Below are 102,430 nucleotides of genomic sequence, written 5' to 3'. Positions count from 1 at the left end.
GCGTCCAGGTCACCACAAGCTGCAAGACTGACCGACACAAGCAGAAACATTACACACTCAAGGATTCACATAGTGTCAAATAAAAAGATTAACTCATATGGGTCAAACTCGAGGCCCGGGGGCCAAATCCGGCCCTTTAAAGCTTTAAATTTGGAACTTTAAAGGGCTGGAGAAGGTAAAAAATAATGGTGAAAACATGACTCATTGTGTTTATTACCAACTAATTCAGTCATAAATATCTCAGTACCTCAAAATACAGAAAATAAATTAAATTGCACATTTTTTCCAGGGCTCACAGTTTTCTCATGCCTATATGACATGATGGCAGTCATTTTTAACTTCAAATTGTTCAAAGTTGACAATCACTTTAAGTTAATGAGTTCACCGTCTATGTTTAAAAAAAAAATCTTTAAAAAACAAAATGCTTTGCACCTATTGAAACATAAGTCGATGAATACCACTGTTATTGATTTGTTTCTATTGATCTTTTATATAATACTGTTTGGGGATGGGATCCGATAAGCAGTTGCCGCTTCAGCCTATTCCATTTTTGGTTGTTCAAATTAATGTTCATTCTTTATATCGTAACATTGATGTTAACCCAAGAACAAATAAAGGTCAATCAAAAGTACTCTAAATTTTTCCAAAATCCTACAATTTTTCCCAAATTAAATCAAAATTGGTCCCAAAATCAATGACATATAAGAACCTGGAGGGACTAAAATGTGTCACTTATTGCTTGGATATTGTCGGTGCCTTACATACAATACGTTTATAGGTGGAAGTGCAAACTAGGGCACAAGAAAGATAAAAAAGCTCCTTTTACTGATAAACTTACTTATAAGCTGAGGCCCACTTTACATTAAACTGGTGCGTATTTGAACCCTGAATTCAAAGGTGTTCGACACACCTGGATTAACTGATGCAGGTGTTTTTTTCTACGATGTCCACACCGATCGGATCGGATCGTACACAAAGGTGTGTTCCTGAAACTGCATTAAATGGTTCTGACTAAACCTGTTGAGTGTCTCGGGTCGCTAAACGATGGTTCCAGTCAGCGTGTCACAGACTCAGCCAGCAGCGGAGGCACAGAACCAATGCAGAGCTATGCAGCCGGGGAGCATTCCTTCTGTTTAAGTAACACTAAGCCGACCGGTTGTGCCTGTGTCAGCTATGTAGGATGGGTCAATGCAGATCCACGAGTCATTAAGCTCACACTGGTTTTAAACATGAGCCTGATTTGATCTCACCTGCAGAGTTCAGTTCCTGCTTCCTCCAGCTCGTCCCTGGACAGGTGGGCTCCAGTTTTCCTCAGCAGCCACACCACGTCTCTGTGCCTGGGTTGGAGGACAAAAACAAGGATGTGATGCAGAAGCACAATGAGAATATGAAGAAAACCAAAACTGGGAAAAACTGGGATGGAGTTTACCTCCACCAGTGTGATGAGGGTGTTTCTGTAAACTCTTTTCTTTTAGCTTTTGAGGGAAAAAACCTCCTAGAGCTGGGCAATATATATCGATATTCAAGATAAATCCAGTTTTCTATTTGGGGGAGATAAAAAAAATTACAATATCGCCGATATTAATGTATATAATTTTCATAGCTTATTTTCTTTTTCAAATACTTGTTTTAATTTTCTTTGCAATAATGTAGTGTTATATGTGTTGTACTGTACCATGATTTACCGTTGTTGTTGCTCTGTAACCTGTTGTACTTCATTTCATACTGTGGTCAACTCTGAACAAAATGTTTGAATTGTTCACAAAAATAAAAAAAGTAATACTTGTTTTAGAAATACGTTACGACACAAATCAATTTCAACATAGAAAAGGGATTTTGACTAGGCCTGGGCAATATATCGAGTTTTCTATTTTGGCGACATAGAAATGTACAATATCGTCTATTTTTATAGCTTATTTTGTATTAAAATACTTGTTTTCTGAGTTGCTTTTTTTTCCTGCTCCTCAGAACAACATGAAAAGTACAGTAAGATGGATTTCTGAGTGTATCCTAACTCAAAACTACCCCTAAACAAGCCACACTACAAAACTCACTCACACGTGCTGTCCCTTAGAGGAGAAAAACCCTAAAGTGGCACATATTGTGCAACTGTTTGTTAGTAAATGTGCCTGTGTGGCATTTGGATCATCGATTTTTACCCAGAAGTCTCTTTCTGGTCAGACTTCATTTGAAATAAAATTAGAATAGAATAGAATAGAATAGAATAGAATAGAATAGAATAGAATTCTTGTGCATGTCCCAGAGTCAGATTAAATTAACAAATACAAACATCAACAAATCAGTCAAGCTTAATCAAATTATTGAGATTTGTATCATTTATCGATATTTTGGGAAAAAAAAGAATTGGGATATGAGTTTTGGTCCACATTGCCCAGCAATAATAACTCCTTATTACTTGTGTGTTCAGCACAATTCACTTGAAGAAAAAGCACGTGTTAGAATTCCTTTATGGCGCTGCAAGGGTTCACCTTAGGCCAGTAACCGGCGGGATAATCAGAGGCCTACTGTACTTTTTGGTTGTGTTTAAGAGATTTAATTAGAGTGATTTCTAAAAACAAGTCAAGACATGTTCCGCATCCCCTGCAGTGAACCACCCACGCAAAAGTCACTCGTAGTGACATTAAAATAACAACGGGGCACGACTATTTTACACATGGTTACCATTAGGCAGCAGTGTTAGTTTAAGTTGGATTATTTTTTCTATTTCAGAAGTGAATCTGAAGCGATCCCACCGTGAGGAGCTATGTGGAACAACAGAAACTATCAATGAATGACTTCCTGTGCAGGTTAAAGATATGAGTATCTCTCATCTGTGAAACCAGAGCGAGCGAGCTGGTGGGACTGGTTCAGTTGGAGACACTCCCCGCCCGAATGTTCACTGTGTTAACTGCCTTGCCTTATTTGGGCAACGGGCTTTTTGTGCATGGAAAAAATGTCGGTGACGGCAGCTTCCAGATTTATTTCTGTTAAATATGCCACGCTCTTCACGAAGTGCAACGACAGGTAGTGCATCCCTCCGTTGTCACAAAGGAAACAAGTCGGCACAAGCAGGAACAACCGTTGAAATTGGACAACAGCCATTTGGTGCAGCTATGACACATGCAACGACTTTTTACCTCCAGGCGTAACACACAGATGCAGAGGGTCGGCTTTTTCCCTCACAGAGTGACGTCTACGATCATAAAATTTGGTAAAAAAATATGCTTTGACTGAATTGCCTGCTGACAATTAGTCTAATTAGTTTATAATTACTGTCTGGTCCCTAAAGTCCATTCTGTGTTTCAGTCTCTCTTTCACTGAGCCAGTTTTCCTACCTTGCAGCTGCTCATTCCAGCAGCCATAAACGGCACATTTTCGGGAACACTTAAATATCTACTAGAGCAAACAATGCTAGCACGCAGCTAAACTATTGTTTCTCTTTAATGGCTTCATTATGGTTAATGTGAACGCTCACCTAAAGCGCACAGCGTTGGACAGGGGCGTGGCTCCGTAGCGATCTTTGACATGGAGTGAGCCACCGTGACCCAGGAGGTACTCTACGGCGTGAAGGTGGCCCTCACAGGCTGCGACATGCAGTGGGGTGCGTCCGTCATAATCACCCAGAGACAAGTTACTGCCCTGGAAAGATAGAAAACGGCTGTAAAAGCTTAAAAAAAAACATACATTCCACTTTGGGAATTATTTTGTCTCTGAAATTAAAAAGCGAAGAAAAAATTTACATCTTTTAATAAGAACAAGGTGATGGTTGAATACGTTTTTATTATTATTTTAATATTTATTTATTTATATTATTATTCAGGTACAGTAAAGCAGCATTTGTGGGTTCTATGGAACAAACTAAACCTTTAAATATAATTTTTTATAAAAATAGAAAAGTTGAGAAAATATTCATATTTATACTGTATATTGTCACCCTCATGACAAGACCCTTTTTTTGTAGCCATTTTGAGATTTAATGAGAAACTCGTTTATTTTAACAATACACACACACACACACACACACACACACACACACACACTTTTTATTTTTGAATTATTATTATTATTTTTAAACTGTAAATTGTGAAGCACTTTGTGACCCTGGTCTGAAAAAAGCGCTATATAAATAAACTTTACTTACTTACTTACTTACTTATAAAAAAATATTGTTAAAATAAAGGAGTTTGGCATAAAATTTCCACTTTTCTATTTATATAAAATGCACTATATGTAAATGTTTGGTTTGTTTCATAGAAGTCACAAATGTTGCTGTTGTGTACCTGAATTACTGTAACACACTCTCAAAGGAAAACGTAAGTTTGTAAATAACTGTGAAAACGCTAATGTTTGTTCAAACCAAAGAATTCAAATGCATTCACTAAAGATCTGCGTCTTAGTTTAATGTTGGATTAGAAAATAGAAAAGTTGAGGAAATATACATGCTGTATTTATATATTGTAACCCTCATAACAAGTAATCTTTTGGCCATTTTGAGATTGTATGTCAACCTCATTTATTTTTACCATGTATTTTTGTATTTTATTTAAAATATACATAAAAAATGTGTGTGTGTGTGTGTGTATTTTCAAATTACTGTAACGCACTCTCAAAGGGCAACACATAAGTTTGTAAATAACTGTGAAACCACTCATATTTGTTCAAACCAAAGCATTAAAATGCATGGAGTAGAGATCTGCGTATGCATTTATTAATGTTGGGATTAGAAAAATACCCAGAGGATTATCATGACTGTAGGAACTTTACGGCGATCTAAACAGTGATCGCAGACCGGTCAAGCCACATACAGACAGGCAGTGTGGAGACAACTCCAGGCCTGTTTTACCTGTCTGTTCTTTTGTTTGTTTGACTGTTGGAGTGCTTAATTTCCCTCTTTACACTTTTAAAATCCTACTACAACGTTAGTGGTGAAGGACTGCTTAAGTGAAATGACCCAACAAAGAAAGAAAAAGAGAAATAATTAGCTGTTTTGAGGTTTGGTAGTGCCATAGTAATTTCTAAGGCTCAGACAGGGCTAGTCAATGATAAAAAAAAAAAAATATTTTAGAGATATTAAGGGGCTCACCATTTCACTAAGGGCCTTTAAGGCCTCGACATCTCCAATCTTAGCAGCAGCACAAGACAAAGGAGGGGTCAGAGCGTCACGGATGGCCTCCAGCTCCTATGAACAGAGATTAAAAGAAATTAAAAGCGGGACTAATTTACACTTAAACAATAGTCTGACACGTAAGATGTGATAACCTGCAAGTTTTATTTACATATAACTACACACAGATACATTCATTGGTGGTGTTGGACTCTCACCTCTTTACAGCTGATGCTCAGGGACTTAGCAATGACCTGGATGAAGTGACTGTCGCTCAGACACAGTTTGGTTCCTGCTAAGTCGGCGGCCATTTCCCCTCGTAGGTTTTCAGACATCATCTGCTCGGCATTCACCGAAAGCAAAACAAAATATGTCTTTCTGATGCAATAGTTTTTATATATGTGGTGAAAATAACCCAAAGTTGGGGTCCAAACTAAAAATGAAGAAGTTACATGGGGAGAAAATGTTTTATATCTCAAGAAAGAGTAACCTTTATACTATAAATTAAAACAGAGATCAGATTTTTTTTCCTTACATTCCCACATGCAGTTATGGGCCAATGAAAATAGTATTTTTTTCGCATTTCAAGAGACTTTCGCTCAAGAACCAATGCATATATTTACCGTAACTAATCATTCGTGATTTGAATAGTCTATGTACATAGCTCCAAGATGATCAAATTACAGGGAGCTGAGACATATACAAAGTTGTTTACTGAAGGCACAAACATATTATAAGCGAAAAAATGCTTTTCCAAATTTGAGGGGCTGGCATGTCCACCAGATAGGATGTATAGCAGATTTTTTTGTATAATCTATGAGAGTAGGTGGAGTAGTATTACTATACCAAATGTCAGTTCCCTATGTTGTGTAGTTCCTGAGAGATTGGAAGCTGAAAATGGAAGAAAAATAAGGACGCGCGAAAATCGACACATACCCCCCCCTCACGTAATTGTCCATATCTCAAAAAGTATTCATCCGATCAAACTAAAAATGTACAGTGTGCCTAAGAAAAATATTTTTTTTTGAAAATGTGTTGAAATGACATGAAATGACCTTTACCCCATTGTAATCCTTCAGCAGAATAACAGCCTTTAAATTCATGTAAACGAAGATATTTACTTTTTTCTTAGCATCCAGATCCAAGTCTTGTTTGGCTAACACGTAGGAGAGTTTGGAAAGGGCCGCCTCGGGGGTCATGTCACACCCAGCTATCAGACCTGCATCCATTAGCACCTGAAAATATTAACATTCAGTGGTTCAAAGAACGTCCAATCAGAGCACAGAGAAGTGCAACCATCTACCTTCCCGGTAGCGTAAGACATAGACACACTGCCCCGTAGACATTGGGTGCAGTTGACGATGATGACGCCAGCGTCCGTGGCCTTCTTCAACTCCTCCAGAAGGTCAGCGCGGTTATCGGGGGCGTTTCCGCTGCCGTACGTCTCCAGAACTACTCCTTGCATTGGAGGCTGCAGGAAAGCCTTCACCTGGGCACAGATGTGAGTGCAGCACCCGATTAGAAACACAGATGATTCATAGTCAAAAACGCTACTTAACTGTACAATATCGAAATGGAAAAATTTGTATTCCGTGTCATTTCTCCTGCAGCTCCTTTTACACTGATGCATGAAACCATCTACTCCCCTAAAAGCCCATCTGGTGCCACCAGCGTCTCAGTCGGTGGTTGGCTGTGTGGCAACAGGAGGCCCTATACCACATCATTAGGCATGGCATATGACTGGAATGGCAGATGACGGGAACGGCGAGAAGGCAAGCAATTAATCTGAAGGTGTTAGTGAGTAAAAAGGCGCTTGGCAAGTGTGCGGCAGTTAGCGTAAAATGTGGGAGGTAGGTAACACTAAAACTGCCAGGTTCACTCGTTCACTCACTATATTTTTTGATGCGGTAAGCAGTTTGAAAAGTAAGGCCTGAGATGGATTACCAATGAAGCTCCTGTGCAGCAGAAGCACGGACATACGGCGGCCTAGTGCCTCATCAAAAACGAAGCCTCGTAAAGGCAGTTAAAGGCTGTAACAAAGTCTTGATGGCAGTGTTGGGCAGTGGGACCAGATTGAGACAGTAAAGTCAGCCTCCTAGCAGCCAGTGCAGGGGGAGGGGCAGCTAAATGTTACAGTAGCCGTCCTCCCTCCCTCTTTACAGGGCGATTGGACACGGCTCATAACCCGAGCTCACCTTTTTCTGGCCTGAGCAGGGATGGCCGTTTACACGAGCACAAAAGTGACAGAGAACGGGTTAATAGCACGATTAAATTAACGTGAACAACATTTAATAGCATTTAGTGCTAAACACACAGCGAGCTTTAGGAACCTTTTAATGTGAGAATAGAGTGTTTGGGGCTGCACCACAGTGTTTTCCAACATTTTAATGTCTTGATTTTACTACATGTGAAGACTTTTAATCTGATGTGAGAGTGACATCATTTTAATGCTCGTTTTAAGACAAAACTAAAAAATATTCTAAAGATGACAATGCCAACAGATCATAGGGCTGCACGATTTTGGCCAAAATGACAATCACAATTATTTTTGATCAATATTGTGATCACGATTATATTCACAATTATTAATCATATTAGGGAAAAATATGTGCTTTTATTACACTACTTTTAAACAAACAATATGTGTGTACAGTTTACAGTGCAAAATTAAGCTTGAAATTTTTAAATTAGGAAAATTCATAAAAAAAAAAAACAATCCAAGAATTTAAAATGTACTAAAGTCTTACTGAATAAATAAACTATAACAGAGTGCAGAGCCCATATTTTAAGTGTAAATATTGCTGATAATCAGGTTGATTTAATCGTGGCAACCAAAATCATGATAATGATTAAAATGTGATTAATTGTGCAGCCCTAACAGATTATAATTAAAAACTGTAGAGGCAGATACTGATTCATTTTTTTATTTTTTATTTTAAATACAATAATAGAACTAAAAACATGTAAAATAAAGACAAAAAACACAATTAAACTATCAGAAAAAGCAACAAGAAAGCTTGTGTATATGTTGTAAATCAGCGATTCTCAACTGGTGTGTCGGGATCCATAAGTGGGTCGCAAACCTGTACTGGGTGGGTCGTGGACAGCTGGTCAAAAATAAATAAATACTTAATGTCTCATGTTGGACTTGTCTTTTTATTTTGAAAGAAACTTTTCTTTTGACGGTCATGCTGTGAAATGCACGTTGCACAGGGAAATATATAGATTTATGTTATGAAAAACATTATATATGTGTGTTTTCAACAACTATTTTTGAAAAAAATAAAAAATTAAATAAATTTGTTTGTATTCTAAAAAGACGTGGGTCATTATTTAATGACCGTGGCAAAAATGTGGGTCCCAGGGTGAGACCAGTGGAGGACCCCTGATATAAATATGAGAACAACAGAACAGTGGAAAGCAATGACAGTAGAACTAAAAAGAAGGCAGAATGTCCATTAACTGTTGGTGGTGACAATAACACTGTAGTCATATTATATTAGTTTATCAGGCAGGGACGTCCAATCCGTTCGTCTCTGGACATTAAAAGACATAGTAAATCCAAGCATGTGCTTGTGTGAGCGTGTGCACTTTTGTGATTGGCTTTATCACCCTTATTGCCATCCTGTCTGGTGTGAAATCAACAGTGTTTTTTTTTTTTTTTTAACATTTCCTCCTGTGGTTAGACACTTCAATTGCCTTCTGTTGCCATTTTTATTGTTGTAATATAGAGGGTTATTTTATGTAGCTGGCACTGGTCGGCCACTGGACTGAAGCTGGAACTAAAACGATGGGATTAGTGTGTGTACTACTTGGCGCTGAGCACGATAAGATCGTACAGATGATAGATTGGTTCATAGACTTACAGTGGAAGCAGTGATTCCTGGAAAAAGCCTGAGTAAGCCCACATTACGGTTCAGCTCCGTCCAGACGTGAAACTTTGATGTGGTGTTTGCCCGCCACACTGTGTCCCAGTTGACTAAAGGAAATACAAAAAGAAAGTTCATATCTAAATTTGACATTCAGACGGAAACGCTTCACAGAAGTGAGTAAAATACAAAATTCCCATGCTGTAACTTTGATAGTAAACACTTAAGCTGTGTTTGAAATCGCATACTAGCGTATTACACACTACTGTACACACTCAAGTATATACTGTGTCTACTTTATACTATTAGTATGTTTAGGATGATGACCGTTCACACTGTAGTATACTTCCATGTTTCCCAGGATGCATTTCAAACCTACAACGACAAAAACCTGAATCACACTGAGTGTAAATATCTACGTTAATTCTCCTCTTTTTAAAGTTGTGAAATCATTTTAAGTGAGAAAGTGACCAACATGTGGTCATTTAATCCATAAAACTCGCAGAAAACACATTTCATTCTGACATTTCAGAGATTTTTGGAGACCCCCACTGAGCGAGTGACAAAACTTCCGGTTAACTTCAAAACAAAAGGTCTATTTAGAAAAGAGATGCTTTTGTTTTGAAAAGAGGATGTTTGATTTTTTGCTTGAAGTCGGGACCATTTCTACGTTCCGCTTGCAATGCATCATGGGGCAGTTAAGTATGACTAGTGTGCCCACCGTGCATACTTCAAAAATGTCCCAATATAGTATACATTCAGGTATTTAAATCTTTCTATACTATCTAATGTGAACGCACTACATACTCATTTTGATGTCAGACTTAGTAAGAGTAGTACGTTAGTATGACATTAAAAACACAGCCTTAAAGTTCAGGTTAGAATTTATTTTGTCTCGCTTGCTAATTTGAAAGTTAGCATTACAATTAGCAGGTGCACATCCAATCCATATAAACCAACTGTCACTCATACCTGGATCAATAAACTCCTGCTCTCTGAAGGAAGGCATTCTAGTGAAATTTTTAATTAATTTATCGCCCCAAGCTGAAATATAAAAGATGCTTAACAACCACTGACACGGTGTTGCACTTGCACAACAAATCAGTGAATAAACACTAGATTACAACACGTGGGGATGAATCTGCTCATCCATTTTCATTGATTTGATTTCCTAACTATGTTTTTTGTTTTTTTTTTGTGCAAAACTCCTAAATTAATCAACATGAATTCATTTCCTTAAGATCTTCTCACAGGACTGACAAATCAGACACACATTAGGGAAAAAATATATTACTTATTTATATATTTTTATTATTATATATTTATTTACATTTGTTTTCATTACTACTTTTCTTTTGAATATGTATTTAAACTTATATAGAAGCATTTGGCACTCTCATGGCCATTGTTGCACCTTGTCATTCAGTTTGCCTAACAACCTCTTTGTGTAGCCTTCCTCCTTGTGTTTGGTGTGTATTATTGCTGTTTTTTGCTATGCCGCTCTTTGCCTTACTAATTACCCCTCGGGGATTAATAAAGTTTTTTCTGATTCTGACTAATCCAGTGGGAATGTATTTTATTCCTGCTTAGTCCATAATAGCCATGTCTTTAAGTAATTCAGCCACTACATTGACCTAATAATTCAATGTACATTTTCCTCCAATTATTGCAAGGTGTTTTTAACTGACTTGTTATATCTACTTCAGCAGTAGCCAGAGGAGCCAAGTTAGGAGACGAAAAAGCGTTAAAACTTCCTGCATCCGTCTTGGTCACACGGTTCCCTCTGTAGAGCTTGTTGTAGAAATACAGGCACACCTGAGTGGAGAAAAAAAAAAAAGACACACACATAGAGGCTAAATACTAAGTGGTTTGTGATTGCTACAACCTTTGAATTAATCAGAATCTTTCTTTTTAGATTAACAACATTGAACGTAGACTGTGCGTAGGTGAGACTGCAGGAATCACTCTGCACACTCATCACAAAAGCTTCTCATCAGACGAGTCCTTGTTTATCACCTTCTGCATGCCTTCAATGATTACACCTCTCCCTACGAAACACCGACAAATACCACAAACCTTCATACCAACATAAAAGCATAGCAAGTGTTTGTCATCGCTAAGATTAAATATTTAACTTTTTCCCAGTTTTTTTGTTACATTTGTCAACATGGCTGACTGACACCACGTAGGAAGAGCAGACGGTATCTCTAGGAAATGTGTTTCCATGCATTCCTTGATTCCCTCTCATCTCTGATGGTAGAAAATAGCTTTAAACATAGCTGTAATATTTAAATCGAGTGTTGACCTATAACTTCTTATTAGAACAAATTGTTTTTCGAAATACTGTACACACTTTGCCCAAGGAACAAGAACCTTATCTAATCTTCTATCTACAGAGCAATAAGGAATAATCTGCCCTACTACTGTATATGTGTTGTATTGAAAGGAAACAGGAATTTAAGAAGAAACTTAAATCCCACTTAAGAATGGCTGTATATTAAGTGAGGATTTTTTTTTTTTAATTTATGAAAATTATTAAATGTTTCTCTCAATTTTCATTTTTTTTTATTCTAAAATCGGGTATATTATTAGTTGTATTTGTAAATTGACATATTAGAATTCATTCATTTTCATTTATTAGTTTTTTTTCGAGCACGGACAAGAACACAAAAAAACAAAAGGAACAAAATAAAACTCTTTGTGTTCAAGGAAAACAATCAGATGTTCAAAATAATAGATAAGATCCATGTCCACTTATAATTGTAAAAAATATGTTCTCAAAAGGAAGTGGGAAGAAAAAATACTTATTTAATGATGTGATTGTCTGTTCTGTATTATTTCTATTTCTATTTTTTGTTGTTTCTGTGGACCCCAGGAGGACGAGTTGGTTACTATGGTACCAGCTAATGGGGATCCTTAATAAATAAACAAATCAACAAATAACAACTCCAAAGTATTCCTCTCTATTTGGCTGATGGCAGAGCTCCGTTTTAGTTCAATATATTTTCGGGTTAAGATACAAAACCTTGTTTGACATTTTTAAACTTTCTACTCCTAAGAGAGGCAAAAAAAAAGAAGAAAAAACAGGTTCAGGTGCCGATAATTAATTTACCCAAAATGACTGAAGCCTAACTATGTTTGTAATGTCACACATGAGAAGTATTTCAGTGTCTCACCTCAGGAATGACAAACTGGCCAGCGATAAGCAACGCCCCGAGCAGGTTGTCCCTGCCATCATTCCTCATCTCATAGATAGGCACCTGCACACAGGAAGAGTCTTTACTTTAGATGGCGTCAAAAGGAGCTCCTATTCTAACGCTATAGTGCTAGGGTGTTGGACGTTACCTGGGAGCCAGTGAGAACAATGGGTTTACCCAAATGTTCACACATAAAGGACAAAGCTGAAGCCGTGTACGCCATGGTGTCTGTGCCATGAAGGATCACAAAACCATCAAAGTTTTCATAGTTTTTCTGGGATCAAACGAGACACAAAAGAAGAAAAAAAACATCACAGGTCTTGTTTTTTTACACATTAGGACTTAAAATCATATTATTCATTCATAAGTGAACATTAAGGCGTTTTTGCAGTTGTTTCCACTGTGTTTGATTTTACCTTTATATTTCATATAAAGAAATCCATAAACCTTGCCTTATTTGGTATCATTCTTTTCGGGAAAACCTCACAAATGTGACTCTGAGGTATTTCCTTTAATATGGCATACTGTATGAACACAGTGGATCTAAAACCACTATAAAAACTGTGGGAAAAGGTTAAATTTTCCCACGAATCATTTTTATTGCTTGTATAGCAAATCTGAACTATATATTTCAAAAACGTATATACAGATGAATCAAACAACAGTTACATAAGGCTATTTACAGTGAAATGGAAGCAATGTCTCAGGCGATTTTGTACAGCTATTTACAAATAGGTATGAATCACAAATACAGGGAAAGACAAATTATTTGTGTCTCATTGTGTTGATATAAAACAAAAAATGTATACATGAGACACTACACTACACTCTAACTAAACAGTGAAATCACAGTAATAATTGCTATTCTCTGTTTATACCTCAATGTCCTTTCCAACTCTGCCCCAGTCATCTGTGGTCATATTGGACGAGTCCAACAGAGGGCTGTACTCTAAGATGGAGTAGATAATCCTCTTATTCCCTTTGCTTTGCCTGTGAGGAAAAGTTGTTCATCATTTCAAACGAAGGAAGTGACACAAAAGAAAAGAAAAAATATCTTTCATAAATCAGTGATTGTAGACGTTTCAGGTGCAAACACTTCACTTTAAGCCCACAAATTAAGTACATTTAAACAAATGGTCGTAGCCTTCACTATGACAAATGACATTTGTCCTAATTACGCTGATCTGAAAAGGACAAAATAGAGACTTTATGAAGTGAAGCGGTTAAATGTGGGCCTTCTGTCTCAGCAGCAGAGTGCCAAAACCTGTTTCAGGCCCAGAGCTTATTTTCTAAGGAGGGGCAGAAACATGCAGCAGTGCATTCAGATCAGGTGCATTTCTTTCTCCAAAGTCAAACCTTACGTCTTCCTTTTTTAAACTGCTCTTAAAAAACATTTTTATTTTTTGGCTTTTAACCCGGCATTAGACTCTGCTCTTGTTTTAGTGTCCTATGGTTTGTCATTACTTTGTTTATTTATTTATTTTTTAGCTGTTGTTTTCAGCTATTGTGTACAGCGGTGTTTCTCAAATGGGGGCACGAGTGAATTCAAAATTAACAAATGACAGCGTTAAAAAAAATATAGGGTTTAATAATGTTTTTTTGTAGTTAAAATTATAATCATGATGATCGAAATGGTCTTGATTAGAACACTAACTTAAAATATTATTAGTCTTGGTTATCGGTAATAATCATGTAAAGCACATTGAGTTGCCTTGTGTGTGAAATACGCTATACAAATAAATTTGCGATGCCTTGCCTTGGTTCCACACGGTGGAGATGACCAGAAATGATAAAAACTATAGAAATAAATCTATTTAGGAGACACTAAATACTGTTTCATTCACTTATTTACAAAATGAGATTCTATAGAATGTGCTTTATTACTCATTCATCCCATCATTATGCTCTATAGTTGTTTTTTCATTGTATTCTGCACAAAATGCTGTAGTCGGACAAATTGGGTTCTTGCATTTATAATACAAAGTGTCTATAGTTCCAGACCCGGACCTCACACAAACCTGACCTTTTCTACATAAGCATAATGTGCCTGTGTTACCAATGTGTTAGGATGGCCTAGTGGTCTAAGGCAGTTATTCTCAACTGGTGGGTCGGGACCCAAATGTGGGTCACGGGCTTGTAATGGGTGGGTCGCGGACAGCAGGTCAAAAATAAAAAAATTCTTAATATCTCTCATGTTGGATTAGTCTTTTATTTTGATGAGGCATACAGAGAAATGCATGTTGCACAGGAAAATATATAGAGTTATGTTTCAAAAACATTATATGTGTGTTTTCAATGGTTATTTTTGACAAGCTATATTTGGTTGGTTGAATTCTAAAAAAAAGTGGGTCGCGATTTAATGACTGTGGCAAAATGTGGGTCCCAGGGTGAGACCAGTTGAGAACCCCTGTTCTAAGGCACTAAACTCAAAGATTCTTCCTTCCGCTGATGTGGGGTTTGAATCTCACTTCTGACATTTATTTTTTCCATTTGAACATTAATAACATGACAAATGCCACCTTTAAAAATATATATACACGAAAAAAGAAAAAAAAAACATTTTAGGGTATTTCCTGTGTTATGGTTAGGAATAGGGTAAGGCTTAGAGTTATGGTTAGGGTTCTTGTTAAATAAAACTGACTGAACTATAGCTAGAAGGACACGGGTCTCTCTCTGTGTAGCACTATATGCTATTTAGATCCTTTTTCTCCAAGTGGATTTCTGTGACTCGTTTCAGGATTAAAGCAAAGGTTTTGCTTTTCTTTCTTCCTGATAATAGAGGAGCTTAATACCATGTTTACTTATTTATGATATACTCTAAAACAGGTGTCGCGTGTAAATGTAAGACAGTGTGACTGACCGGCCTTGAAGCCATGCAAAGATTTTCTTTTCAATCTTCTTTTAAAAAAAAAAAAAAACAAGAGTAGGAACCCCCCCCCCCCCCACCACCGACACATTATTATCATAGGAAATCCGGGTAACCTGGGGACATGAGGTGAAAGGAACAGCAGGGGGGAAACAGAGAGTCCTGGCCCCTCCAACCAGGGGTCCTGCAGCAAAGCCTCTGCTAATTAGCATTAGGTCTACAGACACACAACCCATGAACATATGTTGATAATTATAATGCCAGAGTGTCATGGGAAAACACTCTTTAAAGCAAAAAAAAGTTAGTTTCATTTGTTGTTTCAGTTTAGCTTTACACAGATTATGGAAAACTAGGATGAAAAAATATATGGAAAGAACCAATATTATTCTGATTGCATTAGTTCAGGGTTTTTCAACCTTGGTGTCGCCTAAAACATATTTTAAAATTAAATTTTCAAATTAAAAGACACAATCTTAAACAACTGTATTCTAAACTTTCACTTTCTCAAATATAAGTGTAGTTTAAAACAAAATGCAATATAGAAATATCTAAAATGATGCATCTTGTTACTAATTCTGGATAATCTGTATAACCTTTATAAAATTTACTGGTTGGAAATACATATTTTAAATTTTTTGAATTATTGTTATTATTATTTTTCAAATTAAAACACAAAATCTTAAACAACTGTAGTCTAAACTTTCACTTTCTCAAATATAAAATCTAGTTTAATACAAAATGCAATATAGAAATATCTAAAATGGCGCATCTTGTTACTAATCCTGGATAATCTGTATAACCTTTATAGACATCAAAACAAACTAATCCTAGAAAAACTACATGTATTTGGGGTTGTCAGAAATGTGTAATAATTAAAAAGGGGTCAAGACCCAAAAAAGGTTGGAAGCCACTGCATTAGTTGTAGGTAAGTACTCGTACTTCTGATTTAATAAAAGAGAACACTAATATACTGTAGTGCCACCTATCGTTAGAAGTGTTGTGAATATTCCACAATATAGGATATTATTTGTTTATTTGTTTAAAAAAATGCTACTGACCCAAAGTCGGCCTAAAACCAATTTTCATGGAGTTAAAGTCACAGTATTTCTTCACTGTGTTCGAATCAGTGCTTTCTTTACTACGGTGCGTGTGTATTAGTGTGTGCACCAAATGAATAAAGCTTATTGATAAATCAATAAATCACTACATATGCCTCTAAAACCTAAAATGACCAATAGTTAGGACTCTGTGAGCAACTCATAAAAAAACAAATGAATAAAAATGCAGTGGAATGAAATATCAACTGAGGCTTTTACAATAATAAATCATCGACTATAAAATAGGATGCAGGGTTGCATCATCACTATTGATCACCTGACTTCCACAGTAAAAGTCAACATAAAATAGGAGAGGAAATTAGTGAGTATAGATGAGCTGCTAGCAGAGCTCGGCTACTCACGCTGACAGCAACAGTTAAAGCAGCTGGAAATAAGTGTGGGCCGCGCTCACAGCTTGACGTGAATATAAAGTACAAACAAAACATGCAAAACAGCAGATTATCGCCAGCTTCAACCAGCAGGGCGACTTTGTGAAATAGCTTTATAGCAGCAGCCGTCTGCTGCTGCTGCTGCTGCTGCTGCTGAGGAAAGCTAATGTTAGTCATTGAAGAGTTGCAAACACAAAAATACTTCAAGGATTTTATTCCAGCTGTCAAATGATATGACACTATGTTTTCATAGACAGAAAAACAAAAATCATGCTAACATTTGGTATTAAGGACGGCAGAGATTGGACACCAGGGACATGCCATGCTATGGGTTCTACAACACCTGTGAAACAGCGAGTCAGGAGGGGGCTGTGGCTTCCTGTTGAAGCAACAAATACAGTTTCAAGTCAATACAATTGTTTGTTTTCTATTCTGGGGGTTTTACAACATAAATTGTTTTTTTTTACCCTAAACATAGAATGTGGTGTCATTTATATGAATAGTTTAGATCAGGGTTGGGGTCAATTACATTTTTTCAGTTACAACTACATTTTCAATAATCCATGTTCAATTACGACTCAATTATGATTACAGTGAACAGCATTTTTTCCAATTGCAATTAAATTACAATTGTTTTTTTTTTTTTTTTTTATCCTCAGAAAGTCAATTGCAAGTAGGGTGTTGAAAAAAATCAATTCGGCGATATATCGCGATTATACGTTGTGCGATTCTCGGATCGATTCCAAATGCATCCATATCATTTTTTTTTTTTCTTATTTAAAAAAAAATTATAAATAATTAAAATGTATCTTTATTTAACCAGGAAAGTATCTTGTCTGTTGTTGTTGATTTTGGATGAGTTGTAGTTGTTGATGCAATGCGATTATTATTGTTATTTTTATTGTATACTGTTTATTGCCATTGTGTAGTTTGTGAACCCCAGGAAGAATCGCTGTTAGTTTATTATTAACTGAATGGTGATCATAATAAACAAACAAACACACAAACAAACAAACAAACAAACTTTTGTTTTTCTATAAATTACAGTATTGAGTCTAAAACCAGGTCAAAAACAATGTAGTAAAATCATTAAACAAAATTTTTAATGACACGTTGACACTGATTAATGCAGTGGACTTACGGCAGGACCAGCGTACTCTCTCCATAGTACTCATACATGGCAGTCTGCTGGGCATACACTTCATCGTGAAGGATTGGCAGCTTCCGCAGGCTTTTTACCAAAGCATTGGCTTTAGGGGCGAGAACTGTGGGATACAAGCACACAAAACATATATAATAGACACTTTTTTTTCCAGGATTTGTTTATCAGCTCTTTAGAAACTAGAGAAGGTGATGATGGATGATCAACATCAGGCTTACACTGAACTCTAGTGGATGATGTATGAAACAGCACTAGAAGGTGTTCTGAACATCATTCACTGGATGATGTTGTATATTAGCGGAGTGCCAAAATATCAATACGATATATTGCGATATTTCATCTTGCCGTACATTATAATAATGAAAATTCATTTTATTTAAAAGCGCCTTTCAGGCCACCCAAGGACTCTTTACAATAAAAACAGAATAAAATAAAAACAGAATAATAAACATTATTGATACACTGATGCCAAATATCGATTTTCTTTTTTTTTTTTATTGCAACATACAACACATGACAAAAACAATATATATATATATATATGCAGTATAATACAGTACACGATACACAGAGATAATGCATTGCATACATAGTACAATGAGACAATAGGTGAGGAGTGGATTATTACAAATTTACACTGTGTGCGTGTGTATGTGTGTTAAGAACAGCCACTGTGCAGTATACGCTGTGTTTTACTTGGCTGTCATTCATGTGAAATTGATTGATAATGTTTTGTACTTCCTGTGAAATGAATTCAGTGCAGTAGATAACTTCTGAATTTCTTCAGTGACACAGATATCGTAATATTTTGTGGATGAAATTTCTTGTAATATATCAATTATCGCTGTATTGTGATATTATCGTTATCTTGGGCAAAATATTGTGAAAGTATCGTATCGCGAGGTACCTGCCGATACCCAGCTCTTTTGTATATGTACAGTATATGAGTAAGCCTATAACAATATATATGTTTTAAAATACTCATTCCAGGAGTCGCTGCTTTTGCTACCTCTCAGAACAGCAAGTTTGAGAAAAAATATTGATATATGTCTTTAGGTCCATATCGTCCAGCCCCAGTTAGCAGTTTAGGCCTGTTGAGTTGAGTTTAATTATCACTGGGTTAGGCACTCATTTTTAACTGATGTAACAATTTTTATTTTGCTGCATGAAATTGTTGCTGTGTTTTCTGTATTACACGCTGAAACCTTTGAATCAGCAGTAATATTTAGAAAATTACAACACTGGGTGAAGTGCACTATTTAAGCAATTGTTTAATGTTTACCGTTACATTTTGCTTTTTTTGAATTATCCAGGTTTACTGTTTACGATTTAAACAACTTTATTCTTGAATTCATTTTACATTGTATTCCAGAAATACAGTTTGCACAACTTTGCATTTTCTTATTCATTAGTAGCTTTACAGTCCCTATGTTGACAGCGTTATCAATTATTTTTTTATTTATTTTTATGCTCCTTTGTCTTTAATCATATATTGGGTATTATAAGAATTTTTGTTCATGTACAGGATATAACCTGTGTATATCAATGTTCTTATTTCATATATCGCCAGATACATTAGTTATCGACAGATACATTAGATATTGTTTTTTATATATGCATATATATCAATATCGGCATCACCTTTAAAAACCCCATATCTGGCAGGCTCTAATTTATATTTTACACTTTTTTTTAATTTAATGCATTACTAGTAAATGACCAACACTTTTTTTTTTTTTGTCTAGAATGCAAATACTTACAGGATGGCAAATAAAAAGGATGATTTAGGTAGAAACTCTAAATTCTTCCTCAACCTGTATACAGTTTTATATATATATATATATATATATATATATATATACAAACTTAATATATCCAAAGTTTCCATGTAACCTATCAAATTAAACAAGTTCTGTCTTTTTTCTTTTTTTTTTAAAGCAGTGTGTAAAGTGTAAAAACAAAAAAACAGACTGTTGTTTAAATAAAAACAGGGACTGGTGGTCCTGGTCATGTTTAAACTGGGCCTGGATATGTCAACATTCAGTCATTTATTAAGAGAGTCTGCGGTGTTGCTCCAACCCCATAATGAGCTTAGCTTCTAAACTCATGAGTATAGAAGCTAAGCTGTGTGTCTCAGAGTTACATTTGATCACTTTAACCTTTTAGTGCACATTGATGACGTTCTATTCACATGTTATTACTGCGCTTCCCTATTTTAGGACGCGCGTGCCGGTTGTTGTCACGCAGGATGTGTTCCACGCCTCGTGCTCGTGAAGCCGACACGAAAGTAAACAACCGGCATTGTTTCCTATAACTAAGGAAGTAAACAACCGGCATTGTTTCCTATAACTAAGGAAGTAAACAACCGGCATTGTTTCCTATAACTAAACTAAGGAAGCTAACAACAGTGTAACTAAGTGTAGCTACCGTCATCATCATCCAGGGTCATCCCGATTGTCCCGCCGGTGTTGATGACCAGGACCCGAGCCTCGGCCACACCGGGAGAGGTCAACGACTCCGGAGCCTCCACGGAGCTCTGGCTCGACAGCTGCCTCCTTCTGCACGGGTGCAGGTGGAAGCTTCGCGAAGGGGACACGCCATTTACCGGTCCTTCCCCCGGGTCCAGTTTAGGCTGCGACAAAGCCCGGGCGAAGGATTTCAAGCTGTTGGAGGTAGAAAGTGCCGCCATGATGTCTTTAAAGGAAGAAGCTGGCCCTTTAAGAATGCTTGAGGGTCCTCGGGGCTGTCAGTGCGCTCTGTTGGTCTGTCTGTCGGTGTGTCTGTGGCTTCAGACCGGGATCCATCCTCACCAATCCCCATGCTGTAAACAAAGGACAGACATCTCAAGCTGTTTTAATCAAAGAGTAAATCACCTCTCTGCATCACTATTTGTATAGTTTGCCCTTGAAATGGTAAAATATAACTTAGACTCTGACGTCACGAATGTGGGAGGAGTGTAACTAAGCACAAACGGTTTCAAATGTGGGACGATAAACCGAGTTCACGATACGATACAACGTGGTTTCCATACAATTCCCTTATTTGTCAAATTAAAGTTATTAAAATAAAGTGTCTATTTGTACCGTTGCCGTATGGACAACCCCCGGTGCTATTGGTACATTTACCAAAGTACACGTACATATAGTGTCTTAGGGTTAGGTTTACGGTTAGGTTTAGTCTTAGTCACGTGACCTAAACTGGCCAATGAGGGGCGCTGCGTATGGATAGAATATGATAGCCACTGCTTTATTAAAATGTAAATACATAATTTAACTGCAAACATTTGTTTTTATGTCTAAAGCCAAAAACAGAACACTGCGTGACAAAGTGCGTTCAAAAATTATTTGTGAGTGCGTCTGAGAATGATGATCACAGGGAGAAATTTGATTTTAAGCACCAAGTAGCTCGTACTACTTCAAGATGAATGTGCTTGTCTGTTGTCGGTGTAAAGTTATTGAATGTTCAAGAAAATGATTTGAAGGCTTGTAATAATATTTGTCAATTTAAAAAAACTAGTGCAGTGTAGGAAGTCCGTGCATGCTATATACATATGTAGGTGTTTGTGTACATGTACTGTATATATATATATATATATATGTCCTTGTGCAACCGGACACATATGTGTGTGTATATTGATATATGTAAAAATCTGTACATAAATTTTTCCCCTTTTAAAACACTCTTAACTTAATTGTAAATTTTGTTCCACGTGCGGGGTCGCCTGAAATGTCTAGTAATGGATTTAAAAAAATACTGATTAAAAATGTATTCTTTTAAATTTATAACAACACAATTTAAACTAAAATGCACTATAAAAATATCCTAATCCTGGCTGTTCTGCATTTGTAAAACAGTAAAACAAACACGATGAAAAAACAAAATTTAAGAAACAAACTACCGCCATCCGTTATCATTTATTTATTAACACAAGTATAATGATTTGGGTGTACACACTGTTTCTGTAGATCATTAATGATATACTTTGATAAAGTTGCTTTTGTCATTTTTTTTGGGAAAAGACTGACATAAGCAAAATGGAAAGTTCCACTGCTGTTTGTGAGTTGTTGTTGTTTTTTTTTAGTAGAAACTAGAGTGACATCAATTCCATGCAAGTGCAAGGGGGGGACTGATGCAACTGGGTTTAGAAGTCATTGTGTCAGAGTGCAGCCACAAAGCTTGAATTTGTCTTTGCAAGCTGTTGACTTTGGTTAGAATCTGCAAAATTATTTGTTTAAAGTAAAAAAATTTTATTTAGTTTTCTCTTCTTTTATTCTTTAGCCACATGTTGACAATAAACTGCATCAATGGAATATACAATGTTTAGCCCTATTTTCCTATTAAATCTTTACTAACAATTTGATGATTATTAAGCTTATTACCCCCCCCCCCCCCAAAAAAATGAAGCAAATACCTGTATATTCTCTATAATCTTTATTTTTTTCCCCCAACTTTATTTTACATTTTTATATTCAAAGAAACTATACCAAGATGCGCACACACACACACATATGTGTATATATATATATATATATGTATATATATAAATGAAAACTTACAAGGAGCACACAACAACAGAAAAACAAAACAACAACAACATTGCATTCATCACAAAATAATCTTTCGAAAATCTAAAAATCTTTTTCAAAACAAGTCCAACATGAGAGACATTATGTATATATTTATTTATTTATTTATTTATTTTTGACCAGCTGTCCGCAACCCACTCAGTGCAGGTCCGCGACCCACTTTCGGATCCCCGACCCACCAGTTGAGAATCGCCGATATAGACTATACTTCTTGCAATTGTCGCATGCTGTCCCAAGCATTCTTTGAAGCACCTTTAATTGATTTTACCAAAACAAAAACAAAAAAAACCCACTATTTTGGGCAAAAATATGATTTATTTGGGAGACAAAAAACAGAACTGATGTCACAGACAAAGCCTGTCACCACCAGTGTCACCCACACTTTACAAGTGACTGACTTTAGATAGCCACAAGAGGGAGATGTTATACTTCATACAGGACAACACTGCACTTGTTGACTCATCTGGATTTAAAAGATTCTCCTTTTAATGTCTATAATAAAGAATCACATGTTGTCAAACGTAGTGAGACACACTCATTTATCAAAAACAATCTTTAATAGAAAAAGGTCTTTTGCGTGATTTGTTGTGTGTAGGGGAAACAGCGATATAAAGAGGAAGTTTGACAGTGCAATGAGTGTGTGTCGGTGCTGAATGACAGACACAGCAGGAAGTGTCTGTGAATGCAGCTCCACGCCTTTCCGGTGTAGCAGCTCTGCGGCCAGCACCGCTCAAAGCAGAAAGACCCGGGCTGGGGCTACTTATCGATTTTGAAAGGGAAATACGAGGTAAATTTCACATTTTAAACACATGGTGAACATGTGAAGATGAGTGCCAGATATTTTGCAGCAGTTGTTCGTGGTTTGTCTCTATATTTCAGTAGTTTGTACCGTTCGTAAGTGCTGTTAGCTGGTTAGCTTGATGCTAAGCTGCTAGGCAAAAAGCTAGCTGACATTAGGCGGCTAACAGGATCTGCCTTTCAACAACCGCTCGTGGTAGCGTTGTACGTTTTCCCATGTTTTGAAATCTGGTATTTATTACAGTGTGTCTGTGTTTCTTGACGCCTCTCTGGCTCGGTGAAGACTCCCGGCCGGAGGCTTTGATGGAGTAGCCGCAAAGCAAAGGGCTTGAAACGGCGGAGAGAACAAGGGCGCAGCCGGTGAGGAGGACACAAGCAGCAGCAGCAGCCAGGATCCAGGAGGAGGAATCTGCTTTTGTGGAGAGAAGCTATGTGCACACTCACTTCACCACTATAGCCTCAACCTGTCACCTACATTACCACTGTTTGGATTGGCAATGAACGCACCGCTGCTGTCAAGCTCATAGACTGACTATGTCCTGTTGTCTAGGCCTTGAACACAGTGCAGGTCTCTAAACATAGCACTCATCAGGACCAGTTTTAATGAAAAACTCCCCAAAGTACTATTAATTTGTATGATTGTGACCTGAAAGGCTCCCTACTGAGTCATGTGTTCACTACAGTAGTGATAAGCACCTTTTCATCTTCAGTGTCACAAACTATTTCTTTTCTCTCTCGTGTGGAACTATTTATGCACAGGAGTTCAAAATGGGGAAAATGCTTTCAAAGATTTTTGGCAACAAGGAGATGAGAATATTGATGCTCGGCCTTGATGCTGCTGGAAAAACCACAATCCTTTACAAACTGAAACTCGGACAGTCTGTAACCACAATCCCCACGGTCGGCTTCAACGTGGAAACTGTTACCTACAAAAACGTCAAGTTCAACGTCTGGGATGTGGGAGGCCAGGATAAGATCCGTCCACTGTGGCGACACTACTACACAGGCACCCAGGGGCTAATATTTGTGGTGGATTGTGCAGACAGGGATCGTATCGACGAAGCGAGGCAGGAGCTTCACCGCATCATCAACGACCGCGAGATGAGAGATGCCATCATCTTGATATTCGCGAACAAGCAAGACCTGCCGGACGCCATGAAGCCGCACGAAATTCAGGAGAAGCTGGGTTTGACTCGCATTAGAGATAGAAATTGGTATGTTCAGCCCTCATGTGCGACCACAGGCGATGGACTGTATGAGGGCTTGACATGGCTAACCTCAAATTACAAATCTTAATGATTGAGTGCTGACTGTTTTAGGTCAAAACTATATTAAAGTTGCAAATAACAAATCGTCTCACAATAAGTAAGGTTAAAAAAAAAAACCCAGTTGATTGTCTTCCCCTTTTATTTTTCATACTACGTTAACGGCACACCATAACTAATTTATCTTTAACTGGGTGTGCCGGCTCAATCTTTGCTTGTTTCTTATTGTTGCAGGCCTATATCTTCTTTTTACTTTCTCTGGGGCTTGCTTGATAAGTATTGAATTACCCATTTCATGGATAAAGTTGAAACCCTCAGAGTCTCTTTGGCAATTATTATTTTATATCATTTTTCTTATGAAGCTGAAGATCTATTTTGCATTCTTGAATTTAAAAGTTATTACTAAATTCTTGAGCCATTAACTTGGTTTTGTATTTGTTCCCCAAAGATGGGCTTTTTATGTCATGTAGCCTACATGAAGGACTTTTTCATTTGGTTTGACGCAGACAGTACTGTGATGGGTATTTAAAAAAAAAAAAAAGGGGGGGGGGGGGTTGCCAACTTTTTCAAAAAAGAAAAATCAACTAATCTTACATTTAACATTCATTAGTAAAAGCGTGAAGACGGAAAAAAAAACAAAAAAACACCTCGCGTCAGATACTTTTGTTTTTTGCACCCTTATAAAAAATCGATATATGAATCGTATTGATAATAGATTGACCCCCTTTTTGTGTGTCACTTGACACATGCTTGTATATTCAACAAATGGGCCTTTACTAGTAGAGTTTTTCACACGCTTGTCAGGATGGTTTTTTAACCATCGGTTCATAAAGTAGTCAGTTGATGGAATCTTTCCAAAGGAATGTCATTCAGCTCTGAGCTTTCAATCTGATTCCACAGTTGATTTAGTCTCAGTATTTGGACATTACATGATGGCCTATCTGTAGCATGAGTACGAGAGTACACCGAACCCCTCGCCGATGAGCTAATCTGTCATGCAGTTGGAGGGAGTTGCTCACTGTGGTACAGCTCTTACTGCGCTTCTGACTCTGAAACCATGTACAGAGCAATGTCATTGTAATGTCTTATTAAAAAATACAAAACAAATTTAAAGCACTTGTTTCTTTATTTTCATAGGTTACTTGTAGATCCTCGGCCTGGGCAATATATCGAGATTCAAGATCTATCGAGTTTTCTATTTTGGCGATATAGAAAATTACAGGTTCAAATGTCATTTTTTTTTTTTTTTTTTTTAGCCCATTTTGTAATAAAATACTAGTTCTTAGAGTTGCTGCTTTCGCAACTTCTCAAACAGCATGAAAAGCACAGTTAAATGGATTTCTGAGTGCGTTCTAACTAGGGCTGAACGATTTTGGAAAATAATCTAATTGCGATTTTGATTCTTAAACATTGCGATTTAATGTGATTATTTTATTACAATGGCCTCTTGTCATGTAATTTTCAATGAACACAAGCAATAAATCAATCTGTTTCATAATAAACAATTTCAGATTTATTTCAACTTTAAATAAATATACATTTTACAGCACAGATTACAACAATAAAGCAAACCAATCTGTGGCTTTACCTCTTTAACGTGTCTAACGAACGTCACGTTTCGTTTAACATCTGGACTGCACTTCTTAAACACTCTGAACTTAACAGGACAGTCGATAAATTAATAAAATTAACATATATATATATATATATAAAGCTTACTATTATCCAGTCAGGAAAATTACACATACTAAAGTGCAGGAAAAATAAGAACTAATATCTGCTTTAACCAATTGGAGTTTTTTTAACTAAATCAAACTCAAAGTGTTACTTAAAAAAAAAAAAATTGCAGCCTTTGCGCTTAGAAAATTGCGTTTTATGATATCGCAAATGCAATTAATTGTTCAGCCTTAGTTCTCACCCAGACCTTCCCCTGAACTAGTCACACTACAGAACTAAATCACACGTGCTGTCCCTGCTTAGAGGACACAAAGCCCAAACTGGCAAATATTATGCAGCTGTTTGTTAACAAATGTCTGTGTGGTGTTATTTTAATCCCAGAATTATCTTTCTGGTAAGACTTGATGGAGTTAAAAATATCAAGATTTGTTATCCATTTTGAGGAAAATAATAATGATATTTGAGGTTTGGGTCCATATCGCCCAGCCTTAGTAGATCCTAACACAAGTATGATGGTTTTTCTTTAGGTGAAAGTGTTTTGGTAGATCATTAATGATTTACTTGGACAAAGTTGCTTGTGTCAGATTTTTTTTGGGGGAAAAACTGACACGAGCTAAAGGGAAAAAACACAAAATGGGAAGTTTCACTGCTCTTTCTGAGTTTTTTTTTTTTTTTAATTTTTTTGAGTGACATAATTTCCATGCTGGTGGGGTGGGGTGGAAAGTGGACTGATGCAACTGGGTTAAAAAGTCATCATGTTAGTGTAGCCACGCAACGGATGATTTTTATCATCTTGGTTTGGTTTTTGCAAGCAGCAATGTGTGTACTTCCATGCACTGTGAGTGAACTCAGGTGAACTTTACTCACAGGAGGCTGGCTTTAAAGTAAAGCCTATAACACATTGTGTACATTATTAATGAAACGTAGATTATTTGAGTTTGATGCTAATCTTACATTAATGCCTTTATATGTAATGCATTAGAATTGGGTAAATTATTTCTACCACTCCAAAAGTAACTGCTAATAATTTAGATTAATGTAGACCCGATGTAAACTTTCCATCTAAAAAGTTTTTTTTAAATCATCACAAATGATTAATTGAATGAAAACTTTTAAATTACTGCTAAATTCCTGTTAAACCCTTAGACGGAGAGAGAATGAATGCTATTCAAAAGCGACACAAGGATGCCCTAAATCACTTGTGTCAAACTCATGGCCTGAGTTTTCTTTTTCTTCAAATTTTTAAAATAAAACGTTCCTTAAATAAAAATTGATCACAAAGGAAATTTAAAGTGAAGATCCTGTTGGGACTGATTTAACATTTATTGCTTGGATATTGTCGGTTTCTTACATATTTAGTATTTTATGTATACATAGAAGTGGGAACTAGGGCACAATAATGTTGGAATTAATCGTTTTTGAGCATAAAATTTGTGGCTTTGTATTTGGCCCCTGAACTAAAATGAATTTGACATCCCTGATGGTTTCATTTTTATTCAACTTCCCAAATTGTGTTTTTTTTTGTTTGACACAATCATAGTAAAGTCTTAAAGCTTCTTTTTTTGCTTTTAAAACATCATGCACTTGGTTTATTGATGACCAGTCGATGCACCCGTTACTTTTGGCTTCATTATTTATACTTTAGTTGATGAGTTTTCATCACAGTTGGGTTTATTGTGTGAAAATATTAGTGTTTAGCAGCAGCACGTAGCTGTGAGGGCCTCAGGATGTTTGCTTGTGCACCACTGAGGTTTCCGTCAGTCAGGTCAGGTGACAGACTAAAGCTGCTTACATACAATGATGATATAAAAGGTCATGTATGGACTGAGGAAGCGTATTTATGGGAGACTTGTTTCTGTTTAGTTACATGGTGCTCAACCACCGAAAACGGTTTTCGGAAGTGTGTGTTTGTCTGTCTGTGTACACGATAACTTGAGAAGTTATGAATGGATTTTTGGTGAAGTTTTCAAGAAATGTTGATAAATAGGATAAGGAACATCTGATTACATTTTGGTGGTGATCTGGGAACCAAAAGAAAAAATATAGAAATATATATCCCATTCATTTTACCATCCGCATTTTGGAATTCTGACATCTGTTAATTCTACCATTGTCTCCATGGAGACGGGCTGATTTCATTTTAATTTGGTAGATTGATGTTGGAGTGTGACTATCAAAATGTCGAGTTTCGAACACATGCGAAATTGGCCGGTTTCGAAAGTCTGCGCTAAACGAGCGCGGGTTTATTACTTACGAAAACGGTTTTTGGAAGTATGTTTTTAGTTATTGGTTTATTTAAAAGGGACAGTGTACGTTAATATATACATAGAGAAAATTTACCACATTTAGCCAGATGGCTATTTTTCATCTGTAGTTCCTGGACAGAATGTTCAAATTTTACCCCAAAATAATACAAATTACAGGGAAATATACAGTGGAAAATGTCACTTCATAATAACATATCACACTTATTTACATATTAAGAAAACAGTATTTCATAATAGTACATAAAAGTAAAAAAATAAATAAAAAATCACTGGGTTTTATGGGTACTTGTGCTTTTTTTTGAGTATATTTCTAAATCAGTAATTTTACTTGTCCTTTTGTTTTAAAATGATCAACGGAAATTGTGAAACTACAAAAAAATGAAATGACCAGACAACAATCAAATGCATCACATCATAGTCGACCAATCAGATTAAACGTAATGCACCGTGCCAAAAAAAAAAGCATTGAATGGAGATTATTTTACCTCTTATGTTGTTACGCACATGGTATACATTTGGCCTGGCGCTGTTTTAGAGTCCATAAATGTAGCCTGAGAATTTTTTCAATTTTGAATTAAATTGGTTATTTATTCTATTTTTTTAAACATTTGTACGTTTTGACAAATCTATTTTATGTGGAAAAATTAAGTTTCAATTGTGCAAGATACTTTTTACTTGTACTTGAGTATTTTATGTATGACTTCTACTTGAGATATATCAGTTCTCTTTATATCTCTGGTTAGATTTCACTGAGTTGTCCATTTGTTCCACGAAAAGAGGAAGAAGAGCAAAAATCCAGATTTCTTCCTACTTTCTGAGTGAAGCTCTGCAGTGTTTAAGCAGAAATGATGCATTGGTGACCTGCCCTTTATAAGTCAACATTACATCAAAGCTGCTTGGGAGTAGCCATCATGAGTGGTGTTTTAGTTTCACCACACCCTTGCCGTCAAAACCATTCTAAATTGTCTGTGGTTTAAATGGGTGTGGGTTTTTTTTTTTCCGTTCACTTCCTTATAACAACAGGTAGACTGATGCATACCTCATTTCTTAGTGGAGTCCTTGACTAGAGTAATTACTAGTTGAATGTTGCCCCATCATGATCATCACTTTAGGATTTGGGACACAGGCTGACAAAGATATTCTAGTGCACACAGTCATTAAAGCAGTTCGTTGCCAAATCGTAGGAGGGGAACATACTCTCACACTGCTGTTGTGTTCACACTATTCATCCCTCAAGGACAGTAAAAAATGCCTCCCTGGTTACGAAACTCCTCAGTCTGCGTCCTCTGGTTAATTCCTGTGTTGCTTGTGCAGCGTCTTCGTGTGTTGTTAATCATAAACTCACACGCCTCAGTTTAAAATGGCTCAGGAAGTGGCTGAAAGCTGTATGAGGTTTCCTGCTCAGGCACGTGTGAATAAGTGCCATGGCAAATATTGTTCTCAATTTCCATGAGTTCAGTTCGACTGTATGTGACCCTATGTGGGTTGTTTCATAACAATAAAGGGTAACGCTGCAGTGCTCGAGCCTGTAAAGTCCAAGGTGCACTGTATGGGCTTTAGTCCAAATAACATTCCAGTCGTATCTGCAACTGAGGGTCACTGCTGTACTGCAATGACATGTATGTGTAAAAAAAAAAAAAAAATCTGCAAAAGATTTGAGCTCTTTAAACCAGTGGTTCCCAACCAGGGGTACGTGTACCCCTAGGGGTACTTGGAAACATTGATGAATCTATTTCCAACATGCTGAGTCATTTTTAAGCCTATTTCAGACACTACATTAGGGGTGGGAACCTCTGGGTATCTCACGATACGCAATACAAAGCTTACAATAACAATTATCTCACGATATGACGATACTGCGATTATCGATATATTGGTCAGAAATCAATCTACGATAATCTGACATAACAAGAAAAAAAAAGATTAAATGAAAAAATACAATTTTTATTTCATATCTCTGAAAGACAATTGAAAAAGCGTCCTATGAACAGTGACACTATTTTAGTGCAACATTTTTGTAAATAAGTGTCAACATATCAATGTAAATGAATAAGTATCTCCAATAGTGATTTCTGGAAACAAAATAGGGTCTTTCTTACCAGTGACACCATTATAGTGCAATATTCCAGTAAACAATATATTCCTTCAACAAACAGTGACAAAATTTCTGTGAAGATCTACCTGCACATTTTAGTAAAAAAGCAGAAAGAAATTTGAAAAAAATAAATAAATTAATACTTAGCGGGAGCATATCGATAAAATATTGTCACATTCCTCCTGTACATGCTCATCCAACATCTTTTCCACCTGTTGTCAATAAATGGCATTAATGAAATAAACAACATTGTGGCCTTAATATCCTACTAATTGTTACTAACATGTTATGCACATTACTAAAAATTGAGGTAAATATATTCTCTGATATACGTAAAAGGCAAAAAAATTGGCCTCAGCATCTTGTTACGTTATTGACCAGTTACATTTTTTTTAACAACAATCGTTGCTACATATCAGGCACTAATAAGCCCAAGTTAGAAGAAATACTTAATAAGTGACAGCTCCTAAAGCAGCCATTAAAGTCACTCCAAAATCATTGTTGCAAAGCATTTTCACTCTTTAAAAGAGAGAATATTTCTAGATAACAGTTGGCCTGTTTATGACAGTGAAATAGTTTGAGTAACTCGATGTGACGTGGTTTTGAAAAAGTCAACAGACCTCAAGCTAATCAATGATCTGTGGGATCAGAGAGTCCAGGTCAGTTTATCTTGTTTATACAAAAGCAGAACATATGCACCACTAATGTATTGGTTTTAAATGATTTGTTTCTTGCACATACAGATGGCATAATATAATCGTGTCAAACTCAAGGCCCGGGGGCTAAATCTGGCCCTTCAGAGAATCCAATTCCGCCCGCTGGAGAAACTGAAAATGACAGAGAAAACATGAATCATTGTGTAAATTACTGAATAATTCAGTTCAGAACTTTTTTTTCTTCAAAATTCTGCAATTTTTATTAAATTATTCCACAAAATCTCCCCAAATTAAATAAAGGTTAGTTAAAAAAAAAAAAATCAATCAATGAACATTTTAGTATCTGTCACTTATTTTGCAATTTCTTGGTACAATGACAATAAAAGGATTCTGATTATTGCTTAAATCCTAGGTTCCCAAAGTGGGGTACGGGTACCCCCAGGGGTATGCAACATGGGGGTACATGAATAAAAAATAAAAATTGTAAACTAGAATATATATCAACCAGCGGTCAGGAGCCTCCAAGCATTGCCACAAATTACACATCAGCTGATGTAAGAGTAACCATGGTGACAGAGAAATCTCATCAAAAAAGCACAAATATGACCAGAGCTACATTACCTATTGACATTTCTTACAGATTATTTTTTATTATTATTATACATTCAGAGACAATTTTTCCTGTAGGGCTGTGCAGTAGTAGGGGGTTTCATGGCTTCAGGTTAAATGTCTGAAGGGGAACAGGACTGTGAAATATTGGATATTGTTGTTGATCCATGCTTTGTCTAATTTATAACTAGAAGTGAAAACTTAAACACATTAATGTTGAAATTGTTCGTTTTCCCGCATAAAACCTGCGGCGTACTTGTGATCGAACAGGTCCGTATTTGGCCCTTGAGTTTGACAACCCTGATCTAACCCCTGAGTAATGGATTTTATCCATTAGTTAACATACATGCCCTCAGAAAAAGAAAAAGAAAAAACACATATATATTGATATGAACAGTGAAATAAACAGGAGAATAACTACCAGCCTTCTTATACAGGCACAGAAAAATAGTGACAGCTTATTTCTGAAGGCCTGCAGCTACACTATCACAGTCTGGGATTGAGTGCATTTAGTGCACCAGCATTGGGGAAGCAGGATGAATCAGAATCAGAATCAGAATCAGCTTTATTGACCAGGTACAGTTTAGAACAATACGAGGAATTTGACTAGGTAGTTGCAGTGAAAGGAGACACATCAACACACCGGAGCAGCCATTTGCGGCGCCCACATATTTAGGTGAAAAAAGGGATCAATAACAGGAGGAGAGGAGGAACTCGAAGTGTCAGATTTGTGGCGAGTTAGCATCTGCTGTGTAGACACTTGGTGACGATTCAGAGCACTGAGAAGAAATGACTCAGAAAACACACACGCAAACACCATTTCCTCTCTTTGTCTTTGCTGCTGGAGACTCCACACGCCTCAATTGATGACAAAGCAACAAATATCAAGTCACATCATGTGAGGAACTCACAAGACTGAAGGAATTTAAGCAAGAAGTATTTGTTTTAATGCTCATACTGGTTGTCGTCTCCATTCACAAGCACAATTCAATGTGTCACACTTCCTTTTACTGTTTTAAATGAAATTGTTGAAGTTTGTGTAGCCTGACACACATTATCCATGCAAAGTCTAATTCCAGATAGGAAGCTAATAGGTGGGACAAGAATATTCCGTCATTCAGACGCTTTGTTCTTGTTATAATTTAGCTTTCCTTGGAGCAAACCGTTTAATGGCTGTGTTTACCATGTGACAGAGGGAAGAATAGAGAAGAAAGTCCACCTTCACCAGTTTCATCTTCACACAGCTCTCCTATTTTTAAGTAGCCCAGTTTGATGTCTATTCTCGAACCACTCCCTGACAGTGAGAAAATGAGTCTTCCTCTGCGGAATGGTGCGTCTTTGCTCCAGGCAGACATGGTGAGGCTGACACAAAGGAACCTCTATGGCACTTGGCTGTGATGAGAAAGAGAGTGTGGAGAAAACTAAACACACACACACACACACAGGCTGCTGCAGAAACACTCAGTCAGTCTCCTTCGGCAATATAAGGGAGAGATGCTGCAATGCTACAAAAATGTTACCTTTGTTTTGAAAGAACCTTCACACGTCATGGTAAACAAAGGTGTTTTTTCCCATGCGTTTAGGTTCCCAGGTCGACTGTTCAAGCCTTATAATAAAGTGAGTCAAACTAATATGCAACAGTGTAAAAATTAGGACATTTAAATGGACCATTAACACATGATCTTTATGCTGTGTGTAAGACCAATGATATCATTTCAGCATCCCTGCCTTGTATAGTTTGAGTTCTAATTCATGGAATTATATTATCTGTGTAAAGATTTAAGGATTTTTTTTTTTCCTCTTCATAGTGACATCTCTTGGTGCTTGACCTCATTCTTCTGAGTTTTCCCGTATCACCCTATAGTGATCAAATCTAAAGAGAAAAAAAAAAAAGAGTGCAACTTCACTACTTCAATTATTTTTAAATATTTTAAGGTTTCCTTTATTCAAACTACTTTTTTCAGGAAATTCACTTAGATCTCCCGACATGTTCCGACTGCCAACTGTCAGTCTTCCTCAAAGGCATCTACTGATTGCTTTGATGTGTCCTTATGAGTTCTTTCTGGGCGTGGCCAACTTGAGAATTTTCTGCCTCTGAGGACGTGTCAGGAGATTAAAGTACATTTTGTGATAAAAGTTGTCTGAATGAATGAAACCTTAGCACATTATCAAAAAAAAAAAGAAAACAAAATGAACTTTCTGGAATTATCAATCATTTTGAGGTTAATAAACAAAAGGCAGAAAACGTAGCAGGCAAAAACAGACCATCTAAAGCACGTGACAAACTCATGGTCCGGTTGCCAAATCCGGCCCGCGGTAGAATGTAAAAACATGAACCATTGTGTAAATGAAACTCAATAATTGCAGGTGCTCACAGTTTTCTATGTGCTTGTATCACATGATTGCTGTAATTGTTTTATGTTAAGCTGTTAAGAAATGCAAAATTCTCACAAAATCCTTCAATTATTCTCAAATTATTACATAACATTTCCTTTAATTAAATTTAAATTGGTCACAAAATCAAAAAAAAATTTAAAGTGACGATTCTGTTGACATCTTTATTGATATATTTCTTCCATATTTAGTATTTTATATATACATAGAAGTGAAAACGTGTGAAAATGTGTAACACTACATTTTCTTTTTTTTTTCAGTGAAAATGTGCAAAAATACTAAAGATGTTTTGAAGCAAATAGTTTAGACTCAAATTGTCCTCTGAATGATCAATATCTTCTGATGAATGTATACATTAACTTCATTTTTCATCTCTACATTTAATTTTGATATTAACTGGGTAGAATATTGTGATATCGAATCGTGATCTGTATCGTATTGCAACATCCTTGCCAATACTGTACTCACCCCAACAAATAAGAGGGGAAGAGAGAGCAACAGAGATAATCTTACATGATCTGCTATAGTTATTTATAGGGAGGCACTAAAAGGGTTAGTTTGTCCAACTCTGACTCGAGCACATTATATCTGGCCATGACATATTCTATTTTTATTTCAGAAGGGTCCAGCTTTAAAATTAGATTTTAAAAAAAGCAGCGTCAAAAACATTCACGTAATCCAGGATTTGGCAGATGACACCTGTTTTGATTGTGATCAAATGTGTTACTTTATTATAATCCAAACTAGTTTTATTAGTTGAATTACTTCACAATTTATTATTTTTTTTGCATAAACTCCACCCTGCCAACTTAAGTCTGAACAATGTTGTTTGAATTGGGTTTAGACTTTTGAGGCCACCCAGATCATTGCATTAAAGTTCCACTGTGTACACACTCAGGGAGAAGCACGCAGGCTCCCACTCCCTGTGGGAGAATGAGGGTGGAGTCATGTTTAAGGTTAAAATCTGGGAAGTGGGATTTCCCTGATGGACTGACCGCAGAAGATGACACGTGAATTGTTGCCTTGAGCTCCAAAAAAGTATTACATTTTATAAACAGATGGAATGAAACTAGTAAAAAGTATGTGTATAACTTTCTACTCCATTTAATGTTAGAAACAGTCTTTACTCTTTAGATTAAAATGTATTCACCTTGTCTGGGATTCATCATACAGTATGTGTTTTAGTCTTAAAATATGTTGTCTTTAAAAAACAATCAAGCATTTATTGCCCCCTGCTGATTCAAACTGGCAGTACCACAATTAAAACTTGAGAAAAGATAGCCTAATGTATAAAAATAATTTTAAAAAAAATCACCAGGGAAAAATCTTGAGTCTTTATTTGCATTTAAATAACAGACTGCAATACACAATTTAAAAATGTTTACTCTGTAAACATTGAAGAACAATAATAAATTGTTCACATAAGAAATTTTTCCTCGTAAAATATTGACGATATTTTACAGCTGTTGCTCAAACATTCATCATTTGGTATCTTGTTGAATGTTAAAGCACAACATAAGTTTTAAGTTTTCCTTCTGATGTGCAAAATGTGGATGTCAGGACTGCTAAACTCTTGGTCTTGTTTGTTTGCAGGAATCCTCTGACAAATGAAGTCTTTGTGCAGCAACTGCAAAAGAGTTGATAAAAAAAAAAAGAGTGATTTAAAAAAAAAAAAAAAAATGTTTCCAGCTTATAAGACTAAAACAAACTTACCTCAAAAAACTGTTTTTCCACTTTTGGATTGACACCCTCAGTGCGTTGCTCGTAGCAGCAAATGATGCATGTCTCAGGTCCGGACAGAAGCTTCAAGGTCTCCACAAGTGGAACAATCGACTGTATTAGAAATTTGTTACAATGCAAATTAATTCAATGCATAGAGGAGGGGTTCTGGCTACAATATTGCAACAAAGTGTCTATTGATACGGAAACTAATCAATAGCTTCCAGGACTATGGGTATATTTTCGGATGGCCAAGTGGTCTAAGGCACGGCACTCAAGGATCCTTTCTTCCTCTAACGTAGGTTTGAATCCCACGTTTGTCTTTTTTTTTTAAATTATTTTAACACGGAAATTCCACCTTTAAATATACATATACAAAAAAATAAACACTTTAGGGTATTTCCTGGGTTAGGGTTAAAATAAGAGTTAGCGGGGTAGCTAAAACTAAATATGAGCTAAAATAAAACTGACGGAACTTTAAGTCACGTGGTGCACCCATCACGTCACCTAAACTGGCCAATGAGGGGCGCTGCGTATGAAAAGACTGGCAGTCTATTCATAAGTTGCCGTATCAATAGCCACGGCAATATTGTAATTACTGATTACATGCACATACCTGCTCATAATAGATGCAATCTGCCATCAAGATATAGTGAGGTGGGGGCAAGAAATCAGCCATATCCTCCCCCCTTCCAAAACACACAAAACAGATGGACAGCATGTAATTGACTATGCAGCTCATGCAATCAATATATTCACGCATATAACTGGAATTACAAACCATTTCAGTACCTTGGCAGTAATAGCTCCGCTGGTGACTAGTGTTTGATTTTCTTGAATATTCACCCTCAGGAGGGGCTGCAAATCCTCCAGATCTGTCACTATAACTTCAGCTCTGGGAATTCACATGCACACACACAGAATGCTGGGTCGTACTCAAATACACGCACACATGCTGACATGACACTGATCCACAGCTCTTACCCGAGTGTAGCTGCCATCAGCCCCACTGCTCCTGTTCCCGCTCCGAGCTCCACCACCGTCCGCCCGCTCCACTCGTTCACTGCCGAGGAAGGCTCGTAAAACTGCTCGGTCTCTAAATACTTGGCGAGCACAATTGCCGCGTCCCAAACCACACAACCAACGTCTCCCATGTAACACTGTTTAATTCTCAGGGGAGGGCCGTCGTTTCTCTCTATTTCCCTCACAAAATACTCACTAATATCTGTGCTAGCCGCCATAGTGGCCACAACCGGAGGTAGCTACGCAGCACTTCCGCTTTGATATTTTCTGCAGTAAAAGCTTAGCTCAAAAGCTGAAAAGCGTAACAGGAAGTATTAACACACACATTTGTTTGTTTATTAATTTAGAAAGTCGTACACTGGAAAAGAATAACAGGCTTGGTAAGCTGCTCAGTGGAGTCTCTTCCTATAAAGGTCGATTTGTGTCTTTATTATTTAAAAAAACAACTATTCAATCAAAAATAAATAATTTCAATCTAAAAACGTGTTCAAATTGGGGGGAAAAAATTAAAACCCAAATAAGTGCATTTTAACCTTTTTTTTTTTTTTTTATTAAATTTACATTTGTCAATGAAACATTTACATGTTCATCCAACGTCCACATTTTTTTCACCTTCACACGAACATGTTTTGTACGACTGAATGACACCTGTTGACATTTTATTTTAAGAACAATGTTAGATTGTTACCGCCTTTAGTTTTTTTGGCCCGCACGCGCCTCTGGTAGCCACAGACGGAACCCGAAGGAAGACGTGACGTCATGACGCTCCCTGTCGACGTCGTCCAATCAGAATGGCGGGAGTTTTAGGTGACGGTTGCCCGCCTTTTCTGCTTTATATGGCTTTAATAACATATTTCCATGTTTGAATGAATAACTTTGTCCGTGTCTCTGTCGGACTTTAAAATGTTAGGCAGCACCACCGAGTTCATTAGCAGCGGGGAAAGTCCCAGGTTCAGGCCCAACTCGGGTTTACCTGTGGCAGAGCGGAGTCGACTGAATGAAACCACGTCCTACGGTCCCGCTTCATCTTCATCCCAACGGAGTCTTCATCAAGGCAGTCCGAGCGACTCAACCCTGCCCCGAACAGACGCAGGTCTGCCTCCGGGATGCTAATAATACCAATTAAGCTAACATTAGCTATTTACTCACTAACACTGCACTGAGAAATTCGATAGAATACTATCATACATTCAACAGTTTTATTGTTAAACTGTGCAGTTATTCAACACATAATATATGAATGTTTTTATTTGTCTTCTACACGTCTTTATCTTGTCTCTTTAGGGCACATGTATCAAACTCATGGCCCGGGGGACAAATCCGGCCCTCTGGAGCATCCAATTAGGCCCGCAGGAGAAAACATCATTGTGTTTGAGCTGGGCAAAAAAAAAAAAAAAAAAAAATTGGTAGATCTAATTTGTAGATTAAAACGATTTTTATTTAGCAAATTCGAGTTTTTAAAAAAACTTCTTTATTTTTTCCGGACTTTTTCGTGTTCAGTCCTTGTGGGTAACCATAGCGCGATGTGAGCCAGCCCCCTCTTTGTTTGCATTTGTTTTTTTATTCACACTATGCTGAGATGCTAAGGGAAGAGTTTATTTTTTTAGTTGTAATGTTATAAAATATGTAGTTATCTGATTTCTTAATCAGTAAATTTAAGTTACTGTGAAGTTGCTGTTGCACTTTTGCTTAAACCTGGGTTAAAGCTTGAAATTGTTGAATGTCAGAGCCTCATTTATTTTTTTATTTTGGGATTGTTTTAGGCATTTTAACTCTTGAGGACAATCACAGCAATAAAGTTGCACTTTTGACAATATATCTGATGTCTGCACTCATTTTTAAGTGTAAAAAAATCGAATCGAATCACAAACTTTTCTTTAAAAAATCATAGATTCTCTTTTTTAAGCAAAATCGCCCAGCCCTACATTGTGTAAATTAAACTCAACACTCTTGGTTCTTATATTGCATGATTGCAGTAATTTTCTATGCAAAACTGTAGGAAAAATACTAAATTCTTACAAAATCCTTTAATTTTCCTCAAATTATTACATATTGTTTCCCTTAATGATAGAAATTGGTCATAAAATCTAGTGAAGATCCTCTTGGGACTCATATCTATCATTTATTGTTTGGATATTGGTGGTTGCTTACATATTTTGTATTTTATGTATACGTGGAAGTGTAAACTCGGGCACAGTAATGCTGAAATGACTTTTCGCTTAAAATCTGGCCCACTTGAGACCAAACTGCTCTGTATTTGGCCCCTGAACTAAACAGAATTTGACACCCCTGATTTAGGGCTTATTACTACTTTACAACAGAAAGAAAAAATGGTTTCCTTTCAAGGTTTAAAACAAAATAATTATGCACAAAAGGACATTATTTGCTAAAGTTAATTTAGAAACTCCAGTTAAAGCAGAACTAAGTAACTTTTTCACCTTAATAAATCCTTCTCATAGTTCCTGTGAGGGTAATACAAGTGTTTATGGGGTGATTGGGGGGTTTTCACCAACCCCCGCTGTCTGGCCAGAAAACCGCACTTGCAACTTTACAGCAGTAAACAGCAACACACAGATATCACACACAGTCGTCGCGGCGCCGCAACGTCCTGGCACGCTCACACACTTGCAACCTAGTGCTCCATCAGGCAGCACACACACAAATATTCATCTATCTATCCATCCATCCATTTTCAGAGCCGCTTTGTCAGCACACAAACACATCGCACACATTTCCACACTCCCTTCCAAACTAGAGGGCAAGGGCCCGATTTTGGTTCATTGGAGGAGTAGAGTAGCTTTATTCAAATTACTGTCATGACAGCTCAGATGAAGTGCAAGAAAAAAGACAACAGAAGGCAACACAGAATACCCAAACAACACCCAAAAAATAGTGCAATAAAGGAAATAAAATATGACAATCCAATAATAGAGGCTATATATAAATAGAAAAAATAGTACAAAGAATATCGATATACAGTATATTCAGGTATAATCCGTCCCACAAAACAATTTTGTGTGGTGTAAAAAAAGATCAGAAAAGCATTCATTGTTAACTAAAACACCTAAAAGTCTCATATAATTGTGTAACTGGCAGCTTTTAACCTTGGCTGATTTAAAATATGAAGTGCTTTCTCATAAAGTAAGTTTCAATATTTGTTGATAATCCAGCTATTTGTGGCCCCATGGTTACAATGGCTTTGACATTCTTGTCATAGATGGACCACTATATCGTTTTCTATTGACATGCTGCCACAGAAATCACATTTGTGTGTTTTTGTCCTCAGCTGCTCAGTACTACAACAACCTAAAGACGGGGAGAACAGCCCCATCACTGCTTCTAAGCACACCCGACAGCTCCTCTAGTTTCGGCCATGGAGCGACACCTAAAATCAGGAGAACCCCTTCATCTGCTGGGGCTGCAGGTACGCACCGATATCGATCCGATACAGCATCAGCACGAATCATGCATACTTTTATTACTTATTATGTAGTGTGGAATGCTAGAAAAAACTTGATCAGGTGATGTTACTCAAACAGAGAACAATAGTCAACAACAGTAGGTGTGAGAAAAACTGACTCATTTATTATTAACCAATTGGTTACATACATTTTAACATAATATCTACAGTATTCTACAATTTAATGAAATAAATAAAAAAAATTACCTAAATAAATCCAATAAAAACAAATTTTACTTTTAAAGTGCCAACAATTCATGTTCACTTCAGTTATTTTTTACTGTCAGTATATGGTGGGAACAACTGGGGGCGGGGACAAAAAATAAAAAACCGTATCGAAGTGCTTATATCGGAGATTTTAGATGCAGTCTGATAAAATCCGATATTCATTTTCTGGTTGATATCGGACCGATATCCCATATTAATATTGAATCAGGACACAACTATCTGTAGTTACAGGTGTTTCCAATCAGGTTGTTAATTTTTGCAGCAGCCAGCTGCTCGTCTGCATCCACCACTTCCGGGGCCTCTGTTATTATCGCCGTGGTGGAGGGTCGTGGTTTGGCGAGAGGGGAGATCGGCATGGCGAGTTTTAACTTAAAGAGTCCAGAGCTTGTACTCTCCCAGTTTGCTGACACTGGGACTTATGCAAAGGTAATGTAATAATGGCCTTTTTTTTTTTAGAAAACAGTAAATACTTAAATTGTTGAAAACCAAAGTCATCCCACTGTTGTATTTGATACTACGGAAGGTCATCAACAAGATTTGCATCCTGATGCCCATAGAGATAGTGATGCCAGACACAGCCAGCGACAAGGGGAAGAGAACAAAGCTGTTCACGCTCATCACGGAGAATTTCCCGGTATGACACATGAAGGAAACCATTAACTAGGGATTTCACCATTACAGATTTTCTTGGTACAAATAATTGCAATTTTATGATTTTCACAATTATTTATTGATTTCACACTACCATGAATAAGTCAGATCACATGAAAACTCCTTGTATGTCATGAAATGTAATTTATTTCCATCTTTGGATGCGCTCAAAACAAAATAATAATTCAACAATTTATGTAAACTAGCCAAAAAGTACAAAAGAAATTATGATCATTACATTGAAGGTGCTGGTAAATAAGAAACTAACATAAATAAATAAAATGTCTAGTTGAAAAAACATAAATATCAATGATTATATGAAAATATTAAACCTCATTGGGAATGTCTTATATACTGAATGTTTAGCTATTCAAATTATTTTAAATATTTTGTCCCTTGAACACTTGAATAACTTAAAATATTTGCATATAATCATTGATATTTATGTTTATACCATATATGTTTATACATGAAGATAATTACATTGAAGGTGCTGGTAAATAATAAAATGAATAGTTTTATAAACATAAATATCGATGATTATATGTAAATATTTTAAGGTATTTAATTGTTTATGGGACAAAATATTATACTGAATATTTAAGCTATTAAAATTATTTTAATAATTTGATTTTGGAATCTTATAAGGCCAGATAACAATAACGCATCTATTAATTTTGCTCTTTTAATTGTGTTTTTAAAGTAAATTGCTACAAATAATTTGAAAATGCTTTTAATATGCTATTAAATATTTTAATAAATAAAAAAATAATAATAATAATTAAAAAAAAATTTTAATGTGCTTTTAAATTGTTTTCTTTTTAATGTTTTTTTTAAATATTTTTTTATACTTTTAATTTGGTAAGAAATGAAAATGCTTTTATTGTGTTTTACTCATAGAATTGAGAAGCCAATAGGAGTTAACGAGAACTGTGGGCCTTTAGAAGATTACATTTTTGGAAATTGACGGTTTATAGAGAACGTTAAAATTAGCTAATTGTAAAGTATAATACAGCAATTAATCGTAAAAACGGGTTAATGATGTGATACACATTTTTTTTATTTCTCGCACTGTGAGTTGCTACTTAATTACACTTTGTTGTTTTCTTACACCTATGCACATTATATATCTGTCCAATAGTTGTGTTTAATGTCCGTCAGGGCGTGGCTTTCACTGCCGTACAAAGGAAGTATTTCAATGAGAGGAAAGGACTGGAGTACATTCAGCAGCTGTGTGCGACAGAATTCAGCACAGTTCTCATGGAAGTACAAACAAAGTAAAACCTCAGAGAGCAGTAACACATGCAAACACATTTACTGCTGCTATTTACTTTTTATAACTATTTTTCTTGTCCTGTTTAGGTACTATTGCTTGTCTGCTGCAGCTGCTTTACTGAAATACTTAGAATTCCTCCAAAACTCAGTCTACGCTCCCAAGTCTCTTAAAGTCGTCTTTAAGGGGAGCGAACAAACGGCCATGATCGACTCTGCGTCAGCCGCAAACCTGGAGCTCGTGGTGAACAATCGGGACCACAGGTTTTAAAAAAGAACACAACGAAACTTAAGGATGTTTTCTACACCGTGTGTGTGTGTAATCATCCTGTTTGAATCTTTTTCTTTCAGTCGAAGCGAACACACTCTTTTAGGCGTCCTCAATCACACAAAGACACCTGGTGGTGCCAGAAGGTTGCGCTCTAACATTCTGGAGCCTCTGGTTGATGTTGATACCATTAACATACGCTTGGACACCATAGAAAATCTGCTGCAAGATGAGGAGCTCTTTTATGGTCTGAAAAATGGTCAGAAACCAACACAAGAGAGTTTTAAAATGCTAAAGATTGTTCCATGAAACAGTAAAGACTTATTTTTTTCTTATTTCCTTTAGCAATAGGTCATTTCGTAGACATTGACCAGCTGCTCTCCCTTCTCGTCCAAATCCCAAAGCAGGAAACAGTATGTAAATCACATTCATTCATTCACTGATCTATTATTGTGTATATTATATTCTATTGTGTTTCTTGTTTCCTGAGGTACAAGTTGCTGAAGCAAAGATTTCACATGCCATTCAACTGAAGCACACACTTGATCTGGTTCCACAGTTAAGGGTCTGTAAATTAACCCACATCCTTCAAATGATCTTCTGATATTTTCAATGTATCGCATCAATGCGCGCAGTAATTTTTTCATATTGGACAAACAGGATACACTGAAGAACTGTAACGCAGCTTTGCTTAAAGCGTACAGCTCCGCCCTGGAAGATAACAGGTAGTGAACATGTCTAGATAAAGTCTGTGTTGTGTCAGAAAACCTTTGAAATTTTGTTCAGATTTCTTGCTATTTGACTAACATTAAAGCTTAACATTTATAGCGTTGATATCAGGGGCGTCAAACTCGTTTTAGAGCAGGGGCCAAATATAAAGTAGATTTTAGGTAGAAAAATGAGCAATTTCAACAATAATTTCCCCAAGTTTGCACTTTGATGTATGATTAATACATAAAGTATGTAAGGCGCCGACAATATCCAAGCAATGAGTGACAGAATTTCAATTTTTTACTTAATTTTGGGAAATTATGAGAAATCATTTCAAAATTGAGTCATTTGAACAATTTTTGGAAAATTGCCATTCTCCATATATTGTGGAGTTTCATTGAATTTGTGAATTTGGAAGAGCTGTGACATTTACAACTAAATTATTTGGTTTTTCACACAATAATTCCCTTTTTTAACTTTCCCCTGCGGGCCGAATTGGATGGTCTAAAGGGCCGGATTTGGCCCCCGGGCCTTGAGTTTGACACGTGGTTTATATGTTTCAAAATGAGGACAACATTTTTTTTTTCAACATTTTGTGTATGGGTTAATGACCTATAAGGATTTTTACCACATGGTATTTCATAAAATGGGCATCATCGGGCAAGGTTTGCCTGTATGTTATGATGGAAATTATAAAAGAAATACTTATACAGGACTATAATATAACTAAAATAAGGCAGAAAATTCATTTGAATCGATTCAGAGTAATTTTAACGATTTTTTCAAAACAGCAGTCATGGTATTTTGACACTGAATAACAGAATAAATTACAGAAGTAATTTAGGAAGTACCTAAATTTTTTTTTTTTTTTTTTTTTAATAATCAAAGTGAGCCCTTATATACTAAGTTTCAAAATATTTGGAATCTTTTTATGCATTTAAACCTTTTAAAATAAACACAGTTGGACAGAATATCAAGGTGTCACGTCATTGACCCACCACTACAAACCCAAATGCATTCATTTGTTACCGTGCCCCTCAGTTTGATAACATCATTTTATAACTACGTTGTCTAAAAGCTCACTATGTTTGTTTAAATCACAGATTCGACCTGATCCTTGAGCAGATCAAAACGGTGATCAATCCTGACACCACCTACCTGAAAGGCAGCCTGAACATGCGCACCCAGAAGTGTTACGCCGTACGCCCCAACATCAACGAGTTCCTCGACATCGCGCGCAGAGCTTACACTGAGATAGTGGACGACATCGCAGGTGTTCTGTGTTTGTTCCTACATTGAATTCAAAATGATTTTTTTGGTTGTTATAAGTGTCAATGTGCTGCCTAGGGCTGGTAAACCAAATGGGAGAGAAGTATGGATTTCCTTTGCGGACGAGCTTCAGCACAGCTCGAGGTTTCTTCATCCAGATGAAGCTTGAAGGAGGATTCTTACCCGACAACAAACTACCACCAGAGTTCATCAAGGTACAGTCAACTAACGCTGAGAAGAAACTGATATGAAGCAGACAAAATAACTCAACAAGCATCAGCAGTGTTTTAAAATGTTCCGTACAGGTAACCAAGCACAGGAACAACTACAGCTTCACCACCGCAGACATGATGAAGATGAACTGCCGCTGTGATGAAGCTCTGAGGGAGATTTTTCACATGTCTTATGTGTGAGGGACCATGTGCACGTGAATATATGCACGCATACAGTCTAAATCTATTTATAAGCACAGTGTAACATTGGCTTTACTGCAACTAATCTGATTATGTGTTTTAGAATATTTAACTTGTTTTTTTCAAGGGTGAGAATCAGTTTTTAAACTAAGGGTGTCCTGATTCATTTAATGATATCGGATAGATAGCATTCCGATATCAGCAAAAAAATGAGTATCGGATTATATTGACCTGTGTTACAATATTAATTCATCCTTCAATTATCCGACTCGCTTGCGCCTTTGTAATATATTGTTTTTATTGGATTTACTGAGGTTATTTTTCAGTCCTCAAATTTTTTTTTTTATGTATTTAATTCAATTGTAGAATATTCTTTTGTTTAAGGTTAAAATTGATTTAATCCATTGGTTAATAATGATAAATGGGTCTGTTTTTCTCATGATAATTCCAGCAAGTTCATTTTGTCTTCTTTATTGAAATAATATGTTAAGGTTTCCTTCATTCAGACAACTTTTTTCAGGAAATTTACTTCGATCCCCTGACATGTTTCGACTGCCAACTGTCAGTCTTCCTCAGAGGCATCTACTGATCGTTTATGAGTTCTTTCTGGGTGTGGCCAACTTTAGAGTTTTCTCAGACCGGCCACGCCCCCTGTCGCCTGATGGTCTCTGGAGAAGAGAGTGCCAGGTATGGGAAAGTAGAGAGAGAGTTGGTCACTTATAAGGAGTCAGACACATTAAAGCCATCAGTAGATGCCTCTGAGGAAGACTGACAGTTGACATTCGAAACATGTCATGGAGATCAAAGTAAATTTCCTAAAAAAAAGTTGTCGGAATAAATGAAACATATTATTCCAGTTTTTCCTCATACTGCTGCTCACTATTGTTTTCTGCTTGATTAATGTGACCTGAATAAGCCTTTTTTAACATTCCACACTACAAAATAAATAATAAGAGAACGTATGATTTTGCATCGGATCAGGTTCGTTATCGTATCAAAAGTGAAAAGTTGTATCGGGACACCCCTGTTTAAAACATTTTCATGCTTATTTGTAGAGGTCGGCCGATATGGGATTTTCAAAGACCGATACCGATTTGAAAAAAACAAATTCAGCCGATGGTCGATATCTAAAGCGATATTTGAGGCCGATATACTTTTTCTTAAAGCACATTGATTATGAAAGACAATTGAAACACATAAATGTATATATTAGAAATTAAATCAAATACATCAATAGAACTCTTAACATTTATTGAACTTTAAATATACCCGTACACAACCAAGTAAAACAAAAAGTACAGGATGGGTAAGTAGCAGTAAAGCACGACAACAATATACAATGTGCAAGTAGTCGGATTAAACTAAATATCTGTTTTAGGTATAACCACTCACTCATTCCCTCTGTTCTCAGCCACCACCATTATACCTAAGCTTCACACTTGTCACCATATGCACAACTACAACTTCACATCTCACTTTAAAATAATCAACTCTTCCCCACCCTGTACATTTCCTACCCTGACTCCCTCTTCCCTCTTCCCTTCCCCCTTGCTTAGGTGTAACACTGCCCTCTGTTTTTATATCTTCTGTATAGGTGTTTCTTACCCTTCCTTATGGAGGGCTGATGATGGTAATATATATATATATATATATATATATATATTTATTTATTTTTTCGATGGCAGATCTTGAAAAAAGTCCATATATCGGCCCAATATATCGTCTGGCCGATATATCTTATTTTAATCAAACGTGCTATCTCTTGGGTTCACTGCTCTATAATAATCTGTGCCCACTAGAGGGCGCTGTTTGTCAGATGTATTTTTAACTTTCATTTCCTTTGCACTAACCTGTCTCCTTACAGAGTGATATGTCAGCTGCTCAGCACAGTCCATGAGCACATTCACTGCCTTTATAAGCTCTCAGATGCTGTATCCATGCTGGACATGTTGTTGTCACTGGCCAATGCTTGTACAATTTCTGACTATGGTAAGTATATCATGTATGTGGGTGTTTAAAATTAGACGCCTTAGTGCAGCGATTCTAAAACTTTTTTGGGTGTTCCCCACTTTGTACGAAGGTGAGCATTCAAGCCCCGCCCTCACCCATTGCCCCCTTAATAATCCTGACAAATAACACATTTTAAAAATGTATTGAACCAACAGGGAACAAGTAACATCATGTTTGATGCACCTGCATAAAAAACACGTAATAAAAAAAATACTGTTGGAATCTGTGTCAAAATCTTAAGAAAACAAAAAAGGAAATTCAGTGCACGTATGTATGGAAAAGTAACTTCCTGTTTCATAATGCAAGTAACATATTTCATAAATAAATCAAAACTTAAATCTAAAACTTAAAAGTGCAACAGTCGAAAATAAAGAAACATTGTTTGCAATCTATGCCAAAAATCTTAGGAAAACAGAAAAGGAAATTCATTTATTAAAAGTTTGTTTATTGTTCCGCTTCACTTCACATGCTGACCTCAAGCATTATTTTTTTCTCTTTAGTTCCACGTTACATTTTATCCCCGGTCCATATCTAATGCAGTCTAATAATTTAAATTCTGCTACATTTTTAAGCTTTTCATTTTTACTTTTGCCTTTTATTGTCAACGAATAAAGGCATTTTAGAAGATTGGCATGAAATTAAAAAATGTGTTCCTGTTTGTCGCGCCCCACCTGTCATACCTCCATTCCCCTCCAAGGGGGCCACGCCACACACTTTGAGAAGCACTGCCTTAGTGCTACAACCCTTTAGCAAACAGCTCAGTCACAATCTGCTGCTCTAGCCTCTCTTTATTTTCATGTCTGTACCAGTTGTGGGCAACAGCATCAGCTCCAACAGAGCCATGTGGGTGCTGATGGTGCTGGTGGTGGTGCTGCTGCTGCACACACTGAACCTCAGCTGTCTCAAAGTGTCTCTCCACAGACACGTGCTGACTGCTGGCCTCCTTCAAAGCCCAGCCACTCACTGTACTCAGATTACCTCCTTACGTAAGTGCTCTGATGCTGTATTTAACGAGACAAATCCCCCGAGCAGAAAAGATAACTCTCTCTAACTACTGCACACACACCTCTCAGATTGGTCAACATTCATTTCATCACACACACCTTTCATTTATTGTTTAACGACAGTCAGTAACTGCTTCATCCTGCTCCGCTGCCACCAATTTGACTGGCTTTAATGGGCCATTAGATGCAGCTTCCTAACGTAATACACTAGAGAAAGACTCAATAGAACACAAGGAGAACAACGTGCAAACTATTTGATCATTCAGCTTTTTTTAATGTATATTATAAATCCTGGTTGATCTTTAGGAACAACTACAAACAGCTAAACAACTCCTTAAATCACATTTGTCAAACTCAAGGCCCGGGGGCCAATTCCGGCCCTTTAGTTGAGGGCAGAGGTGTGCAACTTTTTTCACAGCAGGGCCGCAAAATGATTTTCTGATTTGAGGGCCACATTATCATTTAGAATAATGACCAATCTGAGCATTATCACAGGGAAGAACAATACGATTGTGTTGTCATTTCATGTGTTTTTGGTGTCATTTATTGTTTTGTTTAGTTTTTCGTGGTCATTTTGTGTAATTTTGTTCTCATTTTGAGCTTTCTGTTGTTGTCTTGTGTGTTTTTACTGTCGTTTTGTGTGTTTTTCAAGTAATTTAGTGTATTTTCCTCTCATTTCATTTGTTTTTTTTGCTGTTTTGTGTGTTATGAGCCATTTTTTGTGTTTTTGTTGTTTAGTAATTTTATAATTTTTCTCTCATGTGGTGTTGTTTTTTGTTGTTGTTGTGGTTGCCATTGTGTATCTGTCGAGTGATTTTATGTGTTTACGTTGCTTAGTGTGTATTTCTGTAATTTTTGTTTTTAACTCATTTTGTGCATTTCAGGGGCCGCTCAAAATGAGAGCGAGGGCCGCATGTGGCCCCCGGGCCGCCAGTTGCCTATGACTGTTTTAGAGCATCCAATTTGGCTCGCAGGAGAAAGTAAAAAATGACAGAAAAAACATGATTAGAATCAATGTGTAAAATGTGAATGATCAATTAATTTTATTGTAGATATCACGGTACCTCAAAAATACACACATTCAATGAAACTTTCAAATATTTGCAAAGGGCTCACATGTTTATATCACATGATGGCAGTCATTTTTAAAAGTAAATTGTGGAGAAAAAAAAAAAAATAGATTTTTTTCAAAATTCTGCAATTTTTCTCCAATTCTTCCACGAAGTTTCCCCTAAATAAATAAAAATGTATCACAAAATTACGTACATTTAGGTGATTTTGTCGGTGCCTTACATACTTTTCACATCATTTAAATGTGGAAGTGCAAATTAGGACATGTTATTGTTGAAATTCCTGGTTTTCCTACCTATATATAATGATAATAATAATGAGTGATCGTCAACCTTGTCTTTGTCTTAGTGCGTCCAGAGTTTACAGACACGCTCGCCATCAAACAGGGTCGTCATCCCATCCTGGAGAGGATCAGCGGGCAGCTCCCCGTGTCCAACAACACCTACATCTGTGAAGGCAGCAATTTTCTCATCATAACAGGGCCCAACATGAGCGGGAAGTCCACCTACCTCAAACAGGTGGCGCTGTGCCAGATCATGGCTCAGATAGGTACAGAGACTCACTGACAGAATTGTGTCATTAAACATTGACTTGTTTTTTTGTTTGTTCATATTCTGACTTGTCCTTCAGGCTCTTTTGTGCCTGCTGAATACGCCTCGTTCCGCATCGCTGATCAGATTTTCACCAGAATTGGGGTAGATGATGATTTTGAAACCAATTCTTCCACCTTCATGTTGGAAATGAAGGAGGTACGTCTTGTTTCGTCTTGATGAGCAGCACCGGGGTTATAAATGTAATCGCCTAATTGACGATTAATTACAATTATGGCGTGATGATCCTAATTGAATTGTAATTGAGTTAGATAATTTACTTTGTAATTGTAATTCTGTGGACATTTCTATGGAGCTTCATAAAAATTCTACAAAAAAAATGTTCGTTCCACTTTAATTAAATGCAAAACTGGGGAACCGTGTTACAGTTTATGGTTTACACATACGTAGTTAACAATAATTAAAATGTGTTTCATGTCAACTTTTCTCTTGATGATAGTTTTACCATTAGAAAAAAAAACCACAATTTAATCAAGGGGTATACTGATCCACACCAAAATATTAATACCAATGTTTTCATGGATAAGGAAGCCTAACAAGTTAATCAAGAAATGAAAAACTAATTTTATAAAAGATAATATTTTTTAGTGTATTTAACAGCTAATTTTAGACAAATTGACCCATTGTAATAAGAGATGCTAACACAAGAGGAAAGATAAGTTCTATAGTAGGGCTGGCCAATATGGACCAAAATTCATATCTCGATATTTTTTCTCAAAATGCCGTTATAAACGATAAAAATATCAACATGTTTAACTCAATAAAGTCTTATCATGAAGACAATTCTGGGTTAAATTTGCTGATTCAAAATGCACAGTTGCGCAATATGTGCCATCTTTGGCTTTTTCTCCTCTAAGGGACAGCACGTGTGAGTGAGTTCTGTTGTGTGGCTTGTTCAGGGGAAGGTCTGGTTTAGAACACAGTCGGTAATACATCTGTTTTTTTAATGCTGTTCTGAGAAGTCACGAAAGCAGCGACTCCTTTAACGAGTATTTTAATACAAAAGTTTTAAAATATATACCTCAGAAACAGAGAAATGTTGTAAAGAACAAAACTGTTTGACTGTACAAGTTAAAAATAATATAGATATATATCGATATAGGCGATATTGTCCATATATCTTGGATCACGATATATTGCCCAGCCCTATTCTATAGGGTTATTTATTTCAGGCTCAGTAAGTGTGGTTGATTGTAATTGATTGAACTTTTGTAAATTGAGAACGTAATTGTAATTGACTTTCAGGGGGAAAGTAATAGTTATTTTAGTTGTAATTGGAAAAAAATGCCAGTTACCATAGTCGTAATTGAACATGGATAATTGAAGACATAATTGTAATTGAAAAATGTAATTGACCTACATACAAACACACATGATAACTTCATTATTGTGCATGTCTTTCCCAAAGGTTTCTTACATTGTACACAATGCCAGTGATCGATCTCTAATCATCATTGATGAGCTGGGACGAGGAACGAGTGCTGAGGAGGGCATTGGTATCTGTCACTCAGTGTGTGAGGTGCTCCTTAGCCTGAAGGTAGCGTAGCAGTACACTGGATACATGGTGTAGTTCTGTTCTGACACTCCTCTGTCTACTTCAAACCAGATCTTTCAGATTCTTCTGCTTCATCACAATCGTTGGACTCTTTAATTATATTGTGCTACACCTGGTTTGTTTAAGGCGAAGCAGTTAAACAAATATCTTATAACGATATGTGCCCGCCCGTGTGAGGGTGTGTCCCGTTTGTCGGGCTTCCTTGCAGGCGTTCACTCTGTTCGCCACACACTTTCTGGAGCTGTGCCAGCTGGAGTCGCTCTACCCAAACGTGGAGAACAAGCACATGGAGGTTCAGCACACGCGAAGCAGTGAGACGGGTGCTGAGAACATTGTGTTCACGTACATGCTGAATCGAGGATGCTCTGACGAAAGGCACTATGGTAGAGGATTAGGAGAGTTGCAAGATATGGGGAGAGATTTGTCTAAAAAATGTTCACAAATATATCCATAATTTTCACGTGTTTTTAGATTTTTCACATGCGTAATTTGTGTCGATGGTGTTTCTGAAAAACATGTAAAAAAGATTTTCACGTGTTTATTTAGATTTTCACGTGTTTTTAGATTTTCACCAGTTTTTCCGATTGTCACTCTTGATTTTAGTTTTTCGCATGTTTTTTTTTAGATTTTCACGTATTTTTTTTTTTACGTGTTTTTCTGATTTTCAGATTTTCACCTGTGTTTTTTTAGATTTTCACGTGTTTTTCAGATTCTAATGTGTGTTTTTAGATTTTCGCCGGTATTTTTTTAGATTTTTACATGTTTTTCAGAAACACGATCAACACAAATTATGCATGTGAAAAATCTGAAAAATACATGTGAAAATTGTGGATATATTTGTGAATGTTTTTTAGACAAATCTCCCAAACCAAGATGAATCTTAAACAAATTTGTTGACTTGAAATTAACTTAAAGGCCTGTTTTTCTTTCCTCTCCAGGACTGAGAGCAGCAGAACTGACAGTGTTGCCTAAAAGCATAATACAGGAAGCTAAGGAAATCGCCACTAAAGTTAGCCAACAGCTATTGGTAGGATTCACAATGATTTCTCCCACAAATCACCAACCCCAGTTTGAAATCAGATTGAACACCTGAGAGAAAGAAGCTCACATATCTTTGTAAATCCTCACTTTACAATACAAGACCAAGAAATGTTCTCCATTACAGGCTCAACATCACAGTGATCCGGACACTCAGAGACAGAGAGCTGTGCACAAGCTAGCCCACCGTCTCCTGCAGACAGCCAGGAACTCCAGGTTGGATTCTGACAGTTTACGTGTGTATTTGAAAGGGCTGAAGAGGCAGTTTGAGGCCGAGCTGAAAGCTGCTGGGCCACCAGTGGCTTTGGACTTACAGGAGGAGTGAGCAACTCAGCCTTTCAGTACCAATGGGCTTTGATTGACTGAAAAAAACGTGTTTTATGGTTGTTTGTTATAATTAACATAGCATTAGACTGTTATTGAGTTGGAAGCTGTTCGGTGTATGTTTTAAGGTCAATAAAGATACTCCCCTCATTCACTATTGGTTGAAAACATTTTTTAGAGGTTGATATTATTTTGTAGTTTGTTTAAGGATGACTATAAACAAATTTACCTTGAAAATACATATTTTACTACATGTTCTAGCTCTTACAATTAAAAAAAGCTTTAAAGTAAATTACCTTATAATATCAGAAAAAAACAAATGCATTTCAACACTCATGAATACTGGAGCAAGTTACATGGAAATAATGCAGATGTCGACCCTGAAAAACAGGAACAAGCGGGTCTGAAAATGAATGAATTATAGTACGAGCTAACTGCTAATTACATGATTAAATTGCAAGTTGTGTGTAGTAGTACCATAAAAGGTCATATCACTCAGAAACCATTCAAATAAAGTAAATACAACAGCAGAACTTTAACTTGTACTTTTAAAGTCACAACATTCGCTGAACTGGCCCTCTGACTTATCCTTCATCGTGATAACAAAATGCTTTATTAAATCTGGTTGTTAGAATAAACAGGAAAGCAACATTAAATAAATAAAAAAAATGTCATCTCCTTCATATACAGTTATATACACAACAAATTTCACACACATTATTGTATACATAAGCATATACTGTATACAATTATGTAAATCTTCAAATCATTTATATTTGCAAACTCAGTCATTTACAAATCAAAACACTCAAACATTATAATAATAAACTTTATTAATAGAGCACGTATCTATGTTTGCTGGGGAATCTTTTGAAAATTAAAACAAAAATAACTTCCTTTATCGTTTTTAATTAAGTTACAGAATGAACAGCCTTGAAGAAGAAAATGAAAAGACGTTTCTCTTCATCCCTTTTAAATTAAATTATGGTACAGATTTGCTTCCATATGGAAGTAGATTTGTGTCTTTATTATTCAATTAAAAAAAACAAAAAACTTTTAAATCATTTTCAATCAACGAAAAAAAGTGTTGAAATGCAATTATTTGGGTCTCAAATATTCTTTTACATTTGAAAACGTTTTTTTTTTATTGAAAATATTTATTTTTGATTAAAGTAAACATTTTATTTGATTGAATAATAAAGACACAAATCTACCTCCATACTTATCAAAGTACTAGGTGCTGTGCATAAAAAAATGCACTATCAATAATAGAAATTACAATTACTGCAGCAAACATACACACAAATCATATCAATCAATTCAGCTGTGTGTGCAGGCTTTTCTATTATAACTAAGCCACTATGTATGTTTATTACTGTTATAATTCAATGAAATGTAAGTAAGTTATTTATTAAAATTTTCCCTTTTATTTAATTGTATTGTTTTCGAAATGATATTATGCCTTTGATTGTGTCTGGTGTTTCTACATATATTTCCTTAATTGAGAAAAAAGTTGTAGACTGGGAAAGTAAAACGCTTGTTGTCCGGCTGATGTGGATAGATTTACGAACCAATAGTGTGCCGAACGGGCGGGGCGTTCTCTCTCACTGTGTCGTGTAACGACATGTTTCTTTCGGTGTGCCACGACTTCTAAAACAAGCGTCCTCCTGTAGGCCGAGTGTGACCCGCCCCCGCGGACCAGCCATCCCGAGCCGACGGTGTGACGGTTAGCTTGGCAGAAAGCAGGCAAGGCTGACGCTACACTGGGACGTCAGGAGGCTGCTGGAGTCACCGTGGACTAACAACACCTCACCGCTCGCTCAGGGGACAGCGCATTAAAGCTACAGGTACTCTCCATGGAAATCTTGTTCGGCACGACTTTATTTTGTGACTGAAATTTCCAGCCGTCTCGGGGTTAGCACCGCTTAGCTTCTGACGCAGGCCTGGGAACGGCCCTCAAGACTTTAACTCCCGAATTAATAGAGCCACAGAACGGGTCAGAAATATCAAGACAGGATGGTGCTGGGCTAGAAGTCCGTAGATTACAGACGTCCACTCCTCCACTGAGGCTGTGTGTCAGAGTAACGTGTTCATCGGGTAGTTCACTCGGTAATTGGATTGGCCGGTTATCGCCTGGCTCTATTAGGAGGCTAGTTAGCATGTTAGCTTGTCCATTCATAGTGATGCTCGGTGTGCTGACGAGCATATTTGCAGTGGCATTTAATGCTAAAACAACATCTTTATTAAACATCCGAGTCAGCATGGCATCTTCTCCTTAACGCAGGGATTTAAAAGGAAGTGATTACGTCCACAGGTGTGCTTATCTTTAGCTTTCGTTTCTCATTTGGACTGTGCGCAAACTCATCTACTAGCTTGACTAACTCTCTGGTTATTATGTCTACACCACTTCTGCTTTCATAATTAATCACATCCCGTGTCCACAATCAGTTTTGAGGTAAGTAACTGCTGGTTCTATGGTGGGTATTGGGCCGAGTATCGTTCATAAGGCATGACCCAGCGTGCTGGGACATTTAGTCCTCAGTTTGTGGGCTGGTCCTTCCAAACGGTGAGGTGGCTGCTTGTGAACATATCCTGAGATATGGGATTATTGTAACAGTTGTGCTGTCCACTCATATTACATTTGCAGAGAGGCAATGACTCTCATTGATTCTGATCCAACTGTTACGTACTTTCCCTCAGTATCCAAACTATAATCTGTCCTGATTAATTTTTGTCTTGTTGGCAGTTACTCTCATTTCTGTGCATGATTATCAGTAGATAAGTCTGTATCAGGGGTGTGATTATCAGGGTTGTCCTTTTCAAGTTTCCTTTGTACAATCTGACGAAGTTGATCATTACTTATTTGCATAATATCTGCTTTTCTACACTGCATTATTTCCATTGTGCTGATAATTGAAATGATCACTTTATTGCCATTTCATTTCCACTGGGAGTGTACTTTATGCAATGAGTACATATGATTATGAATCTGACAATGAGGATCTGACTGAAATTAAAGTTGTTCCATACTTTTACCTTGTATTCAGAAGGCATTTCATGGTAACTGTACCTACAAATACTGAGCCATAGTTGATAAGCATATATTTGTAAACCACAGTATAGATTTCCTACTTTACATTTGACAAACTTAATGTTGCGTGATTCTGGCACTTAGTGCTAATTGTTTTTTTTTAAAAAAAAAAAACATAATTCATACTCACCCTGTGTGTTATTATTCATGTTGTGTTGGCAAAATAATTATCATGAAATTGGTTTAAAGGTTGACCAGCCAATTACAGTAAGTTTCACCAGTTAATAATACACTACTGTCTGCTGTTCGCTTTTGTACGCCTGAGATACCCTTGCAATCAGTAACTTATTGTCACGTTTATCACTGTTCACTAAAGCGCTATAAGACGGTGGAACAAATGGGAAATAAAAGAACTAAAGCAATAAAAAAGATTAGAATAGAATACACCTTTATTGATCCCCAGAGGGGAAATTCTCACTTGCAACACAATATAAGAAGAATAAAAATAAATACTAACATTGGATAGTAGTGCAAAATGTAGGATATAAATAAATAAGAAAAAAACAACAGCAGCAGCAGAAATAAAAACAAATGTGCAAATTACATATTGCTGATGATGATTATTACACTAAATTATAAGTGACAAACTGAATAAAAAGCTCTATTCTAATACAGTGTTTCTCAAATAGGTACGCAATGGCACCACAGGGGATACTTGAGAAGGAGAAAGTGGAAATTTAACAAATGAAAACATTAAATAATGGGGTTTATCTTGTTTATTTCTTGTTAAAATGATAATCATAATAATGATGCTGGAAATTGTCTTGATTAGAACATGAACTGAAAATACAAAGGTCAGTCTTGGTCCCACACCAGGCAGGAAATGATTAAAAAAAAAAAATAAATAAATCTATTCAGAGGCACTTGATACTGTTTAATTCCACTTATTCATGAAGTTAGATTCTCTAAAATGTTTATCACTTATTCATTTCATCATTATGCTCTATAGTTGTTTTTTCATACTATTCTGAGCAAAATGTTGAAGTCGCACAAAGCGGTACTTGAATTCAGAAATAAGAGAAAGGGGGTACTTGAGCCAAGTTTTGCAACCACTGTTATATTAGACAAATAGTGAAAACTCTAATAACAGAAAAAATATGACTGTACCAAATCTAGGACCTAAGATTTTCCATTTCAAAATTTCCCACATTTTTTTTCAAGGTATATCCATGTTTTCCGACACATCTGCATCACTGTTACACTATCTTTTTCTTTTTGGATTAGTTTAGTTGCTATTAAACTCCCTGAAATCGTACCAAACATGCTAAATGACAGGCTGGCTATACCAGTCATTGCTCGATTTCCTTAGATCTCGGAGGCTAAGCAGGTCTGGGCCTGGTTAGTAGGTGGATGGGAGTCCACTGAGAATTCCACCCCACTGTGGCAGTCACTTTAGTGGGGTCTTTGTGTCTTTGGGCAAGACACTTAACCCACATTGCAGCGTATGAATGTAGTGTGTGAGTGAGTGTTGGTGGTGGTCGGAGGAACCGATGGTGCACTATGGCAGCCTTGCTTCCGCCAGTCTGACCCAGGGTAGCTTTGGCTACAATAGTAGCTTACCACCACTAAGTGTGGAGTGAAAGAATAATGCCTTAATTCTGTAAAGTGATTTGAGTATCTATGATAAAGCGCTATATAAAATCCAATGCATTATTATTATTATTAGTATTAAATAGGTTTGAGAGAGTCAACTACTGTTACAACTACTGTTGCTTCAGACAATATGTCCCCCACGCTACTGGACCCTCAGCCTTTTTTAATTGTAAAAATTCCATTGAAGTGTTTGATATGGTTTCAAAATATTATTTGTGAAACCATTTATTACCGCCAAATCACCTTCAAGTTTTGCACGAAAACCCGCACAGCCATGTGATTGTAGATAATTCTGTTGTGACGTGTCACCAGGTAAAATGACTTCAGCTGATACACCATCAGCGAAACCAGTCTTTGTACCAATTACCAAAGCATGATAATCTGCTTGTTCATCAAGACACATTTAAAACACTCTTTAGGTTAAGCTCCGCATTCATTTTCAGAGAGAAACAACAATTTTGTAAGTACTGCGCATGTTGCTTTGGGGGCTTTATCACCACAATGACCTTGGTCTGTATCAATGTCTGGCAAATTAGGAGGCCTGGCCACTTGGCCGGCAAAATGGGTGGATTCCGGGGAGCCAACAGCCCGAAAGGCCTTTGTCCCGCAGGCTCATTTTGATGCTAGGACGAAGTTCATGCTGCACAAGAAAACTTGGGACCTCTTCCTGAAAAAGGAACGCAAGCAATTCTCAAACCATTACAACACCCACTCCATCCATAATTGACATGCCAGAGTAATGTTGCTTTCAGAGTGTTAAGCAGTGTAATGGAGTCTGTGATATATGTTTCTGGAATATTTAGATTTAATCAGGCTTGAACATGGTAGTTTTAAACAGAAACAGGCCTTTCTGTCAGCTCTGAGGATCCTTTTTATTAATGTACCAAAAGCATTTTAATTCTTTATATCCTGTTTTTAACTTAAAGGTGAGATGTATTTGTGCCTGTTTGTGACTTCACATTCCAAATTACACACACATTCTCTACTAATCACACCCGTCTTTAGTGAAAGTGGTTTAGCACAAAGGGTGTCACAACTCTTGAAGAAATTCAAAGATACGTTGAATAAAGATACGTACTCTGAATCAGCTTCCAAGGCCAGATGAACACATTTCAGTCCAAGCTTTTCAAATGTTGCATAACAAAAACTGAGGGAAAAAATGTTGCTGAAGTGTTGCATAACATAGCTATTCTGGCACGACTCAGTTTAATGGCATCACATTCAAACTGTTGAAAATATGAGTCATATAAATGACATATTGGTATTTTGTTTGTGAAGACACACTGACCTGTATTAGAGGACAGAGATGGTCCTGATCAACATGTAGGACTAGGATAATTAGTGTCCGAGAATTCCTTCCTTCCTGTCCTACTTAATGTGGTCAGTTTAATAACTGATGGGCAGAGCAATACATACCTACTCAGTGTTAGAAAGTGGCACAGCAAGACTGTAATTATATCTAAACTATTTGATGTTGTACTGCCAGATTTTTTTAAAGTGTTTTTCATAGATTACAAAATGTTGAAGGACCGGAAAGCTGGTGTCTCAAACTACAGCTTAACTTTGACCAATTTGTTTTGTTTATTTCTGTGAGAACTAGGGACTTGTGATGAGTTTGTCTCACTAGATTGTAATAGTAAAGGTTTAATAACACTACAGTACACTATGATTATTAGACACGGAAATTGACATCTTTTACCATAATAACTGTAATTTCTGGGAATAAATTCTGAGCTGTAGACATTTAGAACTAATGTCACACTCCTTTTAAAAAAAAAAAAAAAAAAAAAAAAAATTTAACTGATGCGCCTTGGGGCCAACCCTAACATTGGAGTGTATTCTGGTCACTCGCAATCCTGATATAAGTTTAGAATAGCACCTTGTTGTCCTTGAAGGGGCAGTAGGAAGGAGGTGACTAAATGTCACTTAGGTAATCATATTTCTTTAGCCTGGTCCTCTTTCTAATATATCGGATCTATTTCGCTGCCTTCAAAACAAAGCAGATTGTACGTGTTCTTTTTCTGAAACTCATTGTCCACTTTTGAACTGGAGGTATCTCTAGCTGTTTCCATTACAGTTTTTTGCAAAATTTTTAAAGTTTTGACAAAGTTTAATTGCGCTTTGCACGTTTCCACTGAATGTTTTTTTTGGAGAGGAGCCTCGTAACTCCTGTGTAATCTCATCACGTGAGACTTTGCTGCAGGTTGATGGATGTTCCAAACCTCCTTATAACTAGGTTATTTACAAAACCCTCGTTCTGAGTAATACGAGTGTGATGTCTCACTATGGGATGCACTCCCATCTGCAGCCCTCAGAAGCATTTTTCTCAGTCTGCCAATCCTGATTGGCTGGTGAAACGTGTCCATCTGCCAGGGACAATCCCACCTCTTATAAGAGGAGGAGGAGGATGGGCACACATCATTCAAAATAAGCACCTCTTCTCACCCGCCCAAGCAAGAAGGGTTGTCGAGTGAGACATCTCACTCATAGAACTGGGGCTATGTAAATAACCTAAAGTTCTATTTCATAATACTACGCGAGATGTCTCACTATGGAATGTGGTAGCTCCCGTATTGCAGACATGCTTATCGAGCGAAGACCAGCCCGCAGGGCAGAAGTTTGTACACATCAGGACAGTAAAACCACCCATGCCAGTGGAATAGGTAGAGAGAAGGTACCCAGAGACCGCTCCTCTGTGTAACAGAGAGAGGATCTCCTCCGTAGAACATGTCCATCTCTCCCGGCCGCCGCCGAACCGTGCCGTGGGAGCAGGGAGATCGGGGCATGGAGGGCCCCCGAGCACAAGTATGAAAGCTGAACAGGTGTAGCTGGGGGATGGGGAACATCCAGCTGCTTCACCGGAGGGTAGGAGAGCAGTCAGGCCATTCCCTTCGTCTCTTTAAGCCTGGGTGCGCTTAAGCAGGCTGCGCCAGCAAAGCTGCAGCTAAGGCCAAAGGTTTTCCTGGCCCACCGGACAAACTGCATTGAGACGGCGAGTCTAGCAGGCAACGGAGGCCACAGTCTGCGCAGCCCGACCCGGAGTGATGAACGTGTCATCTTCATCTTCTCCTGACACGAAGAGGTCAGGGGAGATATCAGCCAGGTTGAGCCGGGACAGTAAAGCTGGTAGATGACGCGAGATATGCTTGAGAATGAGAAGAGGTGTGCCCGTCCGACACTTTTCACCAGCCAATCAGGATCTTCTGAGGTCTGCAGATGGCAGTGTATCCCATAATGAGACATCTCACAAAATATTCTGAAATAAAACACCCTGCATTCCCTTGTTTGCTAATGTGGCAGCAATAATTTCATAGTATAATGCTGAGAAATGTCTCGGTGGAAAGGTCTCTTATGTTTACACGAGAGAAGTAGTCATGTGACCAGGCACGTCAAATTTTGTGACGCGTAATTGCGAAAAAAATGTTTCCAATAGTCCTTTTGTGATGCATTTCAATATCGAAATGATTGAAATACCTCCTCGTGAAAGCGTAAACGTTTTTAACAATATTTAATTTTTTTTTTGTTTTCGTTACTTCAGATGTTTCTATTACCAGTTTTTATTGTGCTATTTAGTTTTTGCGCATTTCCAAGGGTAAAGGAAATGCAGCTACTGTTTGGTGGAATTTACGTAAACTGTGGGGGTGAGGTTGTATTGGATATCACCACAAATATGGATGTTGAATTTCATCTACTTTGTAGTCATTTCCACATCTTGTCTTTGCTGAAGTTCTCTAACAATAATTTAATCGATTAATAATTCGGCCAATCCTTATTTTCTGCTTTTCCTCAGAATGGCGGTGGATATCTATGACTCTCAGTACCTGCTCATCCTGGCCCCCTCCCTAGTCATTGCCCTCATGTTCCTCTTCTTCTGGCTCTTCATGAAAGAAACATCCTACGATGAGGTCCTCGCTAAGCAGAAACGAGACCTCAAGATGCCACAGATTAAGCCGGACCCCCGTAAGAAAGGCGAAAAGAAGAAGAGCAAAAAGAAGGAGAGTGGAGGTGGAGGACAGTCGGAAGAGGAGCTGCATGATTTTGATCTGGCAGATGTTGCCAACAGTTCTACTCTAGAGGTAGAGGAGGAACCCGAACCGGTGGCATCTCCTGACCCTGTCCCTCCACCTGCTGCTGCTGTGCCTGTGTTGGTGTCACCAGAGCCTCCAGCTGGTTTGAGGGAGCGTAAGAAGAAGGAGAAAAAGGCCGCCAAGGCTGCTGCAGCCGCCGCCGCTGCTGCTGCACCTCCCTTATCTCCTCCTCCTGCTACTTCCTCCCTTCCCGTGGAGCCACAAGTGAATGGCTCTAAGCTCATCAGCTCTAAGGCAGAGCCACCCCTGGCAGCTAACAAACGGTCCAGCCCACTGACTCTGCAAGAAGAGGTTCAGGCCGTCCAGGCTCCTGCTCAGACATCACCCCCAGTCTCTGGAAAGAAGAAGGATAAGAAGAAACAGAAAGTGGAGCCTGGTCAGTAACACAGTTAGTTTGCAGTAGAATACAGTGTAGTTAAGGACAGTTTTATTATATGACAAATTACAAAGGTAACTTTTACTAAGGGTGTTAAAAAAACAAAACAAAAAAAAATCGATTTGATGATGTATCGTGATATTTCACCACATGATTATCGTATTGATCCAAAAAATGTCCAAATCGATTTTTTTGATCATGTTTTTAAATGATAAAACAATTTAATTACATATGCATAGCACATAAACTCCCGGTCACTAGGTGGTAGTGAACCACATCAAACCTTGTTAATCTACTTGACTCCTCAATTCATTTTAGCTTGGAAGATGATTGCACTTTATTGTCATAAAACATACTAGACACTTTTGTGTATGTAGTTACTTTTTTTTTTTTTTAAGAATTTAAGAACTTAACAGTCAGAATCTGTTGTAGAAGCAAAAGTTAAACTTTTTTAATATTGGTGCTTGAATAACAGTTAGTTACCGTTTACTTCTTCTCACAAGTTAAAAAAAAAAAAAAAAAATGTATTTCATACCATTTTGTACTTGTAAAGGTGACATTTATAATTATTGATATCGCAGTGTATATCTTACTGTTTATTATCAGGATACAGTATATCGTATCATGACATGCAAATCGTATTGTCAAATTTATGTCAATGCACACCCCTAGTCTTTGTAGTTAAAATTTTTATACATCCAAAACTTAGATAATTATGCATGTTTACACTTACGGCTTCTGTGGTTTTTCCCCCAGTGATAGACCAGCAGCAGGAGGTTAAAGTTGAGCCAGTGTCAGTGCCAGTAAAGAAAGAAGCGACCGTTGTGGTTGAAGCCAAAGTCGTAGATGGGGCCCCTCCAAGTGGCTCCAGTGGCAAAAAGAAGAGCAAGAAACAGAAAACAGAACCTGGTAATTAATGATAAATGGACCTGTATATCCCAGCTTTATAAAGCCTTAGGCCACCATTTCTGATTACTTGTTTTCCTCCCTCACATGTAGTGGCTGAACCCAACATTGTGGCTAATGCTGCGGCGTCCGCAAACCACCAGGCTCCTCCTCATAATGATGCACCATCAAAAGTGTCGAACAAAAAGCAAAAGAACGAAACTGACAGGGGTAAGAAATTTAAAAGTGAGCTTTACAATGACAGCTGTTTCTGTGAATATATATGTATTTATGAGTATAAATATTCTCACTGTGTATCGTAACAGAGAACACAGAGGTGAAGCTGAAGGAGCTGCTGTCTGGTTTGTCTAGTCTGCCTCTGTCAGAAGCAGAAGCTGCTGCTGTGATTGCTCTGCTCAGAGAGAAAAATCCCAATGCCCTGGATGCCTGGCACAAGGTGTGAAAGTATCAAATAATTTTATAGACTGTCTAATAATAGACATCATTACCATTTACAAAGAGCCCTGTTCTAAAACGTTCCACGTGCACAACCAGTCTGCAGCCAGAGCTGATCCAGCTGCCCAGGAGCGAGAAAGGCTTCTAACAACCCTGCAGGAGGAGGCTTCCATTGCCAAAGAGAAAGTCAAACAACTCAGTCAGGTTTGAATTCTTTTGCACTACTTGATGGTTAATTTAGTGCTAACCTTGCTAACACATTGCTGAGCTTTATACTCTGCAATACTATTGTGCTTTCAGGAGCTTCAGGTTGAAAAGCAAAAGACCGGCCGTGTGGAGGCAATGATGAGAGAGCAGCGTGCAGCCATGGAGAAGGAGCTGGGAAGCATGCAGGCCAAAGCACAGGGGAGCTACCAGGAGCTACAAACCATGCAGATTAAGGTAAATGCTCGGATCTATTTCACTTGAATACAGTTATTACTCATACTGCACTCTATATATATATATATATATATATATATATATATATATATATATATATATATATATAATCAAATAACACAGTTGGATTGTGCATTCAAAGTTGATATTTAGTTTAAGTAAAGGGGAAAAAAAAGGTTAAAATTTTGCTGAGTTCCCTGAAATAATAGTAAAGCTTAACTGGATTGTTTGTGCAGTTTCAACAGGTGAGAGAGCAGCTGGAAAGCCAGATTACTCGTCTGCAGCAGGAGAATGGCATCCTGAGGGATGCAGTCAGCTCTGCCACAAACCAGATGGAAAGCAAGTTAGTATGACACTGCTGCTCAAATCAAGTCTCACACTTGGCTCAGTGAAACAATTCCATGTGATCCTGTTAGAAGCACACATTCCTCTCCAATTTACAATGTACAATTGTAACTGTATCCCTCAGTCAGCCTCTGTTTACAATTTCTAAAGCATATATGGATGCTTTATAGGAATTCGGCTGAGCTGAACAAGCTTCGCTCCGAGTATGGTGGCCTGATGAAAGAGCTGGCAGACACTAACAACAAGCTGCAGCAGGAGGAGCACCAGAGGAAGTCCCTGGAGGTCAGCTACAAGCAGAATGTATCCCAGTTGGAGGTACGCTAATCCAGATGCAGTGTGTTTAACAGTGTCTTCCCAACAAGTAGAAAATGAACTCCGTTGTGTAAAATCTATCCGTGCTGCACAGTTTGAGGTCAACTTCACGGGTGTGGCTGCATTACTGGGGAAGTTGGAGTAGCTTGTGTTAAGAGGGCTGTGGGAAAGACAGCCTGAGCCGAGGGTGTTGGCTCGGTAAATGAAATTGTTTGAACGCTTATGCTGTCTAAAAACATCTGTTGCACACTCGGATCTGACTTTCCTGTATTTCTGTGGGCTGTTCTTACACAATAGATTTGGATTGTGTAACACCCACAAGTCCTGGCAAATTCCTGTAATGATAAAATCTGGTACTAGAAAACTCAAGATAATGGTTCATATGATGATGTAACAAAAAACATAATTTACACCATTTGAGTTTGACATATATGATGTAGGTTGTTGTAAGTGGAAGATGGTCTCAGAAATGCACATTGCATGTGCTTGCAGGCCCAGCTCCAGGATGCTAAGCGGCGCTGGGAGGAGCTACAGAACTTCCTCCACAATGTCAATGCTGAGATGGAGAATCTTCAGGCCTCAAAGCAAGGTGATCAAACAGTGGTTTGATAAATAAAATGCCTAATTTCCCTCAGTTTCATTCATCTGAGTATGATATTTGTTTCTTAATAAATATCTTTTTGCAGAGCTCCACAGCCAGCTAATGGCAGCCGAAACAGAGATGAATAACAAGAAGAAGGAACTCCAGACTTTGCACAGCAGCCTGACTGACGCCATATTATCTAAAGAACGCGTAGAACAGAGCATGATGGAACTGATGGAGATGTCCAAGCGCAGTATTCCAGACGACTCGATGCAGGTCTGTGTTCAGGTGATCACAACACTTCCTCCTGTGCACAAATTACATCACATTTTTTAATTCTGGCTCTTGTTGGGTTGTATAATGGTGTATTGCAGTATTTTTCAACCTTTGGGCTGGGACACCTTGTTGGATCGCCTAGAATTGAAATGGGGTCTCCTTAAATGTCTAGTAAATGTCTGTGTACTTTTTTATTATAATTTTTTTCAAATACACATCACACACGATAAATAACTATATCCTGTACTTAAACTTTCTCAAATAAAATTGAGTATAATAAACGTGATTTAAAAAAAAAAAAAAAAAATGCCTCTCGGGTCGCTAGACATTTGTGATATCAAAATGGGGTCGCCATTTGAAAAAGGCTGGGATCCTCTGGTGCAGTCTATTGTTTCTGCTAATGAAATCATTTCTTTTATTTTATTTGTAATTGCAGGAACTTGTAAATGAAAACAAAAGTCTACAGGTTCAGAACGAAGGATTACAAATCCAGAACGAGAGCTTGCAGAACCAGATCTCCTCCCAGGTAACGGGCCTGCTTTACTTTCCTCATCAAAGATCAATGCATGATGATGTTTGTCAACATAGTTGTGATGTAGGCTAATTTAATTTCTCTTTCTACTCTCAGGCCACTCATGTCTCCCACATTGAGGAGCTACAAAAGCTGTAAGGAATTCTTGAACATTTCTTTTAAATCCGGAGAGCTGCAATTACTTTTTTTTTTTTTTATTCCTCCTTATTCTTACCAGACTGGCTGATAAGGAGTTTCAGCGGAAGAGTCTGGAGGATTCTCTGAATGCTGAGAGGAGCAGCGGTGCTAATAGAGAAACTGACATGCAGGTATTTGTCCGTAGACCGCCTTTTTAAGCTAACACGGCACAGGCCCATTAGGCACCTGGAATTTGCCGGTGTTTGAAGGAAAACAAAAAGTAAACCCTCGCTTTGCTTCATCTGCAGGCCTTGCACAATGACAAAATGTCACTAAAGGCTGAGATTCAGAATCTGCAGGCACAGATATCTGATCAGGTTAGCTATGTTCTTTGACACTGTTTTCATACCAAAACATGGACTGTAGTTGTATTTTAACATTTCTTCTTTTATTCTTTAATTGAAAGGCTGCATCTCAGGTGGCTTTGGAGAATTTCCAGAAGAGGTAAGTAAAAGAAAATGTAATGCACAATTTTAACAGATGCACAGTAAATCGATTGTACTGTTGAATGTTAATGTATGTCCAGTGTCCTGGAGAAAGAAGAGAACATGAAAACTGTCGAGGGCTTGCTGGAGAAGGGCTTGATAGAAGTGGCCAATAAAGAAGAAGAGCTCAAGGTTCTTGTAAACAAAATGATCTTCAAAACTTAGACTGAGCTAAAACATGTTGAAATCACCATCTTCATTTGTAATGTGGGTCATAAAGTTTGTTTTTGTTTTTGTTGTAGACTCTAAGGGAAGAGAATGATTCACTGAAACGGGAAATTGATGATTTTAAGTGCAACATGACGGAACAAGTGAGATATTCTCCTACTACTATGAAGGTTTTTGGATACTTTTATACATGACAACAAATCAGCTTTTTTTTCCTCCTTTTTCCGTTAAGGCCTCAACAAAGTCCGCTGTGGAAGAGCTTCAGAACAAGTAAGGCCTTTCACATTTCCCTTAAGTGGATTGTAGTGCAAAACCTTCGCCGGATTTTTTTCCACACCCAAAGAACTCATTAAGACTTACATCAGTCTAGCACAGGGTTTGTAAATCAACGCAGGTGTTGACGTAATTATATGTTGTGAAACCAGCAAATGGCTACGACTGTCTCAGCTCTGCTCACAGCAAAGCAATATACTCCTGCACTCCAGGACACTCCCTTTATTGGTTTCATTTTATTATTATTTTCATGCTGATTTGTTCATCTGTCTGGAATACTGATGCATTTTGGATATAATTATTATTTAACAGGAATGTGTTTGCTAAATATAAATGATTTGGGGTTGGTTTGTTTATGTTTTAAGATTTCTCGTCATATATTGTTGTATTAATACTAATTTTACTCTACTTTAAAGGATCCAAGAGAAAGATGTTAAGTTAAAATCAATGGAAGAGAGTTTACAAGCAGCTCATGATGGCAACTCAGCCAGAGAAAAGACGGCAGAGGTATTATCAGAAAGTTTGTCAATGATGTCTTGAATAAAAACAGGGATTCTGTCATTCTTACTTCCTGTTGTCTTTTTTTTTCTCCTCCTAGCTTTTAGAGCAGCAGTTGGCTGCCCTGAAGACAGAATTGGACCAACTAAGACAGAAGGAGACAAGCGAAGAGCCAGCTAAATCAGATACTCAGCTCCAAGAGCTTCAGGCTCAGTAGGTTAAGCCCTACATGCTGCCGTTATGTCTTTCCTCCCCCCCCACTACTTTTAAATCCATCTTAAAATATACATATAACCCTCAGACTGGCAGCAAAGGACCAAGAAATCCAAAAGATACAGGCTGAGCTGGAAGCAAGAATAAAGGAGCAAAGTGAGACTATGGTGCAGGTGAGGAAGTGGTAGAAATTTAGAAAGAATGATCATTGTTGAGATAAATATTTGTTGAATGCCAGATCTTAGGATTATGTGTTTAGTGCAAGGGTATTTAGTCGATTCTTAAAGTCTGTAGTCCTGTAGGTTTTGGGCGTCACCTTATTTCCAAACTTAGGTATTACCATTTAGCGTGGCTGAACATCTGATAAGGAGCTACTCATTCCAATACGACGTGTTCAAACAAGGAGACAGTAAAAAGCATGCAGGATTTCAGCCTTTGAGGATAGGATTAGCCCATTCTGTGTCTCAGGTGTAGTTTTTAGGCCATTGTTTTTGAAAGATATTTACATTTTAGGACTGTTATTAATCTCTCCTCTTTCATTTTGACATGCAGCAGTCCCAAACAGGAGTGCCAAGCCCAGAGCTTCTCACAGCGTTAGTATTGTCTTTTTCCCTCATTGTAACACATGTCAAAGTTTAATTTATTGTCGTGTTTTCTGTCAAATGTATTTCTAACTGGTTATTTCTGTGTGTATCGAGCAGGCTATCGGAAAAGGAGAGCCAAGTCTGCAGTCTGCAGGATGAGCTGGCTGAGCTGAGGGATTCCCTGGAGCTTCACAGAAAGAAGAACAATGTAGGTTTCAAACAGTGATCACCTGTAAATCACTGTAACAACAGTCCCAGTCTAGCCCTGCTACAACCATCCCCTGTCCCTTGTGTGTTGAGGCAAAACACCCACCTTCTTTGCACCTGCATTTTTCCATGCTCAATGTTCACCTTGACTTTATCACACTTACTTGTTTTTACACTATGGTGTTCTAGACTGAGTAAGCGACCTGTTTATAGACGTGTTACTATGTACATTTGACATGGATTTGTCAGGTAGAGTGTTGCCAAAGACGCCTCACAGCCTGTTCTTGTTGTTGGTCCCTGTTAGCTGTGACTGTTCCATCAAGCTTGTTTCTGCAATTCAGACCACGTTGTTACTTAGCAGAGAAAATGGGTACTTTCAGTTGAAAGTAAATCAAAAGGTCTATTAGGGGTGTCACGATACAACCTTTTCATATTGCTGTCTTACATATTGGCTGATATCAATATGATATAAGCAGGAATCATACCTATTTTTATTACCTTTGTAGTTGGACTGTTAACAAAAAAAGGCTTGATCAAGTGATGTTACTCAGAGAACAATAGTCTGCAACAAAAACTGACTGATTCATTATTAACCAATGAGTTGCGTACATTTTTACCTTAAAAAAATATTCTAAACTAAAGTAAAAAGAATAAATATAAAAATATCTGTAATAATTACAATATAAACAATCTAAGCTTTTAAATGCATTTTTTTTTTTGTTGTTGCTGATTTCGGATTGGGACATTATATTAGGATTAATGGGAAGAAACAGGAATTGAATAATGCTGATGTCTTATTTTGGCACCTGTAATCAGAAGGGTTCAGTGTTTGTCTAAATAAACTAGGTTATAGATCACAGGTAACCAAGACTTAATGACACTCCCAAGGAGTGAAATGAGTTGGCATATTCTTCCAGGGTTTATCGCTTAATGAACTGCATAAGCTGGGATATAATAAATGGTATAAACAAGGCCCTGATGTAATGGCTGTTGGTTATATTTATCCTATGCATGTTGCAGTACACAAACATCCTCTGAGACTTGGATCTTGTGAGTAGCCTCATGCATGTTTTTAGTGGTTGGAGCCTGGGTGGAGAGCAGCGTGTAGTGTCCGATTGGAGAAATGATCTACGATTCTGTATCTGAGGGCCACTAAATGTAATGTCCCAGAGGCTGAACTGAAAGTAGCATCTCTTTGGAACTGACCAAAACAGGAGCTTCGGGAGAAAAACTGGAGTGCAATGGAAGCTCTGTCCATCACCGAGTCCATGCTTCAAGGGAAACTCAGCAAAACTGTCAAGGTTCGACCCCTCGCCAGTCTACTCCACTCTAGTTCCAATCTGATGCATCCGCCCCCTTCCCAAAATGCTGTTTTGCCATAATCTTCCCAGTGCAATTCGCTTTTCTGCCATTATTCATACCAACACTGCCTACTCATTTACCTTATCTTCCCCTCTCTTAAAGCTAGGGTAGGCGATTTTATCCAGATACACTTTTTAAGTTTTTGGTTAAAATTGTCTGTCCTGATATAAATTAAGATCTTATGTGCTCTGAAAAAGGAACGAAGAAAATCTATTATCTACAGCAGCTGTAAACCTGTAATAACTTCGTCCAATGTAAAAAAAAAAAAAAAAAAAAACTTTTTTTAATCAATCACGTCTCCCTGCTCGTTCTCAATCCCTCGCATGCACGAGCTCACAATGAAAGTGGGTCACAGCTGACAAAGTTAAAACAGAGTTTTTGGTCACATTTTTTAACATATATAATGGTAAAGTTTATTATTTACTCACTGCTGAATGAGACAACAGAGTTTCTACACAATACAAGCAATGAGCTGAGGTCCTCTTCAGCAGCAACTGTGCGCGTGCATGCGAGTGAGACAGAGCACAGAGGGGAGGGGGTGAACGGCGGAGCCATCGGTGAGGCTACATTCAAAATCAAGCTAGCTTTTAAAAATCGCCTACCCTACCTTAAAAGCTCCAAATTGGCTCCTCATTGAGCCAGATTACCGTAGTTTTGATCTTGTCTATCTAAATTTAAGATGAAAACTGGAAATGAGTGTGCAGTGGCGTGAAATTAATTAGATTGAGATTCATGGCAAGCTTTTTGTCTTTCATGTGGCATTGCATGCTTCCCCCCCCCAAATGTCATACATTTAACATCAACCGTTAATCAAAGAAATCTATTCTTAATGATATATTATAGTTTTCATCGTCTGAATAAGTGATAAAGACTGACCTTCTTTGTAGGCCAGGGTTAAGGTAAACGAGACTCTTTATGGAGACAACGATTGTCTACAGATGGAACTTCTACAATATTACACTGAAGTGTGTATTTGTGTTGTCGTTAATACAAAAGGAAAGGTGTTGCATGCTGAACCCTCAGCACAGCAGCTCCTCTCCTGTAGTTGCTTGGCAGCTGCTGTCGGTGTGTGATGGATGGTTTGTGTTTTTTCTATACGATACTTGTTTAAAAACTACAACAGAGCAGTGAGTTGTAATGAGCAGTGCTGCTACCAACCAGATTGCCTGAGCTAAGTTTTTCCCCTTGTCCTCGGTAGAAGTGTCTTTGCTTAAAATTTTATTTTTTTTTTTACAATTAAAGAGAATTGCCAAATATTTGATTTCACGAGCACAATGTGTTTTGTGACCCAGGTTGATTAAATATTTATTTTTCAAAATAAAGTGAGAAAATCTAAAGTCATTGCTGTTCCAACAAAATCATAATCTAAGCATGCTATTGTTGTAACTTTGGTAGACACTCCCTGGTTATTGAATGGTTTACTATTGGTTGAAGAATAGGGCAAAGGTTGTAGCTACTTGTATGATGATTAAACCTCGTCATAGAAAGAGAACCATGTAAAAAGGCAGTGTCTCAGTGTCCTCTTCTGTTTTTGTCTTCTATACTTTGTCCCATCCCATCCCCCCAGCAGGAGAACCAGACTGTCCTGGAACTCGCCCAGTCCGAGTGCCGAGATGTCCTTCACAGACTCCTGCCTCATGTGCCTCTGCCATCTGAACAGGTTTGTGTCGACTAGAGTTTTGACCCTCTGGGAATAAAACTGATTCATAACTGATGATAGTTTTCACTCCGACTGTTGATCAGAATCATAAGGAGTGGCTAGAACGGTTTGAAAGGACGGCAGCTGAAAGTGCAGCAGTGGAACCCAGCACAGCTTCGAGCGACTCGCAGGTGCCGCAGGTTTTCATTTGAATACAAAAAGAATGGAGTTTTTAATGTTACTCATTTTGAAGGATGGACAAAAATACCTTATCTTTGAACAATGTCAACATTCTTTACTATTCATGTCTGTCCTTTAACCCTCCTATTATCATAAAATATTATGAACACCTTTTACCCTTGCCAAAACTTGAAAAGTTTTCATCCAAATCTTCTCAAATTTACTGACACCATTAATGACCACAAGAGTATGAACCTTGTTAGTTATGGTGGTGATGTGTTTTTTCCTGCAGCGCCACCATCAGGTCAATGGGGATGTAAGGTCACCACCAGTTTGTCTAATATCTTCATGATAAATCAGTTGTACACATCAAATTAGGAAAAGTTATGAAATATGAAAAGTGAACTATTTTTTTAATGATAAACATTGAATGGATAATAGGAGGGTTAAAAAGCTACTGTTTTTGTCCTACGGATGTTATTGCTACATCTTGCAATTGAAAAGGAATGAAACCAATTTATTCTAGAATGAATGTGCTAATTATTGTTGTCTGTCCAGGGATTGGCAGAGAAATTGAAAGAAGCAGAGGAAGCACAAAAGATTTTACAGAAAGATTGTGAAACATACAAGAAGGTTTTGGCAGAGACGGTAAATCAATGATTTTAAATATTCAATCATCCAGGATTAGGTTTGTTCTTTCTAACGAGTGTCGTTATTTTAAAGGAGGGCATCCTGCAGCGCCTCCAGAGCAGCGTGGAGCAGGAAGAGTCTCGCTGGAAAGTGAAGCTCGAGTTGTCTCAGGGAGAGCTGAGAGAGGTTGGTGTTGAGGTTCAGTGAGAGAACCCACATTGTAACCAGAACATTATAATGTGTCGCTTTCATTGTTTTTTTTTTTATATATATATATGCAGACGAGCCAGAAGGTCACAACCCTGGAGCAAGAAATTGAGAGACTAACTGATGGAGCAGAATTGGAAAATGTCAGTCCACTTCTACCAACTCATATTAAATGATTACATACCTGCATTTAGGGATGCACCAAAATTAAAATTCTTTACCAAAACCGAAAATGACAAAAACAAATACAGAAACACCGGAAGAAATTGTGATGCAAATGATAAGTCCTATTGCATTTATTGCTCTGAATGTGTTCTAACCTCACTAAAATTAAAACATTGCAATTGTATACATTAATATTAATGCTTCAAAGAATAAGTCAATTAAAAATATGAACATATATTTAGCACTATCATTCCAACAATGCGCAGTATAAAATAGAATGTTTAACTTGACCCCACTCACACTATAAATACTATTTTATGGGCCTATAACTGACTGGGCTGCTGAAAGATTCAAATTAAATATGTTCTCTCATTAAAACACAAAGTGCATTGACAATCTTGATGAAAATCAGCATGTTATCTTTATTTCATATCCAAGTATGTTCTTGGAGACGCACACCGAAATAACATCCTGTTTTGTTTGGCTTTTTTTGGTGAGAAAAGTTTATTATCATGTTTTCATACTTGTGTTCTCTAGCTGAGAAGAGAAAAGCAGCACTTGGAGTCTGAGTTGGAGAGGGCGGAGCAACAGAGTGCCACATATGTGACAGAAGTCAGAGAGGTGAGCACTCTGTATGACCCACGCGTCTTATTCCACAGCGTTGGTGGTGGCGTTGTTGAGAACGGTTACCTGCTTAATGCGGAAGATTTGAGAATTGTATCGTTTCAGGCTGAAATGTTTTCCAGTGTTCAGACATTGTCGTGGTCTACATTGGCCCAGTGTTGTCGATCCCTGGCATGTTATGTTGCTGTTCAGGCCAGAGTGCCACTCATCCCCTATAAACACATCCTCTCAAACTTAATTTCAGCTCAAAGATCTGTTGACTGAATTGCAGACCAGACTTGATGGCTCATATACAGAGGCTATCAGACAGAATGAAGAACTAACTTTGGTAAGCGGTGCTCATCCTTCAGCTAGAGCTGCTTTTAAAGCCCAATCCCCCCTTTTTTTTTCTGAGGCGGCTTTTCACTGACCACCACAGCTCGGGGTTCATTTCTTCTTCACAGCTGTGCTTCATCATTCATCACATGAGGGGGAGGGTGATAGCTCTGACTCTGATACAGTGTGAATGATGATTCACATTTGCTTTGAGTGATACTAATGAGACAACTGCCTCTTTTCTACTGCTGCACTTATTCCATCACTGCTACGGCTTTGTTCTTCCTGCTTTGGCCAGTAGCTACACCGTACTTCTAGAGTTCTATTTCTCTTGTTTGTTTTGTCTCATAGTCCTTGTTTTGTATTGATGACACTGAACATAATTTAGCGATCATCATAAAGGATTACAGATGCACAATATTGGTTGCGTGCCTCGTACCTCTGTTAACAAGCATTCCTGCATTCTGCTCCCCATACAACAGATGGCAGCACTTAGTCACGCCTCTCCATGGCCGATTAGACGTCTATATCATACGTATATGTCTATGGGTTGATCAAGGAAGCAATTCCTGTTATTTAATTGATTAATTGTATTGGCGGAATGGCCGATGTACAATACAAAATTTTAAAGCCAATATCGGCAGATAATGATAACGTGCTGATGTCGTGCATCACTGAATAGAATCTATTCAAAATTTAGACTCACCTAGAGCTGTAATCAAGCCTTAAAAGTTAGAACCGACACAGCCCAAGCCCAACAGAATACAGCCCGTACCCAGCAGAATACATTTTTTAAGTAAGCCTGGACGCACCACTGCCCAACCCTAACCCTATTCAAATCAGTCTTGTATACGTTTTTTTTTTTTTTTTAAACACTTGAAATGAATCCCCTTAACAGTGATTTACCACACGGCGCCCGAGTAAAATAATAGGCATGAAAACCAAACCGGGCCTGTCGGATCCCTTTGGGCAAAGATCTTCAGCTCTAGTGTGAACCTGTCACTGATCGAAGCTAATTCAGTCTTAAACAAAAATGATTAAGAAGCACTGCTTTAGCATGACTGATGTAAAGGCACTTAGAGAATCTCAAGTAGTAACTGGTGACAACAGAGGAAGAAGTGTGAACGTCACACTGGTAAAGCCTTGTTTTAAAGACCAGCAGGCCAGTTCAGTGGTCTGAAGGTAGTGACAGTATTCCGGTCCCTAAGCACGATGTGTTTTACTTGTACAGCACGTTGTGAAACGGTGCCATAACTGTTATTGATGGAAAAATAATAAGTTACATTTCTATCAATGTTTATTGCTTACATTGTACACACACACACACAGATGTAAACACAGGAAAGTGGAAATGTGCATAGTACCAGGGACGGTCATTTCAACATACTGCTGTGTTTTTGGCTCCAGTTGAAGTCTCAGCTCACCCAGACGCTGTCCAAGCTGGAAACGGAAGAAAACGAGAGGCAAACGGTTGCTGGAGACCTGTACAAGGTTAGAGCAATCCTTTCCATATGATGCACTGCTACTGATATATAGAGTTCACATGAAAAATTTTGTTCCTTTTTACACAGGCGCAGCAGTCTCTAGATCTGATTCAGGGAGAGCTGTCAAAAGCGACGGACGGCGCTGATGATCTGATAGAAAATAGCACTCTGTCATCTCAGAGGGTGAGAGTTTGTAGTTTAAGAAGGGATTGTAATACCGTGTTTTAACGTTGGGGTCTAACCAGTCTTTGCGCTCGTGGCAGGAGGAAATGGACAGAAAGGAGAAAATGACTGCAGGACTGAATGAAACGGTCACAGAGCTGCAGCAGCTGCTACGAGGGGTCAGCCGGCAACTCTCCAAGGGACAGGATGGGGTAAGGACTGTAGCTGTAACCCCAGATTTCCACTGGATCAGAAACTGCTCTGCTGCGTAACTGCAGCGCAATCTGCTGTCCATCAATCCCCACCGCCTCTGGTTTTGCTTGGTTGGAGCAAAGACTCAGAAGATTCACATGTAATCGCGCAATATATACATATGTGATTCAATTCAGTCATGAATAAGTGCAATATTTATGTGTGAAATACGATTTTAAAAGTGCTCGGATCACGTCAAACGTAGTATCAGCAGAAAGGTCTGTTCCCCCCCAAGTCCGAATATGTATTTAGTTTTTGGATAGAGACCGCATTGTGCCCACAATTATGCGTTTCTGCTCTCGCGGGCACAATTTGGGAGAAAAATGCTAATTTTGTGTGAAATGTGGTATCAGGGGACAGGTTTTATTCTCCCGAGTTCGAAATGGTCCGCTGGAGGCCCCGGAAGGTTATTGTTTTCCTCTGCCAGCGGTAATCTCGGTCAATGGATGGAAATATGATCCACCTTGAACATGGAGCGTTTTATTTTGAAAATTATTTGAATATTTTATTTTGTGTCTTTGCACTACTTCCTGTCCCATAAGAGCTTATTTTTTGAGGGCCCCGGCATGATGCAGCACTTGCACTGTGCGGGAGCAGATTCAGATGCTGTGGAAATTGGGGGTTAATGTTGTTTCCATGAAGGCAACAGTATTTTTTCAGTCCTGTCATTTTTTATATTTCCACAGGAAGCTGAGAAAGATTTGCCCAAAGTATAGAGAGGAGGAACAAGTCGTCATGCAGCCATCCTTTGGTCCCACGCTACATCTTTACACCATGTTGTCACACTCTGCACCTCTAACCTTTTTACTCTCATTGCTGCACCTGTACTGATGGAGGCTTCAGGCTGAGGCACTTGTTAACCACACACAGACTTTCTGTCGGACAAGCAGACACCGATAGATGTTGCTGTTTATTCCTAAATCTACAGACACTGTACCAGAACACACACACACACACACACACACACTACTCCACTCCCTCCACATTCCTTTTCTTTAGGAACATCGACAGTGAGATTTTATTCTTAATATTTTAACATGCATCAACTATTGTTCTGTGGTCACTATTCCTCTGTTTAGAACTGTATTTTTTCAATGAAATCCTTTTGAATACTGCTGTAGATTTTATTTGACTCAAGAGGACAGTGATACAAGTGGTGAAGCTAGCTAATCAAACGTTAAATTTTTCTGTTCCTTTCCTGACTATAGGAAATGTTTTTTTATTTCAAATCAACCCCAGTTACGCCTACTGCCATTTTCTGTTTGCGTCCTGACCAAAAACTATCACAGGCTATGCATACACAGATCCACGCTCAGTTTTGGGTTGGAGAAAGACGATCAGACGAGGTCTCTGCGTGTCCTAAAAGGAATCGATGTGACTGTAACGATGGAGATATGCGGTCAGTAATGCAGCTCCAAAGCTAATAGGAGCCTGTGAACCGAGACCAGGGGCAACAGAGCAGTGTAGAGATGTTTAATCCTACAGCAAAAACTCTAGATCAAAGCATCCCACATCCTTGGTAATCAGCACTCGATGTTAGGTTGCTCAGTTTGTTAACACTGAAGATTGTGTTCTTTTTGTAAAGGGTGGTGTTAATAAAAAGGGACGCTTGATTAAAAAAAAAAACTGTTTTAAGCATTGTTTTTATTCACTGCACTTCTTTCATCTTGCCACAGTGGGGCAGCACACAGTGGGACTCACAAGAGCTAATAGTTCAGGATCAGAAAAGTTTTATTCGCAAACTTTTAAAACGGTACAAAGCATTTATCTTGGTGGTTGGTGCAAAGACCAAAAAACAAATCAGAAATAATAATAAATAGATACAAGTGCTGCAGGTAATATTGTCTTTATGAGGTGGGGTCAATTCTGAGCAACACACTTAAAAAGAAGGGCTTTTTAGGGCAGTGGTTCTCAAACTGGGTTACGAGCACTCCCAGTATCTTTGGGGTCTGTGAAATAATTTCATAAAAAACTATTAGTCACATATCATTACAAAACTGCACATGGGGACCAATACAGCAATACAACAGACTTGAATAATATATATGGATACACTAGAATATGACTCAAAGGTTGTACAATTATGCTAAACACTTTTTCTTTTTTTAAAAAATTTTTGAGTATGATTATTGACGGCTGCCAACAAGATTTTGTTGTATTTTCAGCTCAATGATGATAAAGCATCTATATCTACAGTTTCAAAAGTTTTACAACACCACACTTTCTAGTGTATATTTATATATACTACAAAGATATTAAATGTACAACATTTTGCCCAGAATACTGTTCTATGAAAAACAACACAATGATAGAATGAGTGATAAAAACAAATTCTCATTTTGTAAATAAGTGAATGAAATTGTATTTTGTGTCTCATGAATAGAATAATTTCTATATTTTTATCATTTCCTGTCATCTCCCACCTGGTGCGAAACCAAGACTTACTCTTGTATTTTCAGTTCATGTTCTAATCAAGATCATTTCCACCATTATTATTAATATTATGATAATTTTAAAAATAAACATAAAACCCTATATTTTTAATGCATACATTTGGTAATTTTTCCCTTTCTCAAGTAATGGTGCCATTGCGTACCCCCATTTGACAAACACTGAAGTAGATGATTTCTATGGCATTTAGGGCTACAAATTGCAGTAAATTGTGTTTAATTGACGTGGGGATCATGAGGTGGTTCTGGAAACATTTTCTCTCCTGTCATTGGTCCCTGGATCCAAAAGGTTTGAGAACCACAGTTTTGGGTTTGAGTTGTGAATCTTTGAGTTACACAAGATGATGTTTTTATTCCTGCTTTGCATGACTTTTTCCCCCCATATTGGTTGTAATGGTAGTACAGTATACTATGCTGTAATGTAACTCATTAACATTTAAAAGGTTATGATTTCCATTACAAGCTTTTTGTTTTCGAAACTGAGCCTTTTTGTTTTGGGCCTGTCCTGATCTCCATACAGAAAGTCTTTGCTTTCATCGTCACAGTGTAGAAAGACATTTAAAACAACAGGAGTGTTGTGCTGGCTGGGAAAGAGGTCAAATCACTAAACATGGGATCAGCACGTTCATCACATTCCCCTGTGCTGCCATGCTGCAGTCAGCTGATTGGACTTTTTTACTTCCATGGAAGAGTCGTGATGAAAATGGTTTGTCACTGGATCTTTTATTGCACTGAGGTTACACAGAGGGCAGCTATTGTGGAGGATTCATGACCAAAGGCTATGAAAACAGTTTAACATTAAGTAGCTTCTATTGACCTACACAGAAGGCCTTTCATTGTATTGGTATACTATTAGAAGCAATGAAAAAAATGATTAATTTAATTATTGGTGATTATGAATTGATTCTTAAATTCCCAAAGATTGATTACATTTTGTAATACAAACCAGTCGGAGTGTGACGATATCTCGATTATGGCGATGTATCGCGATATTTTTTTCGCACGATTTTAAGATTTATTTTATTACTTTCAAAACCTTTTCTGCTTTTCCACTAAAATGTGCAGGTAGGTCTTCACAGAAATGTTATCACTTTGTTGAAGGAACCAATATATTGTTTACTGGAATATTGCACTATAATTGGAGATAGTTATTCATTTACATTTGTATGTTGACACTTATTTACAGAAATGTTGCACTAAAATAGTGTCACTGTACATAGGACACTTTTTCAATGTATTGTCTTTCAGAGCTATAAAATTAAAAAATTCATTTTTTATAGTCCAATAGCTCCTATTTACCTATTATAAAATTATATTCAGGTCAACTTTCTCAAAGCCTATTTTTTTGAACAGTTTTAGAACATCTGATTTCAACTTAATCTAAATCTAACAATAACACAAGCAAGTACGCAAGCTTCTTATCAGCAGTAAATGTCATCTTTAACTGGCTATAATAACTGATCGTTTGATCTGTAAATGTAAAACATCTAAATAAAATAAAACTGTTGGATATAAACTTTTGAAATATATGCTTTGACCTATATCATTTATGTATATGTATTTATCTTCGATGAGCTCATGTTTGACCCTGACAATCACAAATGTCTTAGTATCATGACAAAAGAAGACACATGTCCCAGCCATGTGCGAGCCAAGGGAGGAGAAACACTCGATAACAAAATTACGTTTGAGGCCCAGGAGTGAGACGACCCTGAGGCCTACAGCTGTGTATTAGATCGATGAGAGCTTATTGACTTCATATCGTTGTTGATTCATTTCTGGTTATCTGTAATAAATTGATTGATTGATTCAATCAATCTCAGGTACTGAATACGAGAGTATCTCAAAACTCTGACACATCCATTTTTGGTTTCCTGTCAGACTGCAGTGTGACCAAGTTACCATATGCTTCGCCGTAACTAACCCTAACACCCCTACTCTTTAAACTTTATTTTATTTTATTTTATTTTATTTTATTTTATTTTATTTTATTTTATTTTATTTTGTTTTGTTTTGTTTTGTTTTGTTTTGTTTTGTTTTGTTTTGTTTTATTTTATTTTATTTTATTTTATTTTATTTTATTTTATTTTATTTTATTTTATTTTATTTTATTTTATTTTATTTTATTTTGTTTTGTTTTATTTTATTTTATTTTGTTTTGTTTTGTTTTGTTTTGTTTTGTTTTGTTTTGTTTTGTTTTGTTTTATTTATTTTATTTTATTTTATTTTATTTTATTTTATTTTATTTTATTTTATTTTATTTTATTTTATTTTATTTATTTTATTTTATTTTATTTTATTTTGTTTTATTTTATTTTGTTTTGTTCCTCTGTCGTCATTGACACAAACTGATCGTTGCAGTGAACATATATACTGTACAGTATGTACGTGGTAACGTTTAATTCCCTCCTAAACTTTAGAGTTGTCCGACCACCACTATGCAAGCACAAAGCTTATTCCCTGCATCTGCTCTCCATCAGTGTGGTATGTCAGAAAGCCTTTGATCCCAACCCCCTTTCTGCCCTACTGTGTGTGTGTGTGTGTGTGTGTGTGTGTGTGTGTGTGTGTGTGTGTGTGTGTGTGTGTGTGTGTGTGTGTGTGTGTGTGTGTGTGTGTGTGTGTGTGTGTGTGTGTGTGTGTGTGTACAGGAGGGTGAGTCAGACAGATGTAGCACACACACACTGTAGAGCTTCATTAAACAGACAATGGCCAGCGGATAAAGGAAAGGAGAGAGCACAAAGAAAGGAGCGTAGTAAACACTCATTCCTCCCACCACTGTGACCCTGTGGTTATCATTGGCCAGTTATTGGAGCTCCATCCTTGTGGATAAACTAGCTGAAGAAGTTGGAGTTCAGTAATCTTTATTTTCAATGGTCAAGTAACAGAACTGGCAGTCATTGTGAGTTATCTTGTTAGGGGTTTTTTTTGGCAGTGGCTATCCGTACGTTTGCCGTATCAACATACCGACATTCTATCCATACGCAGCACCCCTATTTGGCCAGTTTTGGTCATGTGATAGGTCCGTCATTGGCCAGTTTAGGTTGCGTGACGAAGACTAAACCTTACCCTAAACCTAACCTTAACCCTAAAATGCTACGTACTTTTACTTTGGTAACCGTACCAACAGAACCGGGGGTTGTATGTACGGCAACCGTACAAATAGACACTTTCTAAAACTTAAACAGTAGCTATCCGTACAGTTGCCGTATCAATATACCGACATTCTATCCATACGCAGCACCCCTATTTGGCCAGTTTTGGTCATGTGATAGGTCTGTCATTGGCCAGTTTAGGTAGTGTGACTAAGGCTAAACCTTACCCTAAACCTAACCCTAAAAATTGTTGCGATATTGTTGTTATAACCTAACTCTTACCCTAAGACGCTACATACTTGTACTTCGGTAACCGTACCAATAGCACTGGGGGTTGTCTGTATGGCAACCGTACAAATAGACACTTTCTTTTTTCTTTTTTTTTACTAGTGCTTCAGATTTTGAAGTTGTGTTGCCAAAGGGTGGGGAGACAAATACCTTCAAGGACCGGAGTGGCCCCCTGCTACTTGGTGTTTTTGTTCGAGGTGTTTCTGCACTTTGAAATTGAACACCCTTTTAAACAGAGAGCCAATTGTAGATGCAACAGTTCAACTGCAAGGGGCCCAAAAGAGATGGGCGATACCTCCAGATATAGCTTTATGTGAAAAGGACAAGCTCAGTAAAGTGTTGACTCAGTCAGACAAAGGTGGAGAAGTGAAGTGGTATTCATCAGAGAGGCTTAAAAACATCTCAACATGCAAGAGACTAAAAAGGACGAGACTGGTGGTGAAAGGTTCTCTGAGCAAGTAATCAGATTCTGGTTGTGTTGTTAGATTGAACGGAGTCTTCTCACATGTGAAAACAAATGTGTAATATAAACAAATAGACGGTAAGAGTGCAGGACGATATAAAGTGCGACTAGATTTTAATGTTCTTTTTGATTTTTAAGCTGTTGAATGTTTTCTGTTGAACTTTTTGATCATGTAAAGCACATTGAATTGCCTTGTGTATGAAATGTGCTATACAAATAAATTAGCCCTGCCTAGATATCGCAATATTAAAGCGTCAGAAGGTATACTGTCGATGGTGGCACACCTTTCCATCCCTGCTACATCTGTAGGAGACATGGTCAAAGTCCAAAATGATCAATTGTGGCCAGAAAATGTCAACATGCTAATATTGTTAAAAAAAAAGACATGTGGACTGTTCTAGTCTGATGTTTAAAAAACAAAACAAAACAAAAAAAAAAACTTGTGAGGCAAAGTTCAAGCCCAGTGAATATTTTTTTGAAAAATGTGACATTGACGATCTGGATTTATTTTTAGATTGGCAGGAGTTGTCTTTTTGCGTTCTATTTGCAGAGTGGCACTTTTTGCTTTTTAAACAGAAAAAATTGGTCTTTATGTAATAGTTTTTTTTTTAATTTGTTTATTTTCAACATTTATTTATATTCATTCCTGTTGAGTTGAAAAGATCATACCCAGATTAAGTATTATAACTCAAATAAAAGCATCCCCCTTTTTTTTTTTTTTTAATTAAACTAAATTTAAAACCAGAGGAGACCTGGCGTTCCAGGCTGCAGCCCCCAGACTCTGGAATGGTCTGCCCCAGTCTCTCCGGGAGATGAACTGCGTGGACACTTTTAAAAAACATTTGAAGACTTCGCTTTTCAAAAAAGCTTTTAGTTAACAAGATTTTATTTTTAATTTTTACTGCCCTTTTATGATGCTACACATGTGATGTAAATGTATGTTTATTGTTTCTGTGTACAGCACTTTGTGATTTTATCTGCGAAAAGCGCTTTATAAATAAATACTTACTTACTTACTTACTAAACTGCATTTTTTTTTCATTTCCAAAACACTGTAACTTAATGTTATCGTCCAGTTCTGTGTATCATCCCAACCCTAATATATATGTAAAAATGTGCAGCTCTGATTTCCCTATGTTTGATATTCAAGTTCTTATCTCTTTCAGGAAATATAGGTCAATAGGGAGGATTTAGATTTGCATTTCTCATATAACTGCAGTAAACTTCACGAGTTGAATAACAGTTTGTTTTTAAACTGTAAAAAGAACAAAGTGCTTATATCAGCGATTCAGATGCTTGTAACTGAAGGGTCATGGGTTCAAATCCACTATAGGCCATCGAGTCGATTAACCTGAACTGCTCCATGGATGTGATCCCGTGGCTCCCCACGACTTTTCGGGAACGGGTTGAAAGCAGTGAACAAATGTAATGTAAGTACCTGTAAATCCATGACAAAAAAAGATAATTATTATTATTCAATCGGATTTGTTTTGCTGATATCAAACCGATTTCCAATATCAATACCAGATTGGTACAACCCTAATATTTATGATTGTTTTTCCATGAATGTGAGTATTATTATTATCATTATTGTCAGAATCAGAAATACTTTTGTGTACATCCCAGGGGTAAATTTGTTACAGAGACTCAGGCAATATTGAAAATTAGAGGAATAAACACTAAACAAGGGAAGAAAACTGTACATAATTAAGTAAACGACTGTTAAATAAATTGGGATTAAATACAAGTACACATTACAGTAGAAAAAATAAATAAGAAATAAAAATGATAATAATAATAATAGTAATAATAATAATAATAATATATTTGTATGATGTAAGAAGGAAAAAAAACTATCATTACTATTACAGTTTGATCGAATTGCAATGTATAATGGAGCAGTTCTGAGACATAATATTTTAAAAGGGGACTTTTTCTCATCTAAATGAACTGGAAAGTTTTCAGGCATTGTTGTAAAAGTATGTTCTCTTTAAGAATTCCCAGATTGTGCTCTTTGTTTACATAACAGATCCATGCGACCTCATTGGGTAGGCCATGAAAAAACATCGCTTTCCCAGCTGGGTTAGTCAGTCTATCGAACAAATATTACAGTTTGGATGGAATCAGATTGTATTTTCAACCACTTTGAAACATTGTGTATTTAAAGTTGTAACCCAGAATGTATTTTAAAGAGCAGTCTTATAGAAGTGAACCCCCCTATAATTCAGTGGCAGATGCAGATGGTACAGTCCGGCCGCGTCCCTCGCTGTTCCTCTAACTGCGCTGAGAAGCAGATTCAACCGCGAACCAACGTTGTGCACCGTCACGGTGAGGAAGTTTAAAACCGAATTTATTCACCGAAAACAAGCGTCTTCTTTTAAACTCTTCTCGGTGTATGGCTTGAGCCGAGAGCTGGCCGTGGATTTCTGAGGGGAACTTGTCGTTTTTTGTTTGTTTTGTTTTGTTTGTGTTGGGCTATTATTACGGTGTAGCTAACGTTGCTTTGGTGAAGTCCAGAGCCTCATGTTTTCGTCAACTCAGGAGGAACACTGTGCCCCGTCCAAAGACCCGGTGAAGTACGGAGAGCTGGTGGTGCTGGGGTAAGCTCAAACAACTCAAATACATACAAATTATTAGAATATTTCAGTTCACAAATACGCTTCTGGCTAAACCAATCGTTTAACTCTGAAGTTTCGTCGAAGCTGCTAATGTAGCTATGATTCAGCGATATATCAATTAGCTTGTACAGGTGGCAGAAATTACGAGTGTGGTATTAAACAGAAATAAGGAGGAGTTTCATGGGAGGAAGTGTGAAAATGTGCGTGTGAGCGCGAGCGCAAATTACACTCACGAAGCTCACGTTACTCCACAAACTAAGACACGTGCACATGCAGATTTCTGTACATTAGGCGTGTATTATTTTTGTAATTGTACCCTAACCCAGTGATTTTCAGGTGAAAAACCAACTCCGTGTACATCTACTGCATGCAGTGTTCTTCAAATAGATGATCAGAGAGAAGAGTGAAATGAATCCCACACTCAGCAACTCTTGGCCCTGGCTCTCCTTCCTCACTAAACTTGGATTCATGGGGTTTCAGGAATTCGGAAGTAGTGTCGATCCCCTCCCCCAAGGCCCTCAGGCCCTCTTCCTTTTTTTATGACGAATTTTCTTACACAACTTCTGTTAGTTTTTTAACATAGTTTTTATGTTGTTGTTGCTGGAACTTGTGATAAGTTGATTTAGGATAGTAGAGCCTGATCAATATGGGATTTTTAGGGCTGATGCTGACACTCATTCTAGCAGGAATTATTATGCAGAAGTCAAGGAAACATCAAAGCGATCAGCAGACACCTCTGAAGAAGACTGGCAGTTGACAGTGGAAATATATCGAGAAATCAAAGTACATTTAATGAAAACTTGTTGTCTGAATAAATGAAGGCCGTGGCTATTGATACAGAAACATATGAATAGTCGGTAAGTCTATTCATACGGAGCGCCCCTCATTGGCCAGTTTAGTGGACGACGTGATAGGTGCACCACGTGACTTAAAGTTTCGTCAGTTTTATTTTAGCTCCCCGCTAACCCTTTTATTTTAGCCCTAACCCAGGAAATACCCTAAAAAGTTTTTTTTTTTCTCTTCTTGTATGTATTTTTAAAGGGGGAATTTGCCGTGTTAAATATGTTAAAATGAAAAAGATATATGATAAAAGTCGGATTGGAACCCACGTTAGCGGAAGGAAGGATCCTTGAGTGCGGCGCCTTAGAACGGTGAAAAAACATAGGCACATAACGGTTAATGTAGAAAAGGTCCAGAAAACGTACCCATAGTCCCAGAGGCTATTGATACATTAGCATATGATGCTAAATTAAAAAAATATCTGGGCACTACCAGATTAAAGTCGTAATATTTTCAAGAATAAAGTCGTAATTTTATGACAATAAAATGGAAAAACAAACATGATTTTGTCTGTTTTGCAAGGTCACTCCTGCGTTATGGAGAATGTGGTGTATACTGAGTTTGTACTTCTCTTCAGGTTTCACACATGTCCCTTTTGGCCCATCATCATCACCACACTGTTATCAGTTAAAAGACTTTAAATCAACTTTGCAGAAGTTTGCTTATATTCTGACAAAAGAACCAAACTGATTTGGAACAAATAGCCTTTTTGTGGAGGAAGAACTGGCTGGAATTTGTCGACTTCACCGCTATCGGTTTTGGTTGTGTTCACTTCAACAGGGACTTTATTCTCAAAATATTATGAGTTTAACATCGTAATGCTCAGATGTATTTTTATTTTAATTAGGGATGTCCCAATACAATACCGATATTGCAGCCTTGAGTATTGGCCAATACCTATAATGGTCCTATACAATATCAGTACAAATCATACATATATTTGTTACTTATTTTGTAGTGTGGAATGTTAGAAAAGGCTTGATCAAGTGATGTTACTCAAACAGAGAACAATAGTCAACAACAGTAGGTATGAGACAAACTATATATATATATATATATATATATATATATATATATATATATATATATCAACCGTACTTGTTTTTTCTTAGAATAATTTCACCAAGTTTCAGTGTCTTATTCTTGTTTCACTCAGATCCCTGTGATGTCTTCAACAAGTGGTTAAAAATGTGATATAAAAAAATGTAATAAATGCTGGTGGTGTTATCACATATAACTAGAGTTTAAAATGATAATAAAACCCTGAAATTGGATTAATTCCTAGAAACCTGAACTGTATTATGTCCTAACTTCTAGTCTTATGATTGTCAAAGTTGTTTTAGAAACTCTATTAAACCTATTATATCATTATTAAGGCTTTTGTTCACAAATACCCTGTGTGGGGTCAAACAGATACCTTGTTTGTTTACATGACTAGCAAACAAGCTATCAGTCAATTTTAATATCAACAGTTGTGCATTCATTACCAAATGGCCCTAAGACTTAAACGCTAACCACTGTAACCACTAATCGATGAATCCCAAAGAACTGCCAGTTTGAGTTCAGTTTGTTCAGAGCTGTAATGTTCCCCTGTACAAACATGTTGTTTGATAATCAACAAGTACAGCTGCTGCAGTGTCTGTTTTTTAACTGAGAAGGATTTCAATGGCCAAATAGATAGTCTCTCTCATCCTGTGAAGATGTGGAATGTAAAAACAATACAGAATGTAGGATCTCTTGGAATGAAAATACATTAAAATGAAGGAAAGAGCTGCTTTATGTTCTGTAAGATGGCATCAAAGTGTTTTCACAATATTTTTATCATCTTGAATTACCAAACGTCACCCCAGGTAAAGTATTATTGGTATGCATGTTTTATCAAACGGTAACTGTTGTGCAAATTAATGGAAAGTCCCTTCTGTGTCATCTGGAGTTTCCTCAATTGAAAAATCTCACCTGGAAGTTTTTACTACATGATGCAGCTATTGTTTCTCTAAAGTTCATGCTGTAAAGAAGTGTAATGATTTGTTTGCGTCACACTCATGGCCTGGGGCCCAAATCCAGCCCTCTGGAGCATCCAGTTTGGCCCTGCAGGAGAAAGTTAAAAAAAATGACATAGAAAACATGAATCTTTGTATAAATGAAACTCAACAATATTTGCAGGTGATCACAATGTGCTTATATCACACGTCATTTTTAATGTTAAATTATTTGGGGGCAAAAATATGGGCCCCATGTCTGAAATAAAGGTATAAAAAATTATTGGTCACAAAATCTAAAACATTTAAAGTGAATATCCTTTTGGTACTGATATCTGTCACTTATTGCTTGGATATTGTCGGTTTCTTACCTATTTAGTATTTTGTGTATATGTGCAAGTGCAAACCAGGGCACAATAATGTTAAAAGTTTTCCACCATAAAATCTGTGGCCCACTTGTGATCAAACTGCTCCGCATTTGGCTCTTGAACTAAACTGAGTTTGATGCTAGGGCTGGGCGATATTGACCAAAACTTGTATCATGATATTTTTTTCCCAAAATAGCGATATACGATATAAATCACAATAGTATTTCAAATAAAGTCAGACCAGAAAGAAACTTCTGGGATAAACAAACAGCTGCCCAATATGTCACTTTAGTCTTTTTCTCCTCTAAGGAACAGTAGGTGTGAGTGAGTTCTGTAGTGTTGCTTGTTTAGTGGAATGTCTGGGTTAGAACACACTCAGCAATCCATCAAACTGTACTTTTTATGCTGTTCTGAGAAGTAGTGAAAGCAGCGACTCCTAAAACAAGTATTTGAAAACAAAATAAGCTATAAAAAAGAATTAAGGATGCACCGATCGATTGTCGATCGGCCGATCATTGCATATGAAACCGATCTTTTTACCTCCACAAACGGCTTAAAGTCCATCATAAAGTCAGCACGGTCCTCTTCTGCTGTGGAATGACTAACAGACCCGCCCACCAGGTCAACAACAGTCACGGAGACGCGATTAGCTTAGCAGTTAGGCAGTAGTACACAAAAAAAGTGAGCAAAGGATCGCAATTTGTAATTCTTGTTACGCAGAAATAAGTCCTGGTGGAGCTGTAAACAAAACGCTACCTCATTCACTATAAGACACCGCCGTACCGCCGAAAAATCAAGCTAAAGCTAACAGAGCAAACATCCAGTGGGCTGCTGTTAGAGCTTATGAACAGTGAAAAGAGCAAAGTGACTACGAAGAAAACAATGGAGTTAATGGCTTTGTACATGAATAAAAACCTTCCACTAATGAACAAGTGGCTGTATAAAGTGTGAGAACAACTAACCTGTTCTATGTTCATTCTGTCATACACGTTGACTTATGGAAATGTTAGTCATGATGCACTTTATAATTTTTTAAAATGTTTGACTTTTAGGAGCTTTTGTCTTGTAAACTTTAGCAGATTATTTTTAGATAGAAATTTTTACATTTAAATATCCACAAAGCTGCTACATTTGGAATTATTTTTAATTTTTGCCCTACAAGGAAAGCTAAAACTCAGGACACTTTATTGGTCGTTTAAGATGTTTGTTTTTTTAGTTTGTCCTGTAGATCATAATTTTATCATCTATGCCAAACCCTGTGATTTTCTTTATTTGTTAAACCAAAATACTGCTGTGCACTTTATTTTTGGCAAAAAACTGAAAACAGGTCTGCAGTGTAACCTGTTGGACAAGTTTAGTTTGTTTTTCAAATGTGAAAAAAGAAAGGCTAAAAAAGTGATATAATTTAGTATTTTGGACAGCAATGTTCTAAACTTTCATTTATATTTGAGATAACTAGCTCATGTGCAGTTAAAACAACACATTTGTATTGTTTTGTGGATGTTCAATGTTTTACAATAAGATAAGATTGGAATACTCAAGGTGTACGCTCTTTAAAAAAAAAATTGGGATGGGCAGGTCAGGCTTTTAAAAAAATTGGTGATCAGCCAGAAAATTGCAATCGGTGAAAGCCTAATATATATATGATATCGTAATTTTGTATATCCCCAAAATAGAAAAATCAATATATCTTGATATATCGCCCAGCACTATTTGACGCCCCCTGGTATAGACCATTCTCTGAGAGGAGGCTGTGTATTCTATATTTTCCTCCACCCATACACTGGCAGTCACTGGGATTATTGTTGGAAACAAAAAGTGCTGACTGACGCTAACCTCAGGCTGAGATCGTGACGAGCTAAAGCCTACTAAAGTCTTCTCCGCTGACATAAAGAAACATACATGAATCAGAGGTGATGGGTGCATAATCAGTGCCGTGACAACCCTTCTTATTGATAACACTGATGGTAGAGCAGATAGCTGACAGCATGGAACAAAGCCTGTTTGAGCAGTGACTCCCCCAGTGGTTTGTGACTGTGCTGGTTCTTGTTACTAGCATGGATGCGTCTCTGTGCTGCTCAGTGAAAGGAGAGTGTAGGCCTGAGTCTGACTGTGCTGTGTGTGAGTCTGTGGAAATGAAAGGACGGATTGATCAGGAGTCACAGCTTCCTCTGTCTATTGTGGCTGGGACACTAGAGCTATTGATTGAACTTTCTACTCCTCCATCTCAATGGCCTCATAAATAAAGTGGACAAATAAACTTCAATACAGAAGGACACACATTAAGAAGTTATGTCTTTTAGATTTAAATATATTTTTTAGTAGAATACGCTTTTGTATTGCATTTATAAACCACAATAGCCTAAAGAAGGGGCTATAACTGATTTTAACCTAATGAATTTGACACCAGTATCAGGGTGCAGTTTCACAGGGTATTCTGACCTCAGTGTCTTAGTCTACTTAGCCTTTATCCACTTTAATCTGTGAACACCCTAGATGTCAATCATTTTGTAAACTTCAGGGATAGGCTGCACTGCTGTTGGTTCATTATGTCAACCTTGTCGTTTAGACTCAAATAAATCCATTACCAGCTGCTCTGTGGTCGAAGGCTGAACGATACGCAACAAAACTTCATATCTCAATATTTTTTCTCAAAATGGCGATATACGATATTAATCTCAATATTTTTAACATGTTTTACACCGATCTGATTGCCTATGTCGGATCGGCCAATATTTAGCCATTTATGCAATTCATGTGATCGGCTGTAATGTCTTAATTTGCCGATCCGATCAATGATGTCATTGTCGCGATCAAACTGTCTGTAGATACTCTCATTACATTGTTTTATCCGTCTCATTTACACTGAAGAGTTGTTTGCTTTACGTGACACGGCTTTTTTTCACTCACATTTGTGCACAAAGGTGAAAACCTATGTGTGAATGGCAAAAATGTCTCTCGGTTGGAGCGAAGCGGCTGAGAGCCAGACTTCTTCCCCAGTCTACCGGCTCTGAAAGCTTCTACAAGAGCTGCACGATTTTGACAAAAAAACTAATTCTGATTTTTCTGACAGATAATGCGATTGTGATTCGATTTACGATAATAAATCACTGCACAATATGTGCAACTTTTGGCTTTCTCTTCTCTAAGGGACAGCACGTGTGAGTGAGTTCTTTAGTTTGGCTTGTTTAGGGGTACTTCTGGGTTAGGACACACTCAGCAATCCATCCAACTGTGCTTTTGACACTGTTCTGAGAAGTAGCAAAATAATTGACTCCTGAAACAAGTATTTTGATTCGAAATAAGCTATAAAATAAAAGAATATCATTATAGTCAACATTGTAATTTATTATATCACCCAAATAGAGATCTCTATATATGTTGAATTACCCAGGCCTATATCTGGCACAGCTTAGAAGGAAATGGTCACAAATACTGGGAGTTGGTGCATAGCTTTGAAGATTCAGGCCTAAGTAATTAGTAGTGGTGGTGGTGGAGAGAGATTTCTCTCCGTTCTATGGTCAATAACTGAAGTTGTCTGTGGTTTTTTGAATGGGGTTCTTTTATGCAGTCAGGACTTATCATGGGAAAAAAAAACCTTTAATAATATATGATTGGGGTTCCTGTCTGTTTCATGAGACATTCAGGCACAGGGACACAACCTCATCTGTGTGCAGACATACTGTATGGACTAGCTGGCTCCTCATTTATATTAAAGCTTTCTATGTTGTAAAACATGTTGTCTATATAATTTTGAACAATTGTGACTATATTGGATTATTCTTACTCAACATATAGATAGTCGCTACAGTTTTCATTTCAAAATTTCCCTTATTTTCTTTTAGGCTATACCTGTTTCTATTGCCACCAAGTTAAATGATCACCAGTTGACCTAATACATCAACAGCTAAACTTGTCTTTGCATCAGTGCCTTTCAGATTTAACTGCTTGTTCATCATAACACATTAAAAACACTCTTAGTCCTTTTAACACACCTTCTAAACATTCAATTTTGAAAAATTGGTTTGTAAATGTGTGATATTGTCACAAAACACGTGAGGCATTTCTGTGTCATGTCCTGGCGTGATTTTAGATAAAGTGAGACAGAGAAAAGAGAGAAACGGTTCCGTTTTTGGAATGTAAATTCCATTTTTCCATTCATTTTCCACTATCACTTATAACTGCAGGCCCTACTTTTACAGTCTTGTCTCTATTATTCATTCATTTGTGTTAAAAACTAGCCTATGTTTTGCCAGTGGACCATATGTTTAACAAACTGACGACCAACAGTTTCCTGTTTATTTTTTCATTCAGACTTATTTTGTCCTGCCAAACAAGAATCAGAACAAAAACTCAAACAGTAATCAGCGGTTAATCTTTAAAAACATGTCTGTGGTTTTATGTTTCGGTGTGTTTGTTGTAGTTTTACTGCATCAGTCAGTGCCTTGCTGTCTCTCCTTGGGTGGCTTGTCCAACAGACCAGTTCGGTGCACTGTGCTGACTGGGACCATGTGTTTGTGTGCCTGGCCAGCCGTGAGGAGACATGGGACAGGTGGAGTTGCTAGGGAGGGAGGTAGAGAGAAGCAGAAGGACACTCTGCGGCTTTTGTGTCAACACAAAGGGGAAAACAGTCCGATTATCATGTGCTTGGTTAAACTGGTCTCCTTAAACGCAGGGGTATTCAAATGTGAGGGACTTGGTATGAATATTTCAGTTGCACTAAGGGTTTGGTCAGCAAACTGTGGTTAAATATGAATGCTGGCAGAAGGTTGGTGTGTTGGATAGGAGCAGAGCATGTGGTGTATCAGCTTTAGGAAGCAGCTGGTGGAACGAGAGAAAACCTGTGATACCGGAAAGGGATTCGACATTTAAAACTCCAAAACTGATATTTATTAAGTCATAAATATTGGTCATGATTGGGCTTTAAAATTAGGACAATAATGTAAAAATTCTGCCCTGAGGGAAAGTTTTGCAGTCACGAGTTTTCATTCCTTCAAGATTTGAGACGGTTCCTTCCTAGACAACAAGGAAACCTGACATGCTCCCTAAAATTGTAGATAAGCTGACATTTAATTCTTTTTTTTCAATGCCCAGCATCAGAACTTAATATAAAAGAAGCATTATTTAAAGGGAAACTGGCATTATTAATATGGATAGGGTATGTAACAATTATTTTAGTAATCAATTAATCTGTCCATTTTTAACTGATTAAATATATGTGTAGAGACATCTTGCAGTCTTTTTGATGTCATTCCATAATTTATAGATTTATGTGAAACAAAAATCCCTTTCAGCTCTTTTTATTGCACATAGCAAACATGCAAAAATCTAATTAATTTATTATGACCTTTCAAATAGGTTGTACTTAAATATAGGCAGAGTAAGCAACATTGCCTAAATAAACACGACCACAGTGCTAAATTAAGTATAAAAAAAAAATTTAATGATAGAAAAAAATTAAATTGATATTTCACTTTTTTGTTAAATTTTTAATTGTTTTTAAACGTTTAAAGGTTTATAAGATAGATTTGATTTTATGCCTCGGAGCCAAATACAGCTGAACTATTCATGGATGGATGCATTCGTCACTAAATCACCTCCATTTACTCATGGTTGCTTTAGTTTTATTTGCAATTGGCTTGTTGCACCGGGCAACAAAAATGTACTTCCGCATGTGATTCCGCATTCGACGGTGTGATTCTCAACACTTCCAATCCAAAGACGGGACAGTGTGTGAGCGGCCGAGTCCCTGACAGCTCTCGCTGCACTGTGCCCCATATGACAGTGCATAAAAAAGTGTTTTAGAGTTTTCACAGTACAGTTTGTGATGGCTCTTCTATGCCAGCAGCACCGAATGTTTATGGAGCTGTCTAGCAACTTAGCTGTAAGCGCGTCGTGCTTTTAAGAAAAAATTTAAATATAATGCTTTTTTTTTCTGTGTTGTATTAGTTCAAACGCTGACTTAACCTTGAATACTACATGCACCAGTTACTATAACTAAATACAGAATATAAAATACGGTGCAAACTCACTTGGTATAATGGCAAATTTGGTCATCTGAGTTAGCAAAGCTCTCCAGACAAAAACGTCTCCGCAGCTGCAGCAGCACTATTTAACCCAGAGACAGATCAAGTAATCTCTGCAGGTCCTTGTTTTCAGTTTGGTGTAATTATAATATCACTGGGTAAGAAATGCAGGCTACATACTCCTGTGTCCCTACTTGGAGTGAAGTTATCTCTCCGAATTTTGGCTAGCCATTGCTGACGTGCTGCATTATCAGCAGGGGAAATTATACAGAAATTGTACCATGAAGAACAGGTACATCTTGGTACACAACCTCCAAATCATTGATAGGCCAATCTCCTCTTTTGGACACTGAACATACTCATTCTTAGCTGGCTTCGCTAACAACAACAATCCAGGTTGATTGGCAGGACCTTGGGACTGGAAGTCCTCGCCCACACAAACTGTGACCGGAAGTTATTGGACGCCATACTGTGCAAGTAGCCAATTAATTTTACATGAAATGCATTGTCTTTTTCGACACATAATTACACTGCATAGGAAATAAACCTGACCTGTTGGTTGAGTCGGGCTCAGTTGACTACTCCAGATTTCTTTGGGTAACCATGGCAACAGTAAAAATGACACCTAATCAAAGATGCATTTGACACTTTTTCTTTCTTGGTTAAGTCGATTTAATCAATGAATAATTTCAGACCTATGATATTGATAGCGATGTCATGCATTGCAGAGCACTGTAAATATTTTAACTTCTCCATGTGTGATTGATTTATGATTGATTACAAGAATTTTTGCTTTTGAAATGTAATCCACACATTTTTGCCATTTTTTGTATTTGTGTAAAACAGTTCAAATGTAATAACTGATGTTTTGTCTGTCCTCGTCTCTGGCAGGTACAATGGCTCTCTGCCCAATGGAGACCGTGGTAGACGGAAAAGCAGATTTGCTCTTTACAGGAGGACCAAAGCCAATGGTGTTAAGCCAAGCACTGTGCACATCCTCAACACACCCCAAGCCAGCAAGGTACACAATAAAGCATTAGTTTGCTGTTAGATGACAAAAGCGTTCAGTTGGGATGTACAATTGTATTTCTTTTAGTAAAATAAATGTCTAAATATTGGTAGTGTAAACTTAAGTTGAGTATGGAAGGTTTTTATAATTTTTTTTACATAGTTAAACTACATTTTGACGCATGATTTGACTGAGTAAAACAGATTAAAAGGAGCTGAGGCAGAAAGATGAAAGAACTTTATTTAACCTAGGACAAAATGGTGCTAATGGATTTCAGTAGCACATGGAACACGAGGTAAAGCCCTTAACATTGTTTTTGGCTGGCCATAATGTTAACATTTCTACTACAAAAATCTGTTGAACCTGAATGGTTCTCACAGCTTCTGTTTGCACCGGAGGGCTCTTTTGAAAAGGCCACATCCAGTAGAACGTGTTTCCTGTGCTACATTCCTGCCTTTGGTTCCCAAGTAAAAGTGCTAAATCGACAAAAGAAGCTGCTTAGCTCGGCACTCCTGGAAGTCCAAGATTTCAGACATTTGTTGTGAATTTAGCTGCATGGACAAAGTCTGTCTGGCTCAGGTTACTCTCACCTTGTCAACCTGACTCTCAATGCTCGCTTTTCTTTGTCTCCAACAAAGGCTTTTTCATCGGCTAAAGTTAGCTTTATTTTATTAAAGTTTGAGCACGAATGTCGGTGACAAAGTCGTTTTTTTTAAGAAATGTAAAATATTCTTGAATACAATGTATGTGGCAGTGGTTATACACAATAAAGCAGGAAGTGTAGTTTACATAGTCAGAGACTGTTGTATCAATAGGAACGGCTGTGACCTCCTTCCCCTTTCAGCATTGTTTCACTGTGCTACCCCCCCTCTCCTTTTACCAGACGTGGGATTAGGAGGGGGAACTGAAAATTAAGCAGTTCCACAAGGCCTGTCCTCTAAGTCTCAATGCTTACAGTCTAAATTAGGACACATCCTCATAGACAGTGAGAGGATGGCATCAAAGTGAAGGACAATAAGGAAGTTAGGAGTTGATTTGAGGAAGCAAATTCTGATTCCCACCATTTGCGTAGGGCTTTTGTAGGTGTCATATTGAATGAGTTTGAGTTTCCTGTAGCTGTTTAACAGGTGGAGCATTGTTTGTTTGCAGACGTGTGGTTTGAGACGAGAGTGCATGTGATGATGACCCAGATGTCCCCGTCTGTTTTCTGCTGTTTTACTGCAGAGCGTGGCGGCTTTGATGACCCACTTTCTCTCTCCCTCATTCGCTCCCACACGTGACAAAGAGAAGGGGGGTTGTTTTGGAAATGGTATTTGCAGATTAGAGGGGGGACGAGAGGAGACGAGAGTGGCATGTGGTGAAGTGTTGATGAGATCTGGGCCTGTGTTTTAAACCTCCCCCCTCCTCCCCTCAGTGCCTGAGGAAGTTCAGCTGGTAGACAACTTTGTGTTAGCAGAGGCCAGGTGGCAGTTTTTGGGGTTTGCAGTTAGTGTGACTTCACACACCTGTCACGGTTTCTCAGTTTTAGAGAGCATAATCAAGAAAAGGTGTAGTACCGTATTTTCCAGGCTATTGAACGCACCGCTATATTGGCCGCATTCCAATAACTTAGGAAATTTGCAAAAAAAACACATGAAGGCTGTAGGTTGCACCCTATTGGCTGATGAGGGTGCCCTTCAAACGACTTGGCCAATCAAAACAGGCAGGTCGGCGGACTGCTGTTCTCTCATTAAAGTAAAGGAGATTTCCGTGTATTCTGATCAGTTTCAACTGATGTTTCCATCGCCACATGAAGTCTCCTCCTCATTGCTCCACGTCTGCATATCAGTCCATTTACAGCATTTTATGGTCAGTTTTTACTGGATCCAAACTGATAGACCGCTCCCTCTCTCTTTTGTTCTTCTTACCGTGTACCATCGCCCGAGGAGCGATCCTGTCGAGGACACGGTTGCTTCTGAACAAACCTAACGTGGTGATTTGACAATTTATTTACGTTTTATTATTTCCTAGTATTAAAATCTGGCAGAGATATATCGTACATTTTAAACCTTATTGTACTTTTTATACGCTTTTCCTACCGCAAATGCATACAAGCCCGCTACGCTCCCCTGTCCAGAAACGTCCATTTATTATTTGCTTTTTTTTGAAGCAAACACCTGTTTTTACGCTTAAAAAATAAAAACAAATATTCAACAGATGTATGACTTCTGCTGTTACCAGTTCTCGAGCAATTTCTCTCCACTCGGACACCATCTACAGAGCACATCCGTCCTGTGATTAAAGCTGTGAGTGCTTTAACTTTTTCTACTTTATCCGAAGCTCATTTCTGAACATTGAGTTCACAGAGATGTTCAGTGGCTGTTACAGTTCAGTCATTCCACTGTAGGGGTGACTGTCAGTAATATTCTGCCTCCCGACAGACGCTTTCACTCGACAGACGTGCCCGACTGAAAAATTCAAACACAGCACTCTGGTCGCGCCCTCAACTTTAAATAAAAATAATACGGTAATACTTTGGAGTAGCTCTACCTTTGCAATGAGCTGCTACCTACGAAGCAGAAAGCCTATTCATGTAAATATGAAGTGAACAAGGGAAGCTAACCTCGCTGTTGTTGAAGCTTTGGAAGTGACTCATCATTTGAGTGTCATCTGTTTTCATGATAACGGTGCTTCATCCTGGTTTTCCTGGAAATCCAGGGATTGCGTCAAGTGTTGTTTCCTGTTCTTATGAAACTCCCTTGATCTGTGATGAAACGTCTAAAGCAGCTTTGCTGAGGCACTGACCACAACTGCTGTGTTTTCTTGTGTGTCTGTACTAGAAAATGTTTTGATGTTAAATCCTTTTGTGTACTTTGTTGATGCGTTTCAGGCTGTTAACTGCAAAGGCCAACACAGCATCTCGTACACTCTATCCAGAAACCAGACAGTGGTGGTGGAGTACTGCCATGATAAAGACACTGACATGTTTCAGGTAAATAATGCTCAGTAATGGCTCATTTTTATAGTTTTGATACCAAACCGTCAGGAAGCGCTTAAGTGCTTATAATAATTGTATTATCAACAGTCTGATACAAAAAAAAACTTAATATCGCTACATATAAATGCCCTTTTTAAACTGTCACTTGCTCCGTTCCATTCATTTATAGTTCATTAAAGGGTTAATAGAATGACACAAGCCAGCACAGCAGTAATTGCTGTTACAACCGAGCTGTAGCCACATGCACTAGAACAGGGGTGTCGAGCTCATTTTAGTTCGGGGGCCAAATATAGACCAAGTGGGCCACAGATTTTAGGTTAGGAAAAAAAAAAGAAAAATTTTAACATTGTTGGGCCCTAGTTTCCAATATCAGTGTCTGTAGGATCTTCACTTCAGAAGTTCTTGATGTTGTAACCAATTTTTGTGTAATTTAGAGGAATTTTGTGGAATTGTTTGTGAGAAATTTACTGAAAATGGGATTGAAAAAGACTGCATTCTAGTGATTTAAGCATGGGAAAACTGCAAGCCCCTAAAAATATTGAGGAGTTTCACTTAAATAATAGCTTGGTTAGAATCTGTGTTGTCTTGCAGATTGGCCGATCCACAGAGAGTCCCATTGACTTTGTGGTCACTGACACAGTAGCAGGAAGTCAGGAGGGAGAGGAGACTCCAATCACACAGAGCACCATCTCTCGTTTCGCCTGCAGGGTCGTCTGTGAGCGTCACCCACCCTACACAGCTCGCATCTTTGCTGCAGGGTTTGACTCCTCCAAAAACATCTTCCTTGGGGTACTTGTTTGCACATGCAGTATAACGATGCTCTTATTTTGAAATATAGCCCTTGTTTCAAGGGTTTTCCACAGAAAACAGAGCACCTCTGCAGTGTTATGCAAAGACATGAGTTTGTATCATCTGTGTTCTGTTTGGCTCCAAGGAAAAAGCTGCAAAATGGAAAAATCCAGATGGTCATATGGACGGGCTGACGACCAATGGTGTGCTGGTGATGCACCCTAAAGGAGGCTTCACAGAAGAATCCAAGCCTGGTGTTTGGAGAGAGATCTCAGTTTGTGGAGACGTTTACACTTTGAGAGAGACTCGATCTGCACAAACCCCAGGAAAACTGGTCAGTCACTTCAAATATGTGTCACTGAGATGATCAAAACAAACATTTCATTCAGACATAATCTGTAGGGGTGTGCAATCTAAGGAACCTCATGATTCGATAACAATTCAGGGTGCAACGATTTAATTCTTCAACATTAAACTGACATTAAAGATTATCACGATTTTTTCTCACTTTGTGGCTCTTCATATTTTTCAACAAGGTATTTGTGTCTGTATCCATTAATTAAAGTAACCAAACAAATGTATCACTATTATCTTTTGTTCTTATCAAATCACCAAATCGAACAGTATTCATCATACGAAAGAAATGAATATAACAATATAAAAATAACAAAAATATTTTTTTTATTCAGCTAATTCAATCTGAACCAACACCAATGCTGGCTTATTCAGTAAAAATATAGACTTCTAAACAAAATCTTCAGTGAGCTGCATAAATCTCACGAGTAACTAAACATTTTGCTGAGCACAATCAAAGCAGCTTTAAAAACTTATAAAACCTACATCAGCTCTCAACACTTGTGGAATTTGGGTTTTTAATTAAACGATGGATGGATAAAAGAACACAATAAATTATTAAATCATGCCAGGGCATGTACTAAATGTGCAGCTACTCGTCATCATTGCTGTCTTTGCTATCACCAATGCTGTCATCATGCTTAGAATTTTAAACTTTCACATTATTATGTAAGAATAGGAGCTAGTCAAGATGCTAAGAATTAAATATGCTCAGATGTGCAGTTACTACGTCTCCTGCGGTAGGGAAAACTTTTTCCGCTGAGACACTGGTACCAGGAATGCACAGATACCTCTTGGCCAACTTTGAAATCATAGGATACAGCACTTGATTCTTTCAAACTCAAACTTTAAATCCGGGTGAGTGAATCTCACGCTCAGTAACTAGCCGAAGAGTCAGCTGCCGCCATCAACTCTGGTCCGTTCCTTCAGGTGTCCACGCAGCATTCGTGACTTTAACTTTTGTTCCACGAGCAGCAGTCGTGTTCCTGTCATTTAGTTATTATGAAAATAAATAGTTTTTTATCGTTAATGAATCGTTATTGAATCGTCATGTGTCGCATTGCAATGAATCTAAGGCTACGTTAACACTGCAGACAAATGTGACCCAAATCTGATTTTTTTTGCCCATATGCAACCTGTATCCGATCTGTTAAAGACAGTCTGAACAGCACAATTCCAATTCTTTTGAAATGTGGTCCAAAATCAGATACAGATTTGATTTTTTGCAATGCGGCTACAGTCTGGACGGCCAACGTGCTTTCTATCCGACTTCAACGTCATCATCATGCGAAAATGTCTTAATTCTGAGCCATGGCGGAGGATGCAGCAGAGAGTGGACAATTAAAATTTCTCAGCGCCCTACACTCGACGCCTCCATGTTTTCTTCCGTAAACACCTTACTTGCATGTGGGGTCATGTGTCACCTTAGAACCACTTACGCGCATGCCGGTCACTTTAGGGTTGCATTCCGTTTATACTCCGAAATGATTGAAGATGCATTTAATATGTAACATGAACGATCACACAAAAAGATCAGATTTGTTTTTTTTTCGAAATCCAAATTGTGCATTAAGACCTGCAGTCTGAACGTAGTCTATCAATTGATTTTTTGGCACACTTCTACAGTGTTAGTAATGTTATTAAATCACCCAAAATGCATGTGTTCCTGTACTGTCCACAGGTGGATAATGAGAGTAATGTCCTCCAGGACGGCTCTCTGGTGGATCTATGTGGAGCCACGTTGCTCTGGCGTACAGCAGAAGGCCTTTTTCACACGCCCACGCAAAAACACTTGGAGGCTCTGAGGCAGGAGATCAATGCAGCCCGGCCCCAGTGCCCCGTGGGTCTGAACACCTTGGCCTTCCCCAGCATGCAGCGCAGTCGTGCCCTGACCTCTCTGGAGGACAAGCAGCCCTGGGTCTACTTAGCGTGTGGCCACGTGCACGGTTACCACAACTGGGGCCACCGTTCTGAGCAAGAGCCCAACACTCAGCGGGAGTGTCCGATGTGCAGGGTGGTGGGGCCCTACGTCCCTCTGTGGCTGGGCTGTGAGGCGGCGTTTTATGTGGACACGGGCGCTCCCACGCATGCCTTCGTGCCATGTGGGCACGTGTGCTCGGAGAAGTCGGTGAAGTACTGGTCGGAGATCCCTCTGCCTCACGGCACCCACGCCTTCCACGCCGCTTGCCCATTCTGTGCCACCCAGCTCAGCCTCTCCCAGGGCTGCTCCAAGCTAATCTTCCAGGGACCTGTGGACTGAACCGAAGGGTCAAGCTTCAGCCGAGCGATTAACCAGTAAACACCAACATGCTGTGAAACTGTTCAGATTGTTTTGTGCTTTTCTTTTGTTGGTGTAAGCCAGCTGTGGAAAGGAATAAGAATAAGCCTTTTCAAGCTCCTCGCCATAGACTAAGGAATCTACAGCACAACAGAGAGCCATTACTGACTATTGTGGTCCTTTTGTGGCTGTTTGGGTGGCTGATGTGGGATAAAGAGAAAAAAACGAGCTCAGTGGATACAAAGACTGATGTACCACCTGATTTTAAGGAGAACACAAACAGCTCTGCACTGTCCCAACTGCAGCACTACCACCTGGAAAACATGTTGTTGGGTTGAACTGGTTTATATTATGAAGTAGACCAAACCAATTCAGAGTGAGCAGGAGGAGGGTTTAAGTTGCGCTCCTTAGACAGAGTTTTTTCACAGCCAGACAGCTGGACTGTTGGCTGGGAGAGATGGAAGAAAAAACTCCTTATAAATGCTCTCCATTGGCCAATCAGGGGCCTCAATGGCATCTGAGTAATGCAGCTTCTGTTTGTCAACCAAGCTTTGAAGGTGGAGAAGACTTTGTGTGAGATATAATCTAGTGCCTCAAATCCCAACTGAACTAATGGGACTATTTTTCATAGAAGAGAAAAGATATTTTGTTGGAGGTTTAAAAAAAAAAAAAAAAAAAAAAAAGCAATAGTTTTTCATCCAGAAAGCAAACCTCCCACATGAAAGATTCCCCACACCAGAGGTATTTTACTACACTGAGGCCCCCTTTTTATTGTTTGTAATTCAAATGCTAATATATTTTTTCTCCAGCGTATGTAACGTGCGTTTGAGAGAATGCTCGAGTGTACGTTGAGTGCGTGTGACTGTGCAAGCTTGACTTGTGTGGGTGCCCTCGGGTCGTATAAATCACCCTACATCACTTCACCACAAGTTCTTCTTTTTTTCTTTTCTTTTTTTTTCTGGTGCCGCCCACCACCCAAGACAAGAGCGCAGGATTTTAGACAAAAGTTGCAGAGATTTGTGTGAATGTAACTAACTGCTGATTAGGGTCTAGTTAAAAATGTCTCTTTATTTTTTTATTTTCTTCCTGTAGCTGTGTTAAGGTGAGGCCTGCTTACGTCAGCCAGCTTGAAACGTCCCCGACCCACACACACACACACACACACACACACACAAGCACGTACGTACTGTATCCAATCTGCACTGTTGTTAGCTTTAACCTGCACTGGGCCTGATCCAATGATTAGTTTGCTGTCAAACTTGGGCACAGTCTCAGCAGCATCCAGAGATTAAACCAAATATAGGGAAGAGCTGTTTTCTCTCCAAATGGAAGGCGGACGCTCTTTTTTTTTTTTTTTTTTCTCTTTCTCTTTTTTTTCCCATTTCAAAGTGTGTCTGCAAACAATCCCGAACCCAAACTGCTGCTATGGAATGTTGACAGCTCAGGATTACAGCCCAGGACATTCAGACGCTCCACGGGAACAATGATATTATCACAGCTCATGCCAAATTTGGTAAGTTCCTTTGTTGCGCGGATGAGTCAAATTGTCCAAAAACAAAAGTAGCTTGCAGATGGTATTGAAATCTATAAAGTATCTGGGACAAGTGTGTGTGCAGCATTCTACCAGATTGTGCCTGT

The 102,430-nt window shown here is 37.8% G+C and overlaps 6 protein-coding genes across 18 annotated transcripts in view; 4 read left to right on the top strand and 2 right to left on the bottom strand.

Annotated features, from left to right (window-relative positions):
* Window positions 1-20,648, bottom strand: part of aspg (asparaginase homolog (S. cerevisiae)) — a 23,965-nt gene extending 3,317 nt beyond the window's left edge. The window contains exons 1-15 of one of the 3 annotated variants that reach the window (XM_028437786.1): window positions 20,112-20,648; window positions 17,664-17,787; window positions 16,866-16,901; window positions 13,049-13,160; window positions 12,319-12,444; window positions 12,150-12,233; window positions 10,662-10,788; window positions 8,971-9,083; window positions 6,408-6,593; window positions 6,226-6,339; window positions 5,323-5,442; window positions 5,084-5,179; window positions 3,476-3,639; window positions 1,251-1,337; window positions 1-27 (exon numbers count right to left, since the gene is read on the bottom strand). The exon at window positions 1-27 is cut by the window's left edge and continues 73 nt beyond it. In XM_028437786.1, the coding sequence (XP_028293587.1) occupies window positions 1-27; window positions 1,251-1,337; window positions 3,476-3,639; window positions 5,084-5,179; window positions 5,323-5,442; window positions 6,226-6,339; window positions 6,408-6,593; window positions 8,971-9,083; window positions 10,662-10,788; window positions 12,150-12,233; window positions 12,319-12,444; window positions 13,049-13,160; window positions 16,866-16,901; window positions 17,664-17,787; window positions 20,112-20,373 (1,778 nt within the window). In that variant the 5' untranslated portion in view covers window positions 20,374-20,648. The remainder of the gene's footprint in view (window positions 28-1,250; window positions 1,338-3,475; window positions 3,640-5,083; window positions 5,180-5,322; window positions 5,443-6,225; window positions 6,340-6,407; window positions 6,594-8,970; window positions 9,084-10,661; window positions 10,789-12,149; window positions 12,234-12,318; window positions 12,445-13,048; window positions 13,161-16,865; window positions 16,902-17,663; window positions 17,788-20,111) is intronic. The other 2 variants (XM_028437784.1, XM_028437785.1) reach the window with 2 other exon arrangements.
* A 2,256-nt stretch (window positions 20,649-22,904) lies between these two features.
* Window positions 22,905-25,440, top strand: arf6b (ADP-ribosylation factor 6b). 2 transcript variants are annotated; one of them, XM_028438523.1, is made up of 2 exons: window positions 22,905-23,057; window positions 23,313-25,440. In XM_028438523.1, the coding sequence occupies exon 2, from the start codon at window positions 23,837-23,839 to the stop codon at window positions 24,362-24,364; it is 528 nt and encodes a 175-aa protein (XP_028294324.1). In that variant the 5' UTR covers window positions 22,905-23,057; window positions 23,313-23,836; the 3' UTR covers window positions 24,365-25,440. The 2 variants fall into 2 exon arrangements, with proteins under 2 accessions (XP_028294324.1, XP_028294325.1); XM_028438524.1 differs by having other exon boundaries at window positions 22,909-23,057; window positions 23,352-25,440.
* Window positions 25,441-32,714: 7,274 nt separating this feature from the next.
* Window positions 32,715-52,799, top strand: msh4 (mutS homolog 4). Of its 3 annotated transcripts, none has more exons than XM_028438667.1 (21): window positions 36,957-37,580; window positions 37,684-37,866; window positions 40,060-40,197; window positions 40,727-40,887; window positions 40,985-41,095; window positions 42,274-42,389; window positions 42,475-42,648; window positions 42,736-42,911; window positions 42,998-43,065; window positions 43,143-43,217; window positions 43,313-43,377; window positions 44,467-44,636; window positions 44,711-44,847; window positions 44,938-45,041; window positions 46,910-47,034; window positions 49,479-49,679; window positions 49,761-49,879; window positions 51,150-51,278; window positions 51,505-51,679; window positions 52,235-52,323; window positions 52,462-52,799. In XM_028438667.1, the coding sequence occupies exons 1-21, from the start codon at window positions 37,565-37,567 to the stop codon at window positions 52,657-52,659; spliced, it is 2,730 nt and encodes a 909-aa protein (XP_028294468.1). In that variant the 5' UTR covers window positions 36,957-37,564; the 3' UTR covers window positions 52,660-52,799. The 3 variants fall into 3 exon arrangements, with proteins under 3 accessions (XP_028294469.1, XP_028294468.1, XP_028294467.1); XM_028438666.1 differs by having other exon boundaries at window positions 40,724-40,887; XM_028438668.1 differs by lacking the exons at window positions 36,957-37,580; window positions 37,684-37,866 and adding an exon at window positions 32,715-33,254 and having other exon boundaries at window positions 40,724-40,887.
* On the bottom strand, window positions 35,354-37,215 carry vcpkmt (valosin containing protein lysine (K) methyltransferase). Its single transcript, XM_028438670.1, has 5 exons — window positions 36,735-37,215; window positions 36,532-36,645; window positions 36,367-36,439; window positions 35,745-35,864; window positions 35,354-35,658 (listed from the first exon to the last, which is right to left on the bottom strand). The coding sequence occupies exons 1-5, from the start codon at window positions 36,989-36,991 to the stop codon at window positions 35,554-35,556; spliced, it is 669 nt and encodes a 222-aa protein (XP_028294471.1). The 5' UTR covers window positions 36,992-37,215; the 3' UTR covers window positions 35,354-35,553.
* A 1,482-nt stretch (window positions 52,800-54,281) lies between the features above and the next one.
* ktn1 (kinectin 1) lies at window positions 54,282-76,373 on the top strand. Of its 7 annotated transcripts, none has more exons than XM_028437552.1 (36): window positions 54,282-54,505; window positions 61,133-61,806; window positions 62,563-62,715; window positions 62,806-62,922; window positions 63,018-63,148; window positions 63,247-63,351; window positions 63,448-63,588; window positions 63,825-63,931; window positions 64,104-64,248; window positions 64,738-64,834; window positions 64,932-65,104; window positions 65,541-65,630; window positions 65,733-65,770; window positions 65,854-65,944; window positions 66,062-66,130; window positions 66,220-66,257; window positions 66,340-66,430; window positions 66,541-66,609; window positions 66,699-66,736; window positions 67,156-67,246; window positions 67,338-67,450; window positions 67,539-67,623; window positions 68,003-68,043; window positions 68,152-68,242; window positions 69,456-69,542; window positions 71,171-71,263; window positions 71,347-71,433; window positions 71,981-72,070; window positions 72,146-72,238; window positions 72,334-72,402; window positions 72,962-73,045; window positions 73,293-73,376; window positions 74,771-74,854; window positions 74,935-75,030; window positions 75,111-75,221; window positions 75,948-76,373. In XM_028437552.1, exons 2-36 carry the CDS (start codon window positions 61,134-61,136, stop codon window positions 75,975-75,977), a joined length of 3,795 nt encoding a protein of 1,264 aa, XP_028293353.1. In that variant the 5' UTR covers window positions 54,282-54,505; window position 61,133; the 3' UTR covers window positions 75,978-76,373. The 7 variants fall into 7 exon arrangements, with proteins under 7 accessions (XP_028293353.1, XP_028293352.1, XP_028293351.1 ...); XM_028437551.1 differs by having other exon boundaries at window positions 64,932-65,116; window positions 71,174-71,263; XM_028437550.1 differs by having other exon boundaries at window positions 64,932-65,116.
* Window positions 76,374-82,856: 6,483 nt separating this feature from the next.
* Window positions 82,857-101,518, top strand: peli2 (pellino E3 ubiquitin protein ligase family member 2). 2 transcript variants are annotated; one of them, XM_028437582.1, is made up of 6 exons: window positions 82,857-82,984; window positions 94,277-94,406; window positions 97,264-97,365; window positions 97,963-98,160; window positions 98,306-98,494; window positions 100,196-101,518. In XM_028437582.1, coding segments are annotated over exons 1-6 (1,200 nt in total). In that variant the 5' UTR covers window positions 82,857-82,982; the 3' UTR covers window positions 100,775-101,518. The 2 variants fall into 2 exon arrangements, with proteins under 2 accessions (XP_028293383.1, XP_028293382.1); XM_028437581.1 differs by lacking the exon at window positions 82,857-82,984 and adding an exon at window positions 83,850-84,154.
* The last annotated feature ends 912 nt before the right edge of the window (window positions 101,519-102,430 follow it).

This window comes from Gouania willdenowi, chromosome 22 (assembly GCF_900634775.1).
Source record: "Gouania willdenowi chromosome 22, fGouWil2.1, whole genome shotgun sequence".
NCBI classification, from domain to species: Eukaryota; Metazoa; Chordata; class Actinopteri; order Blenniiformes; family Gobiesocidae; genus Gouania; species Gouania willdenowi.
The sequence above is the reverse complement of the archived record's forward strand: the minus strand, read 5'-3'. Positions and strand labels throughout refer to the sequence as shown.

What these genes read in the sequence shown, in the direction of transcription:
- ktn1 (XM_028437550.1), top strand. Translation starts at nt 61,134, where the DNA reads ATGGCGGTGGATATCTATGACTCTCAGTACCTGCTCATCCTGGCCCCC. An exon ending in CTCCAAGAGCTTCAGGCTCA is followed by an intron (nt 67,451 to 67,538) that starts GTAGGTTAAGCC and finishes TATAACCCTCAG; the next exon opens with ACTGGCAGCAAAGGACCAAG. An exon ending in GCACTCTGTCATCTCAGAGG is followed by an intron (nt 75,031 to 75,110) that starts GTGAGAGTTTGT and finishes CGCTCGTGGCAG; the next exon opens with GAGGAAATGGACAGAAAGGA.
- msh4 (XM_028438666.1), top strand. An exon ending in ACACTGGGACTTATGCAAAG is followed by an intron (nt 40,888 to 40,984) that starts GTAATGTAATAA and finishes ATACTACGGAAG; the next exon opens with GTCATCAACAAGATTTGCAT. An exon ending in TTGTACAATTTCTGACTATG is followed by an intron (nt 47,035 to 49,478) that starts GTAAGTATATCA and finishes TCTTTGTCTTAG; the next exon opens with TGCGTCCAGAGTTTACAGAC.
- peli2 (XM_028437581.1), top strand. Translation starts at nt 84,078, where the DNA reads ATGTTTTCGTCAACTCAGGAGGAACACTGTGCCCCGTCCAAAGACCCG. An exon ending in GGAGAGCTGGTGGTGCTGGG is followed by an intron (nt 84,155 to 94,276) that starts GTAAGCTCAAAC and finishes CGTCTCTGGCAG; the next exon opens with GTACAATGGCTCTCTGCCCA. An exon ending in AAGACACTGACATGTTTCAG is followed by an intron (nt 97,366 to 97,962) that starts GTAAATAATGCT and finishes GTTGTCTTGCAG; the next exon opens with ATTGGCCGATCCACAGAGAG.
- vcpkmt (XM_028438670.1), bottom strand. Translation starts at nt 36,991, where the DNA reads ATGGCGGCTAGCACAGATATTAGTGAGTATTTTGTGAGGGAAATAGAG. An exon ending in ACTGCCAAGGTACTGAAATG is followed by an intron (nt 36,440 to 36,531) that starts GTTTGTAATTCC and finishes GTGTTTTGGAAG; the next exon opens with GGGGGAGGATATGGCTGATT. An exon ending in TGGAAAAACAGTTTTTTGAG is followed by an intron (nt 35,659 to 35,744) that starts GTAAGTTTGTTT and finishes ACTCTTTTGCAG; the next exon opens with TTGCTGCACAAAGACTTCAT.
- arf6b (XM_028438523.1), top strand. Translation starts at nt 23,837, where the DNA reads ATGGGGAAAATGCTTTCAAAGATTTTTGGCAACAAGGAGATGAGAATA.